We start from the raw sequence: 131,742 nt of genomic DNA, 5'->3' as shown, positions 1-131,742 counted from the left end.
GTAGAGGTATTTGTTATTTTCTTTGTTTGTTTGTTTGTTTGGCTGTGCCACGAGGCTTGCGGGATTTTATTTCCCCGACCAGGGACTGAACCCGGGCCACGGCAGTGAAAGCACAGAGTCCTAACCCCTGGACCGCCAGGGAATTGCCGAGGTATTTGTTTCTTGACTGTGAACTCTAAGAGGCAGGGACAGTGTCTTTCATCTCTGCCTTCCCATCTCCTAGCACAGGACTTGACACACAGAGACAGCTTAATAAATAGTTTTATATTTAAATAAAGTTAATTGAATTGAAAAATAAAACCAGAATGGAATGAAAGTAAATATTAATTCTGACCTAGGAATTGAGCTGCCTCGTACATACCCCCGTCCTCTAGTGGCAGCCGCATGATGTGCAGCCAATATCTACAAGAAAGAACAGGACCCTGGCAGAAACCAAAACCTAGAGCATATTCTAGAAGCATGTTTGTGTTAAGCCTGTTCTGTGAAGGTTGATTCACCAACTGAAAATTTCACAGAATTATAGATTCAGAAAAATACTTGTTTCTACTAAGTAATTACAAAGTTTGTGGAAGTTACTATTACAGGGGAGGACTCTAGCAGCCTGGGAGGATTTTCCCAGCAGCCGATATAAAGTATTCTTGTCCATCTCAACAGCTATTTCAAGTATGCTCGATATTTTACATGCCAGAAACCTTTCAAATGTATGTATCATATACAAATTAGTAGATTTTTCTCTCAAAGGCACTTGATTGTCTCAATTCTATACTTTTGCCTGCTTGGACTATTGGACTCTGTATAATATCATGGAAAAAGATCTCAGATCACAGGAAAAGTTTTGACAACTGGGGAAATTGTCATGTGTATCAGACATTAATATGCTGTCAAAACGTCTTTTGGATAGACCCCAAGTACAAAGTGATACACATTGATAACAAACTTTCTTAAAACGCTGCTATAACTTTTCTAGTATATGGCTTCAACAGTTTCACGCAGGGCATCTGAAAATGGAAGCATATGTAAACTACTCATGATGCAACAGCATGCACAATGGGGAAGTAAATAGAAAGGTGGGACTGAGAAGATGTAGAATAAAAAATCCACCCTTTAAAATTATGACAATTGAAACGGAGGACACTTGAAATTTAACACACAGTGAGTAATTTTAATTAGGTAGAGTCATCATCTTACAGTGAGAAAAAACACTACAATACACTAAACTTGGAACAGCCATCAACACTGAAATGTGGCCAGCCATTGAGAAAGAGCTGTGGGTTAGTCTGTGGCCTGCCCTAAAGTGCCTTTAGGCCACTTGTATGTTGAACATACAGAAACATGCTTCCATCCCAATACACCAACATAAAAGGCATAACTGCATACACCACATATGAATATAGGAGGTCACAGACATGGGGTAGCACCCAGTGACACCCAGCTGCACCAAGCACAGAAAGCCTCACCTGGATCCTCCTGAGAAGGGCAGGAAAGCATGGCTGTGTCGAGCAGAACCTGGTGCAAACCGGGATGGGTCAAACACCTGCAGAGAGAGCACCGGGGCCAGGGCAGGTGGGGTCAAACTCCTTGCACCAATCCACCAGGGGACAAGAATCCCCGAGGGGGAGCAGGGGAGGTGCTGGTCTGGAGAGAGCGTCCCATCCCCTCCTCCCATGGCCATCATACCTCTGGGTTCGGCCACACCTTCGGGTTGTGGTGAAGCCCATAAAAGGAGAGGGAGAGTGGGATTCCTGTGGGTCAGGGAGGAGAGAGAGAAGACTGAATGGTACCCGTGGCAGCAGGGGCAATGTGCCAGCACAAAAGGCCTGGGAGCCACCATGAAACTACCCTCCATCACTCTGAATGAAATGGTGCTCTCGCAAGAGAGGTGGGCTGGAGGTGACAAAGCACATGAGCACAGATTAAGAGTAGGTAACCATGGCCCAGGATTGAGAAGGAAAAGAATTGGAGGCTTACATTTAGGAACAACTCAAGTGACAACTCTCATTTATCAAGTGCCATCATGAGTCCTTGGGGAATGTGCATTAACTCATTTAATCCTCACGGTAGCGCTCAAGGAAGGCACTCATATCCCCATGTGCAGATGAGGCACCTGAGCCTCCGAGAGGTTGAGGGATGTGCCTGTGATCCCACAGAGAGGAGGTGGCTGGGCTGAGATTCAGACCCACTGGGAGGTGAGCCAATGGGTGGCCTCCAACCATGGCAGGGCTCTCAGACCTGAGCATCAGCTGCTCTCTGCCATCCACCTGAGGGCTCCCCAGAGACTGGACCATCTGACCCATGACAGTGGATTCTCTGAGCTCCCTCATTTACTTAGACCCTATATGGAAAGAACCACATCTCCCACTGTTTCTGTCTGCTTCTCCCTCAAGCCTTCACATCTCAGGGAAATGGCATTTTAGGGCTCCATTACAAGACCACATTCAGGGTCTAGCATTTGTTTATTGAGCTTTTGCTGTGTTCAAGTTCTTTGTCAAGCATTTCATACACCTTATCCTAACTACAGAGTAAATAATTATCTTGAGGTGTAAACAATAGTCAGAGTATCCTGGAAGTGGGCAAGCCCATGTGGATTTCTGATCTCCCATGTGGTCTTGCAGAGTGCTTAGGTTAGTTGGTGGGGTGAAGTTCATACCTGCAGGTAAGGAGCATCCATCAAGGAAGGTGATGGGCTTGCTCAGATCTCTGCCGATGACTGGCACTGGTGAATAGAGTCACAGTGTCTGCTTGATGCACGTGGTGGTGTTGGGCATCTGGTTCAGGGGGTCCCTGAAAGGAAGCCCATCTGAAGGTGGGCAGGGCTGGACAACAAGGGGTTCTCCACTAGCTGAGGGGCAGGGTTCCCCCATCTGCTGGGCACTCACCAGGTGATGGAGGCACCATCCCCCAGGAGGCTCTGGATCTCTTCCCGGCACCTCTGTTGATGCTTGGGGTAGGAGGTCAGAGCATGGAGGATCCAGGAGTGCCACTGGCTGTGGTGTCGTGACCCTCGAACATGAACGTGTCCACTTCGGCACGGAGGTCCACGTCAGACAAGCTGCTCCCATTCTCCATCTGCGGAGGCAGGGAGAGTGCAGGGTTTGCCCTTCCTCTGTGCTTCTGGGCAAAGCCTCAGGCCTCTCCTGCCCACACTCACTCTGGCAAAGAGGAGGATGTCCAGGAAATCCAAGTGCCTCTTGCTCCTCACCTTCTCCAGCTCTCCCTCCTTCTGCAGGTGAGCCTTCCTCAGTTTGATCCCTTCATCTGTACCAGAACAGTGGTTCCCAGGCAGAGCTGAGGGCTCCTGGGGGCTCAGATGCCACACCCACCATAGCCCCATCTTCCCCTCAGGCCCAATCTGGGTACCAGGTGGATGAGGACGAGGGTGGGAATGGGTGCACATGTCAGGGCAGAGAGCTCCAGCATCATCTGATCCAGGTCGGAATCCCCTCAATAGCACAGCCCATGGAGGCTCTGCCTGAATGCTGCTGGGAGGGGGTCTCATTCCACCGTCACCAACGTGGTGACACACGTATCTCCCTGCACCTCACCTGACACCCTGATGTCTCGGTTCCCAATCCCTGCATCAGGGAAGTACCCAGTGTGGGTGTGTGCCAGCCCCTGAAGAGGAAGCAGGAGTCTGGGCTCTGTCTGAGAGGTCAAGGCCAGGCCCTTTTACATGTGCATGATGAAGGGGGTGGGGGAGCCGCCCAGAAGGAGGAGCAGAACCTGTGTGTTGATGGGCCAGCTGGCAGGCCCGGTGGCTCCAGTGGCCTTCAGGGGTCAGCCTGTAGATGAAGTCGTTCTGGTGGAAAGCATTTCTTATTCGGGAAAAAGTCAGATTGCTGAGGTCCCTGATGGCCTGGATGTAGGACTGGATGTTCCTGAAGGGAGAGGATGCAGAGGAGACTGGAGTGGAGGGAGCCTCTGACCTGGAGATGGAGTGGGGCTCCGGGTGGGGATTCCTCAGTCAGTGGGGACAGGCAGCACTGAGGCTTTGTCATTTCTGCCTTACAGGCCGGGAGACCCTCAGTCCTTTACAAGTGGCCTGAGCAGCCAGGCTTCTCCCTGTGTAGGAATCAGGGACCTGTGACTGAGTCAAGGTTGGTCTGGGTGGAATTTGACGCTGGTCCATGGCTCTGTGCAGAATGTTGCTTTTTGTGCTGATAAGCATCCGCGCTGCCCTAACTGCCTCTCAGGTAAGTCCTCCCCAGCTGGTGAGAACAAGGATCCTGCCATTGAAAGGTCGTCACTGACCTGTCTGTCTGGACATTGCTCTGGAGGCTGAAGGCGCATTCATGATGGTGTCCAGGGTCATCAAGGAGACATGTCCAAGGACCTCCAGATGTGAGTCCGGGCTGACGAGCTCCTCCCACTTGTCCTGTGGTGGGAGGGGGACATTGACCCTGCTCTGCTCCCCCAGAAGGCCTGTGCTGACAAGGCCAGGCTCTCTCTCCGTCTCTCTAAATCTTCGGATGAGTTTTCCTCACTTTCTAAGCAGATGTGTTTTAGCAATTTAAGGCTGTAACACACATGTGTAATGTGATGCCTATTTTCTCAGAAACTTTTATAACTTTTATATTTCTGGCCTTTTGGAAGGCCAGAAAACATAGTTTCTCAGGAGACAAGGGGGAATCTTTTGTATCCTGAGATCAGACCTGGATAGGCGATGGCCAACACTGGTAAGCAAATTTGTCAAGGCAAGAGATAGTGTAAGATTCCAGTACTAGGGTCCCTAAGAAAGGGACATCAGAGACTTCCTTTCCTTTCATTCATTAAACGTTAACTGAGACCAGTTGGTGAGAAATCAAAATCCTGCAGGACCCAGCTCTGTGAATGTATGATAGACCTGCTCCCATTTCCTCCCATGAGGAGCTCAATTCCATGCAGAAGCCCTGGGCCCCAAGCCAGAGCCCACCTGAGTGATATCCTGGGATGTCCACCCTTCCCCCGAAGGTGTCATTGCCCAGGCCAGCCAGGGGCAGCTTGCCCTGCTGTCAAGGGGAATAACCCTTGATCTAGTCCACTGCATTGAAGACATGGAGTTGGGAGGAGAGTGGACCCTGAATACACCATGGCCCGCCTTTCCCTTATCGATGACTAAAGTGCGGATCCAAGGTGGTGCCTGGGTCCCATCCGTTCTTGGAGAGCCCTGTCTCCTAGTAAGTTCTGAATGCATCATTCTGAGGGCTGTGTCTGATGGACGTCTGAGGGACACAAGTGTCTGAGAGTGGACTTTGTCAGCTGTGCTGGATGAGAGTGGGTCCAGGTGATGAGAGATGGACTCACCAGCATCACTGGGACAGAGTCGGCCATGAGACCCATGTAGGGCTTCAGGATGTCGTAGTGGAAGGCTGGGGTCAGCATCCGCCGTCTGCCCCTCCAACACGAGCAAACCATTCCTTGGGCCACAGATGGGTGTGTGTGTGGGTCGGAGAGACTGGATCAGAGGGACAACTGGGGACAACTTGGGAGGAACCAAGGGTGTCAGGAGAGAGCACATCATGGGCAAAGGTAGGAAAGGCCAGTACAGTTCAGGAATGTGAATTTCCAAAATGGCTGGTCCATAGGATGTAATTATGACAGCTGCGAGAGACAGAGGTTGAAAGAGTAGGGGGGCAGGTGATAGAAGGAATTAGTTAATAGTCAGGCTGAGAATATCGCAGAAGTGATGAAGAAGAGGCTGAGCTTCAGGAGGGCTCTCAGCACCTGTACAAAGGGGTGAGGGTTTTAGTAGAAGAAGGGAAATGAGGCTTGATTCAGAGATGAGGGTGGTGACAGGGTGGCGGGCACCTGTTGTTCTCTGTGAGTCAGCAAGGCAGCTCCTGGTAAACCTAACTGGGAGTGTACCAGAGTTTACTAGTTTACTAGTGTACTAGAGTACTAGTTTTGATGTACTTACCAATCCAGGGGGCCAAGAATCTGTAGGTACCTGCAAACTTAGGGTTTGAAAAAGTAAGGAAGGCATTACAGGAAAGCGGACAGGACCAAACAAGGCAGGCAGCCCGCAGAGCAGCTGTGGTCCAGACCATGGGCTGCCAGCCCTTCCTGATGCTTGTCAGCTGGTAGTCTGTCTCAAGCCACCTCCCACGTGCCTCCCATCCCTGACTCTCTCTGTCCTGATAGTCACTGTGGGCCCAGGAAGGCAGACTCAGTGTCCCAGCAGCAGAACACCCACGGGGCTAAGACGGTGAATCGACAAGAAATATAGGCTCTGTTCAGTACCGTAGATTAAGACAGAAGCCTGTGGTTTTCCTCCAATTTGTGATGGTTTAGCCATCCAATGACCCAGGATAGGCAAAAGCAAGTCAGTGTGCATAAGAAATTGTCTTTCAGATCTGGGGCTATTTACATAAAAATCATCTCAATAGGGTTAAAGAAGAAAGAATGAAAATATGCAGCCCCACACAGCTGTTTACCATTCAGTTTAAGTGAACAATGCTGTTCTTCGACTGGGATGTGGGCTGGTGTTTGGATGGTAGAGAGTCAGGTATTGATGACTGAACTGTCAGTCTCTTCTGGAATTTCACAGACCCAGGGGTATGTACCCAAGAGGAAAAATAGGCGCCAGCTGGGATCATGTTTTGTATTCACCAGATCTCCCCAGGACTACTTTCATGTACTCAGGGTCATAGACCACCAGGTGAACCTTGTTCCCCCACAGCCAGTGAGGACAGACGCATGGGAATTTCTCTACCTTTTCAGTACCTCTTGCAGCTCTTGGTCCTTTGGGTACTGTAACAGAGGGAAAGACACATCAGTAAAATATTGTCTTTAGGACCAGTGCTTGGAGGGGTGCTGGAGGCTAGGACAGGAACTAGGAGATGGTTCTGGATCTATCAGCAGCAATTTAGGAGTTTGGAACTGTTTCTGATAAGCTGGGCTCTGATCTGGCTTCTTGCTCTCCTGCAGAGACTTGGCCTAAGGCCCTATTCTGGCTTCCAGATGGACCATTTATGGGCCTTCATCCAGAACTGCCTTCAGAATCTTACACATAGTGGGTGCTTGATAAATGTTTAGTAATGGACTCCATGGTGTACCAGTGTTTTTCACAGACTTACATTAGAGTTATTTGTTCAGTTGTGTCCCCTCAAATCAAGTTTAAGTGAGGTCATTAGGGTAGGCCCAAATCCAATGTGACTGGTGTCTTTATAAAAGAGGGAAAATGTGGACACAGAGACAGACACTCATAGAGAGAAGATGAAATAAAGAGATATATGGAGCTTGTGATTCATCAGCCAAGGAGAGAGGCCAGGAATAGATGCTTCCTGCACAGCCTGCAGAAGGAACCAGCCCCGCCAACACCTTGATTTTGGGCTCTAGTCTCTAGAACTCTGAGACACTAAATTGTGTTGTTTCAGCCATCCAGTTTGTGGAACCTTGTGGCAGGCCTTACACACTATTACCAGTATGTAATGCTCAAGGCAAACCTGTATAAGGGAGGGATAATTACTTGATCCTGTCTTACTGAAGAATGAGGCAACCCATATTAAAGGATATGCCCAGGTGAGCTGCATCTAAAGCCAAACCTGCTGACTCCAAGGTGTCCTTCCCTAGGGTTCCCAAGGCTCCCTGGGTGCCTCTATTATCAGGTTTCAACTCAATGTTCTAATTGTGGGGCACCGTGTTGACAGGCTTACCTTTCATACCTGTCATCCCTGTATTCTTAGAGCCAGCATAGAGCATGGTTCATAGGGATTGAGCTTCACTTTTAAAAGAATCAGTAATGTTCATGAAGAAGGAATGAGTACATGCAGGAGTGTGAGTGAATGAGTCTTGATTAAAATTGCTGTTGCAAGTGACAGATAGAATCAGAGCTAACGGAAGAGAGAGGAAAAGGACAAAAAGAAAGCTGGGGGCCCAGGGGCGCCTCACGGAGCCCAAGGGCAGGGGGCAGCCAGGCTGTGGAAGGGCAGAACCAGGGACTGAAGGGCTGCCAGGACTGTGTCTCCCATTCTTTCTCTCTGTATGTCCATGCATTCATCTCTCAGCAAGTGTTTATGGAGGCTCCACCTCGTACAGACACTATTCTAGAAGCTGGAGATACAGTTACGAACAAACAGATACAGTCCCTGTCCTTGTGCAGCTGGGTCCAGGCGGTGGAGGAGGGAACGTCTACCCTTCTGGGGTTGGCACCTCACCATTCTGCCACCATCGTGTCTGAGTGGCACTGCTGAATCTTATTCTAAGAATCTGATTCTAATCTCATGGCCAAGGCATCCACCTGCTACAATCAACTGTGGCTGGGGGTGAATAGGGTTTTCAAAGGCCACCCTGTGTGAGGGAAGAGATCTCAGAACAGACATCCCCAAATGCTTCCACTACAGTGAATGTCAAATACAAGAATAAGTAGATGGGTAGAAGGACTCATTCGTTTATCTGGTAACTATGTGTTGAGTACATACTTTGGGTCAATTGCCATCCTAGGAGCTAGAGATTCAGCAGTGAAAAACAAAATCCCTGCTATTGTGGAGCTCCTGTTCTGGGGGTGTGGGTGGGGCTGACAATCCTGAACTGAGACGTGTCCTGCTTGAATTCATTCTGGGGGCTGCTCTGTGTTCCCAGGTCACGTCCATCACTGGGACTGCCCTGCTCTGTTGATGCAGTGCAGGGACTGACTGGTGGGAGCCTCTTACCACCCCAGCTGTGTTACCTAGTTTTCTTGCATCTCCTCTTGCTGGCCCAGAAGACCTGGGGGTCTCTGTTTCCGCACAGGAGCATGCTTCCTTTCTGATTGCCTGTCAGCTCCCCCAAATCCTGCTCCTGGGTAAGGAGCTAAACTATGTTCTACCTGTCCATTCTCCTCTTGGGGTCACCCTGAGGCCCACTGGTCCGTAAGCCCACCAGTCACCTGGCTGGGGCTGCCATCTGTCTTGAGCATGTCTGTCCAGAGCCAGTTGAGACTCTCATAGAGGTCATGGTGCCCATGGTGGCAGTGGTGTTGACCCTGTAGGCAAAAACCCAGTGCCATCTGGCCTCCAGGCTGCAACCACTCAATGCAGTCAGGGCTCCAGTGGAATGTCCTCTCCTGGTTACTTCTGGGAACTGTAGCCACAAAGGAATTTCCCCAAAGGGAGACACAAGGGGAGTAGGTGGACAGGTAATAATGCCATCTGACAATGCAATTGTCAGATGTGTGGGTTCTGTTGGCATGGCAGGTACAGACGAGATAGGAGGGAGCACATTGGGAAAGATGGGGCAGTTTGGGGCTGTTTGAATCCCAAAGTTGTGAGTTCCCCTTTTCATATTTCTTGTTGGATTTCACTCCTATTTAATTCAGTGAGTTTGTTAAGCCTCCAAAATGTCTGTCCTTCACAGGCATTAATATTATTTTAAATTCATACAAATTAGAGTGAGTGTAACTGTGGCCTTTGCTCTGTGCCATGCACCATTCTAAGATTATAATACCTCACTTGAGTACTATAATTATTATCATCATCCCATATTACAGATGAGGAAACTGAGGTATCGAGCAGGTATTTAAAGTACGTGTGATATATGGTGATATATGAGGTGATATATGAATCTAGGTAACTTGGCAACAGAGCCCATCTGCTTAACTGCCCCACCTTGTCACTTGTCATCTGGCCTGAAAGATTAGCTTCAATCTATTTACATGTGGCATTCTAATTCCCGACTTAGCCAATAACAGAGATATTGAATAAATGGAAATCTCAGACAGTATTAAAAGAGTGAGAAAAAATTGGCTGCAATATCTGTTAGGCCAGCAGAAGTTGAGAGATGATTCAGCACCATGAGGAATATTAGTTATGTAAATAGAAATCATCTACTTACTGAAACTACATATCATCTAATGGCCATCACTATAATGAGAAAGTCACCGGAGGAATTTTTAGTTGTTCCTTACGTCAAATCCTAGCTGAGAAAGGTGACAACTGCATCAAAACCAAGGTCATAATTTCTCTAAATCAACAAATAATCGGGAAGTCATTAGTACAACAATTTGCATGAACAAGATGGGTTTTGGCTGTCTCTCTGTGGCTGATATTAATAGTTTCCTCTGTCTTTGGCTCTACTCTGCTGCTAATTGCTTGGCCTCTTTCTTTGAGAAATAGAAGCCTCAGCTCTCTGCAACACCCCATCTCCTTAGGCTTGTTCAATCCACACACCGTTAATGAGCCCCTCCCCACATGGCCCCTCACCTTGCTCTGCGCTGTCCTCGCCAGGATCAGAGCTAACAGAGCTGCCTGGGTAGGCACTGTCCCTCACCAACATGCGAGCTGCTCCTTTCTCAGTCACTCCACACACCTGGGCCAAGCATTCCTTTGTGTCAGGCTCTGTGCTGGGTATTGGGGTACAGGAAGGGGATGATACCTCAGCCCCATGGAGCTCACAGTTCAGGGGTTTGGGGGACGGGATGTGGGAGGTAAACAGATTCTGTTCAATGTCTCAACTCAATTGCCAGTACTCCTTACCTGGTGCCATCTGGAAACCTTCTCGCTCATGTGTGCCAGCTACTAGTTTTAGCACTGAAATAATCAGCCTTGAAAAATCGCTCAATCTCAAGCAAACCAAGCCGTTTTCTCCCTACACCCTACTACACCCTCATCCAGCAGGTGGGCCTCTTTTCCTGTCACCTGACACCTTCTTAGATTCCTGTCTGTCATCTCCATAGACAGTGAACCCACAGGGCAGCATCCATCAGACAGATGTCTGTGCTCCCAGGCAAGCTCAGGGCCAGGCAGAGAGGATGGGATTGAGGGATGGGGCAGGGAAGCATCTAGAAGCCTGTTCTATGTAAAGAGCTGAAGCTGCTCAGCCTGGAGACGGGGCAGACTCAGGAAGGAACAGGCACTGTCTTCAAAGTGCAGGGCTGCTAGGACAGCCTGCAGATCTACCTAAAGAAGGAGTGTCTGACAGACCCGAGGACACCTGCACAGGGTCCTAGGAGGGAGGGAGCTCCCCGGACTGGGATGAGGAGCCAAGACCTGAGAGGTAAGCTGGGTCCTTTTGTGAGGCCACGTGCTCGTCCCACAACAAGGCTTTGTCCCATGGGCTTGCTGACCAGGACCATGGTCTGAGAGCCCTGGCCCTCCCTGCCCTCCCACTACCCCATCCCACTCCATCCTACCTCCTGCATGTGCCCATAGAGCCAGTGGGAAGGAGGAGACGGGAACTGCTGGAGGGCTTTGAGCAGCCACTGTCTGTGCAGGTAGAGCTGTGCTGCCTTGAGTAGAAGCAGAACCAGGCCGAGCAGGGAGACCACCTGCAGGAGCCCAGAGACACCGCCCAGGGCTCTGGTGGGGCTCAGCACAGAGACGCTCATGGTGCAGCGGCTTCTGGATCGCTGACTGTCCCTGAGTGTGGCTGACCTCCCTTGAGCGTCCAATCTGGTCAGGGAGGCTTGCCCCGCCCACCTGGGGGAGGGTGAAGGTGAGGGCAGAGCTCAGACCTGGGTCTCCAGGGTTGATTAACTGTGGAGGATCCACCTTGGGGTGGGCACCAAAAGAGTCATGGAGATCAGATATAGAAGAGCAAGGATGAGAACAAGTTTATCCTCAAGTCTCTCACCCTCACTTTTTTCATGTTTATCTCCATCAAGGCAGTCTGGCTCCAGAGACTTTGCTGTTAACCATGAACTTAAAGAGATGATTACTGGGTTGAGACTCCGGTCCATATATGGCAGCCCCTAAACTTTCCTGGGGCTGTTTCATGTTTGGTCTGTTTTCTAGTGTTTCCAAGTAGCAGGAGACTGTTTCAGGTTATCAACTCCATGTACTGGCATATGTGCAAGCTTCACTGTCCAGGGCAGCTTTTGTGAAAAAGTGTTGGGCAAACCATATGGTTAGATGTAGCAGTCATTGAAAATGATGTTCATGAAGATTTTCAATGATCTGAGAAAAGCTTACAACAAAGTGATCAAAGCAAAATGTACAGCTGTCTGCTAAATTCTTTAAAAAACTGTGTCATCTGTGGCCAACATTTATTAACCAGTAAATATTTTTCCCATTCATTTAGTACCCACACAACCCAACCAAGGACTCCTTGAAGGTTGTCACTAGGCGTTCTGTGTCCTTATACTTTCCATAGTCTGAATCAGAGGACTGTGCGTACTGATGATGCCCAAAAATACTTACAGATTCAATGAATGAATGAAGGATGGAATGAGGATAACTTTGGATTGATTAGATCACCACTTTGAACAGACTAGGTTCAGTTTTGGGTGCCATATTTTAAAAAAGAAATTAAAATTTTTTATTCCAAGATGCTTCCTGGTTCATCTTACAGGCAACAGAAAGGCAGAAGAGGGGGGCAGTTTATCCCTAAGGTGGCAGCTTGAAGCAATTACTCCTGTGGGCAAGTCACCCCAGGCACTTCTTCTGGGTTTGATAAATTTAGGTTTGATGCTGCTGCAATTTATCATATTGTGTTTACTTTTACTCCTCTACAAAAAATGAATCTGCCAGGTAGAGGCCTTTCATTACAAAAAAAACAGGAAGGAGCTTCAAGATGGCGGAAGAGTAAGACGCGGAGATCAACTTCCTCCCCACAAATACATCAGAAATACATCTACATGTGGAACAACTCCTACAGAACACCTACTGAACGCTGGCAGAAGACGTCAGACCTCCCAAAAGGCAAGAAACTCCCCACGTACCTGGGTAGGGCAAAAGAAAAAAGAAAAAACAGAGACAAAAGAATAGGGACGGGACCTGCACCAGTGGGAGGGAGCTGTGAAGGAGGAAAGGTTTCCACACACTAGGAAGCCCCTTCGTGGGCGTAGACGGGGGGGGGGGGTGGTGGCGGAGGGGGGAAGCTTCGGAGCCGCGGAGGAGAGCACAGCCACAGGGGTGCGGAGGGCAAAGCGGAGAGATTCCCGCATGGAGGATCGGTGCCGACCAGCACTCACCAGCCCGAGAGGCTTGTCTGCTCACCCGCCGGGGCGGGCGGGGGCTGGGAGCTGAGGCTCGGGCTTCCGTCGGATCCCAGGGAGAGGACTGGGGTTGGCGGCGTGAACACAGCCTGAAGGGGGATAGTGCACCACGGCTAGCCGGGAGGGAGTTCGGGAAAAAGTCTGGAACTGCCTAAGAGGCAAGAGACTTTTTCTTGCCTCTTTGTTTCCTGGTGCGCGAGGAGAGGGGATTCAGAGCGCCGCTTAAAGGAGCCCCAGAGACGGGCGCGAGCCGCGGCTATCAGCGCGGACCCCAGAGACGGGCATGAGACGCTAAGGCTGCTGCTGCAGCCACCAAGAAGCCTGTGTGCGAGCACAGGTCACTATCCACACCGCCCCTCCCGGGAGCCTGTGCAGCCCGCCGCTGCCAGGGTCCCATGATCCACGGACAACTTCCCCAGGAGAATGCACGGCGCACCTCAGGCTGGTGCAACGTCACGCTGGCCTCTGCCGCCGCAGGCTCGCCCCGCATCCGTACCCCACCCTCCACCAGGCCTGAGTGAGCCAGAGCCCCCAAATCAGCTGCTCCTTTAACCTCGTCCAGTCTGAGCGAAGAACAGACGCTCTCAGGCGACCTACATGCAGAGGCGGGTCCATATCCAAAGCTGAACCCTGGGAGCTGTGCGAACAAAGTAGAGAAAGGGAAATTTCTCCCAGCAGCCTCGGGAGCAGCGGATTAAATCTCCACAGTCAGCTTGATGTACCCTGCATCTGTGGAATACCTGAATAGACAACGAATCATCCCAAATTGAGGAGGTGGACTTTGGGAGCAAAGATATATATTTTTTCCCCCTTTTTCTCTTTTTGCAAGTGTGTATGTGTATGCTTCTATGTGTGATTTTGTCTGTATAGCTTTGCTTTTATCATTTATCCTAGGGTTCTGTCTGTCCATTTTATTTTTTTATTACTTAAAAAAATTTTTTTCTTAATAATTATCCTTTATTTTTTATTTTAATAACTTTTTAATTTAATTTAATTTAATTTTATCTTCCTCTTTCTTTCTTTCTTCTTCTCCCTTTTATTCTGAGCAGTGTGGATGACAGGCTCTTGTTGCTCCAGCCAGGAGTCAGGGCTGTGCCTCTGAGGTGGGAGAGCCAAGTTCAGGACACTGGTCCACAAGAGACCTCCCAGCTCCACGTAATATCAAATGGCGAAAATCTCCCAGAGATCTCCATCTCAACACCAAGACCCGGCTTCACTCAATGACCAGCAAGCTACAGTGCTGGACACCCCATGCTAAACAACTAGCAAGACAGGAACACCATCCCATCCATTAGCAGAGAGCCTGCCTAAAATCATAATAAAGCCACAGATACACCAAAACACACCACCAGACGTGGACCTGCCCACCAGAAAGACAAGATCCAGCCCCATCCACCAGAACACAGGCACTAGTCCCCTCCACCAGGAAGCCTACACAACCCACTGAACCAACCTTAGCCACTGGGGACAGACACCAAAAACAACGGGAAGTATGAACCTGCAGCCTGCGAAAAGGAGACCCCAAACACAGTAAGTTAAGCAAAATGAGAAGACAGAGAAACACACAGCAGATGAAGGAGCAAGGCAAAAACCCACCAGACCTAACAAATGAAGAGGAAATAGGCAGTCTATCTGAAAAAGAATTCAGAATAATGATAGTAAAGATGATCCAAAATCTTGGAAATAGAATGGAGAAAATACAAGAACGGTTTAACAAGGACCTAGAAGAACTAAAGAGCAAACAAACAGTGATGAACAACACAATAAATGAAATTAAAAATTCTCTAGATGGGATCAATAGCAGAATAACTGAGGCAGAAGAACGGATAAGTGACCTGGAAGATAAAATAGTGGAAATAACTACTGCAGAGCAGAATAAAGAAAAAAGAATGAAAAGAATTGAGGACAGTCTCAGAGACCTCTGGGACAACATTAAACGCACCAACATTCGAATTATAGGGTTCCCAGAAGAAGAAGAGAAAAAGAAAGGGACTGAGAAAATATTTGAAGAGATTATAGTTGAAAACTTCCCTAATATGGGAAAGGAAATAGTTAATAAGTCCAGAAAGCACAGAGAGTCCCATACAGGATAAATCCAAGGAGAAACACACCAAGACACATATTAATCAAACTATCAAAAATTAAATACAAAGAAAAAATATTGAAAGCAGCAAGGGAAAAACAAAAAATAACACACAAGGGAATCCCCATAAGGTTAACAGCTGATCTTTCAGCAGAAACTCTGCAAGCCAGAAGGGAGTGGCAGGACATATTTAAAGTGATGAAGGAGAAAAACCTACAACCAAGATTACTCTACCCAGAAAGGATCTCATTCAGATTCGATGGAGAAATTTAAACCTTTACAGACAAGTAAAAGCTAAGAGAATTCAGCACCACCAAACCAGCTTTACAACAAATGCTAAAGGAACTTCTCTAGGCGGGAAACACAAGAGAAGGAAAAAACCTACAATAACAAACCCAAAATAATTAAGAAAATGGTAATAGGAACATACATATCGATAATTACCTTAAATGTAAATGGATTAAATGCTCCAAGCAAAAGACATAGACTGGCTGAATGGATACAAAAACAAGACCCGTATATATGCTGTCTACAAGAGACCCATTTCAGACCTAGGGACACATACAGACTGAAAGTGAGGGGATGGAAAAAGATATTCCATGCAAATGGAAATCAAAAGAAAGCTGGAGTAGCAATTCTCATATCAGACAAAATAGACTTTAAAATAAAGACTATTACAAGAGACAAAGAAGGACACTACATAATGATCAAGGGATCAATCCAAGAAGAAGATATAACAATTGTAAATATTTATGCACCCAACATAGGAGCACCTCAATACATAAGGCAAATACTAACAGCCAAAAAAGGGGAAATCGACAGTAACACAATCATAGTAGGGGACTTTAACACACCACTTTCACCAATGGACAGATCATCCAAAATGAAAATAAATAAGGAAACACAACCTTTAAATGATACATTAAACAAGATGGACTTAATTGATATTTATAGGACATTCCATCCAAAAACAACAGAATACACTTTCTTTTCAAGTGCTCATGGAACATTCTCCAAGATAGATCATATCTTGGGTCACAAATCAAGCCTTGGTAAATTTAAGAAAATTGAAATTGTATCAAGTATCTTTTCCAACCACAACGCTATGAGACTAGATATCAATTACAGGAAAAAATCTGTAAAAAGTACAAATACATGGAAGCTAAACAATACATTACTTAATAACCAAGAGCTCACTGAAGAAATCAAAGAGAAAATCAAAAAATATGTAGAAACAAACAACAATGAAAACAGGACAACCCAATGCAGCAAAAGCAGTTCTAAGAGGGAAGTTTATAGCAATACAATCCTACCTTAAGAAACAAGAAACATCTCAAATAAACAACCTAGCCTTACACCTAAAGCAATTAGAGAAAGAAGAACAAAAAAACCCCAAAGTTAGCAGAAGGAAAGAAATCATAAAGATCAGATCAGAAATAAATGAAAAAGAAATGAAGGAAATGATAGCAAAGATCAATAAAACTATAAGTGGTTCTTTGAGAAGATAAACAAAATTGGTAAACCATTAGGCAGACTCATCAAGAAAAAATGGGAGAAGACTCAAATCAATAGAATTAGAAATGAGAATGGAGAAGTAACAACTGACACTGCAGAAATACAAAGGGTCACGAGAGATTACTACAAACAACTATATGCCAATAAAATGGACAACCTGGAAAAAAGGGACAAATTCTTAGAAATGCACAACCTTCTGAGACTGAACCAGGAAGAAATAGAAAATATGAACAGACCAATCACAAGCACTGAAATTGAAACTGTGATTAAAAATCTTCCAACAAACAAAAGCCCAGGAACAGATGGCTTCCCAGGCGAATTCTATCAAACATTTAGAGAAGAGCTAACACCTATCCTTCTCAAACTCTTCCAAAATATATCAGAGGGAGGAACACCCCCAAACTCATTCTACGAGGCCACCATCACTCTGATACCAAAACCAGACAAAGACGTCACAAAGAAAGAAAACTACAGGCCAATATCACTGATGAACATAGATGCAAAAATCCTCAACAAAATACTAGCAAACAGAATCCAACAGCACATTAAAAGGATCATACACCACGATCAAGTGGGGTTTATCCCAGGAATGCAAGGATTCTTCAATATATGCAAATCAATCAATGTGATACACCATATTAACAAATTGAAGGAGAAAAACCATATGATCATCTGAACAGATGCAGAGAAAGCTTTTGACAAAATTCCACATGCATTTATGATAAAAACCCTCCAGAAAGTAGGCATAGAGGGAACTTACCTCAACATAATAAAGGCCATATATGACAAAGCCACAGCCAACATTGTCCTCAATGGTGAAAAACTGAAACCATTTCCACTAAGATCAGGAACAAGACAAGGTTGCCCACTCTCACCACTATTATTCAACATAGTTTTGGAAGTTTTAGCCACAGCAATCAGAGAATAAAAAGAAATAAAAGGAATCCAAATTGGAAAGGAAGAATTAAAGCTGTCACTGTTTGCAGATGACATGATACTATACATAGAGAATCCTAAAGATGCTACCAGAAAGCTACTAGAGCTAATCAATGAATTTGGTAAAGTTGCAGGATACAAAATTGATGCACAGAAATCTCTTGCATTCCTATACACTAATGATGAAAAATCTGAAAATAAAATTAAGAAAACACTCCCATTTACCATTGCAACAAAAAGAATAAAATATCTAGGAATAAACCTACCGAGGGAGACAAAAGACCTGTATGCAGAAAGTTATAAGACACTGATGAAAGAAATTAAAGATGATACAAATAGATGGAGATATATACCAGGTTCTTGGATTGGAAGAATCAACATTGTGAAAATGACTATACTACCCAAAGCATCTACAGATTCAATGCAATCCCTATCAAACTACCACTGGCATTTTTCACAGAGCTAGAACAAAAGATTTCACAATTTGTATGGAAACACAAAAGACCCCGAATAGCCAAAGCAATCTTGAGAAAGAAAAACGGAGCTGGAGAAATCAGGCTCCCTGACTTCAGACTATACTACAAAGCTACAGTAATCAAGACAGTATGGTACTGGCACAAAAACAGAAATAGAGGTCAATGGAACAGGATAGAAAGCCCAGAGATAAACCCACGCACATATGGTCACCTTATCTTTGATAAAGGAGGCAAGAATATACAGTGGAGAAAAGACAGCCTCTTCAATAAGTGGTGCTGGGAAAACTGGACAGCTACATGTAAAAGAATGAAATTAGAACACTCCCTAACACCATACACAAAAATAAACTCAAAATGGATTAAAGACCTAAATGTAAGGCCAGACACTATCAAACTCTTAGAGGAAACCAGGTAGAACACTCTATGACATAAATCACAGCAAGATCTTTTTTAACCCACCTCCTAGAGAAGTGGAAATAAAAGCAAAAATAAACAAATGGCACCTGATGAAACTTACAAGTTTTTACATAGCAAAGGAAACCATAAACAAGACGAAAAGACAACCCTCAGAATGGGAGAAAATATTTGCAAACGAAGCAACTGACAAAAGATTAATCTCCAAAATATACAAGCAGTTCATACAGCTCAATATCAAAAAAACAAACAATCGAATTAAAAAAAGGGCAAAAGAGCTAAATAGACATTTCTCTAAGGAAGATATACAGATTGCCAACAAACACATGAAAGGATGCTCAACATCACTAATCATTAGAGAAATGCAAATCAAAATTACAATGAGATATCACCTCAAACAGGTCAGAATGGCCATCATCAAAAAATCTACAAACAATAAATGCTTGAGAGAGTGTAGATAATAGGGAACCCTCTTGCACTGTTGGTGGGAATGTAAATTGATGCAGCCACTATGGAGAATAGTATGGAAGTTCCTTACAAAACTAAAAATAGAACTACCACACGACCCAGCAATCCCACTACTGGGCATATACCCTGAGAAAACCATAATTCAAAAAGAGTCATGTACCAAAATGTTCACTGCAACTCTATTTACAATAGCCAGGACATGGAAGCAACCTAAGTGTCCATCAACAGATGAATGGATAAAGAAGATGTGGCACATATATACAATGGAATGTTACTCAGCCATAAAAAGAAATGAAATTGAGTTATTTGTAGTGAGGTGGATGGACCTAGAGTCTGTCATACAGAATGAAGTAAGTCAGAAAGAGAAAAACAAATACTGTATGCTAACACATATATATGGAATCTAAAACAAACAAAAAAAGATCATGAAGAACCTAGGGGCAAGACGGGAATAAAGATGCAGACCTACTAGAGAATGGACTTGAGGATACGGGGAGGGGGAAGGGTAAGCTGGGACAAAGTGAGAGAGTGGCATGGGCATATATACACTACCAAACATAAAATAGATAGCTAGTGGCAAGTATCTGCATAGCACAGGGAGATCAGCTCGGTGCTTTGTGACCACCTAGAGGGGTGGGATAGGGAGGGTGGGAGGGAGGGAGACACAAGAGGGAAGAGATATGGGGACATGTGTATGCGTATAACTGATTCACTTTGTTATAAAGCAGAAACTAACACACCATTTTAAAGCAATTATGCTCCAATAAAGATGTTAAAAAAAAAACAGTTAAAAAAAAACAGCCTTATTGATATATAATTTACATACTATACAATTCATCCATTTACCATCAACGATTTTTGGTATATTACGTTCTTATTTTTTTAATTAGTAATATATATATAATATAAAGTTTGCAGGCTTCCCTGGTGGTGCAGTGGTTGAGAGTCTGCCTGCTAATGCAGGGGACGGGGGTTCGAGCCCTGGTCTGGGAAGATCCCACATGCCGCAGAGCAACTGGGCCCGTGAGCCACAACTACTGAACCTGCGCGTCTGGAGCCTGTGCTCCACAACAAGAGAGGCCACGATAGTGAGAGGCCCGCGCACCGCGATGAAGAGTGGCCCCCGCTTGCCACAACTAGAGAAAGCCCTAGCACAGAAACGAAGACCCAACATAGCAATCAATCAATCAATCAATCAATCAATCTTTAAAAAAAATAAAAAAATAAAGTTTGCCACTTTAACCATTTTAAAGTATACAATTCAGTGGCATTAATTACATTTACTTTTGTGTAGCCATTACAACTACATATTTCCAAAATTTTTGCATCACGCCAAACAAACTCTGTAGCCATTAAGGATTAACTTCCCATTCTGCCTTCCCACAACCCCTGGTAATCTCAATCCACTTTCTGTCTCTATGAATTCCACTATACTAAATTCCACATGTAAGTGGAATCATACAATATTTTTCTTTTTGTGTCTGGCTTCTTTTACTTAACATAATGTTGTCAAGCTTCATCCACGTAGTAGCATCAGAACACCATTCCTTTTCATGACCGAATAATACTTCATTGTATGTATATACCACATTTTGTGTATCCATTCATCTATTGATGGACACTTATGTTCTTTCTACCTTTTCTCAGTTGTTAGTATGTTGCAACGAACATTGCCTTACCAGTATCTGTTTGAGTCCTTGCTTTTGATCCCTTTGGGTATATACCTGGGAGTAGAATTCTATTTTTAGCTTTTTGAGAAATTTTCAAGCTGTTTTTGATGGTGGCTGCACTCTTTCACATTTACCAGTGATGCACAAAAGTCCCAATTTTCCCACATCCTGTCCATTTGTTATTTTTTATTTGCTTTTTTAAAAAAATAATTATAGCCATCCTCATCCACATCCAAGGGTGTGAGGTGGTATCTCATTGGTTTTGATTTACATTTCTGTAATGACTAATGATGTTGAGCATCTTTTCATGTGCTTTTTGGTCACTTGCATATCTTCTCTGGAGATGTGTCTATTGAAGTCCCTTGCCTATTTTTGAATGAATTGCTGTTTTTTTGTTGTTGAGTTGTAGGAGTTCTTTTTCATTCTGATATATGTGAATATTTTCTGCCATTCTGCAAGCTATCTTTTAAGTCTTTGATCCATTTTGTGTTATTTTTTTGTATATGGTGTAAGGTAAGAGTCCACCTTCATTCTTCTGCATGTGGATATCCAGTTTTCCCAGCATCACTTGCTGAAAAGACTGTCTTTTCCCCCATTGAATTGTCTTGACACCCTTGTTGAATATCAATAAGCCATATATGGTAGGGTTTACTTCTGAGTACTCTATTTTTCCCTTTTGTCTATACATCTATCCTTATGCCAGTACCACAGTGGTTTGATTATTGTAGCTTTGTAGTAAGTTTTGAAATCAGGAAGTATAAGGCCTCCAACTTTGTTCTTTTTTTGTAGTTAGTTTTGGCTGTTTGGTGTCCCTTGAGATTCTATATAAATTTTAGGATGAGTTTTTCTATTTCTGTAAAAAAATCATTGGAGCTTTGATAGGGATTGTATTGAATCTATTGATTGCTTTTGGTAGTATTTTCACCTTAACAACACTAAGTGCTTCAATCCATTAACATAGGACATCTTTCCATTTATTTTTGTCTTCTTTAGTTTCTTTCAGTAATGTTTTATAGTTTTCAGTGTACAAGTCTTACACCTTTTTGGTTAAATTTATTCCTAAGTATTTTATCCTTTTTGATGCTGTTGTAAATGGATTTTTAAAAGTTTCTTTTTCAGATGTTCATTGCAAGTATATAGAAATACAACTGATTTTATGTGTTGGTTTTATATCCTGCAACTTTGATGAATTAGTTTATTAGCTCTAACAATTTTTTTTGTTGATTCTTCAGGGTTTTTTACATATAAAATCTTATCATATGCAAAGAGATAATTTTACTACTTTCTTTCCAATTTGAATGCTTTTTATTTCTTTTTCTTGCCTAATTGCCCCAGCTGAAACTTCCAGTATTGTGTTGAATAGAAGTGATGAAAGTGGGCATCCTTATTTTTCCTGATATCAGCAGAAAATCTTTCAGTCTTTCACTATTGAGTATGTTGTTACCTGTGGGTTTTTCATATGTAACCTTTATTATTTTGAGGAAGTTTCCTTCTGTTTCTAATTTATTAAGTGTTTTTTATCATAAAAGGGTGTTGAATATTGTCAAATACTTTTTCTGCATCAACTGAGATGATCATGTGGTTTTTTTCCCCCTTTGTTCTATTAACGTGGTGTATTATATTTATTGATTTTTGTATCTTGAACCACCCTTGCAATTCCTGGAATACATGTCAGTTGGTCAAGATGTACAATCCTTTTAATATACTATTGAATTTGCTAGTATTTTGTTAAGGATTTTTGCTTCTATAATCATAAGAAATATTGACCTGCAGCTTTCTTTTGTTGTGGTGTCTTTGTCTGGTTTTTGTATCAAGGTAATGTTGACCTTATAGAATGAGAAAGGAAGTGTTTCCTCCTCTTCAACTTTCTGGAAGAGTTTGAGAAGAATTGGTGTTATTTCTTCTTTAAACATTTGATACAATTCACCAGTGAATCCATCTGATCTGGGCTTTTCTTATTTGGGAGGTTTTTGATTACTGATTTGATCTCCTTACTAGTCACACTTCTATTTGGATCCTCTATTTCTTCTTAAGTCAGTTTGGTAGATTATGTGTTTCTAGGAACTTGTCAGTTTCATCTAAGTTACCTAATTTGTTAGTGTACAACTGTTCACAGTATTCTTTTATAATCCTTTTTATTTCTGTAAAATCAGTAGTAATATCCCCACTTTCATTTCTGATTTTTTAACTTGAGTCATCTCTCTTTTCTTCTTTAGTCAATCTAGCTAAAGGTTTGTCATCTTATTGATCTTTTCAAAGAGCCAACTTTCGGTTTTGTTGATTTTCTCTATTGCTTTTTTATTCTCTATTTTATTTATCTCCATTCTAACCTTTATTATTTCTTTCTTTCTGTCAGCTTTGGGTTTAGTTTACTCTTCTTTTTCTAAGTCCTTAAGGTATACAGTTAAGTTATCATTTGAGACCTTTCTTTTTTTTCAATATATGTGATTGTAGCTGTAAGTTTCCCTCCTAACATTGCTTACACTGTATCTCATAAGTTTTGACATATGCTTTTGTTTTCATTTGTCTTACAGTATTTTCTAATTCTCCTGTGGTTTTGACCTATTGATTGTTTAAGTGTACTGTTTAATTTCCACAAATTTGTGAATTTTTCAGTTTTCTTTTGTTATTGATTTCTAGTTTCATTCCATGTAATCAGAAAATGTACTTTACATTATTTCTTTTTTTAAAATATTTATGTATGTATGTATGTATTTATTTTTGACTGCGTCGGGCCTTAGTTGTGGCACACAGGATCTTTCATCGTGGTGTGCAGGCTTCTCTCTAGTTGTGGCGTGCTGGCTCAGTAGTTGCGGCATGTGGGCTTAGTTGCCCCGTGGCATGTGGGATCTTAGTTCCCCAACCAGGGATTGAACCCACGTCCACTGCATTGGAAGGCAGATTCTTAACCAGTGGACCACCAGAGAAGTTCCTGTATTATTGCAATCTTTTAAAATTATTCATAATTTTTTGTGGCCTAACATATGGTCTATCCCAAAGAATGTTCCATGTGCACTTGAAAAGAATATATTATTAGGTGGGGTATTGAAGTCACCAACTTATCATAGAACTATCTATCTCTCCCTTCAATTCTGTCAACTTTTGATTCATATATTCTGGGGCGCCTTTGTTGGGTGTGTATATATTTAAAATTGTTATATCTTCTTGCTGTATTGAACCTTTTATCAATATATCATGTCCTTTATTATCTCTTATAAATTTTTGAGTTCAAAATCCATTTTTCTGATAGTTATATAGACACCCAAGCTCTCTTACAGGTACTGTTTGCATGAGATATATTTTTTATCCTTTTACTTTACTTTTTATCCTTTTACTTTCAACCGTTTGTGTCCTTATATCTAGAGTGTGTCTCTTCTAGAAGCATATAGATGGATCCTGGTTTTTTTCTTTTAATCTAATTTGCCAACTTCTGTCTTTCAATAGAAGAGTTTAATGCATTTATATTTAATGTGATTACTTATAAAGAAGGATTTACTTCTGCCATTCAGCTATTTGTTTTCTGTGTGTCATATGTTTTGTGTTCATTTCCTCCATTAATGCCTTTTTTTTTTGCATTTTGTTTATCTTTTGTAGTACGCTTTTTGATTCCCTTCATCTTGCCTTTTATATATATATATATATATATATATTTTAAAGTATTTGTTTATTTATTTATTTATGGCTGTTCGTTTCTGTGTGAGGGCTTTCTCTAGTTGTGGCAAGCGGGGGCCACTCTTCATCGCGGTGCGCGGGCCTCTCACTATCACGGCCTCTCTTGTTGCGGAGCACAGGCTCCAGACGCGCAGGCTCAGTAATTGTGGCTCACAGGCCCAGCTGCTCCGTGGCACGTGGGATCTTCCCAGACCAGGGCTCGAACCCGTGTCCCCTGCATCGGCAGGCAGATTCTCAACCACTGTGCCACCAGGGAAGCCCTGTATATTTTAAATTTATTTTCTTAGTGGTCATCTTGGAGCTTACAATTACCACCTTAAATTTATACTCATCTTATTGAATAATACTTAGTTTCAATAGTATATAAACATGTGTTCTTATACATCTCTGTCCCAACTTCTTTATATTATTATTGTCAAAAATTATGTCTTTATATATTGTATGCTTATTAACATAGCTATATAATTTTAATGAATTTTCCTTTTCATTTATATAGAAAAAAGAAATTACAAACCAAAAGAAAACTACAATAATACTGGCTTTTATATTTACCTATGAAGTTACCCTTACTAGTGTTCTTTAACATATGTTTTGTATCTTCAAGTTACTGTTTAGTGTCCTTTATTTGAGGCTGAAGAACTTTCTGTAGCATTTTTATTTATATTTTTATTTATTTATTTGGCTGCATTGGGTCTTTGTTGCTGCACGCAGGCTTTTCTCTAGCTGCAGCAAGTGGGGGCTACTCTGTGTTGCGGTGCGTGGGCTTCTCATTGCGGTGACTTCTCTTGTTGCAGAGTATGGGCTCTAGGGCGCATGGGCTTCAGTAGTTATGGTGCACAGGCTTAGTTGCTCCACGGCATGTGGGATCTTCCCAGGCCAGAGCTCAAACCCGTGTCCCCTGCATTGGCAGGCAGATTCTTAACCACTGTGCCACCAGGGAAGTCCCTCTTTAGCACTTTTTGTGGGGCAGGTGCACTGGTATTAAATTCCCTCAGCTTCTGTTTATCTTGGAATGTCTTAATTTCTCCTTCATTCTTTAAAGATAATTTTGCCAGATATAGAATTCTTAATTGACATTTTCTTTCAGGACTTCACATATATCATTCCACTGCCTTCTGGCCCTCATGATTTCTGGTGAGAAATCGGCTGTTAATCTTATCAAGGATCCCTTGTATGTGATGAGTCACTTCTCTCCTGCTGCTTTCAGAATTCTCTTTCTGCCTCTAGATTTTTATAATTTAACTATAATGTGTCTCAGTGTGGATCTCTTCAAGTTTATACTGCTTGGAGTTCATTGAGATTCTTAGATGTGTGTATTCATATCTTTCATCAGATTTGGGAAGTTTTAGACCATTATTTCTTCAAATATTTTTTCTTCCTCTTTCTCTCTCTTGTGAGATTCTTAAAATGCACATATTGGTATGCTTAATGGGTCCCACAGGTCTCAGGCTCTGTTTGTTTTCCTTCATTCCTTTTTCTTCTGTGCCTCCAACTGGCTAATTTCAAATGTCTTATCTTCAAGTTGACTGATCATTTCTTCTGCTTGATTAAATCTGCTGTCAAATCTCTTTAGTGAGTTTTTCTTTTCAGTTATTGCACTTTTCAGAGCCAGTTATTGTACTTTTCTGTTTTGTTTATTTTTATAATTTCTATCTTTTTATTGATAATCTCATTTTGTTCAAACACGATTTTCCTAATTTCCTTTAGTTCTTTGTCCATGGTTTCTTTTAACTCATTGAACATATTTAAGACTGTTGATTAACATCTTTGACAAACAATTCCAATGTCTAGGCTCCCTCAGGAATAGTTTATATCATATTCTTTATTTCCTTTGAGTGGGTCATATTTTTCTGTTTCTTTGCATGTTTTGTAATTTTTGTTGATTATTGGACATTCTGACTATTATGTTGTTGTAATTTGGAAGTCTAATTCTCTCACTCTTCAGTCATTACTTGTATTTTACTTGTTGAATCTGGGAGCCATCCCTTGTGACTCTTCCAAACTATTTTTGCAAAGTGTGTATTCCTTGTTGTGTGTGGCCAGCCAGTTGTTTTCCATTGTCTCTGTTGTCAGCCAGTGACCTGGAAAATATTTCTTTAAATGTCTGGCTCACAAGATGGGGTGGGGGGATCCTGTCACTTAAAATTCCCTCTTAGTTGGGAAGCCATTTCAGCCTGTGGGAGCCAAAACATATTGTGCTGGTCCCTTAGTGATGAAAAGCAGCAAATCAGCAACTGAAACACTCAACTCCAGCCTTGGGAGGACAGGGCCTTATTGCCAACCCTGGCTCCAGCAAGTTGCACTGGAAACACATGCCACTCTCCCCACAGCTGCCTGCCCTGGAGATAGTAGCCACTAATGCAAGAAAGCTGAAACTGACTGAAATTTACCTGTCCCTTCATCAAGCTTTTCCTTAGATGTTATGAGTGTTCTACTAGACTCAGAGTTCCAAAATAGTTGCTTAAGACAGCTCCTGCTAGCTCAAGTGTTCGATAGAGATATGGATTCCTGGGGCTTCTGACTTTTTGCCATCTTTCCTAATGTCACTCTGGCAGAGGGCCTTCTAATATTCAAATATTTAAATATTTGCCTACTTTTCCCATCCAAGGCGAAGCACAGAACTGTCAAGTTTCTCTTCAGCTGGGAACATTGTGTATCACCACTTTCTATCTGGAATGAGAGTCAGAGACAAGTTCTAAGAAAGTGAGATTTTCTTTCCTTAGCACCTAACACAGTGCTGGTAGAAGTAGAGCAGCAAAAAAAAAAAAAAAGAAAAAAAAAGTCTGCTCTACCTTTGTCTAGTGCTTAACCTTTCCAAAGCACATTCACATCTACTCCTCAATTTATCAGGTGTTATTAACCTTACTTTACAGATAAGAAAACTAAGGCCCAGAGGTATCAATTGACTTTCTCAAGGTTACAAAGCAAGTACGTGTTGGAGGCAGGACCCACACCTCAGATTTCTAACTCCAGTTTTGCTACTGCTGGCCTATCATTTATTTGGCACAATACTATATTCTCAGCATTGTACTAAATTAGCTTCCTTAATACTTATACTACCCTGTAAGGTAGTTTTTAGGAAATGCTCTATGGAACAACACCTATGAGGAAGCAAGGACAGCAGGGATTAGGCAGGGGGGAGAATATGAACTGTGATACCCTTGAAATAGTTGGCTCAGGCAAGCTCATGGTAAGCACTGAATCTGGGGTGTCCTTTAGAGTTGTTCTGAAAAGGGGTAAGGGGAATAACCGTTGTACCTCTACACTGACCAGTCATTGATTGCAGGCTGCCCCTAAAGGAGGAATGTTACCTTGGGCAAGGTAGGCTCATGTGGCCTAGGGAATTTCTCAGAGAGGAACATAGATGTGAGCCATCAGCAGCTAATACTCCTAACAGTTGGGGGAATATGTACCTCATTCCTAAAGAGGGAACTCAGTGGTGCACCATAATCTCCTTTATAATCCACATTGTTCACTGCTTGGATCCACTTGCTTCATGTAGTAAATTCCTTGGGAAACTTAGAAAGCAAATGAGATGACCATTTGTGCTCTCAAGGTCACAAATGATACTCATCATCTCCCTCCTCTACTCCTTCTAAATTTTCCTCATCTTCAGCTAGCATCTCTGCTGGTCTAGATGGGGTGACTCAGCTCCTTATCCCTTAGGGACTGAGCCCTTGATCACACATGATCATCTCAGGATGCACTTGTCTGTCTACTGTCATAATTGGGTAGGGAAATACCAGAAGATTTCCTAATTGGTCATTTGGATGTCAAAGTAATTTATCCTGCTCCCATCGTGAATAGTAGCCATACCTCCTCCTAATGATCAGGGTCAATTACCCTTTACAGGATGGGACTCCTTGTCTTGCCTGCTTGTCTCTTGGTAAAAAGAACCTGAAGTAACTGGGTGGAAGCCATAGATTAATGTTTAATGGGACTTTTGCTGTGCCCCTGGTAGAAATATCTCCCCCTTGGGAAAAATGTCTTTAGATCCACAGAGCCTATTTTTGTGCATAAAGGGAGCATTAATTCCCCAAAGTGAATCACTGAGAGTGATGGTGAGCAGAGTCAATTTTTCTTCCACTCTTTGGTTTCTAGACCGATGTAATCTATGCATTGAAAATACAGAATCATTAGGTCAATGAGTAGGTTGTATATTACATCCATGGGGCCCCATCCTCACAAGGTATTATTTCCAAGCTGGAGCCTCAGCTGTGCTTTCAAAAGGCCATTTCATCACCTTTTCAGGACAAACTTTTTCTTGGGCAGTATATGATGGATCCCATGGTTCTATGTTCACCACCATACCTCCTTTCCTGTAAAGCAGGTCTCATAGTCGAAGATGATGTTGTGTGAGATCTTGTGTTAAGCCAAACCCTGTGTAAGCCCTTGAACAATGGTGTTAGCTGAAACCCTGCAGGCAAGAATGGTAAACCAATAACTGGAACTTGGCCAAATCCAGTTAAGATTAATTCTGTCTCTTTCAGGATGCAAGATATCCAATGTGTTTATCTTCTCAGGGGATGTCCTGTTTCAGGGCCTTAGCATTGGTCTCTTTTGTTGGTAGGTTGAATGTTTCACAGTGGCAGTAGCTAGGTAAAACTTCATGAGTAGGAGGGAGTCCATGTTATTGGACTCATTCATAGCCTCCTTCCCTGCCACTATGGCTACCCTGCTCACGTACCCTTTGTGCCAGTACTGGAACACATAATGACAGAGGCTGATGTTAACTGATTGAGTCACTTTGTCTACCAGGTTTTTTATGCCTCTTTTGTGATAGAAACTCTTGGGTGGGTATTAGGACGCAATACAAAGATCTTCACACTTCGTGCCCATTGCCATTTTTCCATCCACACAACTGTTTCCCAGACCTTCTTCTTTCCTATTTTCTAATCTTTCTCCCTCTAGGTCCCAATCAAACCAGCCAAGCCACTCACCACTGCTCATGAGTCTGTACATATTCTTATTCTATTTCTCATTGAAAGTATGATCAGATGCAGTTCCTAAAGCTCTGTGCGTTGGGAAGATTTCCTCTCACTGCTGCCCTTCAGAACCGCCCCTGAATGGGGCTGTAGAGCAGTAGCAGTCCATTAACAACTTGCACTCACAGACTGAACCAACCCACATGGGCACCACGCTCAGCCTTTTTTCTCTTCCGTCAGTGAGTCATAAAGGACCACACCTGCAGCTATTGGTATGAACCGAGGGAAAGTGTCCCAAGCAACAGTGGTGGACAACATGAAAGTTTGAGCCACTTAGCTCATGCAGCTTATTTGTGTTCTCTGGTCCTAGTTGCACCAGATCCCGGGTGTACCACTTCTATCTTATGATCTATTGCTGCTGGACCTGCCCAAACTTATGACTTAGTAGGTCTGACAGAACCAGCTCAAACAAATGTTTGTGACTACATGGTCATTCGCACTCCATGGTTAGGTACCTTATCTCTACTGGGTCCCAGGAGCATGACAAGAGTTGATTTTCAAATGGCTGGAATCGTTCAAGGGGGATTGGGGACCCAAGATTTTTTTTTTTAAAGGGGGGGAAAGTGTCATCAACTGTAGAAGCAAAAGACAAGACAAAGGCATACAGACCCCAGGGAAACACTCAGTTCCCACACTACTATGGGAGATATTGTCCAGCCCAGGTCCAGGCCCTAGGTTCTTTGTCCTAGCCACCCCCTATTTCTTTGATATTGTCAGGAGACAAGATTCAGTTCCTGGGTGCTGGTGGAGGAGGGAGAGTAGTTCCAGGGCTTCCTATAAGTACTGAGTGAACAATTTGAGCTTAAAATTTTCCCTTTTTTAAGTATTTAAAAATAAACAAATCAAAACTCCATCCTGCGCTGTACACAGCCCTTTTGACTCCCTGACATTGATTTGTGGAAAGAGAGGGGGTGTCAACGTTGGAAGGGCCTCCTCAATTTCTTCCCCCACTTCGGTTTGGCTTCTCCTTTGGGTACTGTGCTGTTGGGCTTGGAGGCTGCAGTGGCCCCAGGGCCCTGCGGAGGAGCTGCAAAGAAGTTCCCGTTGGACACATGGCCTGGGAGTACTTGAAAGATCTGGCTCAAGAAATCCTGAAGGTCAGCAGGAGGGGCATCTGGGGTAGCTCTCTGCCACTCACTGGTGCCTGGCATCCATGAGCCAAATGAGATGTGATAGGGGACTCTGTGGGTATCTGGGGAGATTCCCACATGCTGGCATCCAGCCCACTCTGTGATGTCATACACCTTTCCATCCATCAGCGCAAAGTAGGTAATCTTGAGGCCCAACATGCTTGACTCAGCCCCAAATTCTCCTTCTTCAGCAGGATGCAGCCTATTACACTCAGCACAGTATCTGGCACTCTTAGGTTCCTGGTCCATTTCAAACCTCCTATGGTTTTCCCTGGCATCGGCTGCACATCATAGTATTCATTGCTTCTTTGAGGTCATCCTGCAGCTTGGACAGAAACTCATTCACTGACTGGCTCAGCTCATTCTCTGCCATTCGATTCATCTCATATTCCTTCCATCTTTCAGGGTTGCTGACAATGTCCCAAGCTGCCCGCAAAACCTTGAAGGCCTCCTCATCCCGGGGATGATTATTTTTGTCAGGGTGAACCATCACTGCCAGCTGCCTATAGGCCTTCTTCAGTTCAACATCCGATGCTGTGGCTCCAACCCCTAACACATGAAAAGGGTTTAGCTCATCCTCGGGAACCCCAGACGTGGTCAACAGTCGAACCACTTCCTCTTCAGGCTGGCAGTAGCAACCACTAGCTACAGGTGCATTCCCCGCCTATTGGTCCTCTGCTTGACCCAAGGCCAACTCCAGCCAACCCCACTGAACTATTCTTACCAGCTGCTGCCACGGCCTGCTCTCTCTCAGCAGAATCAGGCACTGCTGCCAGGTGGGAGAAGCCAGCCAAGAAGAGCCAGGTGGCTTTACCCCTCCGGCCTAGCCGGTCACTCAGTGCTACCAGAAACCTCTAGCCCAACTGTAGGCAGCCCAACAAAAGGGCCAGAGCTGAGAGCAGCAAAACACCCAGTAGCCTAAGAAAACGGGTGAACAGCCCTACCCCATAGCAAAACCCTTGGCTCAGAAATTGGAACATCACCTGGTCCCAGCCCCCCAGCCGCCCTGCCCAGAACTCCCACCCAGACACAAAAAAGGTCCAGATCACTGCCTTTCAACTGCCTGCGTGCATGGATGAGATGGCCATAAGTTTCCACGTACTCCCCCACTAATACCAGCAGTTCGATCAGCCACCAGAAACCTGCCTGTCCAAGCTGACACAGTTCCTCTGTCCCCCACAATTCCAGTCCTCTGCGCTAATCTGCCTGACTCCGTTTCCTACCCAGCCGATGTAGACCAGGGGATCTGGGATCGCTGCGTCCACCCTCCCAAGTATCCTCCTTGGCTGGAACGCGGTGCCGTTGTCTCCAGGGTGCAGGTTTCTTTCCACTGGGCACACGTGAAAAATCACTGGGAAACTTAAGAGGTTCCTCCTCATCATATTCCTCTTCCAACTCTTCATCTTCCCCCAAAGCGAAGAGCTGCGGTAACTCCTCCCCGGCAGAGGGCCAGGAGGAGCTACAGAGCAGCTCCCCCAGCTCCGCCTCCTGTTCACTCTCTGCTCCGGACCCAAGATTTTTAAGTGCATTGACTCAGATGTCCCATCTCATGTATTAGGGTCCCATTCTTCCCAACTGGTACCCTGACTTTGTTGTGGCAATCCTGCCGAGGTTGAAAGTTTAATCTCTTCTGGAGCTTTGTTCTTCTTGGAATTAAGTTCTGGAGCTGATCTTCAGTCCTTTCTGCCCTTTGGCTGCAGCAGGGCAATGCCCGGAGAAGGATGCATCTTTGAGCCATTAGCAGCCAACACACCAGGGAGCTAGAGGAATGAACGCCTTGGTTCTGCAGGGGGATCTTGAAGGTGAACAAGGGCTTCCGCTGCAAGCCCTATGAATAAGTACTGAAAAAAATGCCTATTTTACAACAGAGGAAACTGAGTCTCCAAAGCCACAAAGTAACTTGCTCAAGGCTACACAGATAGCAAATAATGCCCCATTATTTGAAACTGGTTTGTTCTGAATATTGAATTAAGAATCTTAACCAATATGTTATATTCCATGAGTGTGTTTGCCAAATATCTCAGCTTCAAAAACCTGCTTAGTTACTTGGACAACCCTCAGTTAACTTTTGGATTACTTTCTGTGATAGGCAGAATAACAGTCCTTCCAAATATGCCCATGTTCTTATCCTTAGAACCTGTGTATATGTCACTTACATCACAAAAGGGACTTTGCAGATGTGATTAAGTTAAAGACTTTGAGATGGGGGAGATTTTCCTGTATTATTTGGATGGGACCAAACTGAATCACATGGGTCCTTAAAGCAGAGAACCTTTCCAGGCTGTGGTCAGAGGGAGATGTGACTACAGAAGGGTCAGAGATCCAGTGTTGCTGACTTTGGAGATGGTGGAAGGAGTCTATGAACCAAGGAATGTGGATGGTCTCTAGAAGCTGGAAAAAACAATGAAATGGATTCTCCCCTTGAGCCTCCAGAAAGAAATGCAGCCTTGCTGACACCTTGATTTTAGCTCAGTGAGACCCATGTCAGACTTCTGGCCTGCAGAACTGTAAGATAATAAATTAGTGTTATTTTATGCTACTAAGTTTGTGGCACTTTGTTTGTGGCAGCAGTAGAAAATGAATACACCTTCCTTTGAAATTATTCCTGTTTCCCTCCATTTGTGTAGCTGTAAGAGTTGCACAGTCTCAACTGAAAAAAATTTTTTTATGGTGGTGATGAAAACCACTAAAACCCACTGAATTGTGCACCTTAAAATGGTGAATTTTGTAGTTTGTGAATTATGTCTCATTTTTTAAAGAAAATATATGTGCTTCTTAACAGGGTTATCATTAGGAGGCAGAGAGAAAGGGTACACAAAACCTTTATAAAACTACAACGTGCAATTTTTAATGAGGATCAGATATATTAGTTGGGAGTTTCATTGTTGTTGTTGTTTGTTTGTTTATGTTTTAGTGGAAAGTAACAGAAACCTAACCTGAGACTTTACTGATTCACATAACCAAATCACAGGATGCCATAGGCCTGGAATTAGAGATTCCAAGGGGGTCACATTCTCTCCATCTCTCATCTTGGCTTTTCTTTTTTTAAATTTAATTAAATAATTAAGCAGTTTTATTGAGGTATAGTTGATCTACAATATTATATAAGTTTCAGATGTACAGCATAGTGATTCACAATTTTTAAAGACTATACTCCATTTATAGTTATTATAAAATATTGGCTATATTCCCTGTGCTGTACAATATATCCTTGCAGCTTATTTATTTTATACATAGTAGTTTGTACCTCTTAATCTCCTACCCCAATCTCGTCCCTCCCCACTTCCCTCTCCCCACTGATAACCACTAGTTTCTTCCCTATATATGTGAGTCTGTTTCTTTTTGTTATATTCGCTAGTTGTTTTATTTTTTAGATTCCTCGTATAAGTGATAACATACAGTATTTGTCTTCATCTATCTGACTTATTTCACTAAGCATAATACCCTCCAGGTCCAACCATGTTGTTGCAAATGGCAAAATTTCATTTTTTAAAATGGTTGATTAGTATTCCATTGTGTATATACATACCACATCTTCTTTATCCATTCCTCTGTTGATAGACACTTAGGTTGCTTCCATATCTTGGCAATTGTAAGTAATGTTGCTATGAACATTGAGGTGCATGTATCTCTTCAAATTAGTCTTTTCATTTTCTTCAGATATATACCCAGGATTAGAATTGCTGGATCATATGGTAGTTCTATTTTTATTTTTTTGAGGAACTTCCATACTATTTTCCATGGTGGCTGCATCGAGTTACATTCCCACCAACAGTGTGTGAGGGTTCCCTTTTCTCCACATCCTCACTGATATTTATTATTTGTGTTCTATTTGATGATAGTCATCCTGACAAGTGTGAGGTGATATCTCATTGTGGTTTTGATTTCATTCTTCTGATGATTAGTGATGTTGAGCATTTTTTCATGTGCCTGTTGGCCATTTGTATGTCTTCCTGGGAAAAATGTCTATTCAAGTCTTCTGCCCATTTTTTAATCAGGTTGTTTTTTTGATATTGAGTTGTATGAGCTGTTTATATATTTTTGGATATTAACCTAGAAGTAGAGTCAGATGTACACCTTGAAGCTGTCTCTGTTTGTCCTATGAGAGTACCTTGAGCTGTAGGGAGAATAGATATCCATTTTCTGGGACAACTCAGGGTGTAATAGGACCTTCTGTTTGTGGGATTTGGCAAAAACTGTGTCTCTGAGTCAAAGTTCTCTACACAAACAGGTACAGAGGGACAAACACTCCTTCCTCAGCTGCATAACTGGAAGCGAGGGAGATTTGGGAGGACCAACAACGTGGTCCTGATAATCTCAGTGGCAGGGAAGGGCAGTGATTCCATTTAAATAAAATTACCTTATGCAAAGGGACATTCTAGACTGGGCACCACATTCAACGTAAGGCCCTAGGAGTTTTTAGGGGAAGGAATGATTTTTGCCTTGGTTTGTGGCTCGTTCTAGTAGCTTTTTCTGGTGCAGTGCTTTGAGGCACAGTGGCTGAAATGGGAGAGGGTGTCAACTAAAAAGAATTGTGACATTAGCAATCCCCTAGGTGGGTAGCCCTGACTGAAGCTTGGGCAACATCAGTGGTACCTCAGCATCACTCCCAGGTGGCTTTACAGAGCAAAGCCAGTTTCGGGGAGGGGGAGGGGTAAGATGTGACAGGGTGAGAGAGTGGCATGGACATATATACACTACCAAATGTAAAATAGATAGCTAGTGGGAAGCAGCTGCATAGCACAGGGAGATCAGCTCGGTGCTTTGTGACCACCTAGAGGGGTGGGATAGGGAGGGTGGGAGGGAGGGAGATGTAAGAGGGAAGAGATATGGGAACATATGTATATGTATAACTGATTCACTTTGTTATAAAGCAGAAACTAACACACCATTGTAAAGCAATTATACTCCAATAAAGATGTTTAAAAAAAAAAAAACAAAAAAAACCCAGTTTCCAACAGTGCCACCTCCTGGCAGTAAGAACAATGACAGTGGCTGGGCTAGTAGACTCTGCTCTTGGTCTGGACTTGACTACCTCCTTTGGGACCTGGAGTAAGTCCCTGGGGGGGAGATGTGTGGAAAGAAAGGCCTCAAGAGGAAGCTGGCTGAAACTCTGTGCCCGTTGGCATTCCTGATATGAAATGAACCCCTTGCTTTATCCTCTCTAATCTTCTACTGGCTGTGAATTTTCTGCTGGGATCTTCAGAGCCCATCCAATTGGGGAGGAAGTGAATTGAGAAGGAATCAGAAGGAAGGAAAAGCAAAGGCAAAGGTCTGGAGGCATGGTGCTTTTAGGGAATGATGAGGTGAGTGTGGCTGAGGGGGCCTTGCATGCCATCACAAGAAAGAAGACATTTTCCAAAACCCATGATGGTTTTGAAGCAAGACATTGACTTGGTCTAGGTCTGACCTACAACCACGGCAGCAGCAAGACTGGACAGATCAGATTTGAAAGATGTTTGTAAGGTAGAGGCAGCAGTTTGTGAGGCAGAACAGGAAGAGAAAGGATCTGTCAGACTTCAGAGAGGTCTCCATTCACCCCCTCAGGGACCAAAGTGTCAGTTTACCCCCCGGGGTCCCCCACTAGGCTCATTAAGAAGTCTGAGTGGGACCCCGTGCAGAGCCTACGTTTCTTTAAAAATACCAAGCACAGATAGGAAGCATCCATTCTGAGGTGGGGTAGGGGGAGGACAAAGGCTTCCTGAGCTCCCAGAATAAGAACTGACTTAGGGCTTCTACCCTGACTCTCAAAATATGGGCTAAGGAAGGGTCTTTGGAACGGGGGGGTAAGGCATCTGTTCTACCCTGGAATCTGGGGGATCTGAATCTATCCTCATCACTACACCCCAACTTTCTGCACTGGGTCTTGATCAACACCCTGACCACGACTTCCTCATCTGGGCCCAGACATTAGTATCCCTTGTAGATCATCAGGTGGGTCTCTCTGACTTATATAAGTTGCCCCTACCCCAGGCATTGCATTTTTTCTACCTCCCCAGCTCAGCTTCTTCAAGACTGACTGATTGTCTGACCTCCACTCTCTCCTTTCCTACATCCTCCTTCCTTGGCAACACATGCATGCCCTCCTACCAGTTCTGGAAAATCCTGGCCAGAAAGAGATGACACAAATGTGAAACAATACACATGCCAGTCCCTTTTGCAACGGCTGCTGAGAGCCGGAGCTGGGACCAGCGACCCAGATTTAGTCTCACTTGTACCTCCGGCTCACCCTGGGAGCTCTCTGTGTTTCCGCATCCTTATCTGTGAAATGAACCTTATGTTGCCCTACCTTTCACAGAGCAATCGGGAGAATCAAGCAAGGGAATATTTCTGAAAGTGACATATTTCTGTAAGCTCTGGTTATTTCCACTTCCTTGTGTTCCAGGTATGGATTCTTTTAAATTACAAGAGTCTAAAAGTCCATTTGTCTCTAAAGTAAGTCCCTTTTTCTGTAACAAAAAATAATTAAAGTCCTTTACCTAACCTTATTACTTAACTCATTTCTGCCCATTTGAGCATCTTTCTGTTTAAAAGGTTTTGGCTGTGCTTTTCAGTTCCTTAGCAGCACATAAAGTAATTTCCAGCTTTCAGCTTCATTCTAGGGGCAAAGCCACCCCACCATTTCCTCAATAGTGGTAGCTGTTGTAGCTGGTTCACTCAGAATTTTTGAAAATGTAGGGATGAAAGCATGGAAAAAGAGGTTTGAACCATGGTTCATTCATTCACTTAATAAACATTCACTTGGTGGGAAATATGTGGTAGATGGTAAACTGCATGACAGTGTCTTTGCATATTTGTTTATTGATGGGATATGTTTGTTTAGTATACATATTTGTTGTTTAATTTATGTTTGTTTAATGGCTGAATGGCTGAATGGCTGAATGACATACCCCTTCCTTCACTTCCTTAGGTTTCCCTGGCTGGAGCCCTGGTTTCTCTGATAATCACAGTATACAAAAACATGTGTGCACTCGCTGCTCTGGCACAGTGCTCAGTGCTGTGCATTTAATTCTCACAGTAACTGACCGTGGTAGGTGCTATTGTCATTGCCATGTTTTACAGTTGGGGAAACTGAGGCTTAGGTTGCCACTGGCTTAAGTACCACGTGAGTCCAGGAGTTACGTTCCATCCACAGAACGGCACATTGCAGGAAGCTGGTCAGCGGTTTGATCTGTAAGTAGATCTGACACAAAGCAGGATAATTTTTGGAGACATTAATCCTCATTTCCCTCTTTCCTGCTCCCATTTACTGGCTCGGTTATTTCTTGTCCTGGGGAAAGTTTAATGTAGGGCAGGCAGGGCAGAAAGACTGATTTCTTCTCTTGCTTTGTTTTCCACTGGCTGAGATCCAGATGGTGTGCTCCCAACTCTGAGCAGAGTTTCAGGCAAAAGGGCTGTAAAGTATCATTTTTGTTATGCACTTGATAGAGTGATTACTTAGCAATTTTAATATTTCAAGAACTGACCTACTGATGCCGACATACTTGCATTTTTTCCCCTCCAACCCAATTATTTCAAGTGGAGGAAAATCTATTGTAAAAAATATAAAGGTTGCAAAAAAACAAAAAATGAAGTGACCCATCAGAGCTATTACCAATACAATGAAGGCTTTGAATAAAATCATTAAAAATGAAATTGAAAAAACACTTCTGCAGATCTGCTGAGATCATTATCGTAAATACAATATACATGCAAGTTTTGCAAAATAGGTTCTTCATTAATTTTATTTTGACAATTCCCATCTTTGTCTCTATGGTAGAATGTCTTTCTGCATATTAAAAATTAAAAGCCATTTAAGTAACACAATGGGATAGCCATGATTAATAGAGCTAGTGCTGTTAACCGTGGACGCTAAAGCAATTGAAAAAAATGGAAGTAGTAACACACTTATAATTTTGCTAATGTCACATTACAAAGAAGAATACTTTAAGTTTAAAATATTTTTAAATTTTTAAAATTTGCTTGTAAAGGCAACGGCTTTGTCAAGTTTTTCCTTAAAGTTTAAGATTTCATATCTGTATATATAGTTTTTGTTTATCAAAATGGGTACCATTTTATGAATAAAGTTATGTGGTACTTACTTATAGAAAAATAAGTTCTTTGTGTTGTCCACAGAAAAGTTTGGATCCTGTTCTACAAGAATATAGGAACCTGGATATATTTTTCTAATTCTGAATAAGGCTCAGAGTTCATTGTAATTGGAGTAGGTAACTCTGCTCTAAGTTTCAGGAATTTAAGTAATTTAAGGAAATGTGAATAGTGGTCATGTGGGAAAAAACTTAGATGATTTGAACTTGGTAATATTGAATACTTCAAAATGTATAATTCAGGCTGATTTTCCTTTTTGTTTCTTACCAGGATAAAATGTTATTATTTAGTCAATAATGAATGCAGGTTGATACTAGAAAATGTTGGTCCATTTATGGCTCACTATATGTGTCTGTGTAATGAGAAGAACTGGCAGGGGAGGGGTCTTATGATACCTTGGAGGTACCATGTGATACAGAGGACAGATCAAGGTCATGTGACTTGGCTTCTCTAGCCTTCAATGTGCTCATCTGTAAAGTGGGGATGGTAAGTAAGGCCTACCTAGAAGAATGGAGACAGTGCATGCAAAGTGCCTGGCATGTAGTATGGGTTCAATATTATCTTGATGTTATTATTATTCCAGATGAGAGTCTATCTTAGCATAGGCTGTTATGCCCTATAGTTATGTTACTTATGTGATAGCTCAAGTAAAATTATTATTCTTTGAATTGCACCCAATTCAAACAAATGTGAAGGATTGCTGAAGGCATTTGTTTAACTTACTGTTGAGAATAACAATTTATTTAACTCGATATTATGCATGTATACTTTTGATCAGATGACTTCAATGTACTCTCAAATTCAAGTATTTTGAATTTAAAATAGCTTTGAAACTATTTTAACATTTATATTTTTAAAAAAGAAAATAAGAGACTAGCTCTTGAAATTGTAAAATTGAGTGATATGCATATAATTCAAAACTATGATCTGGAGATTTTTTTATGGGGTTTTTATGAGATTTACATTTTGTGCTCTTCTCTGTTGTGGTTTGAAATGCCACAAAATGTGAAACTTTGCATCTACCCCTAACCTTTCCTTCTTCCTTCTAGCTTAAGACTAGTGACTGCACCAAGGATCCCAACCCCTCTCTCTTCTAAGAACCAGGGTAGTGGGGAGACCTTAACTTCCACTCTCAAATCCCCATCTGGGTAACATCCTAATTTTCTCTTTCTCAGAGCCAAACTTTTCAGGGTGGTTAATGCTTTCTCCACAGTCTCAACAAATTGCCATCATGTTCACTTCTCAACCCACTTTATCTTGGCTTCTATATCTAACATTTCAACAACTCTTCTAACAGTTACCACTGACTTCCATGACACTAATTCCAAGAAACACATTTTATACTTGGTCCTTGTTGTCTCAGGAGCGCTTGACATCCATCTTTCTTTTCACGTGTTTCGACACTCCTTGTAGGCCATAACCCTTGGTGCTCCTGGTTTCCCTCATACCTCTCTGCTGGCTCCTTTTCCTCCTCTGGAGCCTCACACTTCTCTACCCAGTTTTTAAAATATTGGAATTACTCAAGGTAACAGAGCAACACGATTAGACACATTCATTCAAAAGTCCCCCGATTCACTGGTTGTGTCATTCAAAGGGACTGGGGAGAACAGTGCAACTGCTGTGTCATACAGGTGACAAGGAGGAAAGGAAAAAGGACCTTGAAATTCTCAGTCTGGTGATAAGGGGCTTAGGGCAAGCCCCTTTCCTTTTTTTGGATTTAATTTCCTTATTCGGAAGACAGGACAAGGTCTAGATAATCCATGTGGGTCCTTCCAGTTGTAACATTTATCCATTATACTGTATCTCTTTGCTTATCAATCTGTCCCCTCCACCAGATTGTGAGCTGTCCCAGGGAAAGGCCTCCCCTTTATTCACCTTTGTATCCTGGCATTGCTCAGCACTAGCTGGTATACAGGAGGCAGCAGTGAGTGTGGGGACTGAGTCTATACCTCCTTCCTGAACATTTCCATTCTCTTACCTTCAGGCTCTTGCGGGAGAAAATAATGGAACTATGAGTCCTTGGCCCTCTGTATGGAACCTGCTATGTAAATTCTATTGGTTCCTGTCTTTTAACAACTTGCTTGCCCATGCCCTCAACATTAACCATAGCAGCTGTTCCAAATCGCCACTCTGCTCAGGCACTCAATCCTCCCTGCCCCTGCCAGGGCAGATGATGCCTCTGAATCCTCTAAGAAAATTGAGGATACTTGGCATCAGAAATCTAATCTGCCCACTCCCTCCCCCTTTCTTGTCTCTTATACTTCTAACATGTTGGTCTTCCCAGTTGGACCCCTTCAAAAACTATGACTACTGTGTTAAATTAAGAGCAGAACAAAGTGATTTCTACCTAGCCTCAATACTTTCATAAAAATGTCCATCTATGAAGTTTCTGAGCCCCATCCCATCCAGCTCATCCATTCTATTCAATGCCCATTCATCCCCGGCCCCATTTTTTCTCTCTTATTGCCCCTCTCTCAGCACTTTTCAGCACCATCTCCCTTATGAACAAACACCAGGCTCCCTGTCATGAAAACAACCGTCATTTTAATTTATTCTTCCTCTTCTCAGCTCCTTTCCCACTCCCTGCCCTATGTTTATTCTCTTAGTATACGAACTCCCTGACCTGCAGTGTCTCCATTTCTTTGTTGCCCCCTTGCTTTGGAGATCGTTTCTATATTCCTCATTCTGCTCTTTCCTAAGTCTCCCCCTCCTCCCATATGTCTTCTTAGTTCAAGTAAATTAAATAAATATAGAACATCTACTGTGTGCCAAGCCCAAATCTGAGCTCCAAGGGAATCCAAGAGATGAAAAAAACAATGTTTGAATCACCATAGAGTTTCAAAACCTAATTAGGAAGACAAGTTGTATATACAAAGAGATACATAAAGAGGCTGCATAGGATTGCTGATTGTGGAATGAATAGTAAATGAAAACATGAACAAAGTGTCAAATGAGAGCTATAAAAATTAATGCTTTAATTGTTCACAGGATAGATTCCCAAGGGCGGGTGGTGGTTAGAGAAGCGTTTATAGAGGAGGTGAGTCATGAAGATGGTTTTGAGAAGAGCACGAGACACACAGGACAAGGGTTGGGGGGTGTTGGGGAGGGTGGTGTTAGGAATATTGATTCTTCTTCCTTTGTCTATCTCAATGAATAGAAACATAGGGGTCGTCCTAGATTTCTTCCCTACTGTGCCCACATCCAGTCAGTTACCAATTCCCATTAAAAATACACTCCAATATTTCTCCCACTCATTCTGCCTCTCTGTCCCATGAAATTCCCTGTCCAGGCCATCATCACATCTTATCTGAAAACTACAATAGCATTTGAACTGGTCTCTTAATTCAGGTCTTATACCCCCTATACACACACATAATTTGCTCCCGTAAGTGTTAAGATCCTGGGACGTGGATTCCTGAAACTGCTTCCTTACCCTCTGATGTCCTTGAGCAAATTGCATAATCTCTCTGTGTCCCAGTTTCCATATATGTAAAATGAGGATAAGTAAAATGCTAATACCAACCTCAAATTTTTAATATAAGAATTAAATGATCTACTACATATAAATCACTTTAGAACAGTACTTGGCACTTAGTCGGCACACAATGAGTATTTACCTGCTATTATTATCCAAATAGTCATCAGAGTGCTCTACTATCTAACCATGTAACTTTCCATCTTAAATCCCTTCAGTGGCCTAAGTAAAGTCTGAAATCCTTACCTGGACCTGCCAAGCATCATTATCTGTGTTGCTGGGGGCTTTTTCAATGGCCCCTGTCCCCTGTACTGCAGCTGAGGAAATTTAATTCAGTGGACATTTGCATAGGAATGCTGAGAGAAGGAAGGGATGGCTTCCCCAAAATGGGATTTTTGAGTCGCAGTAAGTATGGTAAGCCATTCTTTGACCAGAATAAATAATTTTCTAAATTCCTGTATCTCCCACTGTTGGAGTGGGTTGTAGATCTTCGCTCTCAATTAGAGGTAGAAAGAACACAGGCAATATCATAAGGAAAGTTTCTACTACATGAAATGGAGGTTGTGGAAAATCCACCTCTTCCAGCCTGGTGGGCTGAGGCAAGAATGGGCAGAGGTCAGGAAGCCAGTGTTCACGAGAGTAACTGATTTCTCCCATTGAGGTGAAAATCCGGGGAGGGGGAGTTTTGGATAGATGAGGGAAAAGTTGAAAGCACAGGGTTCCTTTTTGGGAGGAACCAGAGTGAAAATGACAGTGAAGCAGGAAGAAGGCCTGAGCTAGCACCCTCAAGCCTCTTTTAGGTTCCAGGGTATATTGTAAAAAGCCCCAAAGTTCCTTTGTTTTCCAAGGAAGGACATGAAATGCAGCTGATGGACTGGCCAGGTCTCAGAGGGATAACACCTCCAGCAAGAGCCTGGGTATGACTGGGTCAGCTAAGGTGTCCTCAGGCCCTGACCTTGCCGAGAGAACCAACTAGAAGTTCACCAACCCAGGGACCAGACCAGACTAGATCTCATGAAGCTTAGACTAGCCAGGACCCTAGGCATGGATCTGAGGTCTTCAGGCCGACCACCATGATGCAGTCTTATGAAGGCCACCATACACTCATCATGATTTGGGGAAAGAGCAGGGCACAGAGAAAGAATCTGAAAAATGAAAATGCCATGAGTCTCCCAGGAGAGACTGTATAAACCAGAAGATTCTGAGACACTGTCAAATAGCAACTTCTAGCTGAGGGATGAAGGTAGGAAGGAGGTGGGAAGATCTGGAGAAGAGGGAGCTGAAACACTTCATGTGTGGTGTACGATGGATTCAAAGGGCCAGCACTCGGTCCAGATGAAGTCATCCTCACTGGAGTGTGTCTTAACTATTACCCTGCCAAGTAAAATCTGGCTCCAGAGACTGGGGTTCCCAACCTGAGGAGTGCAAGGCAGTGAGGAGAGGAGAGCAGGGAGCTGTAGCAGAGACTGGGTTTATTGTTCTGGGCTGTAAATCCAACGCCTTACATGCGCCTGTTTTAGCATAAATAAATGAATGAATAAAAGAATTGTGGGCAATGTATAAAAAGCAGGCTGGGAGTGGGGGACAGCAGCTTGGGAAGTTAGTCCGTTGGTTCCTAGTTTACCACCTGATACGTAATAAGTACTAAAAACTCATCACTTTCTAATTATTTTACTATATTTTACCATTATCTATAATAATAGATAAGCTTGAGATTAATTATGTCTCTTGTATCCAGGGCTGGCTTCATGGGCCCAGGACCTGAGCAGTCACACGGGGCTCTGAACTCAAAAGGGTGCTTGGTTTAATGCTCTGCTGTCATCATCTTGAAATTGTTAATACATTTTTTAAAATTAATTAATTAATTAATTTATTTATATTTTTGGCTGTGTTGGGTCTTCGTTTCTGTGCGAGGGCTTTCTCTAGTTGTGGCAAGCGGGGGCCACTCTTCATCTTGGTGCACGGGCCTCTCACTATCGCAGCCTCTCTTGTTGCGGAGCACAGGCTCCAGACGCGCAGGCTCAGTAGTTGTGGCTCACGGGCCTAGTTGCTCCGCAGCATGTGGGATCTTCCCAGACCAGGGCTCGAACCCGTGTCCCCTTCATTGGCAGGCAGATTCTCAACCACTGCGCCACCAGGGAAGCCCTGTTAATACATTTTTAACAAGGGGCCCCACATTTTCATTTTGCCCTGGGATCCACAAATCTTGCAGCGGGCCCTTCTTGTGTCTGCGTGGTGGAAATACTGTATGATGGTAGCTACTTTGCATCTCTTCCCAGCTGAGTGTTCTGGGTCCTCTGCTGGCAGGCTTGAAATAGGACATGGTGGACATTGGCAAGCACCAGAAATCAGAGTAAGAACCAGTTGTAAAACATTTACCAGCGCACCACTGGACAGGCCACGCTCTTCAAGTCTAGTGATCATACACACCCACTACCAGCCCCCAGACACCTGTGGGGTTTGATAGCATTTCAGTGGGAAAGAAGTTCTTTTTTCAGAGCAGTTTACTAGTTCTTTGTGGCAAAGAAGAAAAACAATGACCTCAGCTTTGGCATTATTTCAAAACTTAAATTCAGACCTTCCGTGATTGAAAACCGGCACAGTTGAATTATGACACTCCATGAGAAGAAAGTGTCCTGAACGAAGGTCGGCACCAATTGATAAAGGGCTAGAAATCCAGGAACTCGCGCCTGCCTTCTCCGGCCAAGCCAGAGCTGCCCCTCCCACCGCTCCTGCTTTCTCCGGGGGAAGCGGGGATCTTGCCCGAGGGCTCAGAGATGCGGTGGGCTGGCTTTGCCCTGGAGTGAGTGGATGGATCCTTCCCCAAGAGCAGAGCTACAGAAAGCTACCCCGCAATCCGCGCAGCGCAGAGCGATGGAATCCTCCTGGCGCCAGGCGCACTGGGCAAGGCCCTTTGACCTGGAGTTGGTGTTCTGCTTGGCCCGGGGGCTGCTGCAGGCCGTCAAGCTCTACCTGCAGAGGCAGCGGCTGCTTCGAGACTTGCGCCCCTTCCCCTGGCCCCCCACCCACTGGTTCTACGGGCATCACAAGGTAGATAGAGGGAAGGGAGGGGTGAAGGAGGATGCTGGAAACTGGGCGGGCAGAGAAGTGGTTGCTTCCTTCCCTTACTCCCATCCCTCCCATCCCTCCATCCTGCACAGACCTCTCCTGCCCCGCCTGTGGCTCTAGGCATTTTCATTACTCCAGACTTGTTCTCTCACAGCCCTCCAGGGAAATGGAAACACCCTAGAGCCACTAGAAAGGAAGTTTGGGGGGCTGGGAGGGGGCTATTTAAAGACACAACACGAAAAAAGAGAGCTGTGGTGTAATTCAGGTCTCATTGCTTCACCCGTCTCTTGCATTTATGTACTGTGTTTTAAAAAGCCTTCCACATACACTGCTAAAAAATAGTCTGTTATCCTAAATAATACTTATTAAGTGCAGAAGATACACAAAATTGGACACAATAGTTGCCACCCTTAGTCCTTTCCAACCAGAGATTCTTGTGAAGTAGGGAGCAGCCCCAGCCAATCACACAAAAAATATTGACTAATTGGAATTTGTAAAGTAGAGAGAGACCCCTTACCTTTTGTTCTCTCCTGTTCTCTAAATCCACTCCCCACCCCATTCCTTGTTTTATTCATTCAACCAACTTTGAGTGGCAGTTGTGTGATAGGTGCTAAGATTACAAAGAGAAGACAGGTGCCTGCCCTCAAGGGGCCCAAGTCAGATGTATACTTAGACCACAAAGGGAAAATGAAAATACCGGGTAATGAGTGCTTTGGCAGAGGCCTAGGAACAAGGCAATCTTGGAGGGAAGTATATATCTCTACCTAGAGGAGAAAAAGTTCTATGAAAGGCTGAGCAGAATCTTAAAGGATGGGTGGGTGGGGAGGGTGTTCCCAGCAGACCTATTGTGTGATCTCTTGGCTCCCCCACTCCTAGTCCCTCTTCCCTAAAGCAACCACTTTCCCTTCTTTTATCTGTTTATTTAAATCCTTACCTGTAAGATAATACTGGGTTGGCCAAAATGTTCGTTTGGGTTTTTATATACGCTCTTACAGAAAAACCTGAATGAACTTTTTGGCCAACCCAATATTACTACTGCATTTCTTATTATTACTATTGCATTTCTTAATTTAATAATTTTAGTTATCCATCTATTAACTACCTTATGATGAGTAATCACTTACACCCATCTTTTACTGTCCCAATATAGTTATATTGTATTTTTTATTAAATAGAAAAATTATTATTTGTATTCTTTTGATTATGTAAATGTTATTTATCACTGACCTAATGGTTGATTTTGTTCCTTTTCTCATAGAGCTTTATTTTCCCTCATGGTGTTGTTAACTTCCTCCTTTTCTGATTTGCTTAGTTTTTCAATATCTATCACTATTTTTTCCCCAAATGCTTTAATAGGTCTGTCAAACACATTGCAATAATATTTCCAAATATTGGAACATATCAAACAATCTATCCATCCATATGTTTTTCTGGAGGCATTTCTCCCACAGACCTCTCCTCCTGTTCCAATCTGGACTGGTTGCTCTCTAGACCTGGTACACAGATGTTGTGCTGTCCTGTGTCATATCTCCTGTCTCTTGGACATTATGTCTTTTTTCTTCCTAATTTATTTAATCATTTTTCTGGGTGACTTCTTGAGAATGAGTGAAGGAACGCCAGGTGAATTTTTTGAGCTCCTGAATCATTGTAAATGTCTTTATTATAATTTTGAACTTGAGTGATAATTTGGTTGGGTATAGAATTACACTTTGGAAATAAATTTCTTTCATAATTTTGAAAACATGTTCCGTTGTCTTCTAGCTTTCAGGATGACTTGAAAATTTCTTATTTTTTTCCAACTTTTTTATTGTGGTCAAATACACCTAAAATTAAACTTACCATCTTAACCATTTTTAAAGTGTACAGTTCAGTGATGTTAAATACATTCATAATGTTGTGAAACTATCAACTCATCCATCTCTGAAACTCATCTTGTAAAACTGAAACTCTTTACCCATTAAGCAGTAACTCCCCACTTCTGCCTTTCCCCAACTCCTGACAACCACCATTCTATTTTCTGTCTCTATGATTTTGACTACTCTTAAGTATCTCATACAAGTGGAATCGTGTAGTATTTACCTTTCTGTGATTAGCTTATTTCACTTAGCATAATGTCCTCAAAGTTCATCCATATTGTAGCATATGTCAGAATTTCCTGCTTTTTTAAGGCTGAATAATATTCCATCGTATGTATATACCACATTTTGCTTATCCATTCACTTAATGGAGTTGGTGGACTCTTGGGTTGTTTCTACATTTTAGCTGTTGTGAACATGGGTGTACAAATATCTCTTTGAGACCTTGCTTTCAGTTCTTTTGGGTAAATACCCAGAAATGGAATTGCTGGATCATATGGTAATTCTATTTTTAATTTTTTGAGGAACCACTGTACTGTCTTCCACTGTGGCTATACCATTTTGCATTTCCACCAGAAGTGCACAGGGGTTCCAGTTTCTCAACATTCTTGCCAAAACTTGTTATTTTCTGTGCTTTTTTTTTAAAATAGCAGCCATCCTAATGGGTGTGAGGTAGTATCTCATAGTTTGATGTGCATTTCCCTAGTGATCTGTGATGCTGAGCATCTTTTCATGAGCTTATTGCCATTTGTATATCTTACTTGGAGAAATGTCTATTTAACTCTTTTGTTCAATTTTTTGAAATTAAAAAAATTTTAATTAAATTTTTTTATTGAATGAAAATTCATTATTTTTTAATAAATTTATTTATTTTATTTATTTATTTTTGGCTGCATTGGGTCCTTGTTGTTGCACACGGGCTTTCTCTAGTTGCGGCGAACAGGGACTACTCTTCATTGCTGTGTGTGGGCTTCTCTTGTTGTGGAGCACAGGCTCTAGGCACACAGGCTTCAGTAGCTGTGGCACGCGGGCTCAGTAGTTGTGGCTCGTAGGCTCTAGAGCGCAGGCTCAGTAGTTGTGGTGCACAGGCTTAGTTGCTTTGCGGCATGTGGAATCTTCCTGGACCAGGGATCGAACCCGTGTCCCCTGCATTGGCAGGCGGATTCTTAACCACTGCGCCACCAAGGAAGTCCCTGAATGAAAATTCTTTAAATTCTGTAGTGCTTTACAATTTTCAAAAGTTTCACACACGATTTCATATGATCCCCTAATAACCCTTTTTCCCCCTACCCCTATATTGCCCACCCCCCTCCCCACTGGTAACCACTAATTTCTTCTCTATATCTGTGTCTGCTTCTTTTTTGTTTTATTCACTAGTTTGTTGTATTTTTTATATTCCACATATAAGTGATATCATACAGTAGTTTTCTTTCTCTGTCTGACTTATTTCACTTAGCATAATGCCCTCCAAATCCATCCATATTGTTGCAAATGCCAAAATTTCATCTTTTATGGCTGAGAAGTATTCCACTGTGTGTATATATATATACCATAATTTCTTTATCCATTCAGCTGTTGATGGACACTTAGGTTACTTCCATACCTTGGCTATTGCAAACAATGCTGCTGTGAACATTGGAGTGCATGTATCTTTTCGAATTAGTGTTTTTGGGTTTTTTAGGATATATACTCAGGAGTGGAATTGCTGAGGCATATGATAGTTCTATTTTTGGTTCTTTGAGAAACCTTCATACTTTCCACAATGGCTGTACCAATTTACAATTCCCACCAACAGTGTACGAGGACTCCCTTTTCTCCATATCCTTGCTAACGTTTGTTATTTGTTGTCCTTTTGATGATAGCCATTCTGACAGGTATGTGGTGATATCTCATTGTGGTTTTGATTTGCATTTCCCTGATGATTAGTGATGTTGAGCATCTTTTAAAGTGCCTGATGGCATCTGCATTTCCTTTTTGGAAAAATGTCTATTCAGTCCTTTGTTCATTTTGAATCAGGTGGTTTTCTGTTGTTGAGTTTTAGGAGTTCTCTATATATTCTGGATATTGACCTCAGATGTATGATTTGCTAATATCTCCTCTCAATCTGTGGATTGTCTTTTTACTCTGTTGATACTGTCTTTTCATGTACAAAATTTTTAAATTTCATGAATTTGTCTATTTTTTCTTTTGTTGCTTGTGCCTTTGGTGTTGTATCCAAGAAATCATTGCCAAATCCTGTGTTGTGAAGCTTTTGTCCTATGTTTTCTTTTAAGAGTTTTAAAGTTTTAGGTCTTTGATCTCTTTTGGGTTATATTTTGTATTTTTGGTAAGGGTACAACTTCATTCTGTTGCATGTGAACATCCAATTTTCCCAGCACATTTGTTGAAAGTCTGCCCTTTCCCCATTTAATGGTCCTGGCACCTTTGTCATAAATCATTTAACCATATATTAAAGGGTTTATTTCTGAGCTTTCTATCCTATTCCATTTGTTTATATGTCTGTTTTTAAGCCAGAACCATACTATTTTGATTACTGTACTTTTGTAGTAAGTTTTGAAATCAGGAAAAATGAGTCATCCAGCTTTGTTCTTATTGAAGATTGTTTGGGCTATTCAAGGTCCTTTGCTATGCCACATGAGTTTTAGAATGCATTTTTCTATTTCTGCAAAAACATAATTGGGATTTTGATAGGGATTGCATTGAATCTGTAGATTGCTTTGGGTAGAATTCACATCTTAATATTAAATCTTCCAATCCATGAATACGGGATGTGTTTCCACCTATTTGTGCCTTTTAAAATTTCTTTCAGCAGTGTTTTATAATTTTCAATGAATAAGTCTTTCACTTCGTTGTTTGGAAATACATAGTCTTCCAATACTTAGAAAGGAGGAAGTTTCACTTCCTAAGTATTTTATTTATTCTTTTTGATATGCAGGCAGCAAAGCAGGCTCCAATGTCCACAAAAAAACCCTAGGTTAATAAATGCAGATGCTGATTATGGTATATATTAAGGTGGTAAGGATGAAGAGTTAGGGACAGGACATTAACAGTGAATACTACAATTTCTTTGATACGTCCCCTACCTCTCTCAATTTCTCTTTTCTCTCTTTCTGGAACTCCTATTGGTTGGATATAAACCTTCTAGATCCATTTTTAAATCTTTTCTTCTTGATTTTATCTTGCTAGAATTTCTACTAAAACATTGAAAATTTTTGACTGTCATAATTTTGATTTCCAAGAGCTCCGTCCTATTCTTCATCTATTCTTGCATCAGTTTCCTTATGATGCATTAAAAAACACCCTAAAACTTAGTGGCTTAAGACACAGCCAGCTATTTAGCTCATGATTCTGTGGGTCAGCAATTTGAGCTGGACTAGGCTCTGAGGTTCTGCTGTTATGATCCAGGCTCAGTTGACCTCAGTTTGGCTCACTGATGCATCTGCAGTCAGCTGCTGGGGCAGGTAAAGGCTGGCTGTCACCTTGGGTGCCTTCGTTCTCTTCCATCTAGTTTATTATCCTTCAGCTGGTTAGCCCAGCCTTGCTCACATGGTATCGGGGTCTTAAGAATAGCAAGAGACCAAGCTTCAATGTGCAAGTGCTTTTTAAGTCTCTGAGTCATGTTTGCTACTCTCCCAAAGCAAGACACGTGGCCGAGTCAGTGTGGGAGAACACTATCAAAGTGTATGAATACAGGGAGGCATTAACAAATCGAGGCCATTACTAGAGTCAATTTAACACATTCCTCTTTGGTATAGAATCCTGATCTTGTTTCATGAAATGCTATATCATGTCTTTTTTGAAGTATTAATAACTTTTTTCAATGTTTTTTCTGTTTGTGTATTAGTTATCTATTGCAGCTTAGCAAATTACCCCCAAGCTTAGCAACTTAACCCATGGTGATTATCTCACACAGTTTGTGAAGGTCAAGAATTTGGGAGTGGCATTGATTAGGTGGGTGAGTCTCTGTGAGAGACTCAGGGCCTCTCCTAAGGTTGCATGGGGTTGGCTGGGGCTGCAGTCATCGCAGAGCTCCACTGGAGCTGGAGAATCCACTTTCAAGCTCACTTACATTGCTGTTAACAGGCTATTGGCCAGGACGCTTCAGTTCTTCCCACATGGACCTTTCCATAGGGCTGCTCACAACTAGGGTGACCCACTCATCCCAGGTTACCTGGTTGTCTCCTGATTTTAGTTCTGAAGGTTTTACCTCCCGGAACCCCTTCAGTCAGGCAAGGTGGAAGGGTTAGTCACCCTGCTCTCAACAAGGCAGCTTGTTTCCCTCAGAGTAAGATGTGAGAGAGCAAGAGTGAGAGAGAGAGAATCTAAGATGGAAATTGCAATCATTTATAACCTCATCTTGGAATGTTTATACCATCACTTGTACTGTATACAATCAGTCACACTGACAAATCCGTGTACAGTGTGGGAGGGGACAATATAAAAAGATGGGAGGTGAGTGGAGGCTATTTTGGAGGCTGGCTACTGCAGTTTGTTTTGGTTTATGCCTTTCTTCTTGGAGGCTATCCTCAAATGTCAGATGTTCTTTGGTTGTCATTTCATTTTCTAGAGTGAGGCACTAAAGATGTTTGAAGTCTTGTGTACAGAGTGAGAACTTTCCCTGAGAGCAAACCTGTTGGAGGACCCAAACTGCCAGTATCTGCGGTTTTGTTTTTATTTTATTTTTTTCAGTTTCTTAGAGATGAATCTGCCTTTTACTTAGGAGATTGCAGATGACTTCTGGCACTCTGGGAGCAGAAAAAGGGAGTTAGGGATCTAATCATTTGTTATGCAGTCTTTCATTTAACTCCTCTATTTTTAGTCCAATGATTCATCCCTGCCCTCCACAATGCCTGATTTCTTCCAGTCTTAGAGCCTCTCTGGTTTAGTTTTTCTAGAAAATAAAACCTCTGATCTGTTGTGGGACTTAAAGGGGGTATTGCATGGGGAGAGGGTGGAGACCTGGGGTTGAACCAGCCCTTCGTTTAATCTACTTCTCCTTTAAGTTACTGCTCTCAATGTAACTTTCTTTTTAATTTAACCTGATTAACTTTTTCTAAACTTCTCATTCCTCAACTTCCACTTACTCTGTTTCTCAGTAGAGTTTGATTTTTACCTTCCAGAAACTGGAGTTGAGAAGGAGCTACCAATCAGAAGTTGGGAATACTGAAAATGGCCCAAGAGATCTGTTCTACTGGCTTTTGAGAATGATGTATTAACGTAGTGCTTCTCAAAGTATTTGTAGTGAAGAACCAGTTTTTTTCCAATCTCTTGTAGACGTTTACTTTCATTTAAAAAAAAAACAAAACAGAAATTGCAACAATGTCAAATTACTATAAAAATTTCTAAATGCTATGCTCAGTTTCCATACTTATCTCATCATGGACTGGCTTATGGACCATGCTTTGAGTAACATTGCGTAAAAGTCTTCCACTCTTATTGTGAATTTCTTTATTTCTTTTTTTAGTTTTGATGTCCATTTTTGTTTTATCAATTTTCAAGATATAGTATAGTGTGCATACAGATTTTGAATTATTATATCTTCTTGGTAGACTAATCCTTTTTATATATGAGCCATTCCTTTTTATATCTAGTAAGACTTCTTGCCTTAAATTCTGCTTTATCTGATATTAGTGTAACTACACAAACTTTTTTGTTAGTATTTAAATGATACTTTTAATCCTTTATTTTTAACCTTTTGGACTTCTTGTCTTGTGTCTTTTGTAAGCAGTATATAGGCAAGCTTTTAAAAAATATAATCTGACACGCTTTGTCTTTTACTTGAAATAATTAGGCTATTTACATGTAATATAATTACTGATATGTTATTGACTTTTTCAGAGGATAAATTTATTTGTTATTTAAAAAGAACTGAGACGATGTCTGGCACTTTGTAAGTGCTATGTGTTTGTTAAATGAAACATAAGTTCCACCACCAGACTGTGACCACTATAGGGTAAGGCACTAACCTGTCTTAATTCCATGTCTTCAGCACCTGGTACTTGTATCTTCCTTGTTCTTGTTCCCTCTGTGCTATTTGGTTTGGCTTGTCTATTACATACTCACTAGTCCATTGTTAAAGCAAATCCCATTCTTCACTGACACCATTACTATATTCTATCAGCTGGTAGATGAATTGCTTCATTGTAGTTTTCTGTAAAGCTTTTTTGAGATATAACTCACATACCACAAACTTTTACCCACTTAAAGTGTATAATTAGATAGTTTTTAGTGTAGTCACAGAGTTGTGTAATCATAACCACAATCAATTTTAGAATATTTTTATCATCTAAAAAAGCCCCACAAAACCTATACCCTTTAGCTATCAGTCCCAAAGCACCCCATCCACTCATCCCTGGGCAATCATTAATCTACTTTCCATCTTTATATATTTGCCTCTTAAGAATATTTCATATAAATGAAATTAAATAACATGGTCTTTTGCAACTTGCTTCTTTCGTTCAGTGTAATGTTTTTAAGGTTCATCCATGTTGTAACATATATCTATGCTTCATTCTTTTTTGTGGCTGAATAATATTCCATTGTATGTATGTACTACATTTTGTTTATCCATTTGTCAGTTGATGGGCATTTGAGTTGTTTCCAATTTGGGGCTATTATTTGAACATTTTTTTACATATTTTTGTGTGGGTGTATGTTTTCATTTCTCTTGGGTATATATACCTAGGATTGGAATTGCTGGGTTAAATGGTAACTCTGTGTTTAACTTTTTGAGGAGCCACCAGAGTTTTTTTCCAAAGTGACTACACCATTTTACATTCCCATCAGCAGTGTATGAAAGTTCCAATTTTTTCACATCCTCACCAACACTTGTCATTATCTGTCTTTTTTATTATAGCCATTCTAGTAGGTATGAAGTGGTCTCTCATGGTTTTGATTTGCATTTCCCTGATGACTAATGATATTGAACACCTTCTCATGTTCTTCATTGGCCATTTGTATATCTTCTTTGGAGAAATGTCTATTCAGATTATTTGTCAATTTTTAATTGGGTTATGATGTGTCTTTATTATTGAGTTGTAAGAGAGTTTTTAAAGATATATATTAGCTACAATTTTCTTACTAGATATACGATTTGCAAATATTTTCTCCCATTCTGTAGTGTCTTTTAAAGCACAAAAGTTTTTAATTTTAAAGAAATCTAATTTATCTGTTTTTTCTTTTATTGCTTGTGCTTTTGGTGTCGTAGCTAAGAAACAACTGCCAAATCCGAGACTAAGTCCTTATATTTTCTTCTAAGAGTTTTATGTTTTTAGCTCTTTTATTTAGAACTTTGATCCATATTGAGTTAATTTTTGTGTATTGTGTGAAGTAGGGGTCCAAGTTCATTCTTTTGCATGTGGATGTCCAGTTATCCGAGCACCATTTGTTGAGAAGACTATTCTTTCTCCCAGTTGAATTGTTGTGGTACCTGAGTAGGAAGATTCCAGTCTTCCTCCTGTGTTTCTCCTTTACTCTCACATTACTACCACACTCACAGCACTTCTGATGCCATATGTGTGGGGGTTTTCCCCACATCAAGCAATTCGGTGACAGTAACTGCGTGTCCTACAATTTACCTCAACTGTACTCAGTTAACATTATCTACCTGGAGATAGCATCAGATCCCACAGATTAAGATAACATCCAGGGGCTTCCCTGGTGGCGCAGTGGTTGAGAATCTGCCTGCCAATGCAGGGGACGCGGGTTCGAGCCCTGGTCTGGGAGGATCCCACATGCCGCGGAGCAACTAGGCCCGTGAGCCACAATTACTGAGCCTGCGCGTCTGGAGCCTGTGCTCCGCAACAAGAGAGGCCGCGATAGTGAGAGGCCACGATAGTGAGAGGCCCGCGCATCGCGATGAAGAGTGGCCCCCGCTTGCCGCAACTGGAGAAAGCCCTCGCACAGAAACGAAGACCCAACACAGCCAAAAATAAAAAATAATAAATAAATAATAAATAAATTAAAAAAAAAAAGAACATCCTTAAAAAAAAAAAAAGATAGCATTCAGTCCCATAAGACTACCTCCACCCCACTTCAGATGCCAACTGCAAGTCCAGGTTGTTACCTATGCTTTTGACCGATCAGCTGCAAACCTGAGGTTCCCATGACCATCTCCTCAGTTTTGATTAATTTGCTAGAACAGCTCACAGAACTCAGGAAAACAGTTTACTTACTGTTTACTGGTTTATTGTAAAAGGATATGAAAAAGGATACATATGAACATCCAGATGGAAGAGGTGCATAGGCAAGGTGTGTGGGAAGGAGCACAGAGCTTCCGTGCCCTCTCCAGGTGTGCCACTGTCCCAGCACCACCACCTGTTCATCAACCCAGAAGGTCTTTGGACCCTGTACTTTGGGGATTCTTATGAAGGCTTCATCATGTAGGCGTGAATGATCATTAATTCCATTTCTAGCCCTTCTCCTATCTCTGGATAATGGGAGGAGGGGCTGAAGATTCTAAGTTTCTAATCATGGTTTGGTCTTTCTGGTGACCATCCCCCATCCAGGAGCCCACCAAGAGTCATCTCGTTAGAACAAAAGACACTGGTATCACCCAGGAAATTCTAAGGAATTTAAGAACTCTGTCAGGAACTGGGGTCAAAGATCAAATACTGGAACAAAAGATGTTCCCAGTGCTCTTATCACTTAAGAATTACAAGGGTTTTAGGAGCTCTGTGCCAGGAACCAGGAGGAGATATATATATAATTATAATAATATGTACAATTATTTTTGTATTATCTCACAGCACTTTTGTCAAAAATCAGTTGACTGTACATATGAAGTTTTATTTCTGGATTCTCAATTCTATTCCATTGAGCTGTATGTCTATCTTTATGCCAATACCACTGTCTTAATTACTGTTGCTTTATAGTAAGTTTTGAAATCAGGAAGTGTGAGTCCTCCTACTTTGTTCTTTTTCAGGAATAAGGCTGTTCTCGATACCTCTGGTTTCCATACAAATTTTAGGATCATCTTGTCAATTTCTACAAAGAATCCAGCTGTGATTCTGATAGGAACTGTATTGAATCTGCAGATCAATTTGGGAAGTATTGCCATCTTAATATTGAGTCTTCTGATCCATGAACATGGCTGTCCTTCATTTTATTTAAGTTTTTAGAAATTTCTTTCAGCAACGCTTTGTAACTTTTGCCGTTTGAGTTTTACATTTCTTCTGTTAAATTTATTTCTGAATGTTTTATTCTTTTTGATACTGCTGTAAATGGAATGGTTTTATTTTCAGATTTTTAATTGTATTCATAGTGTTTTAAAGTCCGTATCCCTCTTGACTGTTACTAGATTATTTTTTGAATATTTTAGAGATGCCTCTATCAGAGTTTTGAAGACTAGAGGTGGCTGATATATCAAGCTGGCTAATATCCCCAACCCTGCCTATTTACCTTTTTTTTACTTTTTATGCTCCTTTTGATGATTCGTCACTTAGTCACAAGGAAAGGATGGAACTACTTCACATAGACAGTAACATTTTAGGTATTCATAAGGTTCCAGAAGGAAAATGTGTGTGTAGTGAAAATTCCCTATAAGACTAGAAATTTCATTCCTTGCTCTGTTCCAGTCATACTGGTCTTCCCACTATTCCTTAAACATGGCAAGCAAATTCCCTCAGGGCTCCCTCAGGGCTTTGGATATGCTCTTCTCTGGTTGGAATGCTCTCCATGCACTATTTTCAGGCCTTTGAACAAATGTCACTCAAACTAAAATAGGGCCTCCAGTACTCTCTATCCCTAACTTTGTTTTTATTATCTTAGCACTTATCACTCTCTGACATCATATTATATACTCTGTTACTATACACTCCTGTTGACTGAAAAAAAAATGCACAACCTAAAAGTTGAGAATTGTATTTTATTCAGTGGACCTACTGAGGACTTCAAGCCTGGGAGGTAGCCTCTCTGGTAGCTCTGAGGGACTGCTCCAAAGAGGTAAGGGAGGAGCCAAGATATGTAAGAGTTTTGCAACAAAGATCAGGTAGTTGGAACATCAAAAGATTACTGGTAATTAAAGAAAACCAGGGGAGGGCTTCCCTGGTGGTACAGTGGTTAAGAATCCACCTGCCAATGCAGGGGACATGGGTTCGAGCCCTGGTCCGGGAAGATCCCACATGCCGTGGAGCAACTGAGTCCACGAGCCACAACTACTGAAGCCCGTGCACCTAGAGCCGGTGCTCTGCAACAAAGAGAAGCTACCTCAGTGAGAAGCCCGCACACAGCAACAAAGACCCAATGCAGCCCAAAATAAATAAATAAAATAAATTAATTAAAAAAAAAAAAAGAAAACCAGGGGAATTCCCTGGCTGTCCGGTGGTTAGGACACCGAGCTTCTGCTGCAGGGGGCACGGGTTCGATCCCTGGTCAGGGAACTAAGATCCCACAAGCTGCACAGTGTGACCAAAAATAATATTAATAATAATAAAATGAAGAAAACCAGATATCTCAACTTAAGGAGTTTAGCACTTTTCTATGTATGGGAAGATGCAAGAGTCTGGGCTCATTGAAATCATTCCTTTGATATGCACTTTAACTATCTAGGGGCAGCATCCTGTTCTTTCCCATTCTGCGTTCCCTCAGGCTCACTGTTGGGGGGCAGTGGTAGTGGCTGATGGCTTGATGGCTTCAACATCCTTTGTTTGCTGATATGGCAGGCAACATTTTTCATCCACACTCCCCTTCTCCCCACTAGAATATAGGATCTGTGAGAGGAGAGTCTTTGTTCACCACTCTAAACCTAGTGTTTGCCTCATAGTAGGTGTTCAATAACTACTTTGTTGCTGGAGAGGATGTGCAGAAAAGGGAACCCTCGCACACGGTTGGTGGGAATGTAAGTTGGTGCAGGCACTATGGAAAACAGTACGGGGGTTCCTCAAAAAACTAAAAATAGAATTATCATATGATCCAGCAATCCCACTCCTGGGCATATATCCAGACAAAACTATAAGCCAAAAAGATAATGCATGCCTATGTTCATAGCAGCACTATTCACAATAGCCAAGAAACAGCCTAGATGTCCAGCAACAGATGAATGGATAAAGAAGATGTGATACCTATATACAATGGAATAGTACTCAGCCATAAAAAAGAATGAAATAATGCCTTTGCAGCAACATGGATACAACTAGAGATTATCATACAAAGTGAAGTAAGTCAGAAAGAGAAAGACAAATACCATATGGTATCACTTACATGTGGAATCTAAAATATGACACAAATGAACCTATTTACAAAACAGAAACAGACTCACAGACATAGAGAACAGACTTGTGGTTGCCAAGGAGGAGTGGGGGTGGGGGAGGGATGGACTGGGAGTTTCGGGTTAGCAGATGCAAGCTATTATATGTAGAATGGATAAACAAGGTCCTACTCTATAGCACAGGGAACTATGTTCAATATCCTGAGAAACCATAATGGAAAAGAAAGTATATATGTATAACTGAATCACTTTGCTGTACAGCAGAAATTAACACAGCATTGTAAATCAACTATACTTCAATAAAAAGACTACTTTGTTGAATGCTCACATATATTAGATGCTAAATAAATTCATTCATTCAAAGATTTATTGACTACAAAGAATAGACCAGGTAGACTGACATTTATTCAGTAGGCCAGTGTATCCCAGCCAGTGTGGGGGACCTAGTGTGTGTTTATGCAGGGTGTGTGTGTGTGTGTGTGTGTGTGTGTGTGTGTGTATGCTTGTATGTAATTCAGGGAAAGTCTGTGTAGAGAAGTAGCACTTGGGCTCCATAGTTCAACCCAGGTTTGAATCCTTACTACTAGCTGCTGGCTACATAATCTGGGAGAGATTACTTAACCTCTCTAAGGTTCAATTTTCTCATTTGTAAAATGGAGATTGCAATCCTATCTGCTTCATAGGGTTCCTGATGTAAAGATTAAATAATATAAAGCATGGAAAGCACTTGGCAGTGTGAGTAAAAAAATGTGGCCCACCATGTCAGCAAACAAAGGATGTTAGAGCCATCAAGCCACTACAGCCACCCCGGTTAGCCCTGAAGGAACCCAGGATGGAGACAAATGGGCTGCCAGCTGCCAAGTCCTCAACAGCTGCAACCACCCCCAGTGGGATTCAGGATGGAGAAAATCAGGATACTGTTCCCAGACAGCTGAGGTGCATACCAAATGAATGATCTCAATGAACCGAGACTCTTGCATCTTCTGATACATAGAAAAGTGCCAAATTCCTTAACTTGAGATCTGGTGTTCTTTAATTAACAGTAATCTTTTGAAGTTTCAACTACCTGATCTTTCTTACAAAAACTCCTACATATCCTGGTTCCTCCCTTACCTCTTGGGAGCAGTTTCTCAGAGCTATCTGAGAGGCTGTGTTCTGGGCTTAAGTCCTCAGTTTTGTCTGCCAGCTAAAACGTAATTCTCAACTTTTAGGTTGTGCATTTTTTTTCGGTCAACAGCAGCACCTAGCTCATCGTAGTGCTTGGTAAATGTTAGCTATTACTACTTCTCAGGGGCTAAGCATTTTTCGAATGTTTCTGGACAGTGTTTCCTAAATATGTGTGATACTTATTTTCAAATGTATTTATATTTGTGGATGAAGAAATATAAATTCATCTATTACAAGATTCACGATAGCTTTCTATCCTTTTTGTCCAGGCAAGAGTTACTAAAAGTATAACCAAATGCTTATGGCTAAGGGCGTCTATGACAATTTCAAACCTAAAGAAATACTCCTCATATTAAGTTACACTTTCCATGAGGGCAAAGACCTCGCCTGTCTTATATTTCTCTGCATCTCTATTCGCCTGGCACATATAATAGGCACTTAATAAATACTCATCTGTTTATTGTTTGCAAATGAATAAATATTTATGTTGTTGGAAAACACCATTTGCACTGTTGGTGGGCCCTGGTCACTGGCTTGATTGTGGGAATGTTAGCAAAACAGAGTGTGCAGCATTTCAGGAACTAGATTTCAAGAGTCTCAATGTTTTAGGGGCCCTAAACTATCCAGGGAACACTTCATGGGTTAGAGCTGCTAGCTGGTAACAGAGGAAATTAGGAACTGAAGTTTTCCACCTTTTCTGAGGGAAAGAACAAACAATCACATGGCAAATTCTGTGATTGGTCACACAAGGAAGAACTTGCCAGCTTTAAGATTTCTTTGCAAGTCAGGCCCCCCACAATTGTGCTCAAATGCATAGCTAGGCACAACCAGACACACACACACAGGTGCCCCTCCACCCTCCCACTTTATACAACAAGCAGATGTAAATGGATCTTACTGTCAGTGATTTAGAAGTGATCTGGGGTGGGGGGGGTGCGTCAGCTTGAAACGGGATCTTAGTTCCCCAACCAGGGATCGAACCCAGGTCACGTTGGTTAGAGCGCCGAATCCTTAACCAGTAGACTGCGAGGGCCAGCAGGCTTGAAATGGGACCTTGGTCCTTGTCTTCTTTGAAGAAAGAATTCAGCAAAGAGATGAAAATAGTAAAGTGGGTAAAGCATTTATTAGAAGCAGAGTACATGTGAAAAGGACACATGGGTGGGCTCAGAGAGAGAGCTGTGCTTTGGGGGTGGCTTAAATTGCTTATATGGGGGCAGTTTTCCAGGTTCCCTCTGGCCAATCATCTTGCTCATTGCTCATATCTGGTCTGACTCAGTGCCCTACCCCATGTGCACACACATCTTTTAGCCAAGATGGATTCCAGCGCAAGAGTCTCTGGGAGGTTGGCAGGACATATTATGGGTTGGTGCCCCCTCCCTTCCCTGACCCTTGAGGATCTTTTCTGCACATGTGTGGTCTGGGAAGTCTCCTTGATTCCAAAAAATGTGGTCATCTTATTTTTTTACTCTAGCAGAACTCAGCTCCTCTCTCCTCCTGTCTTTCCTTTGAAATGTCAGCAGGAGACAAGCTCCAACTGCTCAGCCTGAGGCCCATCTACCTCCTGCTCAGAAGGAGCCATAGTAATCTGCTTATCAAGGCAAAAAGTTCATCTCTGATGGCAGTGTTTGTACGCTAATTTATAAATGTTGGCAGCTCAGAGTTTTGTTTTTTGAGTTTGCTTCCAGCTTTACACACCTGTGAAAAAGAGCCTTCTGCTGTTATAATGGAAAAGAATTAGGTTTTTTTTGTAGATGGAATTGGCAGGTTTTTAGAGAAGCACTGACTATTAAGTCATGAGAAAGAATCAGTCATCAGTAATTACAGAGAGGGAATGGTGAGCTGGATGGTGGGTCATGTTCAGTCTACTAACATTTTTTCCTTCCCACGTAAAAACATTGTTTTCAGCTTCCAGACTCCACTCCTAACCTATGTGACATTGGCAGGTGAGGCAGAGTGTGTGACTCTCCTAACTTCCCCTTCTCACTTGGAAAAGCAGCTCACAGTATATGTCATTCAACAGTGATGTGGTCTGGGGATACAACATATATTTCTATTGAAAAGATGAATACACTAACCTTGTTTAGAAAATTATACCCCAGGCTTGGAAATCCCAAGGAATGTGTGTTCACTCACTTCCAGAAAAAGGATCAAGGCCCTCTACCTATGGGACCTCATCCAGGCCTTGAGCTCAACTTGCGGCTGTAAACGGGATGAGTCCAGACTGGCTGGCTTCTCTAATTTCTTTCACTATTTTCACTGCAGATATTTCAGAATGGTAAAATGGAGAAGCTTGAGGAGATTATAGAAAAATACCCTTGTGCCTTTCCTCACTGGGTTGGACCCTTTCAGGCATTTTTCTATATCTATGACCCAGACTATGCAAAGACATTTCTGAGCAGAATGGGTAAGAAAAGGGATGAATCTCAGGATCCTAATCCTCCTAGGAGTGACATGCACAACCCACAAGCAGGATTCTGAAGGAATTCTGAAGCAAAGATTGGTACTGGCCCTTTAAGAGACACTGGGGGAAGTGTGGAGAGGTTTCCCACCAATCCTGAAGGGGATTCCCACATTCCCCAGTCCCTTGTCTAGTTCAGACTCCCGTGGGCCCTTTTAGGTCAGTGTATCTTAAAGCCTGTCTGGCACCACCAGATCTCCAGGGCCTTCCTTTGCCTCTCTTGGTTTTGTGACTTCAGCATCAGCAATACTCCCCACGTCCATCTCCTTTCTTGAACATAAAGTCTCCTTATTCTCCTGAAGGAGAATTCAGAAGTAGTGCTGCCTCTGCTGGTTCAGTATGTAAACCTGAATGTAGATCATCCATTTGCCAGTCTATAAACTCTTGATTGTGGTCTAAAATGTTTTTGTTTTCTGCATGTTTCTCAGCTGTGTTCCCCTTTGGGGCATGAGGCATCTAACCTTCCCATGAGTCCTTTCTCAATGCTTCCAGGGTAGATTATCTCATACCACAAAATTTAAATGTCCAGTTTTTGCTCCCTCAACTTTGTAAAACTAAGATCTGATATGCTCACCTTTCTTCTTAGTGCTATTACCTCCGTTACACTTAGTAAAACCTGATAAAAGAAAGCAGCCTTTCCTTGAAAGCCTCCATGTCTCCCAGTCCCCCAGCTCTGATTCGTCTCATGTTCACCTTGTAAAGGACACGAGCTATAAAACACCCTCATGTTAGAGATCACGAGAACCCTGAGAGGGTTCTCACTCTCTGGGGTCTGCTGGTCCCTGCTCTAATAGTTAATTTGCTTTCCAAAAAGGATGTGATATATTGTCCCAACTCCTGTTCTGGACACTTTGCAATCTCTGTTTCTGTTGGGAGAAGTGGAAACAAGGAAAGAATCTGGGTTTGTGTACCTGTCTGCCTTCTGGGGCTGCTGTTGTCAGCTTTGTGAACCAAGATTTGTATGTTTCCCCAGGCAGCCAAGGCTATAAGGAATGAGCCCTGGGCTCCCTTTTGCTCACTATTTATGGTTAGTGCAGGCAAATGAAGAGAACCTTCACCAACTTTGGTAATTTTCCTCTAATGTTGTCTTTCGTTTCCTCTGCTTGACTCTGCAGATCCCAAGTCCAAGTTCCTGTATGAGTTCATGGTTCCATGCCTTGGTATGTATGTGCAAATGAAGGGGGTGACTGACCCACTCTCTCTCTAAGTCCCCTTTCTATAGTACAGCATGCCAAGAAAACTCAAAATTTCTTCTTTCTCTCTCTAGTTGAGGTGTGCGGACTCAGTAGTTGTGGTACGCAGGCTTAGTTGCCCTGTGGCATTTGGGATCTTTGCTCCCCAACCAGGGATGGAACCCGAGTCCCCTGCATTGGAAGGTGGATTCTTTACCACTGGACCACCAGAGAAGTCCCAACAATACTGTATTGTGCACTTAAAAACTTAAGTGGGTAGATTTCAAGTTAAGTATTCTTACCACAATTTAAAAAAATAAAAGAAGCTTGGTCCAAAAATAAATCATTTTAACAAAACATAAACATAAAAGTTAAAATCAATTAAGCTTTTAAAATTCTTATTTTATTTTATTTTTTAACATATTTATTGGAGTATAATTGCTTTACAATGGTGTGTTAGTTTCTGCTTTCTAACAAAGTGAATCAACTATACATATACATATATCCCCATATCCCCTCCCTCTTGCGTCTCCCTCCCACCCTCCCTATCCCACCCCTCTAGGTGGTCACAAAGCACCAAGCTGATCTCCTTGTGCTATGCGGCTGCTTCCCACTAGCTATCTATTCTACATTTGGTAGTGTATATATGCCCATGCCACTCTCTCACTTTATCCCAGCTTACCCTTCCCCCTCCCCATGTCCTCAAATCCATTCTCTACGTCTGCATCGTTATTCCTGTCCTGCCCCTAGGTTCTTCAGAGTGAAGTAAGTCAGAAAGAGAAAAAGAAATACCGTATGCTAACACATATATGTGGAATCAATTAAGCTTTTTAAGCAGTTCAACATCACTTTTCATGAACACCATAATAGAGAATATTTATCACGCAGTTAATTAATCCTTCCTCAGCTCCACCACTAAGTAGCAGTATGACTTTGGGCAAGTGACTGCTTTGTCTCAGTGTCATCTGTAAAATGGAGATAAAAAAGAACCTATCTCATAGGTTTGTGGTGATGATTAAATATGTTAATATATGTAAAGCACTTAGGACAGTGCCTGGAACTGAATAAATGTTAAATATAAAATATATTTGCCCCAGGAAACTTGCAAGACACACCTACACATGCATACATATAGACACACACAAACATAGATATTATAAGGAGGACACTCAGATAAGCAGATTAGAAATTATTTAAGACACAAATGGACGTTATGTATAACAGTAGTTCTCAAACTTGTTCTTATCATGGCCCACACAGAAAATGTTAATATTTTTATGGCTCATTGGAGGAAACAAGAGTGGATTTGGGGGCATCTACACAGAACTTAGTGAAAAAAACTCTTCACATTTTCTTTCTATTAGATAATTATGATGAAAAAACAAAATGCAGAATATTAGGGGGAAATTAAATGTTAAATTTGTTAAAAATAAAAACTTCTCAAATTAAAAAATTTTTATTAGTCAAATTTATCAATATTTTTACTGCATCTAGATTTTGAGTGATAGTCAGAAGCCTTTCCCTATTCCAGAATATCTCAACTGTGGCATTGATGACATTTTGGGTGGGATAAGTCTTTGTTATCCAGGCAGTGAGGAGCTGTCCTGTGCATTGTAGGATGTTTAGCTGCATCCCTAACGTCTACCCACTTGATGAGAGTAGGACTCTGACAGTTGTGGCAACCAAAATATCTTCAGACATTGCTGAATGTCCCCTGGGGTCAAAATTGTCCCTGGTTGAGAACCACTGCCCTGTAACCAAATTGTAAAGATATTCATTCATGTTTTCTTCTAGTGCTTGCATGGTTTTGTTCTTCTTGGATTTAGATCTCTGATCCATTTAAAGTTTATTCTTATGTATGATATGAGGAGTTGCTCTAATATATCTGAATGGTTATCCAGTTGTCCCATCACCATTTATTAAAAAGTTCCATCTTTTCCAGTGATTTGAGATAACCACTTTTATCATATTCTAAATTGGCATATGTACTTGGACCTATTTCTTGACTTTCTTTTCTATTCCATTCATCTCTCTATTTGTGTGCTAGAATCACACTGACTCACTTAAAGAGACTTTGTAGTATGTTCTTTTAATTAATAAAGTATTTTTCAGAGGGTTTTAGTTTTACAGAAAAATTGAGCAGAAAGCACAGAGTTCCCATATATTGATACTTCTTCACCCCCCCATATACACACTTTCCCTTATTATTAACATCTTGCATTAGTATGGTACATTTCTTGTAATTGGTGAGCCATTATTATTAACCAAAGTCTATAATTTAGGGTTCACTCTCTATGTTGTACACTCCATGGGTTTTGACAAATATATAATGATATGTTTCCACCATTACAGTATCACACAGCATAGTTTCACTGCCCTAAAAACTCCCCTGTGCTCCAGCCACTTATCCCTCCTTTCTTTGCCCTGAACCCCTGGCAACCACTAATTTTTTTTTACTGTCTCTATAGTTTTGCTTTTTCCGTGTCATTAGTTGGAATCATACTGTATGTAGCCTTTTTAGATTGGTTTCTTTCACTTAGCAATATGCATTTAAACTTCCTCCGTGTATTTTCATGGCTTGATAGCTCATTTATTTTTATTGTTAAATTATATTTATTGTATGGGTGTACCACAGTTTGTTTACCCATTCAACTATTGAAGGATGTCTTAGTTGCTTTCAAAAAACAAAGTTTTGGCAATTTTGAATAAAGCTGCTATAAACATTTGTGTGCAGGTTTTTGTGTGAACTTAAGTTTTCAGCTCCTTTGGATAAATACCAAGGAGGATGATTGGAGATTGTATGGTAAGAATAAGTTTACTCTTGTAAGAATCCACCAAATTGTCCTCCAAAATGGCTGTACCATTTTTCATTAACACCAGCAATGAATGAGAGTTTCTGTTGCTCCACATCCTTGCCAACATTCGGTGTTGTCACTCTTCTGGATTTTGACCATTCTAGTAGATGTGTAGTGGTACCTTGTTATTTTTATTTATTTATTTATTTTATTTTTATTTTTTTTGTTTTGCACTTGGTGGGATTTTATTTTATTTTATTTTATTTTTTTAACGTCTTTATTGGAGTATAATTGCTTTACAATGGTGTGTTAGTTTCTGCTTTATAACAAAGTGAATCAGTCTACATATACATATGTTCCCATATCTCTTCCCTCTTGCATCTCCCTCCCTCCCACCCTCCCTATCCCACCCCTCTAGATGGTCACAAAGCACCAAACTGATCTCCCTGTGCTATGCGGCTGCTTCCCACTAGCTATCTATTTTACATTTGGTAGTATATACGTCCATACCACTCTCTCACTTTGTCCCAGCTTACCCTTCCCCCTCCCCATATCCTCAAGTCCATTCTCTAGTAGGTCTGCATCTTTATTCCCGTCTTGCCCCTAGGTTCTTCATGACCTTTTTTTTTTTTTTTTGATTCCATATATATGTGTTAGCATACGGTATTTGTTTTTCTCTTTCTGACTTACTTCACTCTGTATGACAGTCTCTAGGTCCATCCACCTCACTACAAATAACTCAATGTCATTTCTTCTTATGGCTGAGTAATATTCGGTTGTATATATGTGCCACACCTTCTTTATCCATTCATCTGTTGATGGACACTTAGGCTGCTTCCATGTCCTGGCTATTGTAAATAGAGCTGCAGTGAACATTTTGGTACATGACTCTTTTTGAATTATGGTTTTCTCAGGGTATATGCCCAGTAGTGGGATTCCTGGGCCGTATGGTAGTTCTATTTTTAGTTTTTTAAGGAACCTCCATACTGTTCTCCATAGTGGCTGTATCAATTTACATTCCCACCAACAGTGCAAGAGTGTTCCCTTTTCTCCACACCCTCTCCAGCATTTATTGTTTCTAGATTTTTTGATGATGGCCATTCTGACCGGTGTGAGATGATATCTCATTGTAGTTTTGATTTGCATTTCTCTAATGATTAATGATGTTGAGCATTCTTTCATGTGTTTGTTGGCAATCCGTATATCTTCTTTGGAGAAATGTCTATTTAGGTCTTCTTCCCAGTTTTGGATTGGGTTGTTGGTTTTTTTGATATTGAACTGCATGAGCTGCTTGTAAATTTTGGAGATTAATCCTTTGTCAGTTGCTTCATTTGCAAATATTTTCTCCCATTCTGAGGGTTGTCTTTTGGTCTTGTTTATGGTTTCCTTTGCTGTGCAAAAGCTTTTAAGTTTCATTAGGTCCCATTTGTTTATTTTTGGTTTTATTTCCATTTCTCTAGGAGGTGGGTCAAAAAGGATCTTGCTGTGATTTATGTCATAGAGTGTTCTGCCTATGTTTTCCTCTAAGAGTTTGATAGTGTCTGGCCCTACATTTAGGTCTTTAATCCATTTTGAGCTTATTTTTGTGTATGGTGTTAAGGAGTGTTCTAATTTCATACTTTTACATGCACCTGTCCAGTTTTCCCAGCACCACTTATTGAAGAGGCTGTCTTTTCTCCACTGTATATTCTTGCCTCCTTTATCAAAGATAAGGTGACCATATGTGCGTGGGTTTATCTCTGGGCTTTCTATCCTGTTCCATGTGAGGTGGATGGACCTAGAGTCTGTCATACAGAGTGAAGTAAGTCAGAAAGAGAAAAAGAAATACCGTATGCTAACATATATATATGGAATCTAAGAAAAAAAAAAAAGGTCATGAAGAACCTAGGGGCAAGACGGGAATAAAAATGCAGACTTACTAGAGAATGGACTTGAGGATATGGGGAGGGGGAAGGGTAAGCTGTCACAAAGTGAGAGAGTAGCATGGACATATATGCACTACCAAACGTAAAATAGATAGCTAGTGGGAAGCAGCCGCATAGCACAGGGAGATCAGTTTGGTGCTTTGTGACCATCTAGAGGGGTGGGATAGGGAGGGTGGGAGGGAGACGCAAGAGGGAGAAGATATGGGGATATATGTATATGTATAGCTGATTCACTTTGTTATAAAGCAGAAACTAACACACCATTGTAAAGCAATTATACTCCAATAAAGATGTAAAAAAAAAAAAAATACTGTGACTCTCTCTTCTCATCCCCTCAATTGGGAGATGGCACACAAGCAAAAAATAATGCTCAATTTCTTATTAATAATAATAAGATAATATTATTGATAATAATGCTCAATTTCTTTCTAATCTTAAAGTTTTTCTGTAAAGGATAATATGCCCAACAGAATTAGCTGTAAATAATATTAAGTGTCATGTTTTTATTCTTTACCTTTTGTGAATCATTGATCTTTTTACAAATCTGAAGAAAATAGTGAATCTTCTCCAGAAATATGTACATACTCCAAGCACCAACAGAAGAGTTTGTCTATGATCTCATGACACCTGTGAACTCCCTGAGCCCGTTTCTGGACCCAAGTGAGAGCCCTTCCTCTGCCCTAATATCCTGGAGAACCTTAGCAGATGGCTGTGTCTAGTAATGAAGGTACCCATTAGTTCAAGAGGCAAGTCATTTCATCCTTAGGCAGCTATCACTGACAATCTGGCCTCTGGTCAATTTCTCTTGATTAACGAGGACAGGAACCCTGGTTGGTAACACAGCCAGAGCCCATCCTGTGCTGAGCAGGAAAGCCTTACAAACTTGGCCCAGCACAAGGGCCTCGGGAACCTAATTCTTCACCCCAAATGAGATTTGAGAAGAGCCCAGCCTGGCCATGTCACCAGCCCCCACAGCCCTTCCTCACATGCAGGACCTGCAGGCTCCTCAGAGGCCCGAGCGGGCGGCTGTGCAGGAGGGTCTGGGAGGACCAGCTGGGCACAAGGCTTGGCTGCTGGGGGAGGATGTCAGACCCGAAGCAGAGGAGCAGCCCATGCACCTCCCCCACAGGACAGCCCCTTGCAGTCCCTGGCATGTCTGCCCAGCCCCTGATCAAGGACGGGCTTCTTCAACCCTGTCACTCCTGGAGACCTCGCGGGGACCGGTCCTCCTGACCCTGGGCCCTGACCAGCGCCAGGCCCCTTGCCCTCCTCCGCCAGCCTCTCTGAACCAGCCCTGCTCTCTTGCTGCTTCTGCACACAGGTCCTCCTCCCGTCCCACCCCTGCCCTTCCTAACCCAGGGCCCCGGATGCCAGAGGAGACCCCCCTGCAGCCCTGTGCTGTGCTGTGATGCCGCCATGTGCCTCCTGAAGGGGACATCTCTCCCAGCCACTGCCTGCAACCGGGACCTTCGGCCCAGTCCCCTCCCCGTTCCTAGGTCACAGGGCTAGTTCACTCTGCTCCAAGAAGGGGCCAGGAGGACACTCTGTGCCTGACCGGGGGCGGGGCAGGAGAGTTAGCTGGGAGCGTCCTGGACAGGAAGCTTGGCAGGTCCCCTGGCGTCGGGTGGTGCAGAAGGGCTCGGGCTGGTCACTCTCAGAGCGTGGGACGATGGGAACTTTGTCTTCTGGGTGCCAGCCATGAACGTGAGCTCTAACCACAGGATTTTACAGGAGCTGAAGGGAGTGACTAAGAAGAGACCCTGCTTGCTCCACGCAGTAGGAAGGACCCCAGCTGTGTCCACACTCCTATGCACACCCCCCAGGACACATAGACAGTCACCCCTGTGCAGCCTCACCTATATGTGCCCCTCGTACACTCCACGCTCTGCTCACACACATGCACACAATCCCTGGATCCTAGGAGGCAGCAGGGTTTGTTTTGCGAGCGGGTAGGATTACGTGGAATTCATCTTTGGTGCCCGCTGGTCCCAGCTCCCCTCTCACATGGAGCCTCCTCCTTCCCTCTGGCTCCAGAGCTGCCACAGACACGTGTCCTCAGAGAGAAAAGCAATTCTACCCATGGAGGCTTAGTCAAAAGAGGCCAGAGTCAGAAGGCCTCCGCTCAAGCTCCTCCCTGATGAGCATCTCGGCAGGTTCCTTCCCTTAGTATTTAAGCGGGATAACAGCCACCTCAGTCCTGCCTCACTGGCCTCCTGAGGATCCAGAGATCAGGGCAGAGACACATCTTAGACTCGAGTGCCACCCGTCGGCCAGACATGGTTGGGACACTGGGCTCTGCTCCCTGATGATGCCTATTGAAACCATTTCTTCAACTGTGCAGAGAAAGGTCTGTCCAGGGCCAGGACAGAGGGGAAAGTGGGTGGCATGGGGGACACTCTGGCTGAGGCCTCGGCATCCCAGCCTCAGGTGAGCAAGGAGGTCTGAGTCTTGACAGGGCTTTGCAGGAGTGAACATGTGGCCCATGGCCCAACTTCCAAGGCTGTGAGCTTCTTCCCAGAGGGGAAGCATCAATAGCAGGAAGGATGTGTCTCCAGATGGTCAATCCCCAGGGCAACATAAAGACATCCCCAAGTCCCAGGGCCAGAAGTCCCCTCTCTTGCCCCTCCCCCCAGTGTCCAGTGCCCTCCCTTCCACACCTGTCTAGTTCCTGGATTGGAGTGCACTAATGGCCTTAGACTTGACCTCTAGAGGTGTACGTGCCCCCAGCCATCAGGCAGCTGCTGCAGGGACTACTGGGGTAGGAGTGCTAATTCCCCATGCGGCCCCAGCCTGAGTCCCTCTCCAAAAGTCCTCCTTTTCACCTTCATACCTCACCCTGCCTCAAGGCCTGATTCAGGCACCATCTCTTCCGAGAAGCCGCCCTCTGATGCCACTCTGCCACCTTCCCCAGCAAAAACCCGCATGCCCAGTGCACCAGATGACTGTGACACAGACACTGATGATGGCAGGAGTGCCACACAGACCTGTCTCAGGAGGGGCAGAAGATACACCCATGAAACCATTGTCCATATTCCTTGACCTCAACAGTGGTTACCAGGGAGTTTTCTTTAAAAATTCATTGTCTTGTGTATTTTTGGTTTAAGCAATTTTTCCTTATGTCTGTTATATTCCAAACATATACACACAAAGTTAAACAAAGACACAGATCTCAGTGAAGGGGCAGGCCCGAAAGCCATCCATCTATCAGGTGGAATGGGTGAGTGCCTGGTCATAACCACCAATCCCAAGGCACAGCTTCCGCTGCGAATGCTGTGTAAACATTAGAAAGATGGACAATTACGGGACATGAATGGAGAGTCTAGAGGCAAGTAGGTGTTCACTATATGTTTGTTGAATGAATGCGTGGGCTCTGGAACACATGCATAGTAAGCATTTATAGACACACATGTTTACATGGCACTGCCCTTGAGGTGACTGTCTACGCAGGTGCCTATTCCCCTCTAATCCACAAGCCTGCAGAAGACAAGGGAACACAGCTACTCTACAACCCAGCTTGGAGACGGCAGCACCCAGGGAGAGGCCACAGCCTGGGCTGGCTGGGGCCCTACTCTCAGCAGATTACTTCCCAGAGCCGGGGCCCAGCGGCTTCAGGTGGAGGTGGATGCCATTCTTGGAGCGCAGGGTATCTGGATGGGTGGCCTTGAGGGGTCCAGGGCAAACTCAAAACAGAGCAAGCAGAGGGCTGTGACCACATTCATCTTGTTCATGGCAAACTGCTGTGCGAGGCAGTTCCTGCGATGAGCAGCACAAAATGACAGCAGGCTGCGGGGTGTCCTGAGTGATGGAAACCAGTGCTCCAAGCGACCAGCAGAAATCAGTAACTTTTTTTGGATAAATAACTGGCTGATTGATTGATTGACCTGGGCTTAAGAAACAGATCCTGGGAGTATGGTGAGGGTCCCAGACCAGGCAGGTTCACATTGTGGGTTGTGGCTTAGGGGGTCTCTTTTGGAACGACTCACCCACCACACCTGCCAAGGACAAGACTATGCTAATGGTAGGAGGAAGGTCCCTGGAACTTCCCCTGCATCAGGGTCACCGCACACCCAGCACGGCCCCCCTCATCCCAGAGTTCCCCCAAAGGATGCCTCCCCAACGACATCCTCCATCCTCACCTCCCTGGTCCAGAGGACCAGGAATGTTAGGCTCTCCTTACCTGGGCCCAGCCGAGAAGAGAATGAAGGCAAAAATCCAACCACATTCTCAGGGGAAAAGGGCAGGGGGTCGAAGACCTGAGGGGACAGGCCTTGCTTAAATACCTGCCAGGTCCTAGGGCAGGCTGACCCCATAGCCACCCACCCCATCTGACCTCTGGGCCCTGGGATGGCGTACCTCAGGGTCGAGCCACACTGCACTATTTCTATGGTGGGCATAGATGTGCAGAGAAATCAGGCTACCTGTGGGCAGAGCAGAGGCCTGGTGACCAGCTGGTCCTGAGGCAGCCAGGCCCACCTCCTCACAGGGCCAGAATCCCCTAGCGTCCCCCTAACTGGGTACCAGCCCCTCCCTGAGCACTGCCAGTGACAGAGAGTCCGTGACCACCCTCAACACATCAAAGTGCTTCTGATCATCATCACACCTACTTCCTGTGCCCCCTCACTGAGCACAACACTTGACACAGACATTTGTAGAATGGAAAAGGAAAAAAGGACTGATGCACCCCACCACGAGGTAGGACAGGCAAGGACTATCACACACTTTCTGCTTTCCGTTAACTGACTCTCAAGGGAGGTACTCGTCCATGATATTATGCTATCAGCAGTAACAGCTACCATTCACTGGTGCTTACTATGTGTCAGATCTAGCATTAAACACTCCTTACAAAGCTACCACACACGGTTATACAGGTTGTACATTGCACAGCATCATGCCCTAAGTGAATGATACCTCCTGAAGTTGTTCAGGGCCCAACATGCAGGGTGGTACATGACAGCCCTGACGAATATTGTCTCTTTACTCCTGACAACAACCCAGTAAGGCAGGGACCCTTCTCATCCCCAGTTACAGAAGAGAGAGCAGAGGCTTAGAGGTAGAGGGATTTGCCCCTACCTTATGGAGCTAGGACTTGAACGCAGGCCAAACACAAAGCCTGGGTTCTTCCCCACTGGTGCGAGGGTACAGAGAGCACCCGCAAGGACTCCGGTTCCACCCCGAATCCACCCCATCCCACCTGCAGGTAGAGAGCGAGCATCTACAAAGTGACGGGCTTGCTGAGCTGGCGGTACACCTGGGGCACGGGGGGGTAGAGGCGGAAGCTCTCCTTGAGGCACATGGTCAGGTAGGTCATCTTCCTCAGATCATCGCTGCCAGCAACACAGCCAGGCCTTTCCGGGCTGCGAGCAACACGGTCCTGCGGGAAGGTGGGCCCAGCCCCAGCTCCTCCCTTCACCACCATCACACACCCGAGAGTCAGAGGGACACGAGTGCTCCAAGTGTCCAGGCCAGGCTGGACATAGGCTGGCCACTCAGACCCAGGGGTCTAGCTTCACTTTTCTCCATCCCTCCCTCACCTGCACTGCTAGGAAGGGAAAGCACAGGACCCTAGGGGTGTATGTGCTCCTGACCATCAAAGAAAAGGTCACTCCTGTGTCTCTCAGGGCCCCATAGAAACCCCACAAGGGACAGTTCTTTAGGTTCTGCTTGGTTTCTCTGGGGAGCTGGAATGGAGAGGAACAGGGGCTGATATACACTGGTCAAATGAAGCAAGAAATGCATAAACAGTGACAAGCTCAGAGGGGGGTGAGTAATTTTCTATATATAGGAATAGATTGACACTGGGAAGCTCAGACCCAAATGTGGTCCAACTATAACTACTGTGCAACACCTTATTACAGAGCCCCAGCTCTAGCGTTTATTCCCCCTGGTCTTCGTTGTTCATGTGTGTTCTACATTTCATTGAATAGGTGTCCTTTAAGTTGCTTCAAGTTTGAAATGGAATGAAATGAAAATTAAATAAATGTTTCAACTCCCTGCCCCCAGGCTGTGTTCACATTGTTCCCCGACCTGGAGGGCCCAGCTCTCCCCCTTTGCCTATCTGAGTTTCACGCCTCCTTAGGAAGCCAACTCAGGCCCACCCCTTTTGATTCCTCCGCTCTCAACACGGGGCCACTCAGTCTTACCCCATTCTGTGGTTTTCTCTAGCTTTTTGGTTCTGTGAGTCTGTCTTTCTAAAAACTCCCCGAGGGCAGTATCTTGGCTCCTCCCCCTCCTCACCCACACCCGGGAGAGCGCCTGGCACACGGCCGGACACCCTGGGAGGTTTCCAGCGTCCGACCAATGAAACCACACATCCTTCACCCGGATCCTGGAGTTCTCAGTCAGTCTCCCTCAGTGAATCTAAAGTGTCTCCCCTCCACTGAGCGTTTTCGGAGCCCCTGCTGTGTGCCTAGCCCTGTGAGTAAGAGAGAAAGGTGACAGGACTCGAAGGCCTGAGGGGAGGAAGGGAGAGGGGGCGGAGGGCACAGACGGGAGGGGGCCCATGGGAGATCGCCAAAGCTCGTTCTGCATAGGGAGGTCAGCGTCAACCAGTGTCGTGTCAGTGAGCTCAAGCTTGAACCAAGAAACGGAAAACAGTTGCAAGTTTTTAAGTGATGGAGGTTGGGAAACAGCCTTTTCTCCTTCATCAGAGGAGTCTAGAGGCTGCACACGGCCCTCCAAAGGCAGGTGGGAGGGAATCCGCTCCCCCGGCTACCCCAGCTGTGTGCATCCTCCGTTTCCAAACCTTTCTCTTCCCGGGCTCCCTGCTCTATCCAGGAACCCAGAAGGGTACTCAGGTTCTGCCAGCAGAGGGAGCCGGAACACAGGTCAGCCTCCTGCTGACCACCTTCTCTCCACGACTCCCATCTGAAAAGGGTCCGTTGTGAGAGAAAGGGCTCAGGGCTGTGTCCACGCATAGCTCCCCCCAAAAGCCACAGCACTGAAGGGGAAAAGGACAAGGGCTACCTGCCGTCACCTGGTTTCCAGGGTGGCCCTGTAAGCACAGCTCTTCCCTGGGACCGGGAAGCAGGACAGACGGGGCTCACCCACAGCCTCACTCACCACTGGATGGAGTCCCGGTCCCCAAGAATCTCTCGCACCTCCTGCCGACAATGATGCTGGCGCTCGGGGTATAGGGCCATGCAGTAGAGAAACCAGGACATGCCACTGGTGGTGGTGTCATGGTCTTCAGACATGAACGTGTCCACCTCGGCCCAGAGGTCTGCATCTGACAGCTCGATCCCATCTTCATCCTGCGTCAGAAAGGCACAATGCGACCACCCAAGGCATCTGAGGTAGGTTCCAACAAGGCCTCATAACAGTAGCTGTCAAATGAAGGTCTGGGGAAGGGAGGGAAAGCTCCTTTTCAGACTGGGAGTGAGGACCTCCCCCTAGATTCCTATCTGTTCTCCCAAGCACAGCTTGGATGCCTCCTACTCCAGGAAGCCTTCTTTGACCCCTCTGGCCAAGTGACCTGTGACTTCACCAGCCCTGTCATCTTGGCTCACTTGACACACAGAATACCACCCGGAGGAGGAAGAGGTCTGTCAATGTCCACCTCCTGTCTCCTGCACTAGACCGTCAGCGTCTGGAGGCCAAGGCCAGGGCTTTCTCAGCATCTCCATCCCTAGCACGGACACTAAGCCAGGGTAGGGCTCAGTGAGTTTGTGGAGTGAGTGAATAAAGGACCAACTGAATGAGTGAATGAATGAATAAGTAATGTATAAAGCCTAAGCTTGTAAGATTCGCGGGTGCTAAGATTCTTCAGAGTCTTAGAAGTCTGGAATGGGACTTCAGGCATGTGACCCAGCATCCCTGCCACTACATCTCTCCCCATTGCCACGGCCAGCCACAGCCAGCCCCTTCCCACCTCTGAGCCTTTGCTGATATGGATCATGGGGCAAGAAGCAGGTCGTAGGTGCTGGGGAAAGAGGAAGAAAATGCTTAGCCCCTGCTGCTGTCCAGTGAGCCCTGTCCCAGGAGGACAGTCTGAAGACCCGTGTGGGACAAGTTCTCAGGTCGGGGCGGGCGACTGTGCACTCACCCGGGCCCCCAGGAGAACATCCAGGAAGTCCAGGTGCCTCCGGCTCTGGATCTTCTCCCACTCTTTCTTGTCCTGCAGGGCTGCCTTCCGTTCCCTGATGACCTGGTCTGGGCCGGGAGCACAGGGTGTCACTGCCTGGGGACCCGCCCTCTGCCCAAAGGGGGAACGGATGTCCTGGACTGGGACGGGTCCCCCAGGGGCCGGGAGGAGCTAGGCTAGACCCTGGGCTTCCCGTGGGTGGGCCGTGGAGGACGGTCCCACCTGTGTGGTCGTGGGCCACCTGGCAGGCCTGCAGGAAGTGGCGGCCCTGCGGGGTGAGCCAGTAGATGGAGTCCTTGTGGTACTGGAAGGACTCGAAGCGCTGCTGCATCAGCAGCGAGAGATCGCTGACCGCCAGGCAGTAGCTCCTGTCGCTGCACAGCGGAGGGAGGGAGGGATGCTCAGACACTGACCCCCAGCAGAGTCCCCGAGCGGCTCCATTCCACAATCCAGCCCCAGCCGCTGCGCTCTCTGCCCGTCCTCTCCCTGCCATTAGCCTCCCACCAAAGCCATGGGAAAGGCCCAGCTCCACCTGAGCTGGGCTCCCTAGGGCAGGACCCTATCTCCTCTCAGACCAGGGCCCGGGAGTCCTGCCAGCTCGCCCCGCCAAGCCAGCCTGGGTGGAGACTGCGGTCAGCCCCGAGGGCCCCCTGACCTGTGGCCCGGGCCGCTCTTTCCTCTGCCAAAGGTGCACTTCATGAGCGAGTCCAGCGCCATGTGGCCCACATCGCAGAAGATGTCAAAGCTCTTATGCTCACGAGAGATTTCCTCCCACTTGTCCTAGAACCCAGAGATGGAAGGTGATGAGGGAGAGAGGCCAGCCAGGCTGGGTGCCCGACACCTGCCCTCCAGGACCCGCTGCTGTCCTCCCCCTACACACCCCCTGTCCCTGGCCTGGCCTCCATCCTGCTGTTATGGGGGTGGTGGAGGGAAGAGGCTTCAGGCTCAGAGGGCAGAACCAGGAGGCAGCCTCACCCAGCGCACACAGACACTTCTTCCCAGCCAGGCAGCTGTGTGTAAGGGGAGAGGAGGGCCGAGGGGTGGTGAGCTCCCCAGCACAGTCTGTGTGTAAGTCAGGCCTGCAGTGATGCTGGAGAGGAGCCTCCTGCAAAGGGAAAGACCAGCCTGGGTAACGTCTGGGGTTATCCAGCCCTAAGACTCTGAGCTGGATCCCTGATGCCCGGCATCCATTTTATTTTATTTTATTTTATTTTATTTATGTTTTAGGCCATGCCATGAGGCATGCGAGATCTTAGTTCCCTGACCAGGGATCAAACCCGTGCCCCCTGCATTGGGAGCATGGAGTCATAACCACTGGCCCGCCAGGGACGTCCCCCGGCATCCATTTTAGAGGTGAGTTGCACTTGACATTATTTCAGGCAGTTGTGCTAGGCCGAGAATGAGGACACACTTTTTAGATATGGAAGGTCTTCCTAATATTCTCAAGTACAGGCAGCCCTCAAATCTGCTACAGTAGGAGCTTTACTGGGGTCTCACAGAGGCCCTTTGATCTGGGAAGAGGGAGGACTGGGTCTCCTTGTGGAGACAAGGGCCGGGGCTGCCTGGCCACTTGGAGCCTCAGCACCTGGTCAGCACCCAGCCCGCAGCAGGTGTCCGGCAGGGCAAGGCTCGCACAGCTACTGCACACAGAAACGGGCCTCGGGGCCTCAGCAATTCTCCTCACTGCCCTCCCCCAGGGAAAACTGGCCCTGCAGCACAGCTTCCAGGCGCCTGGCATGGGGAGCTCGCCAGCATGGCACGTGTAGACTCAGCGAACACAGCCACGTAGGGCTTCAGCACGTCATAGGGGAAGCCAGATGTGAGCAGCTTGCGATGCTGAAACCACTTGGGCCCCTGGAGGACCAGCAAGCCTTTCCCTGGGGGAGGGATGGGAGAGGGCGGGCCGGTCAAGTCACACAATCCTACCCCATCCCTGGCAGCCCCGGGGCCAAGCACAGCCAACCCACCCAACCCCACCCTCGTCCTCCCTGCCCAACCTCGCATCCCAACCCAGCTCTGCCTTCCAGCCACCCAGCCTCGCAGCCTCTGGTGACACCAGCCTGGGTCCTGTCACCACTCCTTTCCTCAGGCCCTGGCCCCAGCCAGCGCCACCAATAAAATCTCCTGGATCACCTCTAGTGCCACCTCCTCCAGGAAGCTGTTCCTCACAGGGACACATTGTCCAGAGCCTTTGCACTGCCTCTCTAGGGAAGAGACACTCTGGCAGGAGAAGGTGCCTGAGACCCACCTCCCTGGCTGCCTGGAGCTCTCCTGCTTCCTCCCGCATTTCCTACTGAGCAGCTGAGCTTACATAGGCAGTTGGGGGCTGGGTGGTCCAGTGGATGGAACAACTACCAGAGTGGACACTGGGCAGGGAGGTCCAGACAGGGAAGGCGCCTGCTCACCCAGCACCAAGGGCAGGAAAGGCAGGTGCCCACTCACCAATCCACTGGAGGAAGAAGTCAAACACATCCGGGGCCTTAGGGTCTGCAGGACAAAGAGAAGCTTGGGTCAAGCGGGGACTGGGGATTTCTGGAGGGAAACCTCCGGAAATGGGGACCTCAGCTGCCTAGACTTAGGGCACAGGCCCAGGACCCCTCCCTACATGGTTCCTTTGCTCTCAGGAAGCTCCACCTTCTCCCAGGAACCCTCACCTCCTCGACTGTACACAGCTTTGGTGTAGTCAGGGTCATAGATGTTCAGGAAGCCAAAGAACTGTCCCAACCAGAATGGGTGGGCGTAGGGACACCACCTTGTCCAGACTCCTCATCTGCTGGATCTGAAATGACAACAGAAGACCAGGCCACTCAGGAACCCAGCGTCACCAGCCAGGCCAGCAGGGAAGAGAGGAAGCTGCCCAGGAAGGCCCAGGGAGCGCCCACTCCCTCCTCCTGCACCCCCTCTCCTAGCCAGTCACCCTGTCCTACACATCTTTGGGCTCAGTCCCCTCTCCAGCCCCATAGCCACTGCTCTAAGTCCAAGCCACCTTCTTATTGCCCCTGGGTGAGCACAGCAACCCCAAATTGGTCAACCTACTTCCATCTGGTGCCTGCCACCAACCCCCTATCTCCACTGTAGCCAGAAAGAGATTTCTTTTCAGCATCAAAGTTTTTCATTAGAAAGAGAATTCCAGCTTCCTGTTCAATACAGAAACCACCTTGATTCCAGCCCTGTTATGTCATGCAACACATTTTTATTGAGGACCTGCTATGTGCAGAGCCCTGTCTCAGGGGAATGACAGAAACATGATCCTGCCCTTTCCTTCTATGGGGGAAAGACTGATAATAAACAAGTAAACAACGAAGTAAAATGATTGCAGGAAGTAGCGAGTACTAAGAAGGAAATAAACACAGCGCTGGGAGAGAGACTAACGGGAGGCCCTGCTTAGATAGAGTGACCCAGGACGGGCTCTTGCTGGAGAGGACATTCAAGGTCAAACCGGAAGGATGATAAGGAGCTGACCGTGTGAAGAGTAAGGGAACAGCATTCCAGGTAGAGGGAACAGCAAGCACAGAACTGGAGTAGGAAAAAGTATGGTGTCTCCCAGGAGCTGCCACTAGGTGGGACAGTGGCCTGAGATAAGGTTGGAGAGATTGTCTGGAGGGTGGTGTGTGCTCTAGGACAGAGTATTGAAAGGATGAAGGGACATCATAGAGAAAGCACTTGGCACCATGCCAGCACATAGCAAGTAGCTACAAAATGAGTGAGAGCAATGAATTAGCAAACCTGGAGTTAGAAATTTGAGGTGATGGTCTTAACTCTGACACTTACTTGCTTTGTGCCTTGAAAAGTCAACTGACATCTCTGGCCCTGTTTTCTTGTCCATAAACCAAGGTTAATAACACCTGGTACATTGAGGAGTCATTGTGACTGTGCTTTGGAAAGTATAAGCACTATGCAAACATTAAGGAGATAGTTTTAAACCTTTCCTGCTTATATTGCCTGCGTCGTGCAGGGTACAGAGTAAGATACCTCACTTTCTCAGAATCACTTCTGTATCTCATTCCAGGTAAAAAGTGATGATATAGATTGACCCAGGTGAAAATAAACAGAATAGTTCTGTGCCTTGCACTGGATGGGGAAAGCAAGTAAATATTTAGGTTTAAAAAACTTTTGCCTGGAAGTTGCAGTCTTTGTAGGAGCGTGTAAGTAATCAAGATATGATAAATTGCATCAGCATCAAACCCAACTTTTCCAAACACAGAAAACAAGAAGTGCCTGGAGTGATCTCCCCACAGCAGTAATCGCTTCAAGCTGCTGCCTTGGGTATTGACTACATCCCTTCTTCTGCCTTTCTGTTGCCTATAAACTGAATCAGGAAGCATCCTGGAATAAAAACATTAATTTCCTTTTTAAAACATGACACCCAAAACTGACCCTAGTCTGTTGAAGATGATGATCTAACTAGTGCAAAGCTGTGCTTGTCCCTCCTTCATCTGTTCATCAAATCAGTAAGTATTTATTGGGCATCATCAGCAGGCACAGTCCTCTGGTCCAGGCTATAGAAAGTATAAGGACATAGAACGCCTAGTGACAACCTTCAAGGAGTCCTTGGTTGGGTTGTGTGGGTACCAAATGAATGGGAAAAATATTTACTGGTTAATAAATATTGACCACAGATGACACAGTTTTTTTGAGTTTAGCTCATACGCTACAGAGAGTTGTACAGTCTGCTTTGATCACTTTGTTATAAGCTCATTGAAAAGTCTCCATAAACATCATTTTCCATGACTGCTCCATCTAAGCACATGGTTTGCCTAACCCTTTCTCACAAAAGCAGCCCTGGATAGTGAGGCTTGCATTTATACCAGTACATGGAGTTGATAACCTGAAACACTCTCCTGCTACTTGGAAACACTGGAAAACAGATGAAGCATGAAACGCCCCTGGAAAATTAGAGGGCTGTCATGTATGGAACAGAGGCTCAACCCACTAGTCATCTCTCTACGTTCATGGTTAACAGCAAAGTCTCTGGAGCTAGCCTCTGGGTTTGAATCCTGGCTCTACTTCTTATCAACAGAGTGACCCTGAGCAAGCAGCTAACCTCTTTGTGCCTTAGTTTTCTCCTCTAGAGTATGGGGATTTTTTTTAAAAAATCAGTTTTGTAGGGTTGTTGTGGGAGAAACCATATACTGGGCTTTGCTCAGTGCCTAGAACATAGGAAGTGCTCACTAGTGTTTACTATTACCGAGCATTGTGAGCCCAACTATATAGAAGAAGCCGAGGACTGAGGGAGGGAAAGAAAGAGGTACAACCAGAATTCAAACCCAGGTTCTCCTACTTCAAAGGTCTTTGCCTTACTGCCCCTATGCTGTGGGCGAAAAGCTGGTGCTGAGCCAAGTAAGGGAAAGGGTCGGAGTCCAAGAGCCCCTGTGGGGGGGGGAGGGGGGCCCAGAGGGGGATGGGCCACAGAGCATCAGGCAACCACAGAGCTGGGGGAAAGTGGAGAGGAATAAATGTAAGTGGTTACATGCCCTGGAGTTTGGACCCAGCCCAGGATTTAGGGGAGAAAGAAAAGAACTCTGGCCTCATGGGTTGTGTAATGAATCAGCTGTCACGAGGACGGGCAAAGGAGGAGGGTGCTGGGAGTAAGAGGTAAATAGGTGGAAGAGCAGGTCTGTAGGAAATGGGGCCCCTTGGAGGATGCCTTCCAAGGACTTCTCCTTGAAATTCATTTTTTTTTACTTTCTGCGTTTTGGGTCTTGGATATGACCTCGAAGGAGATTATCATGAGAAAAGTGAGAGAAGTGTTGGGTTGAAGATGGTGTCCTCATCACTGGCTTTTTTATGTATGATATCCATGGATTTGCTAATACATTAAAATTTTTCTAGCATTGCCACCTGGTATTCTCCTATCCATCCTCCAAGACCTCTTTATTTTATTTTTATTTTTTAATTTTTTTATTACCCACCAAACTGGGAAAAGCCTTGACCTTTATTTTTTTATTATTTATTTATTTTTAACATCTTTACTGGAGTATAATTGCTTTACAATGCTGTGTTAGTTTCTGCTGTATGACAAAGTGAATCAGCTATACGTATACATATATCCCCATATCTCCTCCCTCTTGCATCTCCCTCCCACCCTCCCTATCCCACCCCTCTAGGTGGACACAAAGCACCGAGCTGATCTCCCTGTGCTATGCCGCTGCTTCCCACTAGCTACCTGTTTTACATTATATATGTCCATGCCACTCTCTCACTTCGTCCCAGCTTACCCTTCCCCCTCCCTGTGTCCTCAAGTCCATTCTCTACGTCTGTGTCTTTATTCCTGTCTTGCCCCTAGATTCTTCAGAACCATTTTCTTTTTTTTTTTTTTTAGATTCCATATATATGTGTTAGCATACAGTATTTGTTTTTCTCTTTCTGACTTACTTCACTCTGTATGACAGTCTCTAGGTCCATCCACCTCACTACAAATAACTCAATTTTGTTTCTTTTTATGGCTGAGTAATATTCTATTGTATATATGTGCCACATCTTCTTTATCCACTCATCTGTCGGTGGACACTTACATTGCTTCCATATCCTGGCTATTGTAAATAGTGCTGCAATGAACATTGTGGTACATGACTCTTTTTGAATATGGTTTTCTCAGGGTATATGCCTAGTAGTGGGATTCCTGGGTCGTATGGTAGTTCTATTTTTCATTTTTTAAGGAACCTCCATACTGTTCTCCATAGTGGCTGTATCAATTTACATTCCCACCAACAGTGCAAGAGGGTTCCCTATTATCCACACCCTCTCCAGCATTTATTGTTTGTAGATTTTTTGATGATGGCCATTCTGACCTGTTTGAGGTGATACCTCATTGTAGTTTTGATTTACATTCCTCTAATGATTAGTGATGTTGAGCATCCTTTCATGTGTTTCTTGGCAATCTGTATATCTTCTCTAGAGAAATGTCTAGTTAGGTCTTTTGCCCTTTTTTTAACTCGATTTTTTGTTTTCTTGATATTGAGCTGCATGAACTGCTTGTATATTTTGGAGATTAATCTTTTGTCAGTCGCTTCGTTTGCAAATATTTTCTCCCATTCTGAGGGCTGTCTTTTCGTCTTGTTTATGGTTTCCTTTGCTATGCAGAAGCTTTTAAGTTTCATCAGGTGCCATTTGTTTATTTTTGTTTTTATTTCCATTTCTCTAGGAGGTGGGTCAAAAAAGATCTTGCTGTGGTTTATGTCATAGAGTGTTCTGCCTGTTTTCCTCTCAGTTTTCCATTTTGAGTTTATTTTTGTGTATGGTGCTAGAGAGTGTTCTAATTTCATTCTTTTACATGTAGCTGTCCAGTTTTCCCAGCACCACTTGTTGAAGAGGTTGTCTTTTCTCCATTGTATATTCTTGCCTCCTTTATCAAAGATAAGGTGACCATACGTGCGTGGATTTTTCTCTGGGTTTTCTATCCTGTTCCATTGATCTATATTTCTGTTTTTGTGCCAGTACAATACTGTCTTGATTACTGTAGCTTTGTAGTATAATCTGAAGTCAGAGAGCCTGATTCCTCGAGCTCCGTTTTTCTTTCTCAAGATTGCTTTGGCTATTCTGGGCCTTTTGTGTTTCCATACAAATCGTGAAATATTTTGTTCTAGTTCTGTGAAAAATGCCAGTGGTAGTTTGATAGGGATTGCATTGAATCTGTAGATTGCTTTGGGTAGTATAGTCATTTTCACAATGCTGAATCTTCTAATACAAGAACATGGTGTATATCTCCATCTGTTTGTATCATCTTTAATTTCTTTCATCAGTGTCTTACAGTTTTCTGTATACAGGTCTTTTGTCTCCTTAGATAGGTTTATTCCTAGGTATTTTATTCATGATATATGGGAGTGTTTCCTTAATTTCTCTTTCAGGTTTTTCATCATTAGTGTATAGGAATGCAAGGGATTTCTGTGCATTAATTTTGTATCCTGCTACTTTACCAAATTCATTGATTAGCTCTAGTAGTTTTCTGGTAGCTTCTTTAGGAGTCTCTATGTATAGTATCATGTCATCTGCAAACAGTGACAGTTTTAATTCTTCTTTTCCAATTTGGCTTCCTTTTATTTCTTTTTCTTCTCTGATTGCTGTGGCTAAAACTTCCAAAACTATGTTGAATGATAGTGGTGAGAATGGGCAACCTTGTCTTATTCCTGATCTTAGTGGAAATGGTTTCAGTTTTTCACCATTGAGAACAATGTTGGCTGTGGGTTTGTCATATATGGCCTTTATTATGCTGAGGTAAGTTCCCTCTATGCCTACTTTCTGGAGGGTTTTTATCATAAATGGGTGTTGAATTTTGTCAAAAGCTTTTTCTGCATCTATTTAGATGATCATATGGTTTTTCTCCTTCAATTTGTTAATATGGTGTATCACATTGATTGATTTGCATAGTTTGAAGAATCCTTGCATTCCTGGGATAAACCCCACTTGATCATGGTGTATGATCCTTTTAATATGCTGTTGGATTCTGTTTGCTAGTATTTTGTTAAGGATTTTTGCATCTGTGTTCATCAGTGATATTGGTATGTAGTTTTCTTTTTTTGTGGCATATTTGTCTGGTTTTGGTATCAGGGTGATGGTGGCCTCATAGAATGAGTTTGGGAGTGTTCCTCCCTCTGCTATATTTTGGAAGAGTTTGAGAAGGATAGGTGTTAGCTCTCCTCTAAATGTCTGATAGAATTTGCCTGTGAAGCTATTTGGTCCTGGGCTTTTGTTTGTTGGAAGATTTTTAATCACAGTTTCAATTTCAGTGTTCGTGATTGGTCTGTTTATATTTTCTATTTCTTCCTGGTTCAGTCTTGGAAGATTGTGCTTTTCTAAGAATTTGTCCATTTCTTCCAGATTGTCCATTTTATTGGCATATAGTTGCTTGTAGTAATCTCTCATGATGCTTTGTATTTCTGCAGTGTCAGTTGTTACTTCTCTTTTTTCATTTCTAATTCTATTGATTTGAGTCTTCTCCCTTTTTTTCTTGATGAATCTGGCTAATGGTTTATCAATTTTGTTTATCTTCTCAAAGAACTAGCTTTTAGTTTTATTGATCTTTGCTATCGTTTCCTTCATTTCTTTTTCATTTATTTCTGATCTGATCTTTATGATTTCTTTCCTTCTGCTAACTTTGGAGATTTTTTGTTCTTCTTTCTCTAATTGCTTTAGGTGTAAGGTTAGGTTGTTTATTTGAGATGTTTCTTGTTTCTTGAGGTAGGATTGTATTGCTATAAACTTCCCTCTTGGAGCTGCTTTTGCTGCATCCCATAGGTTTTGGGTGGTGGTGTTTTCATTGTCATTTGTTTCTAGGTATTTTTTTGTTTCCACTTTGATTTCTTCAGTGATGTCTTGGTTATCTAGTAGTGTAGTGTTTAGCCTCCATGTGTTTGTATTTTTTACAGATTTTTTCCTGTAATTGATACCTAGTCTCATAGCATTGTGGTTGGAAAAGATACTTGATACAATTTCAATTTTCTTAAATTTTCCAAGGCTTGAATTTTGACCCAAGATATGATCTGTCCTGGAGAATGTTCCATGAGCATTTGAGAAGAAAGTGTATTCTGTTGTTTTTGGAAGGAATGTCCTATAAATATTAATTAAGTCCATCTTGTTTAACGTATCATTTAAAGCTTGTGTTTCCTTATTTACTTTCATTTTGGATGATCTGTCCATTGGTGAAACTGGGGTGTTAAAGTCCCCTCCTATTATTGTGTTACTGTCAATTTCCCTTTTATGGCTGTTAGCATTTGCCTTATGTATTGAGGTGCTTCTATTTTGGGTGCATAAATATTTACAATTGTTATATCTTCTTCTTGGATTGATCCCTTGATCATTATGTAGTGTCCTTCTTTGTCTCTTGCAATAGTCTTTATTTTAAAGTCATTTTGTCTGATATGAGAATTGCTACTCCAGCTTTCTTTTGATTTCCATTTGCATGGAATATCTTTTTCCATCCCCTCACTTTCAGTCTGTATGTATCCCTAAGTCTGAAGTGGGTCTCTTGTAGACAGCATATATATGGGTCCTGTTTTTGTATCCATTCACCTAGTAAGACCTCTTTATTTTTTAATTATCTCTTTCCCTAGGTTGCCTACACCTACTATTCATTCCTTCAGGACATCCTTTATCATATTTTATTGTACTAATTTATTTCTCTGCCTTTAGGCACTAAACTGTGAGCTCAAAAAATAGTAGTTTTGGGGTGAATTAATGACTGACTGAATGAATAATTCTATGAAGTGTTCAGAGAAAGGATTACTATCCTACTTATATTAGTTTGCTGGGGCAACTGTAGCAATTTACCAGAAACTTGGTGGCTTAAAACAATAAGAATTTAATATGTCATAATTCTTATGGCCATAGTGTGAAATCAGTATCCCTGGGGCAAAATCAAGATATTGGCAGAGCCACGCTCTCTCTGGAATCTCTAGGGTGAATTCATTCCCTTTCTTTTCCAGCTTCTGGTGGCTGCTGGAATTCCTTGGCTTATGGCCACATATCTCCATTCTTCAAAGTCAGCATCTTCAAATCGCTTTTCATTCTGTCTTCACATGATCATCTCCCATGTGTGTTACATCTACCTCTGCCTCCCTCTTATCAGGATACAAATAATTTAATCAGGGAGTCACCTTCATAATCCAGGATAATCTCCCAGTCTCAAAATTCTGAATGTAATCACATTTTCCGAGACCATTTTTTCCAATAAGGTAATATTTATTGGAAAATAAATTTAGATTTAGGGTCCTAGATTTAGAATCTGATATCTTTGGGTGTCATTATTCAGCCTACCAATGTCTGCCCTCTGTCTCCCAAAGATTCATGTCCATTCCACTTGCAAAATACATTTACTCCATCCTATACTCCCCAAAACCTCAATCCTTTATAGCATCAACTCAAGTCCAAAGTCTCATGGAAATATCATGGGCTCAAAAGTCTCAGTCTAATTACCTAAATCATCTCACTTTGGTATGGGTGAGACCCTGGGTATAAGCCATCCTTGAACAAAATCCCCCTAAATATCTGGCCCTGTGAAAGTAAAAAACAATTATCTGTTCCCAAAGTAAATTGGGGACAAAGCCCAGTATAAGAGTTATAGACATGTCTATTCCATAAGGAAGACAAGAGAAGAAAGGAGTCTCTGGTTTGTAGCAATTTCAAAATTCAGCAGGGCAAATGTCATTATATTTCAGGCCTGGGAATAATCCTTTGTGGCTTGAGGTTCCATCCTCTGGGCTCATGACTGTACCCTCTGACACTAAGGTTTTGTCTTGGAGTCATTCTCCCTTTCTCTTGAAGGATAGCACATATTTGCAGCTGAGTAGTTTTGTTAGCTTGTTTCTTTCCTGTAGAATTTGGAGTCCAGCAGCCTTCCTTCATTTTGTCCTCTCTTGATCCCTTTCAGTACAAGCTAGCTCAGCTAATAAAACATTCTCATAAATCTTGTGGATCTCCCCTGTATGTCACAGGGATTCATACCATTAGACAGGAAGATCCTCCAAAGGTCTTTTCTGAATAATCCCACCTCTATTCCTGCCTTCTGAGTTTCTTGAGAGAATCTATGAGTCACACACTGACCTCTTCAGAACTAGCAAAGGACACCCTTGGACTTGTCTGCGTGACATGATTTCCTAAGAGTGATTCTCTTCATTTTAGCATAATTTTTGCATTCTGGATAGGCTGGCAATTTCCTAGATCATAAAGAACTAGTTTCTTTTTGTTTAACAGTTCTTCCCTCAATTTATTTCTTTATTCTCACTTCTTATTATAAGCAGCAAGAAGAAACCAGGCCATATTTTCAACATTTTGCTTGGAAATCTTGTCAGCTAAATATCCAAGGTGTTTTCATAGAAGTCCTGCTTTCCACACAACTGTAACATATAATTTGGCTAAATTTCCTGCCACTATATAACAAGTTTGCTTTTCTCTAGTTTCCAATAACATGTTCCTCATTTCCTTCTGATCCATCATCAGAAATACCTTAAATGTTTATGTTTCTACCAACATTCTGTTATGATGAAATGTGTATTCTCTAAGACTATAAGCATTTCCCTCCATGCTTCCACTTCATTCTGAATTTTCACCACTTATTAAAGAAACTGTCCTTTTCCCATTGTATATTCCTGGCTCCTTTGTCATAAATTAACTAACCATATACATGTGGGTTTACTTCTGGGATCTCTATTCTTTTCCAGTGATCTATGTGTCTGTTTTTACAACAATACCGTATTGTTTTGATTACTATAACTTTATAGTATAGTCTGAAGTCTGGAAGCATGATACCTCCAGATTTGTTCTGTTTTTCTCAAGATTGCTTTTGCTATTTAGGGTCTTTTGTGCTTCCACGTTTTAAATTATTATTGAATTCAGTTTGCTAATATTTTGTTGAAGATTTTTGTATCTATGTTCATCAGAGATATTGGTCTGTAATTTTCTTTTCTTGTGGTCTCCTTGTCTGCATTTGATATCAGGGTAATGCTGGCCTTGTAAAATGAGTTTGGAAGTGTTCTCGCCTCTTCTGTTTTGGGAAGAGTTTGAAAAGGATTGGTATTAATTCTTCTTCAAATGTTTGATAGAATTCACCAGTGAAGCTGTCTGGTCCTAGACTTTTGTTTGTTGAAGGTTTTTGATTACTGATTCAATCTCCTCACTAGTAGTCAGCCAGTTTAGATTTTCTATTTTCTTCATGATTCAGTCTTGGTAGGTTGTATGTTTCTAGAAATTTATCCATTTCTTCTAAGTTATCAAATTTGTTGGCATTTAATTATTCATAGTAGTCTCATGTTCCTTTGTATTTCTATGGTATCAGTTGTAACATATCCTCTTTTTTTTCTTGGTGAACCTAGCTAAAGTTTTATCAGAAGAAAGGAACAATTTTTAAAATACCATTTTTTGTTTAAGAACAGATTGCAATAAATGATGTATTAAAGGCTCCTAAGCAGAGTAAAAAATATTTAATTGTATAATTATTTTCTAACATAGGGTAAAAAGGAATTAGTAAAACTGCTTTTGCTACAACTGTAGTACTTCAGTGAAGTAGGACTGAAACTGGTGTTGGACCCTCTATGGATGATGGAAGTGAGGGATGTAGTCCCAGTTGAACACATTTTCTGGTTGCAATTCAAAGTAAACCTATTAGTAGGAAAATATCATAATTAAGATTAAGGATAAAACTTAACCTTGAAATTCTCATGTATTTGAATGGAGAAATGATTATGCTATTGATATTGCAAAACCTATCTCTCCAATGTGATTATAAAAATGTTCTTGAAGGGCTTCTAATTAGCCACGGGCACAACCAGGAGGTAGGAAGGGGTGGGACGGGGGGAGTGGGAGGGCAAGGAGGGCCAGGGCTCTCAGATCATGGTCATGGTCAGCAAGTCCACAGGACAAAGTCTTGTTGTGTAACAAGCACGTGGTTCCTGGGGAAAACCCAGCTTACTTCTCAGGTCTTGGCTCCTCATCCCAGTCCGGGGAGCTCCCTCCCTCCCAGGACCCTGTGCTGGTGTCCTCAGGTCTGTCAGATGCTCCTCCCTTAGGTAGATCTGCAGGCTGTCCTAGCAGCCCTGCACTTTGAGGACAGTGGCTGTTCCTTCCTGAGTCTGCCCCGTCTCTAAGCTGAGCAGCTTCAGCTGTTCTCATAGAACAGGCTTCTAAATGTTTCCCTGCCCCATCCCTCAATCCCATCCTCTCTGCCTGACCCTGAGCTTGCCTGGGAGCACAGACATCAGTCTGATGGATGCTGCCCTGTGGGTTCACAGTCCGTGGAGATGATGGACAGGAATCTAAGAAGATGTCAGGTGACAGGAGAAGAGGCCCACCTGCTGGGTGGGGGGTTATGTCAGCCAGAGGGGGGCCAACTGGCTAAATTTGGTGGAATGCAGGCCTCTGAGTGCTTAAAACTGTGATATTCCCAGGCAAACTGATCAATCAGGTCTCAAGGATGGCCTCTAAGCAAAGGGTACTGATGTTTGACTTGTGCCATTAAATAGGGTCTGTTCATCTCTGGGCTCTCTTCCCTCATACACTGTACTGTGAGCTCCCTGGGGCTGAGGTATCGTCCCCTTCCTGTACCCCTGTACCCCAGTACCCAGCACAGAGCCTGACCTGGAGAGATGCTCAGCCCAGATGTGTGGAGTGAGAGCAGACAGAGAGAAAGGGGCAGCTTGCAGGCTGGGGAAGGGCAGTGCCTACCCACTGAGTGAGCCAGCACTCAGCCCTGGGGGGATGCAGGGGGTGAGGGCACACAGTGAGAACCAGTCTTTTCTCAAGAGAAGGAGGCCGAGCAATTATCAGCAGGGTGGAGCTAAGATGACTCCTATTGGAATCAGCCACAGAGAGTCAGCCAAAGCCCAGATTGTTCATGAAAATTGTTGTATTTGATTTCCAGATTATTTTGATTTTGAGAGATTGTGGTATTTTTTTGATGCAGTTGTCACTTTTCTGATTTAAGAGTTGACCGATGGAACCACTAAAACACCTCCAGTGATGTTTCCATTACACTGATGGCCATCAGAGAATATATAGATTCAATAAGTAGATAATTTCTCTTTCATAAATTATATTACTCATGGTGCTTAATCATCTCTCAATTTCTACTGGCCTAATATAGCAATCACAACCAAATATTTCTAGCTCTTATAATACTGAGATTTCTTTCAACACCTCTAATATTGATAAAGTAAAGAATTAGAATGCCATACATAATTGGGTGGAACAGAGGCAGTGCCAATGAAGAAAGATTTGCAGGCAGCTGGCTGGCTTGGGCACCAAGCAATCAGAAAGGAGGCATGCTCCTGTGCGGAAACAGAGACCCCCAGGTCCTCTGGGCCAACAAGAGGCGATCCAAGAAAACTAGGTAACACAGCTGGGGAGGTAAGAGGTTCCCACCAGTCAGTCCCTGCACTGCATCAACAGAGCAGGGCAGTCCCAGTGATGGACGTGACCTGGGAACACAGAGCAGCCCCCAGAATGAATTCAAGCAGGACATGTCTCAGTTCAGGGCAGAACTGTCAGCCCCGCCCATACCCCCACTAGACCAGGAGCTCCACAATATCAGGGAGTTTTGTTGTTCACAGCTGAATCTCTAGTGCCTAGGATGGCAATTGACCCAAAGTAAGTACTCAACACATAGTTACCAGATAAACGAATGAGTCCTTCTACCCATCTACTTATTCTTGTATTTGACATTCCCTGTAGTGGAAGCATTTGGGGATGTCTGCTCTGAGATCTCTTCCCTCGCACAGGGAGGCCTTCGAAAACCCTATTCACCCCCAGCCACAGTTGATTGTAGCAAGTGGACGCCTTGGCCATGAGATTAGAATCAGATTCTTGGAATAGGATTCAGCAGTGCCACTCAGACACGATGGTGGCAGAATGGTAAGGTGCCAACCCCAGAAGGGTAGACGTTCCCTCCTGCATCGCCTGGACCCAGCTGCACAAGGACAGGGACTGTATCTGTTTGTTCGTAACTGTATCACCAGCTTCTAGAAAAGTGCCTGTAAGAGGTGGAGCCTCCATAAACACTTGCTGAGAGACGAATGCATGGACATACAGAGAGAAAGAATGGGAGACACAGTCCTGGCAGCCCTTCAGTCCCTGGTTCTGCCATTCCACAGCCTGGCTGCCCCCTGCCCTTGGGCTCCGTGAGACACCCCTGGGCCCCCAGCTTTCTTTTTGTCCTTTTCCTCTCTCTTCCATTAGCTCTGATTCTATGTCACTTGCAACAACAATTTTAATCAAGACTCATTCCTTCATGCTCCTGCATGTACTCATTCCTTCTTCATGAACATTATTGATTCTTTTAAAAGTGAGGAGGCACAATCCCTATGAACCATGCTCTATGCTGGCTCTAAGAACACAGGGATGACAGATATGAAAAGTAAGCTTGTCAACACGGTGCCCCACAATTAGAACATTGAGTTGAAACCTGATAATAGAGGCACCCAGGGAGCCTTGAGAACCCTGGGGAAGGACACCTTAGAGTCAGCAGGTTTGGCTTTAGATGCATCTCACCTGCGCATATCCTTTAATATGGGTTGCCTCATTCTTCAGTGAGATGGATCAAGTAATAATCCCTCCCTTATACAGGTTTGTCTTGAGCATTACAGAAGTCTATGAAAATGTTTTATACACCATGGAGTTAATCCCTGAACATTTGTCAAGCATGAACTATGTGTAAACTTATAATGGCAATTCTGAGTGAGAAACAAACAAGGAGACAGAATCCAATCTTAGGCCAAGTTCTGGAGAGATATCAAGAATCTGGATCAGAGCCCAGCTCATCAGTGCTAATCTTTGATCTCTGCGGATAGTTTCTGAACCATCTCCCCATGCCTGTCCAAACATTCACCCCCACCCCAAGCACTTGACCTTAAAACAAGGTTTTTTTATTTTGTTACTTCGTTATAGTTCCAAAGGAACAGAAACAGCAACAACCGCTGAAGAGGATAGAGAAATTCCCATGTGTCCGTCCTCACTGACTAGGAGGGAGCAAGGTTAGCCCTGTGATCTCTGACCCTGACTACATGAAGGTGGTCCTGGGGAGATCAGGTAGAGCAAAACCTACATCCCCGCTGGAGCAAATCTTCCCTCTTGGGTACATGCCTGTGGGTCTGTGAAATTCCAGAAGAGACTGGTAGTTCAGCCATCAATACCTGACCCTCTACCAGCCATCCTTACAGCCCACAAGCCAGCCTAAGAGAGTCAGGGATGGGAGGCAAGTGGGAGGTGGCTTGAGACGGACTGCCAGCTGAAAAGCATCAGGAAGGGAAGGCAGCCCATAGTATTATTATTATTAAAAGTATTAATGATAGTAGCAACAACACTTTTTTTAAAATAAATTATTTGTTTTTGGCTGTGTTGGGTCTTCATTTCTGCATGCGGGCTTTCTCTAGTTGAGGTGAGCGGGGGCTACTCTTTGTTGCGGTGCGTGGGCTTCTCATTGCAGTGACTTCTCTTGTTATGGAGCACAGGCTCTAGGAGCGTGGGCTTCAGTAGTTGTGGCATGTGGGCTCAGAAGTTGTGGCTCGCGGGATCTAGAGCGCAGGCTCAGTAGTTGTGGTGCACGGGCTTAGTTGCTCCATGGCATGTGGGATCTTCCCTGACCAGAGCTCGAACCCGTGTCCCCTGCATTGGCAGGCGGATTCTTAACCACTGTGCCAACAGGGAAGTCCCAACAACGCTTTAAAGTGTTCTTTCACGTCTAAAGAATAAGCGGTAACAAGAACTCTTATTAACATGAACTCTTCTTATTAAAGTGTCAGATGTGGACAAAGGATTATTCTCCAAAATTTATAAGCAGCTCATGCAGCTCAATATCAAGAAAACAAACAACCCAATCCAAAAATGGGCAGAAGACCTAAATAGACATTTCTCCAAAGAAGATATACAGATTGCCAACAAACACATGGCAAAGAATGCTCAACATCATTAATCATTAGAGAAATGCAAATCAAAACTACAATGAGATATCATCTCACATCGGTCAGAATGGCCATCATCAAAAAATCTAGAAACAATAAATGCTGGAGAGGGTGTGGAGAAAAGGGGACCCTCATACACTGTTGGTGGGAATGTAAATTGATACAGCCACTATGGAGAACAGTATGGAGGTTCCTTAAAAATCTAAAAATAGAACTACCATACGACCCAGCAATCCTCCTACTGGGCATATACCCTGAGAAAACCATAATTCAAAAAGAGTCATGTACCACAAAGTTCATTGCAGCTCTATTTACAATAGCCAGGACATGGAAGCAACCTAAGTGTCCATCAACAGATGAATGGATAAAGAAGGTGTGGCACATATATACATTGGAATATTACTCAGCCATAAAAAGAAACGAAATTGAGTTATTTGGAGTGAGGTGGATGCACCTAGAGTTTGTCATACAGAGTGAAGTAAGTCAGAAAGAGAAAAACAAATACCATATGCTAACACATATATATGGAATCTAAAAAAAAAAAAAGAAAATGGTCATGAAGAACCTAGGGGCAAAATGGGAATAAAGACGCAGACCTACTAGAGAATGGACTTGAGGATACGGAGAGGGAGAAGGGTAAGCTGGGACAAAGTGAGAGAGTGGCATGGACATGGACATATATACACTACCAAATGTAAAATAGATAGCTAGTGGGAAGCAGCTGCATAGCACAGGAAGATCAGCTCGGTGCTTTGTGACCAGCTAGAAGGGTGGGATAGGGAGGGTGGGAGGGAGGGAGATGCAAGAGGGAAGAGATATGGAGATATATCTATATGTATAACTGATTCACTTTGTTATAAAGCAGAAACTAACACACCATTGTAAAGCAATTATACTCCAATAAAAACATTAAAAAATAAAGTGTCAGATGTGTTATATGCAACATACATTTATTGCCTCATTTAATCTTTAAAATAGCCCTATAAGTTACACCATATTATTCTTCATATACTAGAAAGGAGATTATATTTCATTACCTATCATTATGGACAAAACTTCTGAGGTAAATGTCTTGTTTTTCTCATTTTTTCTCCACAATGAATAATTAATAATGACTAGCCAAAGTAAGAAATTATTAAATGTTTTCAGATTGTGACTATATTTCAAACATATATTAGTTTTTTATAATACATTTTTAAAATGTTTATTGGAGTATAGTTGATTTACAATGTTCTGTTAGTTTCAGGTATACTGCACAGTGATTCAGATTCTTTTCCCTTATAGGTTATTACAAAATATTGAGTATAGTTCCTTGTGTTATACAGTAGGTCCTTGGTCCCCCAACTCTTTTTCAAACTTTATCTCAAACTGTCACTTCTTAATGGAGCAGCCCATTTTGGAAATTCACATTCCTGAAATGTACTGGCCTTTCCTGCCTTTTCTGTGACAGACCTTGTGACACTCTTGGTTCCTCCCAAGTCGTCCCTCTGATCCAGTCTCCCCGACCCACACACACACCCATCTGTGGCCCAGGGAATGGTTTGCTCATGTTGGAGGGGCAGACGTGGTTCCAGCACCGGCGGATGCTGACCCCAGCCTTTCACTATGGCATCCTGAAGCCCTCCGTGGGTCTCATGGCCGACTCTGTCCGAGTGATGCTGGTGAGTCCATCTCTCTCTCACCTGCACAACTCACAGCAAACTCAACCCACAGTCCACTCTCACACAGATACACCCCTCAGACACCCATCAGACACAGCTCCCCAGAACCATGCGCTCAGTCCCACAGAAAGGCACATCACACGTTAGAAGTGCACATACGCAATGCCAAGTGCTCAGACACCCCTGTACAGCCAGGTCATGTTGCCTCTTGCAGACACATAGACACATTATCACACACCCTATGTGACTCATACACCTCAACACACATGTGCTACTGCTATATGGAGATAAGAATTTGGACACACTCATTGGCATACATATGCACATATTTGGACACATTGAGACATACCTGACAGATGTACACAGGCATGCATTTATACACTCGTGATATGCATGTCCAAATATACTAACTTTGCAACTCTTAGAAAGAAGCTTCCTTTTCAAATTGGTATAAATAAATCCCTCTTCCTTTGATGGAAAGTCCTTCTAAGATATTTCCAAAGGCAGAGTCCCAGGTCTTGACTATGAGACAGGGCTCCCCGTACAATGGATTGGACAGAAGAGTAACCACCTTGGATTTACAATTTGTTCATTGCCAAGGGAAAGGAGGGTCATGGTGGATACAGGGTTCACATTCCCCCTGCTTGTGAGTCTTCAGCAGTGTAGGCTGGAACAATGGTCATTCTCCTTGGACAGCAGGACAAGCTGACCTTCTCTGGCCTGAGCAATGTCAGTTTCAGCAGCAGGTTAGACATCCCAGGATGGCATTCAGGTGGACTCTGGCCAGACGTCCAGGTTTCTGCACGGAATTGAGCCACTAATGGGAAGAACTGGAAACCAGGTCTACAATCTGTGTAGAGCTTTGTCCTGCCAACACATCGCCTTCCATCAGGTTTCCGACTTCTCACCCAACTGTGCTCAGCTAACATTTGTTGACAAAAGAAACTGAAGTCCCTGATGTCCCTTCCTTAGGATCCCCAATAGCATCCAGTTAGCCTTCTCTGGACTTGAGACGTTTACTCCCTAAAGTTGAACTTCGCCTGTCTAAAATGTGCAGCTCAGCTCTCAACAAGAGACTCCCCTTTGGCACCTGAGAAACAGTGTTTTCTGGTCTGCCAAAATTGATTATCATAATAACTAATTTCTAAAATTCAAACCTTAGTCAAACTATAAGGGATGATGATAAATTACATAATAAAAGTTTCTGAGAAAATAGCCATCCCATTGCACACTTACTTTACAGTCTTAAATAACACATCTACTTAGAAAGTGAGAAAAATTCATCCAAAGATTGAGAGAGAGAGAGAGAGAGAGAGAGAGCCTGGCCTTGTCAGCACAGGCCTTCTGGGGGAGCAGAGCAGGGTCAATGTCCCCCTCCCACCACAGGACAAGTGGGAGGAGCTCGTCAGCCCGGACTCACATCTGGAGGTCCTTGGACACGTCTCCTTAATGGCCCTGGACACCGTCATGAAGTGCGCCTTCAGCCACCAGGGCAGCATCCAGACAGACAGGTCAGTGACGACCCTTCAACAGCAGGGTCCTTGTTCTCACCAGCTGGGGAGGACTTACCTGAGAGACAGTTAGGGCAGCGTGGATGCTTATCAGCACAAAAAGCAACATTCTGCACAGAGCCATGGACCAGCGTCAAATTCCCCCCAGACCAACCTTGACTCAGTCACAGGCCCTGATTCCTGCACAGGGAGAAGCCTGGCTGCTCAGGCCACTTGGAAAGGACTGAGGGTCTCCCGGGCTGTAAGGCAGAAATGACAAAGCCTCAGTGCTGCCTGTCCCCACTGACTGAGGAATCCCCACCCGGAGCCCCACTCCGTCTCCAGGTCAGAGGCTCCCTCCACTCCAGTCTCCTCTGCATCCTCTCCCTTCAGGAACATCCAGTCCTACATCCAGGCCATCAGGGACCTCAGCAATCTGACTTCTTCCCGAATAAGAAATGCTTTCCACCAGAATGACTTCATCTACAGGCTGACCCCTGAAGGCCGCTGGAGCCACCGGGCCTGCCAGCTCGCCCATCAACACACAGGTTCTGCTCCTCCTTCTGGGCGGCTCCCCCACCCCCTTCATCATGCACATGTAAAAGGGCCTGGCCTTGACCCCTCAGGCAGAGCCCAGACTCCTGCTTCCCTTTCAGGAGCTGGCACACACCCACGCTGTGTACCTCCCTGGTGCAGGGGTTGGGAACCGAGACGTCAGGGTGTCAGGTGAGGTGCAGGGAGATACATGTGTCACCACGTTGGTGACGGTGGAATGAGACCCCCTCCCAGCAGCATTCAGGCAGAGCCTCCGTGGGCTGTGCTATTGAGGGGATTCCGACCTGGATCAGATGATGCTGGAGCTCTCTGCCCTGACATGTGCACCCATTCCCACCCTCGTCCTCATCCACCTGGTACCCAGATTGGGCTTGAGGGGCAGATGGGGCTATGGTGGGTGTTGCATCTGAGCTCCCAGGAGCCCTCAGCTCTGCCTGGGAACCACTGTTCTGGTACAGATGAAGGGATCAAACTGAGGAAGGCTCACCTGCAGAAGGAGGGAGAGCTGGAGAAGGTGAGGAGCAAGAGGCACTTGGATTTCCTGGACATCCTCCTCTTTGCCAGAGTGAGTGTGGGCAGGAGAGGCCTGAGGCTTTGCCCAGAAGCACAGAGGAAGGGCAAACCCTGCACTCTCCCTGCCTCCGCAGATGGAGAATGGGAGCAGCTTGTCTGACGTGGACCTCCGTGCCGAAGTGGACACGTTCATGTTCGAGGGTCACGACACCACAGCCACTGGCATCTCCTGGACCCTCTATGCTCTGGCCTCCCACCCTGAGCATCAGCAGAGGTGCCGGGAAGAGATCCAGAGCCTCCTGGGGGATGGCGCCTCCATCACCTGGTGAGTGCCCAACAGGTGGGAGAACCCTGCCCCTCAGCGAGTGGAGAACTCCTAGTTGTCCAGCCCTGCCCGCCCTCAGATGGGCTTCTTTTCAGAGACCAACTGGACCAGATGCCGAACACCACCACGTGCATCAAGTAGGCACTGCGACTCTATCCACCAGTGCCAGTCATTGGCAGAGATCTGAGCAAGCCCATCACCTTCCCTGATGGACGCTCCTTACCTGCAGGTATGAACCTCACCCCACCAACTAACCTAAGCAACACCACATGGAAGATCAAAAATACACATGTGCTTTCCAGCTCCGGGATGCTCTGTCGGTTGTTTCCATCTCAAGATAATTAATATTTATTCTGCAATTTGGACGTTTTGTAAAATGTCTGACACAGAACTTGAACCAAGGAAAGCTCAATAAGCAAATTGTAGCCCCTGAATGTGGTCTTGTAATGGAGCCCTAAAATTCTAATTCCTTGAGATGTGAAGGCTTAAGAGAAAAGCAGAAAGAAGCAAGGGGAGATGTGGTTCTTTCCATATGGGGTCTAAGTAAATGAGGGAGCTCAAGGAGTCCATTGTCATGGGTCAGATGGTCCAGTCTCTGGGGAGCCCTCAGGTGGATGGTCGAGAGCAGCTGATGCTCAGGTCTGAGAGCCCTGCCATGGTTGGAAGCTACCCAATGGCTCACTGCCCAGTGGGTCTGAATCTCAGCCCTGCCACCTCCTCTCTGTGGGATCACAGACACGTCCCTTAACCTCTAGGAGGCTCAGGTGCCTCATCTGCACATGGGGATAGGAGTGCCTTCCTTGAGGGCTGCTGTGAGGATTAGATGAGTTAATGCACCTTCCCCAAGGGCTCATGATGGCACCTGATAAATGTGAGTTTTCATGTGAGTTGCTCCTAAATGTAAGCCTCCAATTCTTTTCCTTCTCAATCCTGGGCCATGGTTACCTACTCCTAATCTGTGCTCATGTGCTTTGTCACCTCCAGCCCACCTGTCTTGCAATAGCATCATTTCATTCAGAGTGATGGAGGGTAGCTCTCATGGTGGCTCCCAGGCCTTTTGTGCACATTGCCCCTGTTGCCATGGGTACCATCAGTCTTCTCTCTCTCCTCCCTGCCCCACAGGTATCCCACTCTCCCTCTCCTTTTATGGGCTTCACCACGACCCGACGGTGTGGCCGAACCCAGAGGTATGATGGCTGTGGGAGGAGGGGATGGGATGCTTTCTCCAGACCAGCACCTCCCCTGCTCTCCCTCGGGGATTCTTGTCCCCTGGTGGATTGGTGCAAGGAGTTTGACCCCACCTGCCCTGGCCCCGGTGCTCTCTCTGCAGGTGTTTGACCCATCCCGGTTTGCACCAGGTTCTGCTCGACACAGCCATGCTTTCCTGCCCTTCTCAGGAGGATCCAGGTGAGGCCTTCTGTACCTGGGGCAGTCAGGTGTCACTGAGTGCTGCCTGATGTGTATGACTATCTACATTCATGGGTGGTGTATGCAGTTATGTCCCTGTATGCTGGCATGTTGAGAAGGAGGCGTGTGTCCCCATATACATGAAGGTCTTCAGGGCACGCCATGGAGGCCTTGACCTCCTGACTTCTACAACGACCAGCCACATTGCCATGGCCGTGGCCGCTCCAAAGTATTCCAGGGTTTTCCTTGCTTTAGGAGTATGACTTTTCAGCGTTAGAATTTTCCATGAAAGGTAAACTTCAGATGTTTGGTTTCTGCAATTTTCAGTCATCGTAAAAGGTGGTTTTCCCTCTTCACACATTCCTAGTCCAGCCCACTGCCTTTTCTACTTAATTCAACAACCAGCATCTAACTGTACCAGTCATGTTTAAATGGGTTTGGATTTCCAGCTGCCTTCCTTGTCCTGATGGTTCAAGCCATGTATGTGATCATTTACAGTTGCCGTTTGAAGAAAGTTACACAGCCTTGTGTGTGTTCTCTATTTCCGTAGTCGACCCCAACAAAGTCGTGACTGTGTATTAATATAAACAAGACACCTTTTCTAGTTACCATAAGTCTTTATATATAGCGGAGGTTATATACCATAGTCCCAGAGTCCAGAGTTTCTCATTGGCGAAAAGGAATATAATGAAGGACAACCAAGTGCTTTTGATAAAAAAAAAACTCACTGTTTTGTATCTGACACATGCATTTGAGAAGTTCCTGGCATGTAAAATATAAAGCACACCTGAAATAGATGCTAAGCTGGATGATACACTCCACAATGACTGCTGTGAAAATCTTCAAAGGCTACATACAGATCCTTTCCTGAAAGAGTAACTTCCATAACTTTGGGACTACTTAGTAATACAAGATTTTTCTGAGTCTATACTTCCGTGAAGTTTTCAGTTGGTGAATCAACCTTCACAGAACAGGCTTCACGCAAACATTCTTCCAGAATTTGCTCTAGGATTTGTTTTCTGCCATGGACCTGTTCTTCCTGGTAGATACAGGCTGCACATCATGTGGCTGCCACTAGAGGACGGGGGGTACCTGGCAACTCAATTCCTAGGTCAGAATTAATATTTAATTTTACTCCAGTCCCTTTTTTTTTCAATTCAATTAACTTTGTTCAAATAGAAAGCTATTTATTAAGCCTACCTCTGTGTGCCAAGTCCTGTATTACAAGATGGGAACACAGAGATGAAAGGAATTTTCCTTGTTCCAAGAGTTCACAGTCAAGAAATAACTACCGCTATTCAAGACAGAACTGCAACGTTTCCATAGTTTAGTGGTCAGTACATTTGCCTTACAAGACAGACATCATGCATTCATCCACTCTTTCACTCATTCATTCATTCACTGAGCAGATTGTGGAATGTTCCATGTTTCTGGCACTGTCCTGGTCACGGGACGGTGATGTGTCCTTGAGTTAACACTAAAGCTGCTTGGGGATGTGGGAGAAAGAGATGCAGGCGGCAGAGGCAGGAGGCCAGGCGGTCACTAGACTGAGTCTTGAGCAGGTGGCCGGCAGAGGCGGGGGGAGGGGACCTCAACAGGAGCTGAGTGAGGAAGAGGAGCCGGACAGGTGTGAGGTGAGTGAGGAGCAGCCCAGAGAGGGCTGTGACGCCAGCTGCGGCCCTGCGACGTGTCCTCCCTGTGATGGAGGGCACAGCAGGCCCCGAGCTGCCGGGGCTTCAGTAGAGAGAGGGGAGGCAAGGAGACGGAAAAGGCCAGTGAGGAGCCCATGGGATGGGAGGAGGGGCCTTGCTGGAGTGGAATGGGAAGGCTCCAGGGGCAGGTTGACTGAGGGGCTGAGGGGAGACAGGAGGCCGGAGCATTAACTGGGAGGCAAGTGGTCCAGCAGGTTGAGGGTCGCTAACCCGTGGCCCCTCCAGGAAGCCTCCCTGTTGCCATCCTGACTTCCTCACACAACTCTGTCCTGTCCTGTCTGGCGACTGGGGCCCCTGCTTGTCTGCCATGGGTGGTGAGGGCCCAAGAGTGTGCCCACACTCCCTGCAGTGCCCTGGCCTGGCCTGAAACCAGAAACTGCCTGTGGACGAGTGAACAGAGTACTAATTCACATGTACTGATTCACGTGACTTGACCCTGCGGCTTAGAGCGCCGACCCTCCCCAGCAGGACTTGCTCCTGCTGAGAGCAGAAGTAGGAGTTAGGAGCTAGTCCTGGAGAGAGGTGGGCTTTGTAAAGGTCAGGGGGAGAGGGTGGACCGAGGCTTGGGCGGCACGTTCAGTGTGACCTGTAAGGAAGGGATCGGGGCTGGGCCACGTGGAGGAGAGCCCGGAATGCCCTGTGCCCTGCAGGGGTTAGAAGCCTCTGCTCACTTCCTTCTCCCTCCCTGACCCAGGAACTGCATCGGGAAGCAGTTTGCCATGAATGAGATGAAGGTGGCCGTGGCCCTGACCTTGCTTCGCTTTGAGCTGGCACCGGATCCCTCCAGGGTCCCTGTTCCCATTCCAAAAGTTGTGTTGAAGCCCAAGAATGGGATCCACTTGTAGCTCAGGAAGCTCCTATAATCCTTGTTGGGGACAAGGACGAGCTCTGAGGGCCCCTACCTGCCATCCTGTCTCGCTGTCACTCTCTCCCGTCCTTGCCTCTGTGCCCACTTCCTGCTTCTATCTGCCCACCTGCCGGCTTACCTCATCTCCTGCCTCCTGCCCATCAGACGTTCTGCCCTTCTCCTCTCACCTTTCTCCAGGCTCCCTATCTGCTTATCTCTCCATTTGTCTCTGACCCACCTGTGTCTCTGACTGTCCACCTAAATCCTGAGCACCTGCCTTCCTCCAGTCTGTCTACTCTCTCCCTGTCTTTCTCCCCTTCTGCCTGCCTGTCTGTCCCTGAATTCACTTCCTTTTGTCGATAAAACAACTGACCACAGCCTTAGGGACTTCGAACAACACAGAGTTATTCTCTGACAGCTCTGGAGTCAGATGTCAGAAATGGGTTTCCCTGGACACAGCCAAGATGTTGGCAGGGCCCCCTGTGCAGGGATCTAGGAGAGGATCCCTCTCTTTGCCTTTTCCCACATCTAGAGCTGCAATCCTTGCATTCCTTGGCTCCTGGGCCCTCCTCCATATTCAAATCCAGCAGCTTCTTTAAATGTTCCCCTGCTTCTGTCTTCACATCGCCTTCTCTTTCATAAGGCCCTTTGTGATTACATGGACCCAAGCAGATCAAACAGGCTTGTTCTCCGGTTCCGGGGATTAGGACACGGACACCCTGGGCATTCCGTCACTGTATGTGCTAAGTTCTGTGTGACTACCATTGCCCTGGGCCCCTGATCTCTCCCGTGTGTTACAGGTCTACCCGTTTGTCACTTACCTCGCTTCCCCTCTTTCCCACTCCCTGGATAAATTCACAATGTCATATGGGGCGTGTGTGTCTTCTCTTTTATTTTTTTTAAACCTATTTTTTTTTTAACATCTTTATCAGAGTATAATTGCTTTACAATGTTGTGTTAGTTTCTGCTGTATAACAAAGTGAATCAGCTATACATATACATATATCCCCATATCTCCTCCCTCTTGCGTCCCCCTCCCACCCTCCCTATCCCACCCCTCTAGGTGGTCACAATGCACCGAGCTGATCTCCCTGTGCTATGTGGCTGCTTCCCACTAGCTATCTATTTTACATTCGGTAGTGTATTATGTCCATGCCACTCCCTCACTTCATCCCAGCTTACCCTTCCCTTGAAAGGAGCTGGATGGAATGGAAGAGAAAGAGAAGGGGAGGGAAGGGAGAGGAGACGAGGAGGGGACATGACCCTTGCTCTGTGGGCCCAGAACCCCAGCAGGACAAGCGTGTCCCAGCGCCCCTGCAGCCTCACGCTCTGGGGTCCCTCATGCCCCACAACCCGCCTGTCACCTGAGGCTCCCACGGCAGCTGAGTCAGGAGAAAGGGCTCGTCTCCAAAGGCTCAGAGGGAAGAAGCTCACCCCTGGCACAGGTCAGGGAAGGAGCCTCCCTGCTGTTGTGTGGTAGCTTCCTCGCTACATCTTTAGAGGGTTCCAGCCAGAGCCCATCCTGCCCTGAGCAAAGAAGCCTTACAGACTTGGCTCAGCGCGAGGGCCTCAGGAACCCAATCCTTCACCCCAAATGAGATTGGAGAAGAACCCAGCCTGGCCATGTCACCAGCCCCCGGCAGCCCTTCCTCACATGCAGGGCCTGCAGGTTCCTCAGAGGCCCGAGCGGGCGGCTGTGCAGGAGGGTCTGGGAGGACCAGCTGGGCACAAGGCTTGGCTGCTGGGAGAGGATGTCAGACCCGAAGCAGAGGACCAGCCCGTGCACCTCCCCCACAGGACAGCCCCTTGCAGTCCCCTGCATTTCTGCCCAGCCCCTGATCAAGGACGGGCTTCTTCAACCCTGGCACGCCTGGAGACCTCGCAGGGACCGGTCCTCCTGACCCTGGGCCCTGACCAGCGCCAGGCCCCTTGCACTCCTCCGCCAGCCTCTCTGCACCAGCCCTGCTCTCTTGCTGCTTCTGCACACAGGTCCTCCTCCCGTCCCACCCCTGCCCTTCCTAACCCGGATGCCAGAGGAGACCCCCCTGCAGCCCTGTGCTGTGCTGTGATGCCGCCATGTGCCTCCTGAAGGGGACATCTCTCCCAGCCGCTGCCTGCAGCCGGGACCTTCGGCCCAGTCCCCTCCCCGTTCCTAGGTCACAGGGCTAGTTCACTCTGCTCCAAGAAGGGGCCAGGTGGACATATATACACTACACTATTTACAAATGTAAAATAGATAGCTAGTGGGAAGTAGCCGCATTGCACAGGAAGATCAGCTCGGTGCTTTGTGACCACCTAGAGGGGTGGGATAGGGAGGGTGGGAGGGAGACACAAGAGGGAGGGGATATGGGGATATATGTATATGTATAGCTGACTCATTTTGTTATACAGCAGAAACTAACACACCATTGTAAAACACCTATACTCCAATAAAGATGTTAAAAAAAAAAGTTGTGGCCAGGAGTACACTCTGTGCTTGACCGGCAGCGGGGCAGGAGAGTTAGCTGGGAGCGTCCTGGGCAGGAAGCTTGGCAGGTCCCCTGGAGTAAGGTGGTGCAGAAGTGCTCGGGCTGGTCACTCTGAGAGCATGGGCTGATGGGCACTCACTCTCTTTACTGTTCCTTGTGCTGAACCAACAAAGGAAAGTCTAGTTGCTCAGAGTCTCGGGGGAAGCAGAGGTGGAGACCTGAGAGGAACCTGAGAGGGGGTGAAAGGTTGGGCTGCGAGGGGGTGTGTGTAGGTGATTAGTCACCCCTGACCTTTAGTTAGGACAGCAGCCCAGAATGTGGCCCCATAGGTTATGTGTGAAGCACCTGTCATGAGGTCAGGCAAAGGAAGAGGCTATTGGGACAGAAGTTAAACTCGGTGGGGTTTTCTTAACTAATAATATAGTCTTATACCTTTACCTATAGCCTGTGAGCTATAGGTATATATATAACTATAACTATATATATAGGTATATATATAATTATTAGTTATATATATATAACTAATAATATAGTTTTATACCTTTACCTATAGCCTGTGAGCTCAAGAAATATTTGCTGAGTGAATGAATGATTGAATGAGCATTCCTAGGATGTAAATAGGAAATGAATTATTATCCCACCTTTCAAAGGAGAAGCTGAGGCTCAGAGAGGACAAGTCTCTAGCTTCATATGTAGTGAAACTGCCCTAGGGCTGGAACTCCTGGATCCAAGGCCAGTGCTCTGTCCACTGGCACAGTCACCCAGGACACACTGCATAGTGGATGGGTACAAGCCCTGGGGAACATTTCAGAGGCAGCTGAGGCAGGCAGCTTTGAAGTCCAACAGAGAAGGATTTCAGTTTCAACTGGGACAAACAGAGGCTGTTTTCCTCTGGCCACATCACTTTTCTTCTCTGAAGTCAGTTTTCCCCTCTGAAATGGGATGATAATAAAACCAACCAAATCTACTGAACATTGGTAAACTAGACTGTGACTGTCTTGAAGTCAGCAAGGTTCACGTCTGCTTTGCTTGCGGCTGTGTCCCAGCACCTAGCAGACTGCCCGACACGTTGTAGGTGCTCATTAAATATTTGGTAGGTAATATGGAGAAGGAAAGTGGGGTTGCGCTTGGTCATTGTCACTGTCAGCTGAGAAAGCTTTTCTCCCACTGTTTCCAGAAGTGCATCCTCCACAGTTAGTCAACTCTGGAGGCCCAGGTCTAACCTCTGCCCTCACCTTCACCCTCCCCCAGGTGGGCGGGGCAAGCCTCCCTGACCAGGTTGGATGCTCAGGGGAGGTCAGCCACACTCAGGGACAGTCAGCGATCCAGAAGCCACAGCACCATGAGCGTCTCTGTGCTGAGCCCCACCAGAGCCCTGGGCGGTGTCTCTGGGCTCCTGCAGGTGGTCTCCCTGCTCGGCCTGGTTCTGCTTCTGCTCAAGGCAGCACAGCTCTACCTGCACAGACAGTGGCTGCTCAAAGCCCTCCAGCAGTTCCCGTCTCCTCCTTCCCACTGGCTCTATGGGCACATGCAGGAGGTAGGATGGAGTGGGACGGGGGAGTGGGAGGGCAGGGAGGGCCGGGGCTCTCAGACCATGGTCCTGGTCAGCAAGCCCATGGGACAAAGCCTTGTTGTGGGACGAGCACGTGGCCTCACAAAAGGACCCAGCTTACCTCTCAGGTCTTGGCTCCTCATCCCAGTCCGGGGAGCTCCCTCCCTCCCAGGACCCTGTGCTGGTGTCCTCGGGTCTGTCAGATGCTCCTTCCTTAGTTGGATCTGCAGGCTGTCCTAGCAGCCCTGCACTTTGAGGACAGTGGCTGTTCCTTCCTGAGTCTGCCCCGTCTCCAGGCTGAGCAGCTTCAGCTGTTCTCACAGAACAGGCTTCTAGATGCTTCCCTGCCCCATCCCTCAATCCCATCCTCTCTGCCTGGCCCTGAGCTTGCCTGGGGGCACAGACATCAGTCTGATGGATGCTGCCCTGTGGGCTCACTTCCGTGGAGATGATTGACAGGAATCTAGGAAGGTGTCAGGTGACAGGAAAAGAGACCCACTTGCTGGGTGGGGGGTTACGTCAGCTGTAGGGACAAAGTGGCTCGGTTTGTTAAGACTGAGGAATTTTCCAGTCTCCTGATTTCAGTGCTTAAACCCTGACAAGTTGCTGGCACGCATGAGCGAGGTTCCCAGGATGGTGCCAGGTAAGGAGAACTGATGTTTGAGTTGCACCATCCACAGGGTGACGTCGCCCGCCTGGTGTCCTCCCTCACTGGACTATGAGCTCTTGGGACCGAGCGTGACATCCCCCTCACCCCCAGCGCCCTGCACAGAGCCTGCGCGGAGGGATGTCAGCCCAATGTGTGGAGGGACAGGAAGGAGGGCAGGAGCAGCTCGCAGGCTGGGGAGGGGCAGCACCGGCCCACCCAGCCCTGGCAGCACTAGCCTGGGCGGCGGGGGGCTCAGAGCAAAGTCAGGGGCCACGTGGAGAGGGGCTCATCAAGGGTTTGTGGACTGAACAAACGTTGGGAGAAAATCAGGGGTTGCGGAGAGCTGAGGCCTCCCTCTCTCTGCAGCGTGATTAGAGTAGAGTGGAGCCAAAGACGGGACCCGGAAACAGCCCGAGCCCCACGTGGGCTGGCCCAGTACCTCTCTCCCCTCTCCTTCCTAACCTCCTGCACCCCAGGTTACTCAGCGTCCTCCCCGCCTGCCTGGGCATTCTGGCCTCTGGGACTCTGCTCCCATGTGCCCTCTACCTGGAATGATCTTGTCCCTCATATGTCTGTCTACCAAGACCCAACCCCAAGCCACCTCCTCCAAGATGTCTTTCTGAGTCTCCCAGGAGCGGAGGGAACAACCCTTTTTCCCTTGGCTGTCCTTCTCATAAGGCAGTGCTAACCGGATTCAGCTAGTTTTGTTGCAGTCTCATAGTTGTGAGCTCCTTCCGGGAGAGCTCGTCTCTGGTTCATCTTTGTAACCTGAGAGCATCTTGCTAAATGATGACTCGATGAATGAGCACGTGCATGACGAAGAGCTTTCTAACGTCCAGGTCTGAGTTAGGGCCCCTTCCCCAAAGCTTCCCCAGAGGCTTGGTCTTCCCTCCATCACACATGCATGAGCCCCTACGGTTGTCATGTCCTCAATCTCACTGTCTCCTCCTGGAGGCTCCAAACAGACAAGCATCTACAGCCGCATCCTAATTCAGTGCCTTAAACCAGTGCCTGGCACATAGTAAGTGCTCAGTAAATACGTGCTCAGTGAAGGAACCCATCCCACAGTAGGCAAGTTGCCTCAGAGCTGGTGAGTCCTGATGGTAGAAGGATGCAGGCAGAGATTGGATACCAAAGTGGCGGAGGGTTGCTTTGAGTTACACAGAAGCCATTGAATTAAAGACGAGGTGACTGCATGGAACATGCCTAGGACCAAATGTTGACGAGAAATCCAGAGGTGATAAAACGAAGTTGAATCTCCAAAGTTGAGTAGAGGCAGTTGCTCTGTGGCAAAGAAGAGGGGCACACCAGGTAGAGGAAAGAACCTGGGCAGAGGCCTAGAAGTGTGAGCAGGTGGGGCCAGTGCAAGGACCACTGGCAGCAGCATCTTTGGAGGCAGAGCAATGGGTCCTGTGGACTCGCCAGCCCGGCAGGAGGCAAGAATAGAGAGGGTAAAGCCAGAAAGCAAGGGCCTTTGTGGTCCACACTGAGGAGTTTCAAGAGATTCCTCTAGGCGGTGGGAAGTGCATAAAAGTTTCTGGTTATCGGTAAGTGAAAGTAAGATTTAAAAATCCACATATAAGAACCTTAGTTCAATACTATTTTCATATGTATACATCCAGAATCTATCCTATCACTTTGTATACACTCAATATGTAAAATAATATATACACATACAATTTAGTACTAATTTTTTTCACTTAGCCATATACATCCTAACACTCTTTCATATTAGCAAACATTTACATGTATGCTGGGAAAATATTGATGATAAATAGCAGTCAGTAAGCAAAAGGAAATTAATATATAAATTTATTTTTTAAAATATAATCTATTTTATTCTCTAAATAAACAAATTATATGACAACACTGCTTATCAAGTGATACGAATTAGCATAAATTGCTCATGTAAATGTTGCAAGAATAACTTCCAAAAGTTTTGTACACCAGGGAGTCAATCCCTGATGGAAGTTTCTGTAGGCAGTTTGTAGTGGTGGCCCATAAATCTACCCGACAAGGGGACAAAATCTGGTCTTAGGACAAAGCTGGACAGCCAGCAAGGTCTGGATCAGAGCCCAGGTCATAAGAAATAGTTCCAAACTCCTAGTTCTGCTGATCGATCAAGAACGATCTCCCTGTACCCATCCTGCCCTTCACCCCCACTCCAGCACTGGAACGCAGACAAGGGTTTTATTGATTTATCTTTCCCTTGGTGACAGTTCCAAGAGGAGACCGAGCTGCGACCCCTACTGAAAAGGGTAGAGAAATACCCAAGTGCCTGTGCTCGCTGGCTGTGGGGGACGAAAGCCCTAGTGTTGGTCTATGACCCTGACTACATGAAGGTGGTCCTGGGGAGATCAGGTGAGAGGGAAACCCACATCCCAGCAGGAGAAAATCTTCCCTCTTGGGTACATGCCCCTGGATCTGTGAAATTCCAGAAGAAACTGGCACTTCAGCCATCAACACCTGACTCCCTACCAGCCACCCTTGCAGCCCACAAACCAGACTAAGGCCAACATTATTCACTTATAGTGAATGCTTAAACACCTGGGTGGGGCTGACTTCTCTTTTCTGTCTTACTTTCTTTCTTGTTTTAACCCAATTGAGATGATCCCACGTCCGGAAGACAATTCCCTGTCCACACTGATTTAGGTTAGGCACCTCTCACTGTTGCCTGTCCTGGGTCATGAAATGGCCAAACCACCACAAACTGTAGGAAAACCACAGGCTTCTGTCTTACTCTGTGGCACTGAGCAGAGCCTATCTTTCTTGCCGATTCACCATCTTAGTCCTGTGGGTGTTCTGCTGCTGGGACACGGAGTCTGCCTTCCTGGGCCCGCAGTGACCATCAGGACAGAGAGAGTCAGGGATGGGAAGCGAGAGGGAGGTGGCTTGAAACAGACTGCCAGCTGGCAAGCATCAGGAATGGAAGGTACCACAGCTGCTCTGGGGGCTGCCTGTCTTGTTTGGTGTCCTCCACTTTCCTTCCTTACCTTTCAGACCCAAAGTCTCATGATTCCTACAGATTGCTGATTCCCTGGATTGGTAAGTACATTTAAATACAACTGCAGTCCACCCACCAGTTAGGTTTACCAAGAGCTACCTCTTTGGTTAATGGAGAACAACAGGTGCCAAGCATACTGTCACCACCCTCATCTCTCAGTCAAGCCTCATTTCTCTCCTTCCAGTAAAACTCTCACCCTTTGTAATGGTGCTGACAGCCCTCCTGAAGCTCAGTCTCTTCTTCATCACTTCTCAGTCCTCTGCGATATTCTCAGCCTGACTATTAATTCTTCTATCACCTGCACCCCTACTCTTTTTCAGCCTCTGTCTCACAGCTGTCATAATCACATCCTATGGACCAGCCATTTTGGAAATTCACATTCCTGAACTGTACTGGCCTTTCCTACCTTTGCCCATGATGTGTCTTTTCCTGACACCCTTGGTTCCTCCCAAGTTGTCCCTAGTCGTCCCTCTGATCCAGTCTCTCTGACCCACACACACCCCCATCTGTGGCCCAGGGAATGGTTTGCTTTTGTTGGAGCAGCAGACGTGGTTCCAGCACCGGCGGATGCTGACCCCAGCCTTCCACTATGACATCCTGAAGCCCTACGTGGGTCTCATGGCCGACTCTGTCCGAGTGATGCTGGTGAGTCCATCCCTTGTCACCTGGACCCACTCACATCCAGCACTGCTGACAAAGTCCACTCTCAGACCCTTGTGTCCCTCAGATGTCCATCAGACACAGCCTCCAGAATGATGCATTCAGAAAGTACTCTGAGACAGAGCTCACCAAAACTGGATGGGACAGAGGGGTACCCAGGCAGTAGCTTGGATCCACAATTTGCTCCGAGGCAAGGGAAAGCAGGGCCATAGTGTATTCAGGGTCCACTCTCCTCTCATCTCCACATCTTCAACACAGAGGATTAGAGCAAGGGTCATTCCCTTGGACAGCGGTGCAAGCCGCCCCCGGATGCCCTGGGCAATGGCAGCTTCAGTGGCAGAGTGGACATCCCAGGATGTCACTCAACTAGTCTCTGGCCTGGGGCCCAGGGCCTCTGCATGGAATTGAGCCACTCATGGGAGGAAATGAGGCCAAGTCTACACTCACAGAGCCAGGTCTTGACAAACATCACCTCTGATCCAGACTGAGTACCAGCTGGTCTCAGTTAACAATGGATGAATGAAAGGAATCGCCCCTTCATAGGAGCCTAAATAGAGTCCCTTAACCTTTTCCTTGCCTTGAAATATTTGCTTACTAGTGTTGGCCTGTCCAGTTCCGATCTCAGGACACAAAAGATTTCCCCTTTGTCTCTTGAGAAACAATGTTTTCTGGTCTGCCACGAGGTGATTATCATCATAAATTGTTCCTAGAATTCAGAATTAATTCAGAATATTATGAGAGAGTATAATTAATTATATAATAAAAGATTCCGAGAAAATAGACATCACGTTACACACATGTGTTACAGCTTCAAACTGCTAAAACACATCTGCTTAGAAAGTGAGGAAATCTCATCCGAAGATTTAGAGAGACGGCGAGAGAGCCTGGCCTTGTCAGCACAGGCCTTCTGGGGGAGCAGAGCAGGGTCAATGTCCCCCTCCACCACAGGACAAGTGGGAGGAGCTCGTCAGCCCGGACTCACATCTGGAGGTCCTTGGACACGTCTCCTTGATGACCCTGGAAACCATCATGAAGTGCGCCTTCAGCCACCAGGGCAGCATCCAGACAGACAGGTCAGTGACGACCTTTCAATGGCAGGATCCTTGTTCTCACAAGCTGGGGAGGACTTACCTGAGAGGCAGTTAGGGCAGCATGGATGCTTATCAGCACAAAAAGCAACATTCTGCACAGAGCCAGGGACCAGCGTCAAATTCCACCCAGACCAACCTTGACTCAGTCACAGGCCCTGATTCCTGCACAGGGAGAAGCCTGGCTGCTCAGGCCACTTGGAAAGGACTGAGGGTCTCTCGGGCTGTAAGGCAGAAATGACAAAGCCTCAGTGCTGCCTGTCCCCACTGACTGAGGAATCCCCACCCAGAGCCCCACTCCGTCTCCAGGTCAGAGGCTCCCTCCACTCCAGTCTCCTCTGCATCCTCTCCCTTCAGGAACATCCAGTTCTACATCCAGGCCATCAGGGACCTCAGCAATCTGACTTTTTCCCGAATAAGAAATGCTTTCCACCAGAATGACTTCATCTACAGGCTGACCCCTGAAGGCCGCTGGAGCCACCGGGCCTGCCAGCTCGCCCATCAACACACAGGTTCTGCTCCTCCTTCTGGGTGGCTCTCCCACCCCCTTCATCATGCACATGTAAAAGGGCCTGGCCTTGACCTCTCAGACAGAGCCCAGACTCCTGCTTCCTCTTCAGGGGCTGGTACACACCCACACTGGGTACTTCCCTGGGGCAGGGATTGGGAACCGAGACGTCAGGGTGTCAGGTGAGGTGCAGGGAGATACCTATGTCACCCTGTTGCTGATGGTTGAATGAGATCCCCTCCCAGCAGCATTCAGGCAGAGCCTCCATGGGCTGTGCTATTGAGGGGATTCCCGACTTGGATCAGACGATGCTGGAGCTCTCTGCCCTGACATGTGCGCCCATTCCCACCCTCGTCCTCATCCACCTGGTACCCAGATTGGGCCTGAGGGGCAGATAGGGGTACGGTGGGTGCTGCATCTGAGCCCCCAGGAGCCCTCAGCTCTGTTTGGGAACCACTGTTCTGGGACAGATGCAGTGATCAAGCTGAGGAAGGCTCACCTGCAGAAGGAGGGAGAGCTGGAGAAGGTGAGGAGCAAGAGGCACTTGGATTTCCTGGACATCCTCCTCTTTGCCAGAGTGAGTGTGGGCAGGAGAGGCCTGAGGCTTTGCCCAGAAGCACAGAGGAAGGGCAAACCCTGCACTCTCCCTGCCTCCGCAGATGGAGAATGGGAGCAGCTTGTCTGACGTGGACCTCCGTGCCGAAGTGGACACGTTCATGTTCGAGGGTCATGACACCACAGCCAGTGGCATCTCCTGGACCCTCTATGCTCTGGCCTCCCACCCTGAGCATCAGCAGAGGTGCCGGGAAGAGATCCAGAGCCTCCTGGGGGATGGCGCCTCCATCACCTGGTGAGTGCCCAACAGGTGGGAGAACCTTGTCCCTCTGTGAGTGGAGGACTCCTGGTTGCCCGCCCTTAGATGGGCTTCCTTTCAGGGACCACCTGGACAAGATGCCCTACACCACCATGTGCATCAAGGAGGCACTGCGACTCTATCCACCAGTGCCAGTCATTAGCAGAGAGCTGAGCAAGCCCATCACCTTCCCTGATGGACGCTCCTTACCTGCAGGTATGAACCTCACCACACCCACTAACCTAAGCAACACCACATGGAAGATCAAAAATACACATGTGCTTTCCAGCTCCGGGATGCTCTGTCTGATGTTTCCACCTCAAGATAATTAATATTTACTCTGCAGTTTGGACGTTTTGTAAAATGCCTGACACAGAACTTGAACCAATGAAAGCTCAATAAGCAAATGCTAGCCCTTGAATGCGGTCTTGTAATGGAGCCCTAAAATTCTAATTCCTTGAGATGTGAAGGCTTAAGAGAAAAGCAGAAAGAAGTAGGGGGAGATGTGGTTCTTTCATATGGGGTCTAAGTAAATGAGGGAGCTCAGGGAATCCACTGTCATGGGTCAGATGGTCCAGTCTCTGGGGAGCCCTCAGGTGGATGGCAGAGAGCAGCTGATGCTCAGGTCTGAGAGCCCTGCCATGGTTGGAAGCTACCCAATGGCTCACTGCCCAGTGGGTCTGAATCTCAGCCCTGCCACCTCCTCTCTGTGGGATCACAGACACGTCCCTTAACCTCTAGGAGGCTCAGGTGCCTCATCTGCAAATGGGGATAGGAGTGCCTTCCTTGAGGGCTGCTGTGAGGATTAGATGAGTTAATGCACATTCCCCAAGGACTCATGATGGCACCTGATAAATGTGAGTTTTCATGTGAGTTGCTCCTAAATGTAAGCCTCCAATTCTTTTCCTTCTCAATCCTGAGCATGGTTACCTACTCCTAATCCGTGCTCATGTGCTTTGTCACCTCCAGCCCACCTGTCTTGCAATAGCATCATTTCATTCAGAGTGATGGAGGGTAGCTCTCATGGTGGCTCCCAGGCCTTTTGTGCTGGCACATTGCCCCTGTTGCCATGGGTACCATCAGTCTTCTCTCTCTCCTCCCTGCCCCACAGGTATCCCACTCTCCCTCTCCTTTTATGGGCTTCACCACAACCCGAAGGTGTGGCCGAACCCAGAGGTATGATGGCCATGGGAGGAGGGGATGGGATGCTCTCTCCAGACCAGCACCTCCCCTGCTCCCCCTCAGGGATTCTTGTCCCCTGGTGGATTGGTGCAAGGAGTTTGACCCCACCTGCCCTGGCCCCGGTGCTCTCTCTGCAGGTGTTTGACCCATCCCGGTTTGCACCAGGTTCTGCTCGACACAGCCATGCTTTCCTGCCCTTCTCAGGAGGATCCAGGTGAGGCCTTCTGTACCTGGGGCAGCCGGGTCTCATGGTGCTACCTGATGTGTGTGACTGTCTACATTCATGGGTGGTGTATGCAGTTATGTCCCTGTATGTTGGCATGTTGAGAAGGAGGCATGTATTCCCATGTACAAGAAGGCCTTCAGGGCACGCCACGGAGACCTTGACCTCTTGACTTCCACAACGACCAGCCACATTTCCATGGCCGTGGCCGCTCCAAAGTATTCCAGGGTTTTCCTCATTTTAGGTGTATGACTTTTCAGCATTAGAATTTTCCATGAAACTTAAACTTCAGATGTTTGCTTTTCCCAATTATCAGTCATCTTAGAAGGTGGTTTTCTCTCTTGGCACATTTCTAGTCCAGCCCACTGTCTTTTTTACTTAATTCACCAATCCACCTCTCACTGTATCAGCAGTCGTGTTTGCATGGGTTTGGATTTCCAGCTGCCTTCCTTGTCCTGAGGCTTCAAGCTATGTATATGATCAGTTACAGTTGCCATTTGAAGAAAGTTACACAGCCTTGTGTGTCTTCTCTATTTCTGTAGTCAAACCCAACAAAGTTGTGACTGCGTATTAACACCTTTTCTAGTTGCCAAATGTCTTTATATATAGCGGGGCTTATATACCATAGTTCCAGAGTCCAGAGTCTAACATTGGAGAAAAGGATTAAAATGGAGGGCTATCAAGTGCTTTTGATTTAAAAAACTCACTAGTTTGTATTTGACACATGCATTTGAAAAGTTCCTGGCATGTAAAATATAAAGCACACTTGAAATAGCTGTTAAGCTGGATGATACACTCCAAAATGACTGCTGTGAAAATCTTCAACGGCTACATATCCCCCCTGAAATAGTAACTTCCATAACTTTGGAACTACTTAGTAATCCAAATTTTTTCTGAGTCTATAATTCTGTGAAATTTTCAGTTGGTGAATCAACCTTCACAGAACAGGCTTGATGCAACACATTCCCAGAATTTGCTCTAGCATTTGGTCTGTGCCAGGGTCCTGTTCTTCCGTGTAGACATTGGCTGCAGGTCATGCAGCTGCCACTAGAGGACAGGGGGTACCTGGCAACTCAATTCCGAGGTCAGAATTAATATTTAATTTTACTCCAGTCCCTTTTTTTTCAATTCAATTAACTTTGTTCAAATAGAAAGCTATTTATTAAGCCTGCCTCTGTGTGCCAAGTCATGTATTACAAGATGGGAACACAGAGATGAAAGGAATTCTCCTTGCTCCAAGAGTTCACAGTCAAGAAACAACTACCGCTATTCAAGACAGACATGCGACGTTTCCATAGTGTAGTGGTCAGTACGTTTGCCTTACAAGACAGACATCATGCATTCATCCACTCTTTCACTCATTCATTCATTCACTGAGCAGATTGTGGAATGTTCCATGTTTCTGGCACTGTCCTGGTCACGGGACGGTGATGTGTCCTTGAGTTAACACTAAAGCTGCTTGGGGATGTGGGAGAAAGAGGTGCAGGCGGCAGAGGCGGGAGGCCAGGCGGTCACTAGACTGAGTCTTGAGCAGGTGGCCGGCAGAGGCGGGGGGAGGGGACCTCAACAGGAGTTGAGTGAGGAAGAGGAGCCGGACAGGTGTGAGGTGAGTGAGGAGCAGCCCAGAGAGGGCTGTGACGCCAGCTGCGGCCCTGCGACGTGTCCTCCCTGTGATGGAGGGCACAGCAGGCCCCGAGCTGCCGGGGCTTCAGTAGAGAGAGGGGAGGCAAGGAGACGGAAAAGGCCAGTGAGGAGCCCATGGGATGGGAGGAGGGGCCTTGCTGGAGTGGAATGGGAAGGCTCCAGGGGCAGGTTGACTGAGGGGCTGAGGGGAGACAGGAGGCCGGAGCATTAACTGGGAGGCAAGTGGTCCAGCAGGTTGAGGGTCGCTAACCCGTGGCCCCTCCAGGAAGCCTCCCTGTTGCCATCCTGACTTCCTCACACAACTCTGTCCTGTCCTGTCTGGCGACTGGGGCCCCTGCTTGTCTGCCATGGGTGGTGAGGGCCCGAGAGTGTGCCCACACCCCCTGCAGTGCCCTGGCCTGGCCTGAAACCAGAAACTGCCTGTGGACGAGTGAACAAAGTACTAATTCACATGTACTGATTCACGTGACTTGACCCTGCGGCTTAGAGCGCCGACCCTCCCCAGCAGGACTTGCTCCTGCTGAGAGCAGAAGTAGGAGTTAGGAGCTAGTCCTGGAGAGAGGTGGGCTTTGTAAAGGTCAGGGGGAGAGGGTGGACCGAGGCTTGGGCGGCACGTTCAGTGTGACCCGTAAGGAAGGGATCGGGGCTGGGCCACGTGGAGGAGAGCCCGGAATGCCCTGTGCCCTGCAGGGGTTAGAAGCCTCTGCTCACTTCCTTCTCCCTCCCTGACCCAGGAACTGCATCGGGAAGCAGTTTGCCATGAATGAGATGAAGGTGGCCGTGGCCCTGACCTTGCTTCGCTTTGAGCTGGCACCCGATCCCTCCAGGGTCCCTGTTCCCATTCCAAGAGTTGTGCTGAAGTCCAAGAATGGGATCCACTTGCAGCTCAGGAAGCTCCTATAATCCTTGTTGGGGACAAGGACGAGCTCTGAGGGCCCCTGCCTGCCATCCTGTCTCGCTGTCACTCTCTCCTGTCCTTACCTCTGTGCCCACTTCCTGCTTCTATCTGCCCACCTGCTGGCCTACCTCATCTCCTGCCTCCTGCCCATCAGACGTTCTGCCCTTCTCCTCTCACCTTTCTCCAGGCTCCCTATCTGCTTATCTCTCCATTTGTCTCTGACCCACCCGTGTCTCTGACTGTCCACCTAAATCCTGAAAGCCTGCCCTCCTTCAGTTTGTCTACTCTCTCCCTGTCTTTCTCCCCTTCTGCCTGCCTGTCTGTCCCTGAATTCACTTCCTTTTGCTGATAAAATAATTGGCCACAGCCTTTTGGACTTAGAACAACACAGAGTTATTTTCTGACAGCTCTGAAGTCAGAAGTCGGAAATGGGTTTCCCTGGACACAGCCAAGATGTTGGCAAGGTCCCCTGTGCAGGGATCTAGGAGAGGATCCCTCTCTTTGCCTTTTCCCACATCTAGAGCTGCAATCCTTGCATTCCTTGGCTCCTGGGCCCTCCTCCAAATTCAAATCCAGCAGCTTCTTCAAATGTTCCCCTGCTTCTGTCTTCACATCGCCTTCTCTTTCATAAGGCCCTTTGTGATTACACGGGCCCACTCAGATAAAACAGGCTTGCTCTGAGTTCCGGGGAATCGGACACGGACACCCTGGGCAGCCGTTACTGTAGCTGCTAAGTCCTGTGTGACTACCATCGCCTTGGGCCCCCGATCACTCCCGTGTGTTACAGGTCTACCCATTTGTCACTAACCTGGCTTCCCCTCTTTCCCACTCCCTGAATAAATTCACAATGTCATATGGAGTGTGTGTGTCTTCCCTTGAAAGGAGTTGGATGGAATGGAAGAGAGAGAGAAGGGGAGGGAAGGCAGAGGAGATGAGGAGGGGACATGACCCTTGCTCTGTGGGCCCAGAACCCCAGCAGGACAAGCATGTCCCAGCGCCCCTTCAGCCTCACACTCTGGGGTCCCTCACGCCCCAGAACCCGCCTGTCACCTGAGGCTCCCATCGCAGCTGAGTCAGGAGAAAGGGCTCATCTCCAAAGGCTCAGAGGGAAGAAGTTCACCCCGGGCACCTGTTGGGGAAGGAGCCTCCCAGCTATTTTGTGGTAGCTTCCTCAACTACATCTTTAGAGGGGCCCAGCTGAGACAGGCTGGGCCTGGGACCCTTTGCTGTAGCACTGCAATGCTTGCCCCTGGTCACACCTCTCTTCGAGCAACAAAATACAAAGAAAGTGTATGGGGCTAAAAATAACTATGTCCATGCGCAGTTGGGGCAAATTCTGAACAAAACATACAAAGAGACCAAAAAACCCAACTGTCACTTTTTTTTTCTTTTTTCATCTTTATTGGAGTATAATTGCTTTACAGTGTTGTGTTAGTTTCTGCTGTACAACAAAGTGAATCAGTTATATGTATACGTATATCCCTATATCCCCTCCCTCTTGAGCCTCCCTCCCACTGTCCCTATCCCACTGAGGGTAGTTGTACACAAAGACTCTTAAAAAGAGAGGGCAAAATCCCTTGATGAAGCAGTTTTGATAGTTTCTAGTATTTGTGTTTTTTTTAATAGATGTTTATTGGAGTATAATTGCTTCGCAGTACTGTGTTAGTTTCTGTTGCACAACAAAGCGAATCAGCCATATGCATACACATGTCCCCATATCCCCTCCCTCTTGAGCCTCCCTCCCATCCCCCCTATCCCACCCCTCTAGGTCATCGCAAAGCACCAAGCTGATCTCCCTGTGCTATGCTGCTGCTTCCCACCAGCCAACTATTTTACATTTGTAGTGTATATATGTTGATGCTACTCTCACTTCGCCCCAGTTTCCCCCTCCCACTCCATGTCCTCAAGTCCATTCTCTATGCCTACCTCTTTATTCCTGCCCTGAAACTATGTTCATCAGTACCATTTTTTTTTTTTTTTAGGTTTCATATATATATGCGTTAGCATACGGTATTTATTTTTCTCTTTCTGACTTATTTCACTCTGTATGACAGACTCTAGGTCCATCCACCTCACTACAAATAACTCAATTTCATTCCCTTTTATGGCTGAGTAATATTCCATTGTATATATGTACCACATCTTCTTTATCCATTCATCTGTCGATGGGCATTTAGGTTGGTCCCATGTCCTGGCTATTGTAAATAGTGCTGCAATAAACATTGAGGTACATGTCTCTTTTTGAATTATGGTTTTCTCAGGGTATATGCCCAGTAGTGGGATAGCTGGGTCATATGGTAGTTCTATTTTTAGTTTTTTAAGGAACCTCCATACTGTTTTCCATAGTGGTTGTATCAATTTACATTCCCACCAACAGTGCAGGAGAGTTCCCTTTTCAACACACCCTTTCCAACATTTATTTTTTCTAGATTTTTTGATAATGGCCATTCTGACCAGTGTGAGGTGATACCTCATTGTAGTTTTGATTTGCATTTCTCTAATAATTAGTGATGTTGAGCATCTTTTCATGTGTCTCTTGGCCATGTGTATGTCTTCCTTGGTGAAATGTCTGTTTAGGTCTTCCGCCCATTTTTTAACTGGATTGTTTGTTTTTTTGATATTGAGCTCCATGAGCTGTTTGTAAATTTTGGAGATTAATCCTTTGTCTGTTGTTTCATTTGCAAATATTTTCCCCCATTCTGAGGGTTGTCTTTTTGTCTTCTTTATGGTTTCCTTTGCTGTGCAAAAGTTTTTAAGTTTAATTAAGTCCCATTTGTTTATTTTTGGTTTTATTTCCGTTACTCTAGGAGGTGGGTCAAAAAAGATCTTGCTAGGGGGAAGGGTGAGATGTGACAGGGTGAGAGAGTGTCATGGACATATATACACTACCAAATGTAAAATAGATAGCTAGTGGGAAGCAGCCGCATAGCACAGGGAGATCAGCTCGGTGCTTTGTGACCACCTAGAGGGGTGGGATAGGGAGGGTGGGAGGGAGGGAGATGCAAGAGGGAAGAGATATGGGAACATATGTATATGTATAACTGATTCACTTTGTTATAAAGCAGAAGCTAACACACCATTGTAAAGCAATTATACTTCAATAAAGATGTTTAAAAAAAAAAAAATCTTGCTGTGGTTTATGTCAAAGAGTGTTTTTCCTATGTTTTCCTCTAAGAGTTTGATAGTGTCTGGTCTTACATTTAAGTCTTTTTTTTTTTTTAAACATCTTTATTGAAGTATAATTGCTTTACAACAGTGTGTTAGTTTCTGCTTTATAACAAAGTGAATCAGCCATACATATACATATGTTCCCATATCTCCTCCCTCTTGCATCTCCCTCCCTCCCACCCTCCCTATCCCACCCCTCTAGGTGGTCACAAAGCACCGAGCTGATCTCCCTGTGCTATGCGGCTGCTTCCCACCAGCTATCCACCTTACACTTGGCAGTGTATATATGTCCATGACACTCTCTCACCCTGTCACATCTCACCCCTCCCCCTCCCCATATCCTCAAGTCCATTCTCTAGTAGGTCTGTGTCTTTATTCCCGTCCTGCCACTAGGTTCTGCATGACCTTTTCTTTTTTTTTTCCCTTAGATTCCATATATATGTGTTAGCATACTGTACTTCTTCTTCTCTTTCTGACCTACTTCACTCTGTATGACAGACTCCAACTCCATCCACCTCATTACAAATACCTCCATTTCATTTCTTTTTATGGCTGAGTAATATTCCATTGTATATATGTGCCACATCTTCTTTATCCATTCATCCGATGATGGACACCTAGGTTGCTTCCACGTCCTGGCTATTGTAAACAGAGCTGCAATGAATATTTTGGTACATGACTCTTTTTGAACTATGGTTTTCTCAGGGTATATGCCCAGTAGTGGGATTGCTGGGTCGTATGGTAGTTCTATTTGTAGTTTTTTAAGGAACCTCCATACTGTTCTCCATAGTGGCTGTATCAATTTACATTCCCACCAACAGTGCAAGTGTGTTCCCTTTTCTCCACACCCTCTCCAGCATTTATTGTTTCTAGATTTTTTGATGATGGCCATTCTGACCGGTGTGAGATGATACCACATTGTAGTTTTGATTTGCATTTCTCTAATGATTAATGATGTTGAGCATTCTTTCATGTGTTTGTTGGCAATCTGTATATCTTCTTTGGAGAAATGTGTATTTAGGTCTTCTGCCCATTTTTGGATTGGGTTGTTGGTTTTTTTGTTATTGAGCTGCATGAGCTGCTTGTAAATCTTGGAGATTAATCCTTTGTCAGTTGCTTCATTTGCAAATATTTTCTCCCATTCTGAGGGTTGTCTTTTGGTCTTGTTTATGGTTTCCTTTGCTGTGCAAAAGCTTTTAAGTTTCATTAGGTCCCATTTGTTTATTTGTGTTTTTATTTCCATTTCTCTAGGAGCTGGGTCAAAAAGGATCTTGCTGTGATTTATGTCATAGAGTGTTCTGCCTGTTTTCCTCTAAGAGTTTGATAGTGTCTGGCCTTACACTTAGGTCTTTAATCCATTTTGAGTTTATTTTTGTGTATGGTGTTAGGGAGTGTTCTAATTTCATACTTTTACATGTACCTGTCCAATTTTCCCAGCACCACTTATTGAAGAGGCTGTCTTTTCTCCACTGTATATGCTTGCCTCCTTTATCAAAGATAAGATGACCATATGTGCGTGGGCTTATCTCTGGGCTTTCTATCCTGTTCCATTGATCTATATTTCTGTTTTTGTGCCAGTACCAAACTGTCTTGATTACTGTAGCTTTGTAATATAGTCTGAAGTCAGGGAGCCTGATTCCTCCAGCTCCATTTTTCGTTCTCAAGATTGCTTTGGCTATTCGGGGTCTTTTGTGTCTCCATACAAATTGTGAACTTTTTTGTTCTAGTTCTGTGAAAAATGCCAGTGGTAGTTTGATAGGGATTGCATTGAATCTGTAGATTGCTTTGGGTAGCAGAGTCATTTTCACAATGTTGATTCTTCCAATCCAAGAACATGGTATATCTCTCCATCTATTTGTATCATCTTTAATTTCTTTCATCAGTGTCCTATAATTTTCTGCATACAGGTCTTTTGTCTCCTTAGGTAGGTTTATTCCTAGATATTTTATTCTTTTTGTTGCAGTGGTAAACGGGAGTGTTTTCTTAATTTCACTTTCAGATTTTTCATCATTAGTATATAGGAATGCAAGAGATTTCTGTGCATTAATTTTGTATCCTGCTACTTTACCAAATTCATTGATTAGCTCTAGTAGTTTTCTGGTAGCATCTTTAGGATTCTCTATGTATAGTATCATGTCATCTGCAAACAGTGACAGCTTTACTTCTTCTTTTCCGATTTGGATTCCTTTTATTTCTTTTTCTTCTCTGATTGCTGTGGCTAACACTTCCAAAACTATGTTGAATAATAGTGGTGAGAGTGGGCAACCTTGTCTTGTTCCTGATCTTAGTGGAAATGGTTTCAGTTTTTCACCATTGAGGACAATGTTGGCTGTGGGTTTGTCATATATGGCCTTTATTATGTTGAGGAAAGTTCCCTCTATGCCTACTTTCTGGAGGGCTTTTATCATAAATGGGTGTTGAATTTTGTCGAAAGCTTTCTCTGCATCTATTGAGATGATCATATGGTTTTTCTCCTTCAATTTGTTAATATGATGTATCACGTTGATTGATTTGCGTATATTGAAGAATCCTTGCATTCCTGGAATAAACCCCACTTGATCATGGTGTATGATCCTTTTAATGTGCTGTTGGATTCTGTTTGCTAGTATTTTGTTGAGGATTTTTGCATCTATGTTCATCAGTGATATTGGCCTGTAGTTTTCTTTCTTTGTGACATCTTTGTCTGGTTTTGGTATCAGGGTGATGGTGGCCTCGTAGAATGAGTTGGGGAGTGTTCCTCCCTCTGCAATATTTTGGAAGAGTTTGAGAAGGATAGGTGTTAGCTCTTCTCTAAATGTTTGATAGAATTCGCCTGTGAAGCCATCTGGTCCTGGGCTTTTGTGTGTTGGAAGATTTTTAATCACAGTTTCAATTTCAGTGCTTGTGATTGGTCTGTTCATATTTTCTATTTCTTCCTGGTTCAGTCTCGGCAGGTTGTGCATTTCTAAGAATCTGTCCATTTCTTCCAGGTTGTCCATTTTATTGGCATAGAGTTGCTTGTAGTAATCTCTCATGATCATTTGTATTTCTGCAGTGTCAGTGGTTACTTCTCCTTTTTCATTTCTAATTCTATTGATTTGAGTCTTCTCCCTTTTTCTCTTGATGAGTCTGGTTAATGGTTTATCAATTTTGTTTATCTTCTCAAAGAACCAGCTTTTAGTTTCATTGATTTTTGCTATTGTTTCCTTCATTTCTTTTTCATTTATTTCTGATCTGATCTTTATGATTTCTTTCCTTCTGCTAGCTTTGGGGTTTTTTTGTTCCTCTTTCTCTAATTGCTTTAGGTGCAAGGTTAGGTTGTTTATTCGAGATGTTTCCTGTTTCTTGATGTAGGCTTGTATTGCTATAAACTTCCCTCTTAGAACTGCTTTTGCTGCATCCCATAGGTTTTGGGTCATCGTGTCTCCATTGTCATTTGTTTCTAGGTATTTTTTGATTTCCCCTTTGATTTCTTCAGTGATCACTTCGTTATTAAGTAGTGTATTGTGTAGCCTCCATGTGTTTGTATTTTTTACAGATCTTTTCCTGTAATTGATATCTAGTCTCATACCGTTGTGGTCGGAAAAGATACTTGATACGATTTCAATTTTTTTAAATTTACCAAGGCTTGATTTGTGACCCAAGATATGATCTATCCTGGAGAATGTTCCATGAGCACTTGAGAAAAATGTGTATTCTGTTGTTTTTGGATGGAATGTCCTATAAATATCAATTAAGTCCATCTTGTTTAATGTTTCATTTAAAGCTTTTGTTTCCTTATTTATTTTCATTTTGGATGATCTGTCCATTGGTGAAAGTGGGGTGTTAAAGTCCCCTACTATGATTGTGTTGCTGTCGATTTCCCCTTTTATGGCTGTTAGTATTTGCCTTATGTATTGAGGTGCTCCTATGTTGGGTGCATAAATATTTACAATTGTTATGCCTTCCTCTTGGATCGATCCCTTGATCATTATATAGTGTCCTTCTTTGTCTCTTGTAATAGTCTTTATTTTAAAGTCTATTTTGTCTGATATGAGAATTGCTACTCCAGCTTTCTTTTGATTTCCATTTGCATGGAATATCTTTTTCCATCCCCTCACTTTCAGTCTGTATGTGTCTCTAGGTCTGAAGTGGGTCTCTTGTAGACAGCATATATATGGGTCTTGTTTTTGTATCCATTCAGCCAGTCTGTGTCTTTTGGTGGGAGCATTTAATCCATTTACATTTAAGGTAATTATCGATATGTATGTTCCTATTCCCATTTTCTTAAATGTTTTGGGTTTGTTATTGTAGGTGTTTTCCTTCTCTTGTGTTTCTTGCCTAGAAAAGTTCCTTTAGCATTTGTTGTAAAGCTGGTTTGGTGGTGCTGAACTCTCTCAGCTTTTGCTTGTCTGTAAAGGTTTTAATTTCTCCATCAAATCTGAATGAGATCCTTGCTGGGTAGAGTAACCTTGGTTGTAGGTTTTTCTCCTTCATCACTTTAAGTATATCCTGCCACTCCCTTCTGGCTTGCAGAGTTTCTGCTGAAAGATCAGCTGTTAACCTTATGGGGATTCCCTTGTGTGTTATTTGTTGTTTTTCCCTTGCTGCTTTTAATATGTTTTCTTTATATTTAATTTTTGATAGTTTGATTAATATGTGTCTTGGTGTGTTTCTCCTTGGATTTATCCTGTATGGGACTCTCTGTGCTTCCAGGACTTGATTAACTATTTCCTTTCCCATATTAGGGAAGTTTTCAACTATAATCTCTTCAAATATTTTCTCAGTCCCTTTCTTTTTCTCTTCTTCTTCTGGGACCCCTATAATTCGAATGTTGGTGCATTTAATGTTGTCCCAGAGGTCTCTGAGACCGTCCTCGGTTCTTTTCATTCTTTTTTCTTTATTCTGGTCTGCAGTAGTTATTTCCACTATTTTATCTTCCAGGTCACTTATCCGTTCTTCTGCCTCAGTTATTCTGCTATTGATCCCATCTAGAGTATTTTTAATTTCATTTATTGTGTTTTTCATCGTTGCTTGGTTCCTCTTTAGTTCTTCTACGTCCTTGTTAAATGTTTCTTGCATTTTGTCTATTCTATTTCCAAGATTTTGGATCATCTTTACTATCATTATTCTGCATTCTTTTTCAGGTAGACTGCCTATTTCCTCTTCATTTGTTAGGTCTGGTGTGTTTTGACCCTGCTCCTTCACCTGCTGTGTGTTTTTTTGTCTTCTCATTTTGCTTATCTTACTGTGTTTGGGGTCTCCTTTTCACAGGCTGCTGGTTCGTAGTTCCCGTTGATTTTGGTATCTGTCCCCAGTGGCTAAGGTTGGTTCAGTGGGTTGTGTAGGCTTCCTCGTGGAGGGAACTAGTGCCTGTGTTCTGGTGGATGAGGCTGGATCTTGTCTTTCTGGTGGGCACGTCCACGTCTGGTGGTGTGTTTTGGGGTGTCTGTGGCCTTATTATGATTTTAGGCAGCCTCTCTGTTAATGGATGGGGCTGTGTTCCTGTCTTGCTAGTTGTTTGGCATAGGGTGTCCAGCACTGTAGCTTGCTGGTCGTTGAGTGAAGCTGGGTCTTGATGTTGAGATGGAGATCTCTGAGAGATTTTCGCCGTTTGGTATTACGTGGAGCTGGGAGGTCTCTTGTGGACCAGTGTCCTGAAGTTGGCTCTCCCACCTCAGAGGCACAGCCCTGATGCCTGGCTGGAGCACCAAGAGCCTTTCATCCACACGGCTCAGAATAAAAGGGAGAAAAAATAGAAAGAAAGAAAGAGGATAAAATAAAATAAAATAAAGGTATTATAATAACAAATAAGAAAAAAATTATTAAGAATAAATTTATTAAGAAAAAAATTTTTTTAATTTTTAAAAATAGATTTATTAATTTTTTATAATAAAAAATAAGAAAAAATTATTAAGAAAAAAATTTATTAAGAAAAAAATTTTTTTTAATTTTTAAAATAAAAAATATGAAAAAACTTATTAAAAAATTTTTTTAATTTTTTAAAAATAGAAAATAAGGAAAAAATTATTAAGAAAACATATATTAGGGAAAAAAAAAATTTTAAGTAAAAAAAAAAAAAAAAACGGACGGACCTAACCCTAGGACTAACGGTGAGAGCAAAGCTATACAGACAAAATCTCACCCAGAAGCATACACATGTACACTCACAAAAAAAGGAAAAGAGGAAAAATTAATATATCCTGCTCCCAAAGTCCACCTCCTAAATTTGGGATGATTCGTTGTCTATTCAGGTATTCAACAGATGCAGGCACATCAAGTTGTTTGTGGAGCTTTAATCCGCTGCTTCTGAGGCTGCTGGGAGAGATTTCCCTTTCTCTTCTTTGTTCGTACAGCTCCTGGGGTTCAGCTTTGGATTTGGACCCGCCTCTGCATGTAGGTCGCCTGAGGGCGTCTGTTCCCCGCCCAGACAGAACGGGGTTAAAGGAGCAGCTGATTCGGGGGCTCTGGCTCAGTCAGGCCGGGGGGAGGGAGCGGTACGGAGGAGGCGGGTCGGGCCTGCGGCGGCAGAAGCCGGCGTGACGTTGCAGCAGCCTGAGGCGCGCCGTGCGCTCTCCCGGGGAAGTTGTCCCCGGATCACGGGAGCCTGGCCGTGGCGGGCTGCACCGGCTCCCGGGAGGGGCGGTGTGGAGAGTGACCTGTGCTCGCACACAGGCTTCTTGGTGGCGGCAGCAGCAGCCTTAGCGTCTCATGCCCGTCTCTGGGGTCCGCGCTGATAGCCGTGGCTCGCGCCTGTCTCTGGAGTTCGTTTAAGCGGCGCTCTGAATCTCCTCTCCTTGCGCGCCGCGAAACAAAGAGGCAAGAAAAAGTCTCTTGCCTCTTCGGCAGCTGCAGACTTTTTCTCGTGCACCCTCCCGGCTAGCTGTGGTGCGCTAGCCCCTTCAGGCTGTGTTCACGCCGCCAACCCCAGTCCTCTCCCTGCGATCCGACCGAAGCCCGAGCCTCAGCTCCCAGCCCCCGCCCGCCCTGGCGGGTGAGCAGACAAGCCTCTCGGGCTGGTGAGTGCTGCTCGGCGCCGAGCCTCTGTGCGGGAATCTCTCCGTTTTTCCCTCTGCGCCCCTGTTGCTGTGGGATCCGCGCTGATAGCCGCGGCTCACGCCCGTCTCTGGAGCTCATTTAAGCGGCGCTCTGAATCCCCTCTCCTTGCACGCCGCGAAACAAAGAGGCAAGGAAAAGTCTCTTGCTTCTTCGGCAGCTGCAGTCTTTTTCCCGGACTCCCTCCTGGCTAGCACCGAAGCCCGAGCCTCAGCTCCCAGCCCCCGCCCGCCCTGGCGGGTGAGCAGACAAGCCTCTCAGGCTGGTGAGCGCTGCTCGGCGCCGATCCTCTGTGCGGGAATCTCTCCGCTTTGCCCTCCGCACCCCTGTGGCTGCGCTCTCCTCCGTGGCTCTGAAGCTTCCCCCCTCTGCCACCCGCAGTCTCCGCCCGCGAAGGGGCTTCCTAGTGTGTGGAAACCTTTCCTCCTTCACAGCTCCCTCCCACTGGTGCAGGTCCCGTCCCTATTCTATTGTCTCTGTTATTTCTTTTTTCTTTTGCCCTACCCAAGTACGTGGGGATTTTCTTGCCTTTTGGGGGGTCTGACGTCTTCTGCCAGCGTTCAGTGGGTGTTCTGTAGGAGCAGTTCCACGTGTAGATGTATTTCTACTGTATCTGTGGGAAGGAAGGTGATCTCCGCGTCTTACTCTTCCGCCATCTTGCCCATTTCTCACATTTAAGTCTTTAATCCATTTGGAGTTTATTTTTGTGTAGGATGTTAGGGAGTGTGCTAATTTCATTCTTTTACATGCAGCTGTCCAGTTCTCCCAGCACCACTTATTGCCCACCCCTTAGGTGGTGGTGTGTGCAGGGGGCATGGGCAGCACCTTGCTTTTGCTTCTGACCCCCAACTGCCACTTTTGAAGAGCCTAGAGCAAAAGCAGGGGGTCAGGAGCAAAAGCAGGATGCTGCGCACGCCCCCTGCACACACCACCACCTAAGGGGTGGGCAAACCACCTAAGCCACCCCTCCAGCCTGACCCCGGGACACACCCCTACCCTCACCCCATATAAGGAAAAAGCTCCCCCCCACCCCCCCCACCCCCCGCCCAGGGAGTGAGCAAGCAAGGGAACCTCTTGTTTGTTCTCGCTCCCGCACTGCAGCAGGGGCCCCAATAAAGCCTTGCCTGCATTTCTTGTCTGGCCTTTGATCAATTTCTATTGATTGAGGAGGCCAAGAGCCCTGGTCGGTTACACATTTTGTAACCAACGTTGGGCCCTTGTGCCTGTCTGGGAAGAGGATCTGGGCACCTCTGGGACCACCGAACGCAGCTTCACAGTGGGTGACAAGTGGCCACCTGAACCTCTTGTTTCAGTGTCACCACGTTTGGTAAGTCTGCCTTCCTGGCCCCTGGGGGCTTCAGTACCCTCACTCAGGCAACACTTTCCCCCTTCCCTTCGTCCTTTTTCCCTCACCATTTTCCCTTTCCCCTTAGTCCCTTTCCCTCTCCTGAAATCTCTCTACTTCTCTTCTGTCCTCTCCTCTCTCTGTCCTCTCCTCCTTCTGTCCTGTCCTTCCGAGACAGTGGACGTCAGGCAGCTACAGCATCACTCCTCTCAGCTTGTGAGACCTGCTCCCTCTGGCCGGCAACGGCTCACCTTGACAGGTGACAGGCAGAGGTGGGAGAAGCTCGCCTCACGCCGTGCAGACCGTGGTCCAGAGGGCTCTCCCTGACCAGAGATTTATGAGAGTGATAGATGTTCAAACCTCATATCGTGGAATGGCTGGAAGCCCTATCATCCCAATATTCTCACCTTTATTTTCCTGCCGCCAAGAAAAGTCCCACTGGGAACGGGCTGCAGGGGCAGATTTCTATATACTGGTGTACGTGTGGGTGAGAGTCCCACAGACAACATACAACTGGCTGGTTTCCGGGCTTAATCACCCCTGTGGGCTCCCTCCTTCACTGGCCCTTTCTGGAAGAGCGCTGTTTGGTGCCTGAATAGACACCCGCGGGGGCAGGTTGAAAGGGCAATCTCTCTCTTTCTGTCTCTTTCTCTTTTTCTGACATTCTTTTCTGTCCCTCCTCCCTTTACCTCTCCCTTGGTCCTCACCCCTACACTCCGTCCACTTTATCCTGAAACTTCTTGTTTGTGTCTTTAAGTTTTGTGATTGGCATCTTTGTTTGTGATGTAGTTTTTTCTGTCCAACTGCTCCTGCAAGTCTCTGCTGCCATTGTGGCCACGGTGGAGCACTTAAGCCTTGAAATACAAACAGCCCACATAGCCTGAGGCTCTAGCCTTGGGTTACTTAGTGGGATTTTAAAGAACAAAAAAAAAAGACAGGAGCTTGCATTTTTCCCTCCTCTCCCTTTGCAATGTAACTATTCTGCCTGGGCTCTCAGGAAGTACCTGATCAATCTGTAGTCCCCCAGACTGGGGAAAAAGAAAAAGAGGGCCATTTTAAATTCAAGCAGGAAAACTATGAAATCTCTGGTTCTGTAGAAATTAACTTGTCTAACTTAAGCTTGTGGGTTTAATTAATACAGACCTGTTTTTAGAGTCATCAACATTAAGTACAATACTTTCATTGTACCTAAGGTTCCTGGAAGTCTATAAGTGCATATTGTTTCTGTTATAAAACGTGTCAACAGGGAAAGTAACCTGATATCATTAAATTTTTAAGTAAAAGTACTGGGATAAGAAGTTTTTGGTAACCTCTGTAGGAATAATTACGTTTTGGAAACATCCATCTAAAACAAGTCTCTCCAAATATTGGTAAATTTGAAACTAAATTAAGTTAAATCATAGGAACTAATTGAATATTCAGGACATTTCAAATAAGGTAAAATATTGGAACATTAATTGCTAAACAAGTCTAAATTTACCTACTTTTGCCTTCTTGTGAGGGAGAAATTAAGCTATTTGGTACTGCCTTGAAATGTTCTCTACCAATATACGGAATGCTTACGTAAAAGTTCATGGGGGACTTCGCTGGTGGCGCAGTGGTTAAGAATCCGCCTGCCAATGGGATTTAGAGGACACAGGTTCAAGCCCTGGTCCAGGAAGATCCCACATGCCATGGAGCAATTAAGCCCGTGAGCCACAGCTACTGAAGCTCGTGCACCTAGAGCCCGTGCTTTGCAACAAGAGAGGCCACAGCAATGAGAAGCCCGCACACCGCAAAGAAGAGTAACCCATGTTCATCACAACTACAGAAAGCCACGCACAGCAATGAAGACCCAAAGCAGCCAAAAATAAATAAATAAATAAGACAGTTCATGGTTGCTTAAGGAAAGTAGGATGCGTGTTTTCAGAAAAGAAGGTATGAGGAATGGAAATATATTTTGTCGAAAGGAAAAAGGGTGGTCTTGTCCTAGAGCTGGATATTTCTCAATGGGGAAAGAATGAGGGACAAATTATGGCTACAGAAATTTGCAGAAGGTTTGCGGAAGAGGAACACTGCACTGAGGAAACAATTTTGTATGTGGTCAGGATTTTCTAAGGTTGGATTAAATTTAATTAGGTAAATGGATTTTATTAAGAGTAGGCTGATGCGAGACTGGATTTGGTTTCTCTGTCTCATAAGAGAACAAAGTTGTCCTGGAATGCTGCTTTTGATAACAGCTTGTGTGAGTTTCTGTGCCTTTAAGTGATCTCTCACCTGGCAGGCCATCATGGTTATTCTGGCCCACTGTTGCACCCCAGATGACAAGGAGCATATACTGAGAAAGGCCAGGGAACACGCAGGTGGCTTACTGGCCACCAGTCCATACCACCAAATTTATCAGGTGGGTGGGGATGCAATCCCAGATCATGACCCACACTGGGACTGTGAAGATCGTGTAGGCCAGGCTAGGATGAGACATTATATTACTTGTCTATCAGAAGGAATGAAAAGGTGTATGGTGAAGCTTGTAAATGATGATAAGGTCCAAGAGGTTACACAGGAAAAAGATGAGAACCTGGCTGTCTTCCTGAGCCGGGTGACAGAAGCATTCATGAAGTCCACCAATACAGACCCTGAGTCCGCAGAAGGGAGGACACTATTGGCCATGCATTTTATCACCCAGCCTACTCCTAATATCTGGAGAAAATTACAAAAGCTTGAGGCTGGGCCCCAAACCCCATTGTCAAACTTGGTAGAGAAGGCCTTCAAGGTCTATAACAACGGAGACTTAACGGAGGAGGCCAATAAGGATATGAGGCTAATAAAGAAAAGGCAGCTTTCAGCTGCTCTAATCCACCCACCACCTCGAGGGGACCCTGGAGGGCCAAGAAGGCTGGACAGACCACTAAGAAGCTGCCTGGGCCCAAACCAGTGTGCCTTTGTCAGAAAGGGGGGTACTGGAAGAGAGAACGTCCTGAGCACTGTCCTGTGGGACGCCCGAGGGGCAAACCCGACCGGCCCCAGTTCCTTGCAAATCTCTTGGATGATAGATTCCTGCACACTGACTGACAGGGCCCAAGCGCCTGCTGGGCTGCAGATCCCACTCAGTCTATCCTCATCACTCCAGCGGAGCCTCGGGTCACCCTTGACATGGCAGGTAGGGGAACTGAATTTCTCCAGTAGACACTGGAGCCAACTGCTCTGTTCTGACTTGGCCAGCCGGCCCCCTCTCCAGCCATGACTGTACAGTGACAGGAGTTGATGGACAGCCAAAGGTAAGGTGATTTATGTTTCCCCTTGCCTGCGGAATTGGGTCCATTATTATTGCTCACTCATTTTTGTATATGCCAGAATGCCCTGTCCCTCTCCTCAGGAGAGACTTGCTAAATAAGTTAGGAGCTAGTATATTCTTAGGACACGGTGAAGTCCAAGGAGGTAAAGAATTCAAACAGAGAATGCATCTATTAGTAGCCCCAAATGACCCATCTGTTGGGCATCAAAATATTCCCCAAGACATCCGCCAAGAAATTAGAGTGGCATGGACATATATACACTACCAAATGTAAAAAAGATAGCTAGTTGGAAGCAGCTGCATAGCACAGGGAGATCAGCTCGGTACTTTGTGACCACCTAGAGGGGTGGGATAGGGAGGGTGGAGGGAGAAGCAAGAGGGAGAGGATATGGGGATATATGTATACATATAGCTGATTCACTTTGTTATACAGCAGAAACTAACACACCATTGTAAAGCAATTATACTCCAATAAAGATGTTAAAAAAAAAAAAAAAAGGAAAAGAAATTAGAGAACAAGTAGATCCTGCAGTTTGGGATACCTCGGGCAAAATGTGTTCCCCCAATAAAAATAAGGTTAAGGCCTGGGAAAAAATACCCCTGGAAGAGACAATATCCTTTAAAGCCTGAGGCCCTGAGGGAAATCCACCCGCTGCTCAGCAAATTCCTAAAACACGGACTCATTAGGCCCTGCCAATCCCCTTGCAACACCCCTATCCTCCCTGTTCAGAAGCCTAACGGGGAGTATCAGTTTGTGCAAGACTTACGAGCAGTGAATGAGGCAGTCATCCC

The 131,742-nt window shown here is 44.9% G+C and overlaps 2 protein-coding genes and 3 pseudogenes across 4 annotated transcripts; 2 read left to right on the top strand and 3 right to left on the bottom strand.

Moving 5' to 3' along the window:
- Positions 1–1,453: 1,453 nt before the first annotated feature.
- On the bottom strand, positions 1,454–11,278 carry LOC133087333 (cytochrome P450 4A11-like; annotated as a pseudogene).
- An 18,761-nt stretch (positions 11,279–30,039) lies between these two features.
- Positions 30,040–30,751, bottom strand: LOC133087197 (dnaJ homolog subfamily C member 14-like; annotated as a pseudogene).
- Positions 30,752–44,672: 13,921 nt separating this feature from the next.
- On the top strand, positions 44,673–101,689 carry LOC133087331 (taurochenodeoxycholic 6 alpha-hydroxylase-like; annotated as a pseudogene).
- Positions 71,026–78,487, bottom strand: LOC133089050 (cytochrome P450 4B1). Its single transcript, XM_061187217.1, is given in 15 exon segments — positions 71,026–71,087; positions 71,090–71,199; positions 71,624–71,657; positions 71,660–71,699; positions 71,800–71,864; positions 72,638–72,667; positions 72,670–72,770; positions 74,506–74,696; positions 75,488–75,594; positions 75,749–75,900; positions 76,182–76,306; positions 77,276–77,403; positions 77,969–78,013; positions 78,181–78,288; positions 78,454–78,487. Coding segments are annotated over 15 exon segments (1,332 nt in total).
- On the top strand, positions 100,365–117,002 carry LOC133087332 (cytochrome P450 4A11-like). Of its 3 annotated transcripts, none has more exons than XM_061184254.1 (12): positions 100,365–100,495; positions 108,309–108,450; positions 109,090–109,134; positions 109,611–109,738; positions 110,702–110,826; positions 111,199–111,353; positions 111,820–111,926; positions 112,009–112,199; positions 112,285–112,418; positions 113,314–113,378; positions 113,522–113,598; positions 115,986–117,002. In XM_061184254.1, exons 1-12 carry the CDS (start codon positions 100,370–100,372, stop codon positions 116,152–116,154), a joined length of 1,464 nt encoding a protein of 487 aa, XP_061040237.1. In that variant the 5' UTR covers positions 100,365–100,369; the 3' UTR covers positions 116,155–117,002. The 3 variants fall into 3 exon arrangements, with proteins under 3 accessions (XP_061040237.1, XP_061040236.1, XP_061040238.1); XM_061184253.1 differs by lacking the exon at positions 100,365–100,495 and adding an exon at positions 105,144–105,425; XM_061184255.1 differs by lacking the exons at positions 100,365–100,495; positions 108,309–108,450 and adding an exon at positions 105,344–105,425.
- Positions 117,003–131,742: the final 14,740 nt, after the last annotated feature.

Source organism: Eubalaena glacialis, chromosome 3 (genome assembly GCF_028564815.1).
Source record: "Eubalaena glacialis isolate mEubGla1 chromosome 3, mEubGla1.1.hap2.+ XY, whole genome shotgun sequence".
Taxonomy (NCBI): Eukaryota; Metazoa; Chordata; class Mammalia; order Artiodactyla; family Balaenidae; genus Eubalaena; species Eubalaena glacialis.
Note: the sequence above shows the minus strand (reverse complement) of the source record. Positions and strands in the feature narration are given on the sequence as shown.

Bases quoted from the DNA above. Each gene is read 5' to 3' on its own strand.
- LOC133087332 (XM_061184253.1), top strand. From the start codon at position 105,231: ATGAGCGTCTCTGTGCTGAGCCCCACCAGAGCCCTGGGCGGTGTCTCT. The intron at 109,739-110,701 runs GTGAGTCCATCC...CCTCCACCACAG, and splicing joins ACTCTGTCCGAGTGATGCTG to GACAAGTGGGAGGAGCTCGT. The intron at 113,379-113,521 runs GTATGATGGCCA...CTCTCTCTGCAG, and splicing joins AGGTGTGGCCGAACCCAGAG to GTGTTTGACCCATCCCGGTT.